The sequence below is a fragment of the Rhinolophus ferrumequinum genome, chromosome 16 (assembly GCF_004115265.2).
Source record: "Rhinolophus ferrumequinum isolate MPI-CBG mRhiFer1 chromosome 16, mRhiFer1_v1.p, whole genome shotgun sequence".
Taxonomy (NCBI): domain Eukaryota; kingdom Metazoa; phylum Chordata; class Mammalia; order Chiroptera; family Rhinolophidae; genus Rhinolophus; species Rhinolophus ferrumequinum.
In genome coordinates this window covers 28011094-28137514 of record NC_046299.1, presented here as the reverse complement: position 1 = coordinate 28137514, position 126421 = coordinate 28011094, and the positions used below count along the sequence as shown (strand labels likewise).

General features: G+C 40.9%; 3 protein-coding genes and 1 pseudogene across 4 annotated transcripts; 2 read left to right on the top strand and 2 right to left on the bottom strand.

Moving 5' to 3' along the window:
- The first annotated feature begins 1444 nt into the window (after positions 1-1444).
- LOC117035847 (cytosolic iron-sulfur assembly component 2B-like) lies at positions 1445-10287 on the top strand (annotated as a pseudogene).
- Positions 10288-18064: 7777 nt separating this feature from the next.
- LOC117036205 (cytochrome P450 2C18-like) lies at positions 18065-36580 on the top strand. Of its 2 annotated transcripts, none has more exons than XM_033130942.1 (10): positions 18065-18189; positions 20114-20311; positions 21517-21679; positions 21824-21973; positions 23646-23806; positions 25016-25192; positions 29138-29279; positions 32002-32189; positions 34221-34362; positions 36023-36580. In XM_033130942.1, the coding sequence occupies exons 2-10, from the start codon at positions 20144-20146 to the stop codon at positions 36202-36204; spliced, it is 1473 nt and encodes a 490-aa protein (XP_032986833.1). In that variant the 5' UTR covers positions 18065-18189; positions 20114-20143; the 3' UTR covers positions 36205-36580. The 2 variants fall into 2 exon arrangements, with proteins under 2 accessions (XP_032986833.1, XP_032986832.1); XM_033130941.1 differs by having other exon boundaries at positions 18078-18189; positions 20057-20311.
- Positions 36581-54114: 17534 nt separating this feature from the next.
- LOC117036207 (cytochrome P450 2C21-like) lies at positions 54115-75157 on the bottom strand. The gene is made up of 9 exons (XM_033130947.1): positions 74943-75157; positions 72388-72550; positions 70851-71000; positions 68230-68390; positions 65516-65692; positions 64442-64583; positions 57769-57956; positions 56760-56901; positions 54115-54499 (listed from the first exon to the last, which is right to left on the bottom strand). The coding sequence occupies exons 1-9, from the start codon at positions 75108-75110 to the stop codon at positions 54318-54320; spliced, it is 1473 nt and encodes a 490-aa protein (XP_032986838.1). The 5' UTR covers positions 75111-75157; the 3' UTR covers positions 54115-54317.
- A 10520-nt stretch (positions 75158-85677) lies between these two features.
- On the bottom strand, positions 85678-125987 carry PDLIM1 (PDZ and LIM domain 1). Its single transcript, XM_033131261.1, has 7 exons — positions 125746-125987; positions 109909-110060; positions 108234-108318; positions 104226-104425; positions 94007-94158; positions 86651-86768; positions 85678-86212 (listed from the first exon to the last, which is right to left on the bottom strand). The coding sequence occupies exons 1-7, from the start codon at positions 125839-125841 to the stop codon at positions 86026-86028; spliced, it is 990 nt and encodes a 329-aa protein (XP_032987152.1). The 5' UTR covers positions 125842-125987; the 3' UTR covers positions 85678-86025.
- Between the last annotated feature and the right edge of the window lie 434 nt (positions 125988-126421).

Here is a 126421-nt window from a genome sequence, read left to right as displayed (position 1 = left end):
AACAGCTCCCATCTTGTCCCTGAGGTGCAAAGGAGCTGGATGGCACATCTGGCATCCCAAACTTACAACTGTCAAGGGGAGCTGCATGAGGAACTGGCTTCTGTCTTACTTGTCCTGGAACACCGATACCACTCCGCATACTCTACATACCTTGTGGCTGCTAGAACCAGAAAAGCATTATCAGGACTGCTAATGGCATCAGCCCTTCAAGAGTGAAGACCTGGCTCACCTCACCCACGAAGTCAATAACCATGATGAATCACGGTGTCCAAATTGGAAAGGGCAGTAGAAGAAAGAAGTTGCACAAATTAATTAAAACCACGTGACCAGTCACAGAAATGAGAACTGCAGTGGTTATTGAGCATCCTTATGACCAGTGTTTTGAACTCTGCGTCTGGAAGATTGCTGGTCTTTATTTTGTTTAGTTCCTTTTCTGGAGTTTTGTTCTATTCTTTCATTTGGGATATGTTTCTTTGTCTCTCCTTTTTGGCTGCCTCCCAGTGTTTGTTTCTATTTATTAGATAGGGTTGCTATGTCTCTCATTCTTAGTAGAGTGATCTCATGTAGTAGGTGTCCTGTGAGGACCAGTGCCGCAGTCTCCCTGGTCATCTGAGCCATCTGTCCCTTGTGTGCATTGTGTGTGCCCTCTCCTCTTGTAGTTGAACCTTGGTTGCTATTTGCACATCACTGGGAGGGACTGACCCTTGGCTGATTGGTTGTGAACACTGGCCATGACAACAGTGGAGAAGCTGTTGAACAGGGGCTGACCCTATGGAGCAGAATTCACTTTAGCAAGGCTCTGGTGCTTGCCCAGTCTGCCCTTTGTGTCATCCTTGGAGGCAGCCAGGTCATTCTTCAGCTAAGATTGAAGCCAGTCACCAGACATGTCAGCCTCAGGGCCTCCTGGGAGGGGCTCTGCTGCAGGCCAAGTTCAGCCACAGCCTGTGTCCTTCCAGGGTACACCTGACATGAGCCTCAAAGCAATCTGCAGATGGCTGCCACCTATGCTGGGTTTAGAGATGTATGAGAGAGGCCAAACCTCTAAGAGACCTGCTGCCTCTAGTGCCAGGCTTGGAGCTACACAGCAAGAGGTACAGGGCACACCGAGGCCAGATACTGCTCTTTTGGGGTTTTGTGGACTTTTGAGAGATTTTAAGGTAGTTCACAGCATGAGTCATGACAGGCATTTGTATGGAAAAGCCTCTGGAAGCAACTTGAGTGGGCACACAAGTTGGTTGGGGCAGAGTCTCAGGGAATCACCAGGGTGGGGCAAACAGTGTTAGCCAGATTCATGGAGACTCAGATGTCATAGCTACCTGTATCTGCACAGTGGACAGTGGAAGGGCTCAACAAACGAACAACGGCTTCTGCTAGCACTTCTGTCTGGGAGAAAGTTGCCCCTTCAACTCTCACCCTGAAGCCAGACAATTCAGTTCCTTCCTGTATGTTCCTGGTACCGTTCAAGTGCTACCGCAGTGCTGCAGCTCAGAGCAGGTAAGTCCATCAGTGAATAAGTCCATGATGTGGGCCCTTTATGAGGAATACCTGGGACTGCAGAAGTACCGTATCTCACTCAGCCACAATCTGCATAGGTTTTCATAGCCAAAAGTTGCAGGGACTTCTTTTCCCAGTGCTGAAACCCTGGGCTGGGGGGCCTTGGGTAGGGTTGGGAACACTCACTCCTCAGCAGGGACCTCCACAGCTGAGATATCCCTTCTGATTTTTTACCAGCACACGCGGGTGTGGGTCCAGCCCGTTCCACGTCTCTGTCCCTCCTACCCATCTAGATGTAGCTTCTTCTGTGTGTTCTTAGTTATAGGACTTCTATTCAGCTAGACTTTAGGCAATTCTTAATGATTATTCTCTAGTTTAGTTATAATTAGAGGTGGTCGTGGGAGGCGGCAAGCACAGTGTTTACCTATTCCGCCATCTTGACCAGAACTGAGGACAGTCATTTTTTGGGTTAATAATATGCTATTTATATTTTGAAGCATTTCATAATTTCTATTTGTATTATTTCTCTTGTATGCTAATATATAGGTGCACACAGATGTATCTCAAAGCCTAGCTTGTATAAGAATCATATGTATATATATATATTATGAAATTCTCTCTATGTCTAGGTATATTTCAGGGCATATAACTGATATTTATAATGACATTGGGACACCGTCATATTTCTTCATATATTCCTGAAATGGTATGCAAATGTGGTATGCATTTTTTTTTTTTATTAGTCTTACTTGTGTCTTATTAGCTAAAGTCCAGGAAGAGATTGACCGTGTGGTTGGCAGGCACGGGAGCCCCTTCATGCAGGACAGGAGCCGCATGCCCTACACGGATGCCGTGGTGCATGAGGCCCAGAGATACATAGAACTTGTCCCCACCAATCTGCCCCATTTGGTGTGACCCATGATGTTAAATTCAGAAACTATCTCATCCCCAAGGTAAGATGTGTTTCTCTTCTACTAATCTCAGTGGTTTTGAAGTTCCCATTGTCACAATATGGGTCCAGTCTTTTATGAACACAAGATGAGAGAAGTACAAAAATAGTATGTGTGGCAGCTTGATGGACTCTTTTGTTTCCAGTTTAGACTATAAAGCTTATAACAGGCTTTGATACCTGGCAGTGTAGGTCTTACAAATTTGTTCTGCTTCTTCTTCTTTTTTTTTTAATTAAAGTTTACTGGGGTGACAACGGTTAGTAAAGTTACATAGATTTCAATTGTTCAATTGTGTATGTTCAGCTCCTTTAATATTGTTTGGGTAATCATAGCTACGTACGTTTCCAAAGGAATGTTAGTATCTGTTTATAAATTTACCAAAACGCTCTGCTGGGATTTTTATCAGCGTAATATTAGACCAATATAGAAAGACTTGATAGCATGACGCATTAAGTATTTCATTTAAAGGATATGGTATAGGCTCCTAATTTATCCAAGCATTCTTTAATTTTTCAATATTATTTTGTTTTCCATCAGTGGCTTGCACATCTATTTGGTTTTCTCCTAGAGAAATTATATTTTTGATGTTATCATAGATTGTATAATTTTTAAATGCAATTCTACTTTTTGGTATATGGATGTATAATTGATTTTATTATTTTGATGTCCTCTTATCTAGTAACCTTTCCAAATTCATTCACCATTGCTAATAATGTATTTGTGGATTCATTTGTAATTTCTTTGTACAGAATTCTGCAATCTCATCTAACATTTGTTTTATTTCTTATTTTCCAGTTGTCATGACATTAATTTCTCTTTAATGCATTATCAAAGTAGCTGGATTTGTGGGATAGTATTGAATAGAAGTGGTGATAGTGAGAATTGTTTCACTTCTGATATCCAGGAAGGGGTGGGGAGTTTAATATCTCATCATTGAGAATGATATTTGTGTATATTTAAAAATATCTTAGGGGTGGCCAGTTGGCTCAGTTGGTTAGAGCGCAGTGCTCATAACACCAAGATCACTGTGCGATTCCCAATGGGCCAGGGAGCTGCACCTTCTACAACAAGATTGAAAACAATGACTTGACTTGGAGCTGAGCTGCACCATCCACAACTGGATTGAAAACAACAACTTGACTTGGAGCTGATGGGTCCTGGAAAAACATTATTCCCCAATAAAACAAACAAACCAGCTTTAAGAAAAATTCTTTTTTTTTTTATCATAATACGGAAGTACTCCCTCTTCCCTTATTTTTGTATAATTTTTTATAGACTTTTTATATGTAAAGGTTATATTACACACAGAGGGGATGGGACTCAGTCCTTCTTGGCTGCTGCCTTCCTCATGGCTTCAAGGACATTGCTCAGCTCTTTTGTCTTTCTGTTGGCACAGATTTCTTGCTGAGGGACGTTCTTTATTGTTGTTGCGTGTTTTTCTGTGCTGTCACAACAATGTCTGAGCTTGAATTAGAGCAATGACAAACATTAAATTTCTTGTTAAACTTGGCAAGAGTGGAAGAGAAATGAAGGACATGTTATTCAAAGTTTATGAGGATAATGCCATGAAGAAAATGGCCAAGTACAAATGAATTAAATGTTTTTCTGAGGGGAGAGAATACGTCACTGATGAAGAAAAGTCACGATGGCCAGTAATGAGGAGAACTGATGAAAACATTGCAAAAATTGGTCGAATTGTGCATCAAAATCATCAGCTGACTGTGGGAAGCATAGTAGACCAAGTAAACATTGATAGAGAAACAGTTAGGAAAATCTTAACTGAAAATCTTGGCATGAGAAAGTTGTGTACAAAAATGGTCCCAAAGGAGCTCAACGATGAACAAAAGCAAAGGAGAGTTGAAGTTTCCAAGACGTTTTGGAGAGGCAAGACGTTTTTTTGGGCCACATTAGCAGTGGTGATGAAACATGGTTGTGCCAATACAACTCTGAAATAAAGCATCAAAGTGCACAATGGAAGTCAGCCAATTCTCCATGACCAAAAAAGTCAGTCCAAATCAAGACTCAAAACAATGTTGCTAACCTTTTTTGATAACCAAGTTTACTATTTGGAAGTGCTGAGAAGGCTGTGTGAAAAAATTAGGTAAAAACGAACTGAACTTTTTACCAACAATTCATGGCTCTTGCATCACGACAATGCACCAGCTCATATGGCACTGTTTTTGAGGGAGTTTTTAGCCAGTAAACCAATAACTGTATTGGCACCCCCTCTCTATTCACCTGATCTGGCCCACAATGAATTCTTTCTTTACCCAAAGATAAAGGAAATATTGAAAGGAAGATGTTTTGATGACATTCGGGTCATCACGGGTAATACAACAATAGCTCTGATGGCCATTCCAGGAAAAGAGTTCCAAAATTGCTGTGAAGGGTGGACTAGACAATTGCGTCAGTGCACAGCTTCCCAAGGGGCGTACTTCGAAGGTGATCATAGTGATGTTCAGCAATGAGGTATGCAGCACTTTTAATATGATGAATGCGTGAACTTAATTGTCAGACCTCATATTCCGACTTTCTTGGTATCCTACAAGTTACTCCCATTTGAAGCCCACATATATTACTATTATAAAGGCTTTGTGGAAGAGGTGGCAGAAATTGCTGCTGAATACAATAAATGCTCAATATGCAAATGAATCATGACAATAAACAATTATTTTAAAAGTTACTTAACTAAAAATTCTACTTTGAGGGAAAAGGGTTGTGAGTTTAATTAAAGACTGAAATTGCTGCCGCCATGTCTCAGGCAGAGGGAATTCCGAATATCTGTGTTGTCCCACTAGTCACTTATGTCTACTGAGTATGTGAAATGTGATTAATACAACTGAGAAACTGAATTTTGAAATTTATTTACTTTCAGCTAGATTTAATTTAAATATAAATAACTGGATCACTCAAGGCTACTATGTTAGACAGAGCTGCCCTAAGGGGGTTTTGTTTGTTTGTTTGTTTGTTTCTGTAACACGGGTTTGGAAATCCCCCACCCTTAATTTTGTAATTATAACCCCACACCCCAAATTAGCTTCTGCACAGCTAAAGAAGCCATCGACAAAATAAAGAGGCAACCAACCGAATGGCAGAAGGTTTTTGCAAACAAGACATACTATAAAGGTCTAATATCCAAAATATATAAGGAACTCATACAACTCAACAACAAAAAACAAACAATCCCATTAAAAAATGGGCAGAGGACCTGAATAGACATTTCTCCAAAGAGGACATACAAATAGCCAATAGACATGAAAAATTGCTCAATATCACTAATCATCAGTGAAACGCAAATAAAAACTACAATGAGATATCACCTCACCACAGTTAGAATGGCTATCATCAACAATACAAATAATAACAAGTGTTGGAGAGGCTGTGGAGAAAAAGGAACCCTCATACACTGTCGGTGGGAATGCAGACTGGTGCAGCTGCTATGGAAGGCAGTGTGGAGGTTCCTCAAAAAATTATGAATAGAATTGCCATATGACCCAGCAATCCCTGTCTTGGTATCTACCCAAAAAACTCTGAAAACATTTATCCATAAAGATATACGTGCTCCAATGTTCATTGCAGCTTTGTTTATGGTGGCCAAGGCAAGGAAACAACCAAAGTGTCCTTCGATAGATGACTGGATAAAGAAGATACGGTATATATACACAGTGGACTACTATTCTGCCATAAGAAAAGATGAAATAATGTCATTTGCGACAACATGGATGGATCTTGAGATTATAATGCTAAATGAAATAAGTCAGAAAGAAAAAGTAGAGAACCATATGATTTCACTGACATGTGGTACATAAATTGAAAACAACAAAGGAACAAGACAAACAAATGAAGAAACAAAAACTCGTAGACACACAAAATAGTTTAGTGGTTACCAGAGGGTAAGATAGCTGAGGGTAAAAGGGATCAAATATATGGTGATGGAAGGAGAACTGACTCTGGGTGGTGAGCACACAATGTGATATATATATATATATGATGTATTACTGAATTGTACACCTGAAACCTATGTAACTTACAAACAATTGTCACTGCAATAAACTTTAATTAAAAAACAAAGAAGAAACCAAGGTAATTAGTTGCTTCCCACTGTGTACTTCATAATGAAGACCAAATGACATATTTAAAAAAATTAAAAACAAAATAAATAAACAAATAAATCAATAAATAAAAAGTACAAATAAAAACTATATTGTTATCCTTCAAACCTTCTTTATTGATTGGTAAATGAAAAAAATCTAATGTAAGTATTAGCAAATGTGTGGGTAAGCAGGCAGTCTTGTACATAAAATTTCGGATCCATTCTATTGGCTAATGCAATATAAATGGGAACTTAGTTGTGTGCAAGGCAAAAGGTCTCCTTATAGCTCTACTTGTGTTCCTCCTTTCTCCTCTTTCTACTCTCCTAAAACATTTTCTATGCTGTTTAGGGCAACTTATGCCCTGCTGTTTGTCTCCACTATTATCACACTGAAGTTTCCTTCCTATGATGTCACACCATCAGAAGAACAATTGTATTAATCATGTTATTGTTTTCTGTATTTTATGATGCTTTGACATCTGGGGTCTCACTGACCAGTGAGAGACTACCCCTCCCAGGGTTAGCTAATTTCTAGAGGTCATAAATGACTTTGATGGGGGCATGCATTTGAAGGGCAGACCAACCAATACTCCCCCGTCGGCCCCCTCTATCTGGCTCTTACTCTCCAGAAGGCACTATTCCTCTGCCCTAATCAATCCAGGGTCAGATACCAGGCAACCAGGGGCAGGACCTACACCTCGGAATATGCTGAAGTTATTGAAACAGCCAATCTTAAACTCGCTTAGCAGACCTACCCTGCCTCGCCCATCTTTGTCCACAAAAAGTATGATAAAGGCTTTTGCCCGTGCTTTCCCCTCACCGTACTTCTGCCTCCCGACCAACCTGCATGACTCGTCATGTCACCCGCCGTGTTGCGCCATGCCTCCTACTTCTAGGGAACTGAGAGCAAACATTTCTCCTGCATGACAATCACTTCTGTGTCGGTCTCACCACACCTGATTAAAACAAATCATGGGTACATTTTAATGTAAGTGGTTCTTAAAAACGAATTTGTTAGGTTTTCTACATATAAATCCATGCTTTTTGTGAAAAGGGAAAGTTTTCATTCTTTTTAATATTTTTATCTGTCTTCTCTTTCTGACATACTGCACTTAAAAAATCTTCTCCCAAATGTTGAGTAGAAATGATGAGAGCTCACCTTGTTCTCAGTAGTGTGGGGAAACTTTTCCAGTAAAGATAATGTTAGCTTAAGACTGTTTATACACACTTGATCTTAGCCAAAAGGACGAGAAGTGATTAAGACTCTTTATAGATATACTTTATCGCATGGAGGAAATTCCCTTTCTATTCCAATTTGCTGTAAGTATTTTTTAGGTAATAAATGGGTGATGACTTTTTTCCAATCATTTTTCTGAATCTGTTGAGATTAATTTATCTTTTGTCTCTTTTACTTAGTTAACAAGAGTTGGCTTCAAATTGGTATTTTTAAAGGTTACCTTGCATTCCTGTTAATAAATGTCACTGGGTCATGGTGTTATCCTCGTCATATGTTGCTGGACCAATATATATTCTTAAGACTTAGTGTAAACATGATCATGAGGTATACTGGCATGTAATTCTATTTCCGTGTGATGTCTGTGCCACGTTTTGACTTAGGGTAATAACTCTTGTTCTATAAGACATCAGGAAGTGTACTTCTACTCTCTAAAAGAATTGGTGTAAGGTTGGTGTTGTTTCTTCCTTCAATTTGATAGAATTCATGAGGAAAGCCATCTAAGCTCAAAGTTGACTTTGTGGGGTTAGTTTTGATGATAAAATCTTTTTCTCTGACCAACATGATGTTTTAGATTTTCTGTTTAGTTCTGTGTCATTTGTGTGAAATTTAATACTTAATGCATGTTGGGGCCTGTGTTCAGCTGAAAAGCTATACTCAGAGATCTCACTTCTTGCAGTTCCTTTTGTTCAAGTAATCTCCTCTAGGATCTATATGATTCGAGGGGCTGTCCAATGTGTTCTGTGAATTGCTTTCTTATGAAAAAGCTGCCCAGATTTAATAATGATTATCTGTGAGAAGGTGAGACTGGATTAGTTACTCCACCATTAAGAAGGTGAACTCTCCCGTTGCATCATCCAACAGAAATGATCAGTAATACCACAGCTTTTGCTTCAGAATGAGTTATTGGAGACAGCTCTGGGCAATTGTTTTATCCTGATTGCAAAGACGCCACTCCTAGTGGAAGCTTCCCAGACCACCGCTAGGCACCTCCTACTGTTGCACCCTGAGACACATGGGGAACTTGAGACTCACTGGTGGTCAGATGGTGTATGATTTCTCCAACCCAGTGATCTGACACCAAGGATCTGTGGCACAGCTCCCCTGAAAACTCTGACAGCTGCTTTGCTCTAAATGTTTGTGGATCTGGATCGGACTCAGGATTAGCACAGCTTGGTCTATTGTTCAGAGTGTGGGATGTGTGTTGGCTTCAGACCCAGGAAATTTTGCCTAGATACCTGACACCTTGGTTGTGTACTCTGCTCCCACACCCTTCCACGTGCCTACTCTGGAGATCTATATCTATCTCTGTCTCAGCTCTGGGCAGAGCTGCCTCATACCTTGGCCTTCAGTACCAAGGCCTCATACCCACGCTCTTAGGGCAAGATGCCGCTGAGAACATCGTCATGTGAAGCCGGAAGACGCCATTTTGAAGACAGGGTGATATGGGGATAGGCCTGTTTTTCCCATGAAGACTTTGAGGGCCCTGGTGGCCACCATGTCTCCTGGTGAGTAGGGGCAGTGTGAGGAGTGACAACCAACCCCGCTTCACTGAACATCTACAACTATTCCAGCCTCTTTCAGAGCCCTACACAGCCAGAGGCCATTAGTCCTACTGGACTCCTCACTCCATAGACCGCCCTCTCCGCTCAGTCGCCACACATTAGCCATTTTAAAATTCAACTCTAATTAATTGAAACCATAAAGTAATTTTTATCTCTCTTGTAACAATGGTAGATAGAAACATTAACAGAGAAAAGAATTTCTATTTCAAGTGTCTCTGAAGATTAAACTGCTCACAGGTAATATTTTAGTTCAAGAAGAATGAACTGACTCATCAAAGAAATATCTACCAACATTTTCTAGAGGTACAATGTAAGGGAATTTACTTAAATGATCTCTATTTTCTGAATTGATCCTGAAATAGTACTATAAAGATGAGAGAGGTCCGCAGCAGTTCCGCGATGGTGGCCCGTGGTGGGGGGTGGCGGGGAGGCTCCTGGAAAACGCGAATCCTCTCATCTGGGAGCGCTCTGGGGAGTGGCCAGTGACGGCAGGCGAGGAGGACCAGCAGGTTCCAGACAGCACCCACGCACGTGACATCTTCGATCTGATTCGCTGCATCAATAATCCAGAGCATCCACTAACGCTGGAAGAATTGAACGTAGTGGAGCAAGTCCGGGTTCTAGTGAGTGACCCTGAGAGCACAGCGGCGGTGGCCTTCACACCCACCATTCCACACTGCAGCATGGCCACCCTTATGGGCTTGTCCATCAAAGTCAAGCTTTTGCAATCTCTTCCTCCACGTTTCAAGATGGACGTGCACATTACATGGGGACCCATGCCTCAGAGCACGCAGTGAACAGCAGTTGGCAGATAAGGAGTGGGTGGAGAGCACCCACCTGCTGGAGGTCACCACCAGAGACTGTCGGCTGGTTCCTGAGCCGGCTTTTCACCTCAGGCTCACCCAGGGCCCATGGCCTAGTTTTCTTGAATCACTGACAATGAAAAACTAACATTTGAATTTTGTAATAAACCCTTAATTTATACATATTTTTTAAAAACGGTGATAGAAAGTAAGACTATTTGCAACAAAAATGAGATTTCTGTTCTAAAAATAAATGCATGTGTAGTTCCATAATATTTTAAGGAAAAATAAGAAACTCAGGGACCTAAAAGTCCCCAGTGTATTAGGAATTTTATGGTTAGTGTCATGAGGGAAACCATAAGGTAACACACTTAGACTTTAAGGATGGGGGTATTTAGAGGGAAAAAACCAGGCCATAATGGACAAAAACCTCTTGGTGGCATGGGGTTCAGAGGAGTACACACAGCCTTCCCGGAGTGGTAGAGCACATGCTCTTGCCAGATACTCCCCATTTGGATGGATGGGAAACATGAGTTGGAGAACAGAACTGCAAGAGGAAGTTAGCCTGGCACCCAAGGGGAGGATGTAAGGAGAGGAAAGCAACATCCCACGCTGAGATTGGAAAGCCAATTGTCTCTGCCAAATGCTCCACTGGGATCCTCAGATGTCTGAGAAACTACTTGTAGAAGCTCAACTTTAATCCCAGGTAGGATTTTTCTTTGCCTCAGGTCTGCAACCTCTTCTCTGTGGATGATGAAGTTTCATTCAGTTTCCTCTTGAACTCTTACGAGGTTTTACTTCTAAGGACAGAATCCGCCTCTGTGAAGAAGGAATGGTTCTCTCCAGTCTTTCTTTCACTTCTTTGAATCGCTTGCTACAGGCTTTGAGCTCATCGGTTTCACGGTTCATCAGGTCGTTTGCTCAGAACTTCCCACCTCTTGCTGGCACGTCACAATCTGCCATAACAGCTAATTCTGAGCTGCTCTTCTTGTTTCTGTTGGTAAAGCTCAGTCATTTCATTCCTCCCTCTCCGGATATTGATCTGTCCATTTGATACGGCTTCCTCAGTCTGGACATGTTTGTCATATCAGGTGAGCTATTTCTCACCTTCATCCATGTTTGTATAAGATGGATTTTTCTTGTGATGCTGAAAGTTTGAATGTTCACTTGACTTTGGAGCGTCCCACTGGACCTTCCTGGTACTTCTGACGGGTCACCAACATTCTCTCCCTCCGGTGATTCCAGGTTATCACCTGTTTCACTTCCTCCCAGGAAGCTGTCAGGCCTTTGATCTGCAGCCAGCCTCCAGCAGAAACGTGACTGCGCTCTCCACTCAGGCCCCAGAGCTCAGTGTGGAGACCATGAGCCTCTTTTCAGTTTCCCACAATAGTTTTCATTGTGTCTTAATCTTTTTCCATTTTGGCTTGATGGGATTAGTTTCACCTTCCAGGGCCTGGATCTATTTTTTGCAGGAGCAGACACCAAATGTTGTCGGTGTGAACTCTGAGGGCTTATTTTTCCCCCATATTTTGCTATGGTGCACGTGATGTTCCACATCACAGGGTTGACGTGTCCAGGTCACCAGTCACTTCTGCATTTGCATCCTCTTCTCTCACAGGATGAAACTTGTTGAACATTCCATTTTGCTACAGCTCATGCTGAACTGCTACTGGCAGGTTCCTTGTCTCTCTATAGCTGAAACCTGCCTGAAAAATTCTGCCTAAGATCAAGAGAGCGATAAGCACCTGAACCATCACAGCCGCCCCAACACCTCCCATGAAGTCCAGGGACACTGAGACTTGGTGTCTCGTCATCAGTGGGTTCTGCCAGGAAACCCTTCAGCATCGTTTGCGATGGCGCCAGCGCACCTCGCAGGCAGGATGCGTTCCTACTTAGTGGCTCCTGAGGCAGAGGGCTCTGCAGCTGCTCCCATGGCCAGTTGGGCCGCACCACACTATGGAGAAAACTGAGCTGGTTCTGCACAGAATCACTCCTGTGACAGGTACCTGGGGCAGACCAAGGCTGCAGGGCTGAGAGGGCAACACCGAAGCAGTAAAAAACTCCCACACCCTCCACCCTGCCCTTGGCCTTTTCTTTCTTCTACTTAAGCTTCTCCCTCTGTGGCCCCAGAATCTGGAATGATCTCTCTCTCTCGTTGCCTATGTGGGGTCATGGCCCTTCCTTTAACAACTGTGCTGACTCTGCCCCATGTGTCCAGAACCCAGCGCAGGGCCTGGCCAGGATTAGGGGCCCAGTGCTCCACGCATGTCTGTGGGAGGAATAAATGAATGAGTGAACAAATGAAGGAGAGCAGGAGAGAAAGCCATCATTTACTATCTCTGGAAATTCACACACAATGTGCTGATTCAACAGGTACCTAAAACTCCCGTCAATGTGGAATAGAGACGCGATGAAACTTAAAATGGTGAAAAAATGTTAATAGCAAGTGACCATGTAACAACATTAATTAAAATTCACCATTTTGGACTACAAAAGATTCTCAGCATTTTGAAACAATCATATAGTATAATAGAGCACATGTCCTATAACCTCATTTGAGTATAACTAAAAGCAAAGTGTGATGTAAACAGAACAACTGCTGAGAAATAACTGGGATCAAAGAAGGCGCCGAAACCACTAATGCACAATACTTTAAAAATACTAACCATGGCTCCGCTAATAATGTGCAGAATAGAGATAACATCATTCAATGGAGAAAATTTGTACCATTTACTACCTAACACTTATGACAAGCTTGTGAGAAGAGTCAAACAATAATGTAGAAAAAAAGTTAGAAATTGAAAAGGAACACAAAGAAGGCAGAGCAATGACAATAAGAACTTTTAGCATAGAATGTTTTAGAGCTCTGAAAGTTGGAATGCTTCATACAGAAATGTAAGAATTGCTTATAGGGTGGCTATTTTTCTTTCCCTAAAGATTCCCAGTGAAGTCTGTGGACTTTACAGAATGTTCCCCCAAGTAACAACTTAAACCCAGTGGAAAGGTCACATTCCTGAGAGGTTTGGGGTGGGGGGTGTCCTGTGAGCCAAGCGTTCACTCCCCAGAAAGGGTGCTCTGTCCTGGGAAGCTGAGAGCCTTGTGTACAAATGTGGAGGCTAAAGGTCAGATGGGAGCTGTTGTTGCCCAAAGCCCTGAACTTGCCCTCCTGGGGTGCCAAGAACAGGTCAGGTCATGTGACCCACCGGTTGGGAGGTGGGTTCTCCTGCTCGCTGGCTGTCACTAACCCATGATCCCCAGAGGGCACAGGGATGTCATGTTTATACCCTTTTCAAAGTGCGTGTCATTCCTTGCATTCTCCCCTGCAGAGTATGAGAGTTGTGGTTTTTCCACTCTTTGCCAATTGTTGTGGTTTTCAGTCTTTTAACATTGAGTCTTTTTGTGAGGTACGAACGGTATCTTGTTTCCATTAGTATTTCTCTGGTGTATAATGCTGCTGATCTCTTTTTCATGGGCTCCTTGTGCTTTAATTGCTTTGTTTCAGTTGTCTTTTCAAGTCTTAGGCCCGTTTTTAATTTCTTTGTGTTTTTATGATTGAGAGATATTTATTGCGTATTGATTGTGGCGGTAGAGCTTGAGTGGGGAGAGGAGGGTGTTGATACAGAGGATAAGGCTACCTTGCAATGGGACCTAGAGTCAAGGACGGTGGAGAGGGCATCCTCACGGAGGGCCAGCCAGGATGGGGTGTCGCAGTCCAGGAGAGGTGAGGCAAGCACAAGGACAGGTGGGGGAGTTTGTGGAGCCAGAGACCACCCACCTGACGAATGTCAACCTGATGGTGGCACCTTGACATGGGGAATCAGGATGAGCACAGTGAGAAGGGCTCCCTCACAGATGGGTGCCCCAGGGTGGCGTATCAGAGCCTAAGCAGTGTCCACACCCGGGTGTGTCTGGCATGGTGTATTGGCGCCTTACAGGGTGAGTAGGGCATCCACAGGTAGGGTGGCCTGGTGAGGATATTGTAGGTCAAGTAGGGCAAAACTTCCTTACCCCAGGGAGGGTTTGGTGGCAGAAATAGAAGATTGGTTCCATATAGGGGAATTAATCAAATACATAGATATACCAAGGAAAATGGGAGCCAAGTCTATCATTGTCAGAAAAGGGAGGTATAAATATGGAAAGGACGCAACCCCTTTGGTGTTGGATTTGAATAGGATGTATCAGTTTGATTTCATGCTAAACAGTATATGCAGGAAAATATAGTAATAAATGTAATACACATATTATTATATTTCTATGTGCATATATATGCATACACACACGTGCACACGCACACACACGCACACACACTCCCTAATTCTGTCCACGGAGAAGTATGGGAGCTTCCCATAGCAATGAGCACAACTACTGCATAGATTTGACTTCTAAGCCACATTTTTAACTAAGAACCAGTGTCCTGGGAGAAATGGCTGATGGGAGCATTGGGGCAGGAGAAGTATAAGATAACCCTGGACTACACTGTTGTGTAGATGGTGAGGAATTTCTCAAAGATGACTGGGGAAATGTGTAAAGAACAAAGAATCCAGTCATGCTCTTTTTCTGTGGTGCCTCGGAGGCAGTCGGCTGCTTCAGGATTGAGCTGACCGTCTCTTTCCCAGCCACTAGCTGCCAGAAACTCATGAAGTGAACGATGAATGCAAACTTCATACCTTTAATGAGAAGTGTGTGGTCACAAAGGTTGCTGCTGACGCTCTCAGTGGACACTGGAAGGGTTGTGTGATTCGAATCTTGGTGGGAACGAAAAACAAGATTTCCCCATGAAGCAGGGTGTCTTGACACATGGCCGTGTCCACCTGCCACTGACTAGGGGCCATTCCTGTTATAGTCAAAGGAGGACTGGAGAAAGAAAGCGCAAGTCTGTTTGGGGTTGCATTGTGTATGCCAATCTGACTATTCTCAACTTGGTCATTGTGAATAAAAGGGAGAAAGATATTCCTGGTGTCACTGAGACTACTGTGCCTCATTGACGGGTCCCAAGGAGCTAGCAGAATCCACAAACTTTTCAGTCTCTCTCTCTCTCTTTTTTTTTTTTTAAATTTATTGGGGTGACAATTATTGGTAAAATTACATAGATTTCAGGTGTACAATTCTGTATTACATCATCTATAAATCCCATTGTATGTTCACCACCCAGAGTCAGTTCTCCTTCCATCACCATATATTTTTCAGTCTTTTTATAGAAGATGAAGGAATGGAGGTAAGCAACCTAGCACCAAAAGCACCCAAGATTCAGCATCTTATTAGTCTACACATTCTGCAACACAAACGTTGGTGTATTGCTCTGAGGAAACAGCGTACTAAGAAAAATAAGGAGGAGACCGCAGGATATTCTAAACTTTTGGCCATGAGAATGAAGGAGGGCAAAGAAAAATGCCAGGAACAGATTGCCTAGAGACATAGGCCGTCCTCTCAGAGAGCTTCTACTTCTAAATCCAAATCCAATCAAAATGAGATTTTCTAAGAGTAACAAATAAATAAGATCAGAAATAGAAAAAAGAAGAAAAAAGAATCCAGTCATTAGGAGATGGTCTGAACACGAAACTAAATAACGATATCATGGATTATAATCCATTGAAAGTAACTGACTCCGTAATTCCAAAATGATACAGAGGCACATTGATAACTTGATGATGAATGGTACTTGTATACTTTCAAAGAATCGAACCACAAAATATTTTTAATTGCAAACTTCAGACGAACAATTTTATAGTTGCAGAGGTTACCAGACACAAACTTAGTGAAGTATCAAAGTGCATATCACCTGTAATGGGACAGATTGAAATTGTTTGTCACCTAGTAAGATGCCAGGAGAAGTAACAGCATCATTCTGTTATATCCCTGCCACAGATTAATAACCTGAATTTAATCAAAAGGCAACATCAGACAGATCCACTGAGTGACTTTTTACAAATACGCGGTCGCCTATATTCTTCAAGAGGGGCAAGGTCAGGAAGCCCAGGAAAGACTGAGGAACTGTTCCAGACTGAAGCTGACTATGGAGACATGACAATTAATAGCAACATGTAAGTCTGGGCATCAGAAGTGGATTCCTAACTGGATATAAGGGATATTACAGGTACTTTTGGTGAAACATTAATAGAAATGAAGACGAAGTGGTCCAAATGCATCAATGAGAATTTCCTCAATTTGATAGTTGTATTATGTGTATATAGGAGAATCACATTGTTCTTAGAAATATATACCAAAATATTTCAGGTAGAGAATTTCAGGTCAGCAATTTACTCTCAAATATTCAAAGTAAGGAAAATTCTTTAATATGAGTGTATACCACCAACTTTTCTATACACTTGGGATTTCAAAAATTATATATATATATATATAAATATTATATATATGAAAACAACAATGGGCTCATATGTGAACTATGCAAACCCTACACCAAAGAAAAATAGTGTCAATGGATACATGAATCAAAGCTACAATGAAATATTACTACAGACCCATGAGAATAGTGAAATGAAAACAGACAATATAGTTAGTTTTGGGAAGAATGTAAAGCAGACAGAACTTTCATACAGAAATTCATGGTTCTCTCTATATTGTTGTTTCCTTGTTGTGCATACTTCATTCCATTTTTTCAGAAACAATTGCAAATTGGTTCAAACACTTGGATAATTCTTTAGCAGTATTGATGAAAGCTGAAAACACATGTATATACAGCAATCACACCCGTAGGTATATACTGAAGAGAAATCCAATACCTTGGGATACAAAAGAGACAGATACAGTAATGTTATTACCAGCACTATTCATAACAACACAAATTGGAATCAACCCATCTTTCCATAACAATACAATGAAAACTATAAATGTGCAATAGATGTAAGACAGACCACTACACAGAGATCATAATTTTACTGCTATTTGCAACACTATGAATGAATTTCACTAACACAATGTGGAGTGAAGCAACTAGATACTAGAAAAAGAAATAATGTATGATTTCATTTACATAAGATTTACGAAGAGGCAAAACTAATCTATGACGTGATACTGGATATATTTAGTACTCGGGAAGGTACTGAGTAGGAGGAGATAAAGGGGCCTTTTGGAAACCTGGCAAAACTATTTCTCTTGACCTGCGTCTCCTTTACACAATATACGTTCAGGTGGTAATTCATTGAGCTAGACATTTAACACTTCCTCTGTGAATTATGCTACACTGAAAAGGTTTATTCAAAAAGAAACAACACTAATTCACAATTCTACCCTAGCTGAAGTTTGTAGTACTCTCTCATATTGAGGACTTCACGCTGATGCCTCCCTGGCCAATCATCTGGGAAGTCCCTTCGATGTGACATTCACTGAACTTGAAAGTAGAAAGCTGGGTTCTAAGACAAGGTCTTGTACTGATGAGTTCCTGATGCTTCACCTCACTGAGTCACTGAATTGGCCTCATTCCAAAAACTAACGTAAGGATTAGGCTACAGATGTCTGATCCTTTCTGTCTCTGACCATCTATGACTCTTTCATTCTACAAAAGAGAAAGGGCCAGGCAGAAGCCTCAGCAAGAGAAAGGAGGAGCAGAGCAGGGCACCGTCTCTCAAGGAATAAAATGGTTGTTTTAAAGAGAGCCATTGAGTTCATTTTAATCAATGCAAGGTAACACAGGCCTTTTAAGCTGTGTTATGCAATAAATTAATGCTGCCCTTTGTCCTGGATAAAGGGTTTACCTACACCTGGACTCACTATAGTTGTAAAGGTTATAAATCTGAACTTTTCCGACCCCTGTCTTAGTCAACCTGTGTCACAATATCGACTCAATTAATGTTTATTTGATAGTTACTGATTAAGGTTAAGTCACGGAATACCGAGTCATACTCAGTACACACTCAGCAAGTACTGGGAACTTGCTTGAACTGAGTGTTTTGCGTGGAAGGAAGCTGCAGTACTCTGGGGATGTGGACCTGAGCTCCACCCCCTGCATTTGGTGTGTCCTTGACATAGGTGCTGAAACTTCCAGGACAGCTTCTTCATCATTCAGGTGGGAATCATTCTACCTTAGGCAAAGGTGAGTGAGTGTATGAAAGGTAAGTGACAGATTTGTCAGCCTCCCTATAACCATGAAGAATAAACTATATATTATAAATGGGGTCTTGACAAGTCTTCACTTTCCTTACTAAAAGAGCTTAGAAATAACTGCACTAATCAGTTTTGGACCGATGTGATGCTATCTTGACAGAATATGTCTTTGTACAAGCATTACTGTTAGTGATGTAGTAACGTGTGTCAGTCCAATGATATTTGGAGCCTCACAACCAGTAAGTGTTGTCTCACGTTCAAGTCTGCATGTCATGCTTGTTCTCGGCTATGAGTTTGTTCCATGAAGTCCCTGTCTTCCACGCTCCACAGAATCCATGCCTATTGTCCTGTCTGAAACCTCCCTTCCTTGCTGTGCATTCTTCATTCCATTGTTTCTGATAACGACAGGCCACAAAAGCACCAGAAGCAGCTGTTTGGGGGGTAGCAGGGAGGTTGGGGAAGCCCTGGATGTTCCAGCCTTCCCCCTCACACTCTCTGACATGGGCTCTTCCCTCAGTGACCTGCACATGTTTCACCCCTGCACTGACAGAGAGGGCCCATCTCCATCTTTTATTTCTTCTCTTGAGAACCTATATCCGTTTTATCCTCGGAGTCAAATAAAGGCTTCTATTTAACGTGAAGCCTGTTATTTTGTGACCAGTCGGAGGGTGCACATTCAGAGAAACAAATGTTTTGGGGTTTGGTTTTGTTTTCCTACCATTGTGCTCGAAGCAGCTGTGTTGTAAGCCACAGTGCACCACACAAGGGGCATTTGAAAATACAAGTTCAAATCGTAGTTTTGTCACTAATGAGCAGTGTGACGCTGGATGGGTGTCCTGTTCTCTCTGAGTTTCCCATTCTCCATTTGAAAAATAAAAATTAATAATTCCTTTTTGGAGTGTTTTTTTTTTTGGTGAGGTGAGACTTTAATGTTATAACGTGTCAATGTATTGTTGCTCTAGTTTTATATCCCACACATGAGTGAAGTCATATGGTCCTTGACTTTTTCTGTCTGACTTAATTCACCTAGCATGGTAATCTCAGGATCCACCCATGTTGTCACAAATCACAGTGTTTCATCTTTTCTTATGGCCAAGTAATATAGCATTGTATATATGCAAGAAACGAACATGACAAAGAAACAAACAAAACTCATAGATACAAGCAACAGTTAGTGGTTACCAGAGGGTAACAGGGAAGAGGAGGTGATAGAAGAAGCTAAAGGGGGTCAAATATATGGTGCTGGAAGGAGAACTCACTCTGGGTGGCAAACACACAATATAATATATAGATGATGCATTATAGAATTGTACACTTGTAACCTATATAATTTTACTAACCAATGTCACCCCAATAAATTCAGTTTTAAAAAGAATAAATAAATAAATTTAAAAAGTGTAAATTTACTTAGCTAATTACTTGATGCATATGTGGACATTCAAGATTAATGAACTTTGTTCCCTAGTTTATGTTTAGCTAGCTATCATGATAGTACAGTATCCTAATATATTTCCAAAGGCTTTCATTGTCAAGGGTAAAGTATACAAATGTTTGATAAAGCATTAAAGGATAGATAAGGACTTTTTTATACAAAGATTGCCCCCTAAGTTATAAATTCTCAACTGGTCATTAATCTGAGAATCCAGAATGCTGAGCAATTGTTTTGATCACTGTGGTTACTTCATTGGTTTTCAACCACACGTGGTGTTTTGAAGAATAGTTAATAACCTGGGCTCTACCCCAAACGTGTTAAACCAGAATCTCCAAGGTGTAGCGTTGCAAAGAAGGAGAACAGTGGGGCAGATTTTTATAAAAAGAGATTGAAGTATATAGATCTATCTGATTAATTACCTTAGGAGTCTAAGAGGCACATGTTGAATAGCACGGAGAATCCCAGAAGTTTGCATTTTAAGCTCACAGTTGTCTAAGAAGAGGAAGCTGCAATGGATCCAGCTGTCTTCCTGGTGTCCTGCCTCTGCTGTTTGCTTCTCCTTTCACTGTGGAAACAGAGCTCTGGGAAGGGGAACCTCCCGCCGGGCCCCACTCCTCTCCCAGTTATTGGAAATATCCTGCAGCTAGATGTGAAGAACATCAGCAAATCCTTAAGCAATGTAAGTATGTTTTATGTTCCTCCAGCAGCTTGCAAAGGGAACGTAAATTAACATCTACTTTTACATAAAATATAGGTATTCAAATATATTTAAATAAATTTTAATATATTAAAATAATTAAAATATGTCACTGTAAAGCAAATAGTCCCCATGGAGTATTATTTTTGATTCGTCATTGTCAAGAATAGTGGAACGAAGTAGTGCGTTCTGAGCGTGAGATACACTTAGGTCTTTGTCTGGTGGAATCATAATAATAAAGTGGCAAAAGATGGGAGACCTGCTCTTTTTTGTTTCACCACCATTTACTACGACTTTTGGCTGAAGGTAAATGGTAAGGGAAGTGTTTTTGATTAGTGATTTCATTCAAGAAGGCATCTACCCTGTAAACCGTGTGTTTGGTTCAGAACAGCCATGAAAATTGAACTCCTCTGAAGAAGCCAGTTAATGCCCGATGTCAGGAAATAGCTTGTGATTAGGACCAGGGTGAGAGAAAAAAGTGACCAGGGCCACTGGATGGTGACAGGATCCTTTTTCCTCTGCACACAGCTGCTGTCCGTACCCTATAAATGCTGCAGGTGACAGAAATTGTTCTTCCAGGAGATGCTGCGTGTCCGGGCACTGCCTCTGTGGGGCTCACACGCCTTCTGTGCTAGTGATACCAGCGGATCACACCTGGGCTGGGCCTTTGAGGCACCTGGGGTGATATGAAAACACAGATTTCCAGTATTCATCACAGGGCTACTGAATCAGAATTCTGATGGGAACAGTGGTACCGGTGATCCTGAGCTAGGTAGCTGGGCTTTGGTCCCAAGGTGGGCATCGAGGAGCGATGGGCTCAAGGATCAGAGGTCCACTAAGAAGAGGTTCCAATTTCAGTCTTTTAGGTAGTAGCAAGGGGATGCTGGAAAGGAATTGGAATTCTTTGACATCGGTTTCCTTATTTATAAGTGGGGCAAATGAACCTACTGAAGGTGCTGCTTTGAGGATCCGTTGTAATCTGTACTCTCATTACCCAGCTCATTGCCTGGCACATAAGTGGCAGTTGTTAACATTCACCCTCATAGTTATGAATTAAATTCAGAAAGATTTTAGGCTGTGTGTTGCAGAATAAAAACAAAAGTAGGGTGATGATATCATACTGAATCCGGCACAAAATATTATTAGATAGTAATTTCTTTTGCTAATATCTGCATCTCCTTTCCCAGCTCTCAAAAGTCTATGGCCCTGTGTTCACCGTGTATTTTGGCATGAACCCCACTGTGGTGCTGTATGGATATGAAGCAGTGAAGGAAGCCCTGATTGATCTGGGAGAGGACTTTTCTGGAAGAGGCAGATTCCCAGTGTTTGATAGAGTTAATAAAGGATTTGGTAGGTGTCCATTGTGCACGTTCAGCATTGGTAATGGGGGTGGGGAGGATGGAATATAGGAATGTGAAGATCTCCTGTGCAAAGCTTGGCCCATCACGTGACTGCCAGGTATCAACCTCCCAGTTTCTGTTTCCTTCCTTGCAGGAGTCCTTTTCAGCAATGGAAAGAGATGGAAGGAGATGCGGCGCTTCTCTCTGATGACCCTACGGAATTTCGGGATGGGGAAGAGGAGCATTGAAGACCGCGTTCAGGAGGAAGCCCGCTGTTTGGTGGAGGAGTTGAGAAAAACCAATGGTGGGTGACTCTATACTCTGCTTCTCTGCAACTCTGACCTCAACAGACTGTTCTCTTCTCTGATCACATCCTTGGAAAAGTTTCAGGGGGACCATATGGGTAGTGGCCACCAGCCCTCATGTGGAGGAGGGAAGGTTTGCAGCAGAGAGGCCAGGGAGGTTTTGTGTATCTATGCTAGCTGCATGTGTACACCCAGATTGTGTATACAGTGTGGGAATAAAAGGTCATTTAATCGAAATCTGTCCCTTCTTTGATTTCAAATTAAAATCATGAAGATTTGTCTTTTCTGAAGGGGTTAGGGAGCAATGTTTTCCTAAAACATAAATGTGGGTCATTTATTCCAGAGCATTAATCAGGTGATATTTGTCAAGTGGACATGGTGGGAATGACCTCATCAGATTCTTACAGAGCATGTAATAAGTGACATGTGCCTTTATTTAGTTAGATTATATTTATATGGTCAGCCTCACAAACATATCTGAGAGTTACTTTCAGAGCCTAGGTCTACAGTCCTAGCCAGAAACAATGCCATCTATGGTTTCAATTGCTGAGGCATATTAAATTCTTGTCACCAACGATGTCTCTGTAAAGAAAGCACTATTTTAAAAATATCAGCATTAATTGTTTTTGTTACCCAATACTCATTGTATTGATGTATGTATTTTGACTATACACTGCATCATAATTCTCTAAAATATGCAAATGACTAGTTACAAAATGTTTCACGTAAGTAGATTTCAACCATTAGCAATAACCACTTACCCTGTGTTCTCTAAGTGGAACTTGGCTGTTTTCAGTTCGCTAAACTTTGCCCTAACTTTACTAGATTTTGGTAGCAAGTATATAGTAATTATTTATCTTCCACTGCCAGATGTAATGACCTCTAAAGTGCTTGTCAAAAAGACTCTGATTTTTAAGCTCAGATTACAAATTACCCTGTTTTTAAATTCTTTCTTCCATAATAAGTGAAAGGAAAGATTGAAAATTCGTATTTTACCTGTGAATCACATACAGACAAAGAAATGCCCAAGGCTTTTCAAATTATCCTCAACCTATCTAGCTAAAATAAGTTGTTTTAAAGCTTAGAGCCCTGGTATATTTAAAAGAGCCTGGCATAGAAGCCACTAACTACACATTTCCATTTATTGCATACCCAACCATTTCTTGAGTTTGACTACTCAAGTTAGATACTTCATGTAGATGATATTATACAATATTTGTCTCTCTCTGTCTGAGTTATTTCACTTAGCACAATGCCCCCAAGATCCATCCATTATTTAACTAGCTTGTTTGAAATGGTCTACCAGGTTAAGGTAAAGTGAGGTGTTAATTTTATGTGCATTAAGTATTTTGCTGTTAAGGGAATTTATAGGTGAGATATTGCTTTAATGTTTCTAAAATTACCTCTACCTGTGATATCATTAATAACGTGGTTTTTTTTTTTTTTTTTTAATTGGGGAACAGTATGTTTCTCCAGGGCCCATCAGCTCCAAGTCGTTGTCCTTCAATCTAGTTGTGGAGGGCGCAGCTCACTGGCCCATGTGGGAATCCAACCCCCAACCCTGTTGTTCAGAGCTCAGGCTCTAACCAGCTGAGCCATCCAGCCGCCCATAAACAAAGTGTTTCATATGTATATTTTAATGGTATTTTAAAATTGTTCCTTATTCTTCAGCTTCACCCTGTGATCCCACTTTTATCCTGGGCTGTGCTCCCTGCAATGTGATCTGCTCCATTATTTTCCAGAATCGTTTTGATTATAAAGACCAGAATTTTCTAAAAATAATGCAAGCTTTTAATGAAAATGTCAACATTGTGAGCTCTGCATGGATACAGGTGAGGACAAGATTGTTACTTCCCACAGAATCCTTTATGCTTTTCTCCAAGAAGTCTAAGTCTGTGTATGAAACAATCTGTGAAGTGAATCTGTGAACACCACAGTCCTGCCCAGAGCTTAGTCTCATGGAGTGCTCATCTAGCAAAGATGGCTGAGCCCTTTAGTGATGGACAGGAAAAGACATGCACAGAATACAAAACTGGAATTCAATCCCGTTGACGTTGTCCAGTGGTTTTTTTCACTAAAAAGTCTACTGGACTAAAAAGTCCAAAGCCCAGTTTCCCGTAAAGTACTTTGGTAACTTTCCAAAAGTTTGCCTCCAGCACTAAATGAACTCCTGGATTCTTCTTGAAAGGCTTCCATTACCCACAAGTCTTGTCATCCAGTCAACACTTAGTGACTTCGTTGGCACATTAGTTGGCAGCAATAAGAGTATATGCATGTAGGAAGGAAGAGAATATCTCCTTCAAGAAGGGAGAATATTGGGACCACACATGCTGCCAGGGAACACTAACTAGGGTAGGAGTGTTTGATGCTTCAGTTGGCATCCTAACTGACAAAGTAATTGTTTTTAGCATGACAAAATGTTTGGTTATATGGTGTATAAACTATAAACAAACATGATAATGTTACCTGTGCTCAACTGACATGTTCTATACTCTGCCTAAAAGATAATGATGTGATCTTAGGGAAGTCACTTAACTACTCTGGTGCATGGTTACTTTATATATAAAATGTTGAGTTGTGTTTCATGGTATCTTCAGGACCCTCCGAGTTCTAAAATACTGATTCGATGTCTAAGACTGCTGAGCAGAACTAGAAACAGCAGGGATTTGCTTTGTGCTCTTTCAGGTTGTCCAAACTCCCTTCACCTCTGTTGTCATCTACAAATTATGATTCTAGTATTTTATGCCATCCCATATTTCAAGATTGTAGGGAAGAATTGATGTGAAAAATGAAAGACTTGCTATAAAGATGTTTTTATATTATAAATATGACTATCATCTCTGATCCCCTGGTCAGAACTTTCTTCTTTAAATACACCTATAAGTGTGGAAAATTACGTATTTGTAAAATAAAAATTCCCCTTAAGACAGAGACCATATTTTATTAATATTTATAGTACAGTTTCTAATCAGGGCTTGACATATGGTGTATGTCTCTATTAAGTGTTTTTAAATCTAATAACCTATCATTTTCTCTTCTAGATCTGCAATACTTTCCCTGTTCTCTTTGATTATTTCCCAGGGAATTATACCAAATTTCATAAAAATTTTGATTTTGTAAAATCTTATGTTATGGAGAAAACAAGGGAACATCAAGAATCCCTGGACGTTAACAATCCTCGGGACTTTATTGATTGTTTCCTGATTAAAATGGAGCAGGTAAATTTTAACAAGAGCTCAGTTATTTGATTTCCTGTGCATTTTATGGTTCACTGAATATTTCTGTATTTACTAAAGATGTTTCAATAGTCAAGCTAGTAATACTGACAAGCATTTTAAGGACCTATTCTGTTCATGAATCTACACTAAACATTATGGAAGATATAATTCTAAATTGTTAAATAAGTGGGATACATTAATCCTGTTCTTCAGGTACTAATAATCTACCTGACAACCTCAGGTGAAATGGAAACAATTACAAACATATTAGAAAATACAAGAGAGTATGCCATACTATGAAGACGAGCAAGGTTGTTACACACAATGTATAAGAGAATGGAAAAGAATGGCTTGACCTAGCTGGGCTTCCTGCAAGTCCAGTGGTTGGAAATAAATCTTAATATATTTGCAGCGATGGACTAGGGAGGTAATTTCAGATGGAGGAATGATATATACAGAGGGGAAGAGGTTGTGGGGGGAACGAGTAGGAGGATGGAAGAGAGAAGCTTTAACTGAATATAAAATAAAATGAATTGGCATAGGTACGAAGTTGGAGATTGTGTCGCTAAGCATGAATCTTGCACCATTTGTTGAAAAGACTATTTTTCCCACATGAATTACCTTGACACCCTCGTCAAAAATCAATTAACTGAAAATGTAAGGATTTATTGGTTCGATCTCAATTGTATTCCGTAACTTATATGTTGGTCCTTCTGCCAGTCACACACCATCTAGTAGTCTTAATTACTAGCTTTTTAAGAATTGGGAAGTGGGAATCCTTCAACATTGTTGTTTTGCAAGATTGTTTAGGCTATTTGGGTCCCTTGAATTTCCATATGAAGTTTAGGATAAACTTGCAAGTTTCTGCAAAGAAGCCAGTGGGGATTTTCATAGGGACTGTGTTAAATTTGTAGATCAATTCATGGAATAATGCCATTTTAAAAATTGAGATGAAATTTACATACCATACAACTAACCATTTTAAAGTATACAATTTAGTGGTATTTAGTGCATTTGCACTATTGTGCAACCACTAGCTCTCTCTAATTTGAAAACTTTCCCATCACTCTGAAGAAACATACCACGCCCCATAGTGATCACTCCTCATTCTTTTCACCCCATCATGTGTTAAACTGTAATCTGCTTTATGGATTTACCTATTGTGGATATATCACATAGAGAGTCTCATAGCATTGTGATTTTCTATTTCTGGCTTCTTTCCCCTAGCATAATGTTTTGGAGGCTCATCTCTGTTGCAGTATGTATCAGTACTTCATTAACTTTTATGGCTGAATAATATTCCATTTAATGTACATACCATTATTTGTTTATCCATCATCCATTGATAGACATTCGTGTAGTATCTACCTTTGTCTCTGATTCTTCTTATGAATAATGAAACATGTTTTCATTTTTGTTGGGTACATTTCTAGGAGTGGACTTGATGGGACATATTGTAATTTTATGTCTTACATCTGACGAACAGCCAAACTTTTCCATAGTGACTGCAGCATTTACATTCCTATTTTCCCACATAGTAGCCAATGCTTATTTTCTCTTTTTTTGTAATTATTAAAGCTATGCCAGTTAATATGAAATAGTATCTCATTGTGGTTTTGATTTGCATTTCCTTGATGACCGATGATGTTGACCATATTTTCATGTGCTGTTACCCATTTATATAACTTCTTTGAAGGAATGTCATTCAAGTCCTTTGCTTTTAAAAATTGAGTTGCTTGCCTTTGTTGTTGAGCTGTAAGAGTTGTTTATACATGTTGGGCATCAACCTTTACACATATATGGAATGCAAATATTTTCTCCCATTCTGTAAGTTGTCAATTCATAGCCTTAATTATGTCCTTTGATGCACAAATGTTTTTATTTTGATGAAGTCTGATTTATGTATTTTTTCTTTTGTTACTTTAGTGTCAAATCTAAGAATCTATTGCCGAATCAGAATTTGTGAAGATTTACCCTTTTAAGAGTTTTATAGCTTTAGCTCTTATATTTAACTTTTGATCTATTTTGACTTGTAATTTATATATGGAGTGAAGCAGAGGTTCAACTTCATTCATCTCCCTGTGGTTCTCCCGTTATTCCAGCACCATTTGTTTAAGAGACTCTTCTTTTAGACTGAAGAGTCTAGTACCCTTATTGAAAATAAATTGACCATAGATGTTTTGGATTTCAATTCTATTCTATAGGTCTTGTTTTCTATCTTTTTGCCAGAATTTCATTGTTTTGATTGCAGTAGCTTTGTAGCAAGTTTTCAAATTGGCAAGTTGAGTCCTACCCCTGAAGTTCCATATGAATTTTGAGGACTGACTTTTCCATTATTGCAAAATGGTCTTCGTAATTTTGATGGGGTTGCTGTAAATTGTTATATTCCTTAGGGAGTAGTACCATCTTATCAATATTAAATCTTTCAATGCTTGCATATGGGATGGTTTTCCATTTACTTAGATAATCTTTGTTTTGTTTAGCAATGGCTTTAGTTATCAGAGTAGAAGACTTTTTTCCTCTTTGTTAAGTAGATTACTAGATATTTATTTTTTAAGATGCTATTGTAAATAAAATTGTTTCCTTAATTTGATTTTGAAATGTTCATTACTAGTGTAGTGACACGCTGATATTTGTGTTTCACTGCTGGTGTATAATGACACAACTGATTTTTCCTTTGGTCTTGTACCCCGCAAATTGTGTTGAATTCATTTATTATCACCATTAATGTTTTTGTGGATTCTCTGTGATTTTTTTATATGTAGAATCATGTAATCTGCAAATATACATAGTTTTACTTATTCCTATCCAAATTGGATACTTTTAATTTCTTTTTCTTGCCTAATTGCTCTGACTAGTTCTTTCAGTATTAAAAGAATTTTTTCAAGCTTTATTGAAGAATAATTGACATATAAAAATTGTATATGTATAAAGTGTACATGTTGTTTCGATATACGTATACTGAAGGCTACTATGCTCAGGAGTTGGGCAGGGCTACTGACTTCCTTCCCTGGCCAAGCAAGCCATAGAGTATTCTCTGAGGCTTCTAGGTACTCTTAGATGAGCAGGGCTTTGAACTTGCTACTCTGCCTGAGTGGGCCACAGGGTACGGTCAGCAGCTGCCCGGTAGAATAGTCCCCCCTTATCCACAGGGGATATGATCCGAGACCCTCAGTGGATGTCTGAAACCACAGATAGTACTGAACCTTATATATTTCATGATTTTCCTATGCCAACATACCTATGATAAAGTTTAATTCATAAATTAGGCACAGTAAGAGATTAAGAACAATAACTAATAATAAAATCGAACAATTATAACCCCATTCAGGATATGGCCTTAATTTACCTATTTCTACTAATTAAGATTGTGTTTGTCTACAAATAAAAGAAAACCTATTAACAATGGCTTTAACAAATAGTGGGTTTCTTTATTGTACATAAAAGGAGTCTTGCGATGTGTCAGTGTAGGGATTGTACAGAAGTCCTGAAAAGTCAGTCAAATACTTTCCATTTTTCTTTACCCATACTTAGAATATAGGCTTTACTTCATGATTAAATCCTCATGCCTCAAGGTGAGGTCTACTCTCCCTCTTCCTTCACATCGTTGTTTTGAGTAAGAAGGGGGAAGTGGAACCAATAGATTTCGGCTTATATTTCACTTGTAAAAACTATGCTGCATGGCTTACCTAACTGCAAAAGAGGCTGATGAACGGAACTTTTAGGCAAGCGAGGGATGAGGCAGTAGAAAGTGATGCTTGAGTCAACTAATTTATAGTCTCTTGCATACCACGTCGTAGGTTTTTCTAAAAGTCCACCTTTTAATTGTTGTAAATTTAATAAGCCAACATATAAAACTGCAGTTTATAACAATATGAGTTATTTTGGATTAACTATAATTTTGGCAAATTAATTTGACAAATAATTCCATCAAATTATTCCTAGGAAAAGCACAATCCACAGTTGGAGTTTACTTTTGAAAACTTGAAAAACACTGTAACGGATTTGTTTGGAGCCGGGACAGAGACAACGAGCACCACGCTGAGATATGCTCTCCTGCTCCTGCTGAAGCACCCGGAGGTCACAGGTAGGCCCAACATGGCGGGCCAGGGGGATTTCAGAAAAGATGTTGGGAGGACACTGCTAGTGCATTCCATCTTCTTAGAGAAGCTTCATTCTTGAAATTTCCATATCACCTGCTTAATTTTTCCAATTTAAAGGAGGGATAACAACGGGACATTGTGATATAATACAGGCTGATGACCGAGAGGAGTGAAGACATTATGGGCCACAGCAAAAGCAATAAAACAGTGTTTCTATTTCACGGGAGGTTATATGCGGCAGGCATAGAGAGCATGTTTTGGCCTGGGACTGCATATTGGTTTTATTACAAAAAGGCCACTAACTTTGAACAGAAGGTATATTCTTCAGAGATCTCTCCTCATTCTGAAAATGCAATGGCATAATGGAAACTCTCCTTATTGAAGCATAAGTAGAAATCCTAGAGATTTATTAGGTTCCCTGAGATAATTTCCAAGTCCAGGAAGTGTTATAAAAATTATTTTAACAGCAAATATGTTACTATTTAGGCTTAAGATGTTGCATAAAGGATTTTATTATTTCAGAAATCTATTTCCAGAAAGGTGGTGTTTGTCACCATAAGAATTTTAGGGAAGGGAGGTCAATAATTTTATGTTTTACAAAACATTTTATTTTAGAAATTTACCTTTAAAGAATTACAGTTATGCATAGCAGTTTAGAAATATGCATTATCTTGTCCTGTTTCAGGATCCCACTGAAATGATTATAACCTATTACAAATGAGAATTTGTCTTTTGAGCTGGCTAAGAGGAGGTCATAAAATAGCCAACAAATCTTCAAAAAATTCCTGAAACACAGAGAGCATGTTGTGGAGAAATCATTAACTCAAGAGAGAGGATGCAGTTGTAACCTCAGTGTCAGAAGGGGAAGGTACATGAGGAGGAAAAGTTATTTGTGTCCCTACATCCCTATACGTTTTAGTATTTAGAAATACCAAGTGTCAAAGACAGTAGAGGGAGAAATAGGCTAAAAAAGGGAGCTCTCCCTGCCCAGGGCCCTTTGACAACTCCTTTTTATCAGATAACTGTTTTCCCCCCTTCAGGAAGAGGGAGGTTTACGCTCTAGAGAAACTGAAACTAAGAGGCCCTACACTCAGGGAAACAGTGAGCTGTAGGGCTGAAAAGACAGGTTAAGTAAGAATCTAATTCTTGAATTCAGAGACTCTGAGCTCCTTTCTCCGTCCTGCTTTCTGAAATTCAGCAGCAGAGAACGAACAGCTCTGGAGGAAAGACCTCTGTATTTTACCATGTAGATAGAAAATTCTCTTGACATGTATACCAGAGTGAATGAAACAGAAACATCCACCCTGGGACACAAGATCATGGAAGTTCAGAACACCAAGATTAAAAGATTAAAAAGAAAATGACAAAAACTTTCAGAAAACTAGATTGTGTCTTGTGTAAGGATTAGGATTCATAATACCATCAGAATTTGGAATTCTCAAGAGCAACTCTCGAATTGTATATTAATAAGAAGAGTTACAGAATTGTACACCTGAGATCTATGGAACTTTACTAACAATTGTCACCACCCCCAAATACAAATAAAATAAAAATAAAAATAAAAAGTGTATTTTCAGACTTGTGTGCTTGACAAAAATGTTACCCCCTGCTTTCCCTTTCTCATCCAAAACTTCTGACGTCATGTCAGAGGAAGTCATGGACTCAAGGAATCAAGAGAGCTCCAAGAATGAAAGTGTCAGGAAGGTTGCCAGGCACCGGGCCTAGAAATATCCACTTCAGAATGATTAGGTGGGTAAAGCAGGTGTGAGGGGAGACACCACGAACAAAAGAGAGATGATCGGTTTTCCTGATAATAAGGAAATTATTATTAGGAGTCTGAAACATCTACCTGAGCATTTGGAAACAATTCTAAACTGAGATATAGAAAATTATGAGTTGAATGAAAGACATGGTTAAGTCCAAGTAAGTACCCAAAATGAAACACAATCAGAGTTGTCTTGCCAGGGAGCATTGTTTATGTAGTCGGAATGATGTTAAAATGAATATTCTAAGAGCCAAAAGTTGTGATTTAACTATATTGGGGGAAGTGGAATAAGGGACATTGTTTGTATGTGTATATTTTGTGTAAGGTGAAGATGGAGAAGGAAATTTTCACGACCGTACTAGGAAATCAGACATTATCTGAAAATAGTAGGTTAGTAAGAAATAGAAACAGAGAGCAATTGTTTAGAAATAGAACACAAATTTCAAAAGAAACTGGTAGAATGTTTAAACGGGTAACATTGGCAAGTTGGAGGATAAAAAGAGTACCATTGCAAATTACACACAGATACACACACACGTAACACACAAATACACAAAACACATGCATTATAATTTAATTTTTCAACTCAAACATTCTTTTGATATAAAATTGATATTGGATTCCTGTTTTCCTTTTTGTAAGGACTGTGATTTGTTGACTTAATTGTGTTCTGTTTATTTTTAGAAACATTTCATCGTTTCTGTTTCGATTATCATGTGCGCTGATATATCGGTGGTGTGTGTTGATGTATCGTAAGCCTAACTTGTAGGAGAGATACGTATCTATTATGGGAATTATTTCTCTATGTCTAGGTATATTTCTAGGCATATAACTGATATTTATAATGACATTGGTTCAGATTGCTTCACGTATTCCTGAATGGGTATGCAAATGTGGTATGCATTTTCTTCTTTTTCATCAGTCTTACTTGTGTCTTACAGCTAAAGTCCAGGAAGAGATTGAGTGTGTGGTTGGTAGACACCGGAGCCCCTGCATGCAGGACAGGAGCCACATGCCCTACACGGATGCCGTGGTGCACGAGGTCCAGAGATACATAGACCTTGTCCCCACCAATCTGCCCCATTCGGTGATTCGTGATGTTAAATTCAGAAACTACCTCATCCCCAAGGTAAGATGTGTTTCTCTTCTACTGACCTCAGTGGTCTTGAAGTTCCCATTGTCACAATATGGGTCCAGTCCTTTATGAACACAGGATCAGAGAAGCACAAAAATCGTATGTGTGACAGCTTGGTGGACGCTGTGTTGTTTCCGGTTTAGACTATAAAGCTTTATAACAGGCTTTGCTATCTGACAGTGTAGGTCTTACAAATTTGTTCTGCTTCTCTAATATTGTTTAATCTTAGCTGCTTATATTTCCAAAGGAAATGTTAGTATATGTTTATATATTTACCAAAACACTCTGCTGGGATGTCTATCAAGGTGATATTAAAGACCAACTTAGAAAGACTTGACATCATGATTCATTAAATCTTTCAATTAAAAGATCTAGTATAGGCTCTCAGTTTTGGCGGGCTTTCTTTAATTTTTTTCCAAGCGTTTTTTTCTTTTCAGTGTATTGGCTTGCAAATCTTTTGTTTGTTCTTTTCCTAGGCACTTATTATTGTTGTAAATTTTTATGTCTTATTTCCATTTTTTAAATCGGGTACATAGAAATATAATTGATTTTATCATTTTGATGACCTTATATGTAGCAAGCTTGCTAAATATAAAATTATTGCTAATAATTTCTTTCTAAATTAATCTGCAATATCTACGTACATTATCCTGCTATCTGGGTTAATAGCCTTATTTCATTTTTGATTTGCAGGAGAGTGGAGGTTTAACATCTCACTATTGAGAATGATGTTGTATGTACATTTTGATTGATATTCTTTATCCGATTAGGAAGTGTACCTGCTTTTTTTATTTTTATGATTTTTTTTGGTCACGAATGCATATGCAATTTTCTTTTTTTTTCGGTGGGGTGTATGCAATGTTTTCATATCGATTTTCTGCATCTATTGATATGGTTGTATATATTGTCCTCACTTTTCCCACTAAATACTGTGGTTCCTCGGTTTTCGAACGTCTCCGTTAACGAACATTTCAGTTTGCGAATGCCGTAAATTTTATGGATCTATGGTATCATTAGACAGTAAAATTCATGCTAAATTTGCAGTTTAGGAGTTTATTTTAAAGGTCTGGAATGGATTAATCCATTTTGCATTACTTTCTACATGGAAACCATGCATCGGTTTCGAACGTTTCAAACTTGAACGGTCTTCTGGAATGGATCACTGTACACATAAGTATACACACAGCTGGATTTGATTTGTTACATTTTGTTCAGGACTTCTATATTTATATTCATAAGAGAGTTTTAGTCTACCAGTTTTTCTTCTTCAAAATTTTTTTGTCAGATTTCTGGCATCCAGGTAATGCTGGCCTCATAAAATTAGACGAGAAATGTTCCCTAATATGGGTTTATTTTTATTTCTTCCCCTCTTCTTCTGGCCATTTAGTTGTGTCTTTGAAATGCCTAATAAGTTTTGGTTATATACCAATTAGATGATAGATAGGTAGGTAGATAGATAGATAGATAGATAGATAGATAGATAGATAGATAGATAATGCATAGTTTCACATGTTATTGTTTTCCAGAAAGGGCTCTTCCCTCTCCAGCCAGTCAGAATGATGCAACACTCCTGTTTTGATTAATATTTGGACATAGACACAGACTAAAATTAACTTTAGGTGTCAAGTTACCTCTCTGAGTTTCTCCCAACTATGGAATCTTTAGACAAATTTTTATCTTTGTAGATTTCCAATGCTTTTTAACACATATTTTCTGTATATATTCAGACTTTCTATTTGATATGCCGCAAACTCCTCTAGTCCACTTGAAGCCAGAACATATAACTATTACATTTTAAAAATAACATAACAAAATTTGTACTTTGTTGGGGAAAAGAAGTAATGAGATGAGTAAGGCTGCAAGTACGTTCTAGTTATTGGAAAAGACAGAATTGATGACTTTACTAAGAGGTCATGGGGCTTACCTTGATGATCACAGATTTGGTACCAGGGGTAGGACTTCCAACATTTCTTCCAGCTCCACGACTTCTTCGTAACTCAATTTATCTTCACCTGTTCTTTCCAGGGCACAACCATATTCACGTCTCTGACTTCTGTGCTACACAGTGACAAAGAATTCCCCAACCCAGAGGTATTCGACCCTGGCCACTTCTTGGATGAGAGTGGCAATTTTAAGAAGAGTGATTACTTCATGCCTTTCTCAGCAGGTAATAGACTTTGATTTCCTTCAGTGCTTCAGAGGACAGGATACCTTTTGGGGATCAGTTGGAACTTACATAGTACTCACTCTAATACTGGTAGAATTGCTCTTTGTCCATGGTTGGGAGTACCAATACCCAATACCAATGCCAATGCACTTCTCTCTTCATGATACATCTTCATTATTAGGCCAGATCACTGCAGCTTTGGAGAATTGGCTCAGTTCTTCCAAATGCACAAATGAAATTTGAGCTAGGTACTGAAAATATACGAGAAGTGCATCCTAGCCAGAAAGAACAGTGTTATATAAAACTTGAAACTTCATGGTGCATTGGAGATTGATAAAGAGTAGGCATACTTGGAGCGAGAACAGAGGCTGTGAAGAATGTGAAGAAACGAAAGGGGTATACAGCAAAGAATTGTTATGTAGATTCTCTAGCTGTATGAAATTTATGGTGATCTATGCATTCCTAGAGAAAATTCTTCCTAATAATAGTAGACAGACATGTAGCTATTTTGTGAAGGTTGTCTCTTCAGAACGACCTTTACGTTCTACCATGATAAAGCATTTAACCTTAATTATACTATTAAAGATATAAAAAAAAAAGAATGTGAAGAAAAATCATGAAACATCATACTAGGAACAGAAAGTACAACCAATGTACCATATTATGCCATGTATAGTGCACACTTTTTTACCCAAATTTGTGAGGGGAAAAATAAGGATGAACATTATACATGGGTAGTACTAATTCTGTATCTATATAAATGTTTTTAATTCTTTTATTTATGCTTATGAGTTGGAAGTGTAACTCTAGAAATCAATAATGATATCCGTATGCAAAAATAATACCCTAGAATACGATAGGTTTTGTTGAACTTATGAAGAACTTGCAAGACGAAGAGTTCTTGGCCTTCTATGATGCATAAATATCGTAAACTTATTACTGGTACATAAAATTTCTTGTACTTTGTATCTGTTCTTGTGTTTTGTAATTATTTGTTACATAAAATTTCTTTGCCATAATATGTTAAAAAATAAATGCTGGGTGACTGGTTAGCTCAGTTGGTTAGAATGCGGTGCTCTTAACAACATCGAACATGGTTGCTGGTTCGATCCCCACATGGGCCACTGTGAGCTGTGCCCTCCACAACTAGATTGAAATAACTACTTGACTTGGAGCTGATGGGTCCTGGAAAAACACACTTAAAATGAATAAAAAATTTTTTAAAATGCTAAAATTCCTTTACAATGCAAAAACAAGTACCTAAATGTAAACAAATAAAAGTATGAATGAAAAACTTAAAATGAAAGATTTTTTTTCCATGAAAGTTTGGGCCAAAAATGTGGGTGTGCATTATACACGGCAAAATACAGTATGTGTGTTTCTGGGAAAAGATTGCTGGAAACTTGAAAGAGCAGTTATAATGTGAGAATGCTTAATGAAATGCTTGACATAGTGCTGATACTCAACAAATGTTTGTTGGAAGAAGAATACTTGTTAGGATAGGATGCTAGGTAGATAGCATGTGCCTCTGTCTATGCACCCGTTCTACCATCCATCCACCTATTCAACCATTAATCAGATATTTACTGCATATTTGCTTTCTGACATCTAGAATCTCAGTGTTCACGGAGTATTTACTCTCTGTGTTTGTTATTTTCAGGAAAACGAATATGTGTAGGAGAGGGCCTGGCCCGCCTGGAGCTGTTTTTATTCCTGACCACCATTTTACAGCACTTTACCCTGAAATCTGTGGTTGACCCAAAGGACATTGACACTACTGCAGTTGTCAATGGGTTTGTTTCTGTGCCGCCACCTTACAAGCTCTGCTTCATTCCTGTGTGAGGAAGGAAAGACCATCTGTTTTCTCCTGTGATGTTGTCTGCAACTCGCTCTCATCTGGGCATCATTCACCTCCTTCCCTCTCCATCCCCTTTCTGGGAGTTTCTTCTCTGGCCTCTCCTCTCCTCGTCACCTCATTCTCTCAAGTTCTGGGAATATCCAACCTCCATTAAAGGCGAATTTCCTGAGTTTCACTGCAGAAATGTACCTGCTATTCTCCTTACTCTGAAACATTTGTATTGGCCATCACATATGCTCAACTTATCTCATATTGAGTAGTCCTATGCAGCCCATATGAAATAGAGCAAGATGATTAGTGTATGCCAGTGCAGAGCCATTTCTCCTCTCCATGTTCTAAATAAAAAGCACAATTTGCTGTGCCCGTCTCAGACTTTCCTTCTTTTGTACATAATGCAAATTAAAAAAAAAGAAAGAAAATAGTGTTAAGGAGCCATGCTGGTCCTCATAATAACAAGCACAGAGAAGACAAAGGAGTTGAGGGCCGAAAAGCTCTGTTGGCTGAGCGTCAGAGTTACTTGAGGTTTGGATATAAGAGAGAAAATCTATTCAGGAGCAACTTCGTCATGCAGGGAAATATTGAGATCACTGATGCTGAGGAATTAAATGCAAACAAAGTAAGCCATAGGAAACCGAAAATAAATGTCTAGGAGAAATTAAAAAAATAATTGTGAACAGGAAATCAGTATAGAAAATCAATGAAAACAAAACTGGTTTTTGTTTTTGTTTTTATTTTTTTGCAAAGTTCAATAGAATTCATAAACCCATAGCCAGGTTACCCCTTAAACAAGAAAGACACAGGCGAGGACGTCATCAAAATGGCGGCATGAGGTGAGCCTCTGAAAGCTCTCCTGGAATTTACAACTAATCGAAAAACAATAACTCCATAAAGAACTCCCTGTACAGCAGACAGGCAAGACGAAGAGGCCCACTACTGAATTCACTGAAAGGTGGGCGAATTGCGTGAGTGGGGGAGGAGGGAAGGGAGAAGTGCGGAGACGGAGCCATGGCGGGCGGGTGCTGGACGCAGACCTGGCTCAGTGCTCCGAGCTCGCTGCATCCCGGAGCTACCGCTGCTGCCGGAGAGGGAAGGACTCAGACTGCTAGGGCTCCGCTTATGGCCCACAGGGCTGAGGGGGCAGCAAATAACACGGCTGAACCCAACGCTCACGGCAGAGACCTCGGAGAAAAGACTGAGGGAAGAAGGCTGAAAATGGTGCTTTAAGCCCTCACTGCCAAGCAGAGAACGGAAGCCTTAGGCACTGAGACTAGCCGCCCCCTCCCTACCCTCCCAGAGCTCGCCCCGCCCCCACCTGCCCGGGGCTAGAAGCGGAACAGTAGCAGTGTCAGATCAAAAGCACAGAATATTTGCTGTTCTGAGAACTGTAGGCTGCAGACACAGATTCACAGCCCAACTAGTGCCGGAAGAGGGGAGGGAGCTGTGGAAGGAGGACCGGCTGTGGTGGTGGTCGTCGCAGCCATTGCTCTGGGCCACCTCTCACAACTCACCCGCCCCTGGCCCCACCTATCTGGGCGGATCCCTGCAGGAGTAAACAGAACTGCTGAAACATACAGGCTCTGAATCTGGTGCAGGAAGAGCTTTGGAACTGCAAAAGCTCTCCGCATACCCACAAGGACACTGCACCCTGTGACCCAGGTGAACTATTAACAGAGGAGAAGCCCATCTCCCAGGGAATCCCCCCATTGTGTGAGAAGCTGGAATAGTGCAGAGAAAACATAGCACTACTGTGTGAGAGAAATAAAAGGCTGCAGTCAGAGAGAAAATAAGACATTCTACCAACAAGTACTGGAAAACAAAAGACCTCTTCCTATCCACCTGTGGCAGAAGCCACTCCTGTAGATGTCTAGGAAGAGAAATAATAAATCAGTAATTGCCGTGAATAACCAAGACAACAAGACAGCTCAGAAAGAAAGTGAAAAGTCTCCAGAAAAGGAACTTAAAGATATGGAAATATGTGACTTAAACGACAGAGAATTTAAGATTGCAGTTCTGAAAAAACTCAACGAGATGCAAGAAAACACAGAAAGGCATTTAATGAACTCAGAAACGCAATCAAAGAACAACATGAGCATTTTACGAAAGAGATTGAAATTTTAAAAAAGAATCAAAAAGAATTTCTGGAGATTAAGAACTCAATAGAAGAAATTAAGAATGAAATAACCAGCTTAGGTAGTAGAGTTGACCAGATGGAGGAAAGAATCAGTGACATCGAAGACAGAAACTTGGAAATTACACAGATGGAAGAAGAAAGAGACTTGAGACTTAAAAGAAATGAAAGAACTCTACAAGAACTTTCTGACTCCATCAGAAAGAACAATATAAGAATAATGGGCATACCAGAAGGAGAAGAAAGCGAGAAGGGAACAGAGAATATATTCAAACAAATTGTTGATGAGAACTTCCCAAACTTGTGGACAGAACTGGATCCTCAAATCCAAGAAGCAAATAGAACACCTAATTACCTCAATCCCAACAGGCTTTCTCCAAGGCACATTGTATTGAAGCTGTCTGAAATCAATGTTAAAGAAAGAATCCTCAAGGCAGCCAGGGAAAAAAAGACGGTAACCTACAAAGGAAAGCCCATTAGATTATCATCAGATTTTTCAGCAGAAACTCTACAAGCCAGGAGGGAGTGGAACCAAATATTCAAACTATTGAAAGAGAGAAATTATGAGCCAAGAATAATGTAACCAGCAAAGATATCCTTTAGATATGAAGGAGGAATAAAGACCTTTCCAGACATACAGAAGCTGAGGGAATTTTCTAATACACGACCTGCACTACAAGAAATACTAAAGGAGGCTATTCGACCACCATCAACGGGGACAATTTGTGGCAACCAAAACATAAAAAGGGGGAGAGTAAAGGCCTGAACCGGAATATGGGAATGGAGAATGTAAGTGTGCTAAAGAAAATGGAATACTCTAAATATCAAACTTTCTTTTACTTAAACTTAAGGGTAACCACTCAAGAAAAATCCAGAACTGAAATACATACTGTAATAAAAGAAGAAACAGAGGGAAACATTATAGAATACCACCATACAGAAATAATAGTCAACAACAAAAAGGCAAAGAAACAATGGAGACACAGCCTTACCAGAAAACTAAGATAGAATGACAGGAAATCCTCACATATCAATAATCACCTTAAATGTAAATGGACTGAACTCACCAATAAAAAGGCAAAGAGTAGCAGATTGGATCAAAAAACTAAACCCAACCATATGCTGTCTCCAAGAGACACATCTCAGCTACAAGGACAAGCATAGACTCAAAGTGAAAGGGTGGAAATTGACACTCCAAGCAAATGGTACCCAGAGAAAATCAAGTGTAGCCATAATGATATCAGATGAAACAGACTTCAGGGTGAAAAAGATAACAAGAGACAAAGATGGACATTTCATAATGGTAAAGGGGACTATACAACAAGAAGACATAACAGTCATCAATATTTATGCCCCCAATCAGGGAGCACCAAAATATACCAAGCAACTACTAACAGAACTAAAGGAAGAAATCTACCAAAACACAATTATACTAGGGGACCTAAATACATCACTGACAGCTATGGATAGAGCATCCAAACAGAAAATAAATAACGAAATAGCAGCCCCAAATGACACATTAGATGAAATGGACATAATTGACATATATAGAGCACTTCATCCTAAAACATCAGACTATACATTCTTTTCTAGTGTACATGGAACATTCTTAAGGATAGACCATATATTGGGACATAAAATCAGCCTTAGCAAATTTAAGAAGATTGAAATCATACGAAGCATTTTCTCTGATCACAAGGCTTTGAAATTGGATATCAACTGCAAAAAGAAAGCAGGAAAAAACACAAATACATGGAGATTAAACAACATACTTTTAAAGAACGACTGGGTCAAAGAAGAAATTAGAGGAGATATCAAAAGATACATAGAAACAAATGACAATGAAAATACATCCTACCAAATTTTTGGGATGCAGCAAAAGCAGTTTTAAGAGGGAAATTTATATCATTACAGGCCTATCTCAAGAAACAAGAAAAATCCCAAATAAATAACCTCATGTTACACCTTAAAGAACTAGAAAAAGAAGAACAAGTGAAACCCAAGGTCAGCAGAAGAAAGGAAATAACAAAAATCAGAGCAGAACTAAATGAAATAGAGAACAAAAAGACAATAGAAAAAATTAATGTGACAAAGAGCTGGTTCTTTGAAAAGATTAACAAAATTGATAAACCCTTGGCTAGACTCACTAAGATAAAAAGAGAGAAGACACTAATTAACAAAATCAGAAATGAAAAAGGGGAAGTTATCACGGACACCACAGAAATACAAAGGATCATCCAAGAATATTATGAAGGACTATATGCCACCAAATTCAATAACCTAGAAGAAATGGACAAGTTCTTAGAAACATATAGCCTTCCAAGGTTGAACCATGAAGAACTGGAAAATCTAAACAGACAGATCACCATTAATGAAATTGAATCAGTCATCCAAAACCTTCCCAAAAGCAAAAGCCCAGGACCAGATGGCTTCACTAGTGAATTCTACCAAACCTTCAAAGAGGATCTAATACCAATCGTGCTCAAACTCTTCCAAAAAATTGAAGAAGAGACAGTACTCCCTAACTCATTTTATGAGGCCAACATTACCCTGATACCAAAATCTGGTAAGGACAACACAAAAAAAGAAAACTACAGACCAATATCTCTGATGAATACAGATGCAAAAATCCTAAACAAAATTCTAGCAAATCGAATACAACAATGCAATAAAAAGATTATTCATCACGACCAAGTGGGGTTCATCCCCGGGGCACAAGGACGGTTCAACATCCGCAAATCCATCAATGTGATACATCACATAAACAAAATAAAGGACAAAAATCATATGATTATATCAATTGATGCAGAAAAAGCATTTGACAAGACACAACATCCATATATGATTAAAACACTTAATAAAATAGGTATAGAAGGAAAATACCTTAACATAATAAAGGCCATATATGACAAACCCTCAGCTAATCTCATAATTAATGGTGAAAAACTGAAGTCCTTTGCTCTACGTCAGGAACACGACAGGGCTGTCCCCTATCACCTCTGCTTTTCAACATTGTGTTGGAAGTCCTTGCCAGAGCAATCAGGCAAGAGAAAGAAATAAAAGGCATCCACATTGGGAATGAAGAAGTTAAATTATCACTCTTTGCAGATGACATGATGCTATATATAGAAAACCCTAAAGACTCCATCAAAAAGCTATTAGAAACAATCAACGAATACAGTCAAGTTACTGGCTACAAAATCAACGTACAAAAGTCCATTGCATTCCTATATACTAACAATGAAATCTCAGAAAAAGAAATACAAAAAACAATTCCTTTTGCAATTGCAGCAAAAAGAATAAAATACCTAGGAATAAACTTAACCAAGGATGTGAAGGACCTATATGCTGAAAACTATAAGACATTTTTGAAAGAAATTGAAGAAGACACAAAGAAATGAAAGACATTCCTTGCTCATGGATTGGAAGAATCAACATAGTTAAAATGGCTATATTACCCAAAGCAATATACAGATTTAATGCAATCCCCATCAAAATCCCAATGGCATTTTTTAAAGAAATAGAACAAAAAATCAACAGATTTGTTTGGAACCACAAAAGACCTCGAATAGCCAAAGCAATTTTAAGAAAAAAGAACAATACTGGAGGTATCACACTCCCTGACTTTAGCTTGTACTACAGGGCTACAATAATCAAAACAGCATGGTACTGGCAGAAAAACAGACACATAGAGCAATGGAATAGAACTGAGAACACAGAAATAAAACCACATAAATATGGACAGATAATTTTTGACAAAGATGCTAAAAACATACAATGGAGGAAAAGCAGCCTCTTCAATAAATGGTGCTGGGAGAATTGGAAAGCCACGTGCAAAAGAATGAAACTGGACTGCTATCTGTCACCATGTACCAAAATTAATTCAAAATGGATCAAAGACTTAAGCATAAGACCTGACACAATAAACTGCATAGAAGAAAACATAGGTACTAAACTTATGGACCTTGGGTTCAAAGAGCATTTTATGAATTTGACTCCAAAGGCAATGGACGTAAAAGCTAAAATAAACGAATGGGACTATATGAAACTTAAAAGCTTCTACACAAAATAAAGAGGCAAAATAAAGAGGCAACCAACTGAATGGGAGAAGATTTTTGCAAACAGTGCCTCCGATAAGGGGTTAATATCCAAAATATACAAGGAACTCATGAAACTCAACAACAAAAAAACAAACAACCCAATTGAAAAATGGGCAGAGGACCTGAGGAGACATTTCTCCAAAGAGGACATACAAATGGCAAATAGACATATGAAAAAATGCTCAACATCACTAATCATCAGAGAAATGCAAATAAAAACCACAATGAGATATCACCTCACCCCAGTCAGAATGGCTATCATCAACAAGACAAATAGTAACAAGTGTTGGAGAGGCTGTGGAGAAAAAGGAACCCTCATACACTGTTGGTGGGAATGCAGACTGGTGCAGCCATTATGGAAGGCAGTGTGGAGGTTCCTCAAAAAATTACGAATAGAATTACCATATGACCCAGCAATCCCTCTCCTGGGTATCTACCCAAAAAATCTGAAAACATCTACACATAAAGACACGTGTGCTCCAATGTTCATTGCAGCTTTGTTTACGGTGGCCAAGACGTGGAAACAACCAAAATGTTCTTCGATAGATGAATGGATAAAGAAGTTGTGGTATATATACACAATAGAATATTTTTTGGCGGTAAGAAAAGATGATATAGGACCATTTGTGACAACATGGATGGATCTTGAGAGTATAATGCTAAGCGAAACAAGTCAGACAGAAAAAGCAGAGAACCATATGATTTCACTGATATGTGGTATATAAACCAAAAACAACAAAAGAACAAGACAAACAAATGAGAAACAAGAACTCATAGACACAGACAATAGTTTAGTGGTTACCAGAGGGTAAGGGGGTTGGGGGGTGGGAGATGAGGGTAAGGGGGATCAAATATATGGTGATGGAAGGAGAACTGACTCTGGGTGGTGAACACACAATGGGATTTATAGATTATGTAATACAGAATTGTACACCTGAAATCTATGTAACTTTACTAACAACTGTAATAACCCCAATAAATTAAAAATAAATAAATTAATTAATTAATTAACAAGAAAGACTCAAATTACTAATGTCCAAGTTAAAAGAGGGGCCATTGCTTTGATACTATGGACACTAAACGGATAACAAAGGAATACAATTATATAAATAAGTCTATGCACGAAAATTTGATAACTTAGATGAAATGGGGTGTTTCCTTAAGTATACAATCTGTCAAAACAGACACAAGAGGGAGTAACATCAGCAACGCGTCGAAATCGGAAGCCCTAAACTGTTGTTGTCCCAGTGGACACACTGATTCACAGCAACACATGAATCAATTCCCTTTGTAATCAAAATCCAAGCTCTAGTTGAAAGGCTCCTGTACCCTGAGTAAATGTGAATCTAGCCACATCAAAGCCAGAAAGAACAGTGGAGATACACTCTGGCCACACTGCCAACCCCAGCAACGTGCCATATAACTGGGCAGGAACCCAACAGCTCCCATCTTGTCCCTGAAGTGCAAAGGAGCTGGATGGCACATCTGGCATCCCAAACTTTCACACCTGTCAAGGGGAGCTGCATGAGGAACTGGCTTCTGTCTTACTTGTACTGGAACACCGATACCACTCCGCATACTCTACATACCTTGTGGCTGCTAGAACCAGAAAAGCATTATCAGGACTGCTAATGGCATCAGCCCTTCAAGAGTGAAGACCTGGCTCACCTCACCCATGAAGTCAATAACCATGATGAATCACGGTGTCCAAATTGGAAAGGGCAGTAGAAGAAAGAAGTTGCACAAATTAATTAAAACCACGTGACCAGTCACAGAAATGTGAACTGCAGTGGTTATAAGTATTTTTTCTTTAATTTGATACGAATTTAGTTGGATATGTTGTATAATATCACTTGTTTTTCTTTATTTTATTGCCTTCCCATTTTCCTGCTGGCAAGTACCAAAATGTGTTAATAGTGGTTAAGCTCGTATCTCAGGATATTAAAAGGAGAGTTTGACTTAGCTAGAAAAAAGTTAAACGTTCTCCAAATGTAGATAAAGTGACATATGGGATTTCATTTATTCTCTTCTAGGAAGAGGATTAGGGTGTTTTGGGTTGTACCAGGAATAGTTGAATCACATTAGGTGGAAGCAAGATTTTGCTACTGGACGTTAAAATTGGCTAAAAGAGGTGAGTGGGATGCCAATTTGACAAGGGGTGGGGGCAATGCTGGTTTTGCATGATGTCACCTGGCCTCAGTTGAAACTATATTTCCTTTACAGTTTGATGTTAGAGTTGCCCAAAAGATACCTGTGTATGATCCAGCAGGTGGAAGCAAACCAGCAGCCAAAGTTCCCTGAAGGTAGTGGTTAGATGCAGCAAGAGGCAGAAGCAGATGTGCTAGTGGGTTCTTGCTTGTCCTTGCTCTCCTGGTTTGCCACTAGCTCTTTTTCCTCCTGGCCTGCCCTGCTGACCAGCAGCAATCCCTGGCCCTCCAGATGCAGAGGTAACAGCCTTCCATGGACCTCAGCTCCCCTCTGTGTCCCATTCGTACAGCTGGATGTGCTGTTCTCCTGATTGCCCTGTGTGGGGACACAGTCCCAGAGAGCAGTTTTCAGGCTCTCGGCCTCAAGTGGAAAGGTGCTGGCTCGGTTATTAGATGGCCATCCGCTGTGGCTGGCTGGCCATCAGCTGTTACCAGTGAGCCATTAGCCACGAATATAACTGCTGAGGCTACGCTGGGGGATGGGTTGGTTGGTTGGTTGGCAGAGAAGAGGACGGCAGATTGCCGATCGCGTTGATCCTACTTCCTGTGTCCCGCCCGGCCCCCAGCGAGACAAAGGTGCAGGGGGACCCCTCGTTGGGGTATTGGCGGATGTTTGCTTTTGTGTCTCCACAAGCCGCCATCGAGAATATAGTGGTATGACTCCCCTATGTATGGCTTCGTTGGTGTTCCTTTTTGGCCTGACCCTGTCCTGCGTTGTGGTGTGGGGAGCGGGACCAGAGTCCCCGCATGACACCCTGCAAGCTCTGAGTTCCCCCACACGACTACTTTGGAAGGGCTGAACACTGGCTTTTCTCTGCTCCTCACCCTCCTCAGTCTGGATACTTCCCCATCTTCTCCCATTATTGTATAAGGCATTAGACCAGGGGTGTCCAAACTGCGGCCCGCAGGCCAACTGCGGCCCATGATCCATTGTTAATTGGCCCGCAACAAATTCCAAAAATAGATTTAGTTTACTTAAATAAACCAGGTGAGGCAATACGTACTTCACCTCGAGTGAGTGGCCCGGCTGTTTGTGTATTTTACCGCATATGGCCCTTGGTGAAAAACGTTGAAAAAAGTTTGGACACCCCTGCATTAGACCATAAACTCTGCAGTATGTGTGAGTCCCAAAGACCTAGAGCCCAATGCTCAGAGAAAGGAACAATTAGATCCACTAAGAAGCTCCACTGCCCACAGTCAACTTCCGTGGCTTGACAGACACTTGCACCCCTGGAGGCTGCTAAGACAAACCAGCCACACTTGGTGTTTTCCTTCTTTCCTCTCTGTGAGTCTTACCTTGTAACTCTCCCTGTTTCCTTCCCTTTATTTATTCATGGGAACAGCCCTGTGAGGCTCTCTGGAGAAGCGCAGTGTTTCTCAGGTGACAGCAGGGGAGCAAAGTAGATTATGTGAAGCAAACCCAGAGCATTCTCATCCCTAATTCCTGGATAGTCCTGCCAGCTTCCTGAGACCCAACTTTGCCAGTTTCTTTGGGATCAAAGAATTGCAATTTTGGAAATGCAGATTTGGGTAGCAACACAAACAGTGTCCTGCTAGGGAGCAAAAGTCAGAGGTTTTTAAAAGGCAAAAAGGGAGGTTTGCATAGGTCATTTCCAAAGACTTTTCATTGGTACTGGCAGCAGAAAGCGAACCTTGGCTAAACATGAGGCTATCGGTAAGTAAAAGGCTGTCACTGTAACAAGTTGCAGCTGTTCTTGCAGGGTTCTCAGAATATTTGTGGTTTGGCCCAGTTTGAAAGTTCATGTTCTGTCTGATAAGGACATGCACAGGGCCACTTACTCAGTGGACCCTCAGCGCCATTTTAAAGCTCCTTATTGCAGTGGTCAGGTGTAGATGCCCCCTGGAGCTGAAGTAGAATAATATTGAATGTCAATTATGATTAAATATATATACAGACAGTGCCAAAAATATGTATACACATTTTAAGAAAGGAAAAAACTTTACCAAAATTGTAATACTCAGTATATATCAATAACAAACCATGAATACAAGTCACGTGTATACATTTGTTGGCACCCCCAGTATATACCGGGGGTGCCAAAAAAATGTATACAAGTGGACACTTTGGTCAGCGTTGCTCAAGCAGTAGCTCGCCGTAATCAGAAGTGTCTGGACACTGATGGTAACCACTTTGAGCACCTCTTGTAATTGCAGAAGTCAAAGGTGACTTATTCATCTTTTGTTATCGGTGTATATTGAGTATTACAATTTTAATATAGTTTTCCTTTCTTAAAATGTGTATGCATTTTCTGGATATATATATAGTCACGGGACGTAAAGTACAGCATAGAGAATATAGTCAGTGGTACTATAACAGCTATATACGATGTCGTATATAGTAGTAGAGGTAGTAGGTTGGGGGGTTATCATTTTGTGAGGAGTGTAAATGTCTAACGTGCTCCAGAACCCTTTCTCACCAGCTGCACAGAGATTAGGAAAGACTTCCTTGCCCATACTAGAGCCAAAAAGCATTTGAGTACAAGTCTGACAATGTGGTCCAAATGTAAACATCATAACACAAATAATTTTGTGATACAAGTCTGTCTCTATAGGACATACTTATACTTAAAAAACAAAAGTCTTTATTGTTTATCATAAATTCAGATTTAAGTCAGTGTCCTCTATTTTTATTTGTGAAATCTGGAAACTTATCTACAGGACCACCATTAGTAGAGATAATGAGGAATTGCCCTTGTCCATGATTCATTATTTGGCTCCACATCCTTTCAATCAAGGAATGAATCTTACCAGGAATGTCACACCTGTCCAAGGCATCTTTTAAAATCTATTTCTGCCGCTTTCAGATACATCTTCAGTGTGTCTGACAGAGCGATCATTCCACAAGAGAAGTAGGACAAGGTTAGTACCAGGGAATTACTGGGAGTTCTGTGCAGGTAACTGGTGTGACCAGCTGTGCGATCCTATATGGAGGCAGGGGCAGTAGAGGTGGGGGTCAGACCAGAGGTCCCTGTCTCAGGTGGAGCAGAATCCATAGAATTTGGCTTCTAATTCCTGGCAGGCACTTCGGGCTCCAACTGGATATCGAGCAAAGGTGATTGGGGTACTGGCTCAGAAGTGAGCCCACACGGGGTCACAAGAGAGTTAGGACAATGAAGAATTTGGTGTTGTTTATGTTGTATTGTTGTCCCTGCAGGTGGAAGTTTCAAGGAGTCTTTCATCAAGAACTGAGTCATGCATCCTCTGAGCAGAGGCTCCCCATGTAAAGGGCAGGGAATCATCCAGGCTCAAGGTCACTGCACCCAAGGAGCAAGCTCAGGGCACGGGGAGCAGAAGGAGTCAGCCCTAGATTCCCAGAGGAGGAGCTGTTGCAGCTGCTGCTGAGAGCCGAGTGAAGGGTCTCCTGGATTCCTCCAGGTCCTTTGAGAGGTACACATGAATCAGGGGGAGAGGCCTGGGGTCTTCCTGGGAACCTTCCAGGGAATGTGGGCAGCTCTGAGTGGAGAAGGGAAACCCTTGTTGAGGTGGAGTTGATAAAAGGAACCCCATTTCCGAGCCTACCCCCTACTGTACACAAACTGCCATGCAAGGCTTGCTATAGCCTGGACCCTGCACATCCAGGAGCTCCAGCTCTTGGAGTGTCCAGTCTCTGGCCCTTAACAAACCTCCCACCACTCAACACTCAGTTCAAAACTGTTCTTGAAATCAACAGATATTTATATAGGACCAGAAGTATCTTTTGTCGTGGTGTTACAGGAAACATTAAAAGAGGGAACAGTGTTTTGATATTTCAAGTGATTCTGGTGGCTGAACTGCTCACAGAAAATATATTCCATAGGGAAAGTGGACTGACCTGTTGGATTAAGATTTGCTGCTTATATTATCTATGAGGTTAGACAATTAAGTTAGCAACCTCATACTAGAAAAAGTGCTACATACCTCATTGCTGAATATCGCTATGGTCACCTTCAAAGTACTCCCCTTGGGAAGCTATGCACCAATGCCAGCACCCAGTCTACCCTTCAAAGCAATTTTGGAACTCTTTTTCTGGAATGGCCATCAGAACTATCATTGTATTACCCTTGATGTCCTGAATGTCATCAAAATGTCTTCCTTTCAATATTTTCTTTATCTTCAGGTAAAAAAATAAGTCATTGGGGCCAGATCAGGTGAGTAGGGAGGATGTTCCAATGCAGTTATTTGTTTAGAGGCTAAAAACTCCCTCACAGACACTGCCGTGTGAGCTGGTGCATTGTCGAGATGCAAGAGCTTCTTCAGGACCATTTTTGCACACACTGTTCTCATGCCAAATCTATTATAAATAATCCTAAAATGAACATCTGCATACATATTAATTAATGTATACATTCAAAGATATCCATGAAATAAATACCTAAGAAGTGGAATTGCTTGAAAGATGGGTATGTGCACTTATATTTTAATAGATATAGTCAGATTTCACTTTTTTATGGATGAGTAATATTCCATTGTATATACATACCATGTCTTCTTTATCCAATTCTCTATTGATGAGCACTTGGGTTGCTTCCATATCTTGGCTATTTTAAATACTGCTGCAGTGAACATAGGGGTGCATATACCTTTTCAAATTTGTGTTTTGGGTTTCAAATTGCTGGGTCATAAAGTAGTTCTAGTTTTAATTTTTTGAGACAACTCCGTTTTCCATAGTGGCTGCACCAATTTACAATCCCACCAACAGGGTATCGAGGGGATCACTGAATAAATTATATAAATGTCTAACCACTATGCTGTACACCTGAAACTAATATAAAATAATACTGTCAACTGTAACTGAAAAAATTAATTGATAGTAATTAAGAAATAGATATGGTCAAATTCTGCTTCAAAGGGAATGCATGAATTCACACTCCCACAGATAATTCACTCATTCATTCAAGTAATCATTCCTTTATCAAATATTTATGGAGCCCATATGTGCCAGGCACTGCTCCAGATGATTGACATTCATTAGTGAGTAAAACAAAGATTCCTGCTCACATGGAACATGCATATTTTTAGTGGATGGCAGGTACATATTAGTAATTCATCATGGTTTTAAAATTTTTACTTCCCACATAACTAATGAATTTGGGTTCCTTTTATCATGTTTATTGACCACATGAAAATCCTCTTCTGTGAAGTGACTATTCAAACATTTTTGCCCATTTCAAAAATATTTGGGGTGTCTTTTCTTTATGGTCTTTTATATAATCTTAAATACGTCCTTTCATGGATATATATTCATTGCAACTATTTCTCCCAGTATATAGCTGCCTTTTGATTATTTTAAATGGTATATTTTGATGAATAGTTTAAATATTAAGACCTATTTATTTTATTTTTTTTTCCACTTTCTGATGGTGTTTTTAATCACTTAATCTTGGCTTGTTGACATGTTAATAGAATCCGTACTTTTTCTTTTTTTTTTTTTTTAAGATGGTAATTTTTTTTTTAATTTATTTTTAATTTATTGGGGTGACAATTGTTAGTAAAATTACATAGATTTCAGGTGTGCAATTCTGTATCACATCATCCATAAATCACACTGTGTGTTCACCACCCAGAGTTAGCTCCCCTTCCATCACCATACATTTGATCCCCCTCACCCTCATCCCCCACCCCCCAACCCCCTTACGCTCTGGTAACCACCAAATTACGTTCCCCAGATTAATTTTCAAACCCCGTGGCCATCCTGTGGTCACCGACTGCCCTCCAATCCCCTCACCCTCCCCCCCACCCCCCACCCCTCCCGCCCATCTAGCAACCCTCAGTTTTTCCTCATTGTCTCCCAAACTGTTTCTGATTAGTTCATTCACTTATTCTTTTCTTTAAAATCCGCAAATAAGTGAGATCATATGGTACTTATCTTTCTCTGACTTATTTCACTTAACATAATGTTCTCTAGATCCATCCATGTTGTTGCAAATGGTAAGATTTCTTTCTTCTTTATGGCTGCATAATACTCCATTGGATAAATGTACCACAGTTTCTTAATCCAGTCATCTACCGATGGGCATTTTGGTTGTTTCCATGTCTTAGCTATTGTGTATAGTGCTGCAATAAACATAGGAGTGCATAAAGATTTTTGAATTGAAGTTTTGGATTTCTCCGGATAGATACCTAGGAGTGGAATTACTGGATCATAAGGTAGTTCCATTTTCAGATTTTTGAGATACCTCCATACTGTTTTCCATAGCGGCTGCACCAGTCTGCAATCCCACCAACAGTGCACAAGCGTTCCCTTTTCTCCACATCCGCGCCAGCACTTGTTGTTTGTTGATTTATTGATGATAGCCATTTTGACTGGGGTGAGGTGGTATCTCATTGTGGTTTTTATTTGCATTTCTCTGATGGTTAGTGAGGTTGAGCATTTCTTCATATGTCTGTTTGCCATCTGTATGTCCTTTTTAGAAAAATGTCTCTTCAAGTCCTCTGCCCATTTTTTAATTGGATCGTTTGTTTTTTTGGAGTTGAGTTGAGTGAGTTTTCCATAGATTTGTGATATTAATCCCTTATCAGATATATCATTGGCAAATATCTTTTCCCATTCAGTAGGATCCCTTCTTGTTTTATTGATGGTTTCCTTTGCTGTGAAAAAACTTTTTAGTTTGATATAATCCCACATGTTTATTTTTTCTCTTAGTTCCCTCGAGCGAGGGTATATATCAGTAAAAATCTTACTCCGGGTAATGTCTGAGAAGTTTCTTCCTATATTTTCTTCTAGGTATTTTATGGTTTCAGATCTTACATTTAAGTCTTTAAGCCATTTTGAATTTATTTTTGTATATGGTGTAAGGAGGTGGTCCAACTTCATTTTTTTGCATGTGTCTGTCCAGGTTTCCCAGCACCATTTATTGAATAGACTGTCATTACTCCATCGTACATTCTTGCTTCCATTGTCGTAGATTAAATGGCCATATAGGCGTGGATTTATTTCTGGACTCTCTATTCTGTTCCATTGATCTATGTGTCTGTTTTTATGCCAGTACCATGCTGTTTTGATTACTGTAGCCTTGTAGTATAATTTGAAGTCAGGTATTGTTATACCTCCCACTTTGTTCTTATTTCTCAAGATTGCCTTTGCTATTCGGGGTCTTTTATGGTCCCATATAAATTTTAGGATTATATGTTCTATTTCTGTGAAAAACGACGTTGGCAGTTTGATAGGAATTGCATTGAATATGTATATTGCCTTAGGCAGTATGGACATTTTAACTATATTAATTCTTCCTATCCATGAACATGATATGTGTTTCCATCTATTTATATCTTCCTTCATTCCTTTCTTCAGTGTCTTATAATTTTCTGAGTATAGATCTTTTACTTCTTTGGTTAAATTTATTCCCAGGTATTTTATAGTCTTTGGAGCGATTGTAAATGGGATTGTTTTTTTAATTTCTCCTTCTGATGTTTTATTATTGGTATATACAAATGCAACTGATTTCTGAATATTAATTTTGTATCCTGCCACTTTACTAAATTCATCTATCAAGACCTATTTATAATTAGTGCTTTTTGTGGCCTATTTTTTTAAACTTTTTTTTATTAGTTTCAGGTGCACAAAACAATGTAATAGTTAGACATTTATCATTTATATCCCTCACACTGTGACAACCCCCCTCCCCCATCCACTATCCCTCTGACATCGCACACAGCCATTACATTTCCATTGTCTCTATTCCTAATGCTGTACTCCACTTCTTGTAAGTATATATATATAAATATATACATAGTTACATATATTTTATATATATATATATATATATATATATATATATATATATATATATATATATAAAATTGTAGTTGACATTCATTATTCTTCAGCTTTAGCTTCAGGTGTACAGTGCAGTGATCAGGCATCTACATCATCCTGAGGTGGTCTCCCTAACGAGACAAGTGTCCATCGGATACTCTACAAAATCTTTACAACATTATTGATTACATTCCCCAAATTGACTTTTGTGACCCTGGGGCAATCTTATGGTTACTGACTGTGCTTTCTAATCCCCTCACTTTCCCCCTTATCCCCACCCCCCTCCCATCTAGCATCCCTCAGTTTTTCCTCTATGTTTCTGAGACTGTTTCTGATTTGTTCATTCATTTATTCTTTTCTTTAGATTCCATATATAAGTGAGATCGTATGGTATTTGTCTTTCTCTGTCTGACTTATTTCACTTAACATAATGTTCTCTAGGAACATCCATGTTGTTGCAAATGGTAAGATTTCTTTCTTCTTTATGGCTGCGTAATACTCCATTGTATAAATGTACCACAGCTTCTTAATCCAGTCGTCTACCGATGGGCATTTCAGTTGTTTCCGTGTCTTGGCTATTGTGTATAGTGCTGCAATAAACATAGGGGTGCATAAATGTTTTTGAATTAGAGTTTTGGATTTCTCTGGATAGATACCTAGGAGTGGAATTGCTGGATCATAAGGCAGTTCCATTTTCAGATTTTTGAGATACCTCCATACTGTTTTCCATAGTGGCTGCACCAATCTGCAATCCCACCAATAGGGTTCCCTTTTCTCCACATCCTCGCCAGCACTTGTTGTTTGTTGATTTATTGATGATAGCCATTTTGACTGGGGTGAGGTGGTATCTCATCGTGGTTTTTATTTGCATTTCTCTAATGATTAGTGAGATTGAGCATTTTTTCATATGTCTGTTTGCCATCTGTATGTCCTTTTTAGAAAAATGTTTTTTCATGTCCTCTGCCCACTTTTTAATTGGATTGTTTTCTTTGAATTGAGCTGACTTTTTTTATAAATTTGGGATATTAAACCCTTATCTCATATATCATTGGCAAATATTTTTTCCCATTCAGTAGGATCCTTTTTTGTTTTATTAATGGTTTCCTGTGCTGTGAAAAAACTTTTTAGCTTGATGTAATCCCACATGTTTATTTTTTCTCTTACTTCTCTTGCCCAAGGGGATATATCAGTAAAAATCTTATTCCAGGTAATGTCTGTAAAGTTTCTTCCTATATTTTCTTCTAGGAATTTTATGGTTTCAGATCTTACATTTAATCCATTTTGAATTTATTTTTGTATATAGTATAAGGAGGTGGTCCAGCTTCATTTTTTCACATGTGTCTGTCCAGGTTTCCCAGCACCATTTATTGAATAGACTGTCTTTACCCCACTGTAAATTCTTGCTTCTATTGTCGTCGATTAAATGACCATATGGTCATGGATTTATTTCTGGGCTCTCTACTCTGTTCTATTGATCTATGTGTCTGTGTTCATGCCAGTACCATGCTGTTTTGATTACTGTAGCTTTGTAGTATAATTTGATGTCAGGTATCATTATACCTCCCACTTTGTTTTTATTTCTCAAGATTGTTGTGGCCTATTTTTTTAAAAATCTTTGCAGAGTTCAAGGTCACAAAGACTTTCTCTTATAATATTATTGACTATAATGCCAACTGGAATTGAAAAAAATTTGAAAAAGAGACTTTTTCTTATGCTTCACACTAGAGGTGTTATAGGTTTATTTTTTAAAGGATGGGGAAAATTAGAGGAGACAGTGTTGAGGAATGTTATTCCTGCCGTTAGGGGAGAGGTAGATGATAGCTAACACACTGGACAGAAAAAGCATCTGGCTTGTTCAAATGTGTCTAGAGAGTCTTGCCCTGCAATCTTGTAGCCTCCCCTTTCTTTAGAGTGGAATGAAACAGAGTTTATATTCAGGTGGTACAGAGCCTAGCCCGGTGACAACTGGGGTGGTGTCAATGTCCTTCGGATCAACCAGAGATTTCAAGGTAAAATGCTGTAAAATGTGGGTCAGTAGTAAAAACAGCTCCATGCGGGCCAGGCCTTCTCCAGCACAAACTCTTTTTCCTAAAAATGACACATAAATTAAATATTCATTTAATTCTATTTCTGAGTTAGCACACAGAGTGACTTTAAAAATATGAAACAACTCTGGGTGGTGAACACACAATGTAATTTATAGATGATGTGATACAGAATTGCACACCTGAAATCTATGTAATTTTACTAACAATTGTCACCCCAATAAATTTAAAAAATAAAAAAAAATATATGAAACAATTAAATAAATATATTAATAAAAGACTAATTAACCAATGGATTCTTCTAGCTACATTGAAACCTGGCTTTCTTCATTTCCTTAGCACATATTTTTGCGTGCGTGATATATAAAAAAAATCTTTTCTACGCACCCATGTTGGATTTGCTTTGCTGAAGCTTGTCAGTGACATTTTTCTACACACACACACACTCTTTCACATATCCCAATTGGCATGAGACACACAGTCTACTTTTCCATCTACCTCCAACCCAAGACTCAACAGCAGATTTACTTCTCCTTATCTGGACTCTAAAGGATAATCTTAACTTTGTCATGTCCCTGCTTTAAAAAATTTCAAGAGCTTACCATTGCACAGTATAAAGAGAAATGTCACAAACTAGCCACGAGCTTTACTAATTATTTATCAATCCCAAACAGACTGGCAATTTCAAGTGTTATCTCAGATTCCAAGTCATTCCTCCAAATGAAATAGTCTTCCCCTCTGCTCTGCCTGCTGATATTCTCCATATCCTTCTAGATCCAGTTCAGGTGTCTTTTATTGTACGGAAACTTCTTTGACGTGCTTAAGGTATGTAATTCACTCCCTTCTCTTTTCCACAACCCACAAATTAATGCTTCTAATATAGCACACTTCACATGAAATTATAATTATTCGTCTGTCTCACAGATTGGAATATAAGCTCTTAAGGTAAGATCTTGTAATGGTACCCGCAGAGTCAGGACAAAAGCAAGCCTGCAAGCCCTGTGATATAAATGGAAATCTCGAGCAGACTCATTATGTAATAGTGGCCCAAATACAGGAAGAAAGCTAAGGAGGAGTACAGCAGTGTCTTGCTTTGCAATCATCTCTGGATATTGCACATGATATTGGGAACACAAGACCAAGGGTTACTTGATACCTATTTTCTTAGGTATTTAATCAGGAGCAAATCTCCAAATTTTGACTCTGTTTCAGTGACTTCTATAGGAAAGGCCTTTCACTCTGTATTCTTCCCACTGTTTCTCCTTGGGAGGGTGCTGAAAATTCTCTGTTTCTTCACCCTTCCAGGCCCATTCTGTGTGTGTTTGTCTTTTATGTTTACTCTGTGTTAAGGAGATTCCTATGGAATGCATAAACCCAGAAGTTAGTTCCCCCCTGGGTTCTGAATAAATTTAGAGGATTAGATGTTGACACAGTCAGAGTATTACTTGCTCAATCCCACCCTGCCAGGCCACAATTTAGGCAGCGGCTGTATTTCTCTACCTAATGATGCATCTCCTGTTGAGGCATCCACTCCCTCTTTGCTAAAGATCTCTTTGGTTTCAGGTAATATCCTCCTTTCCTTGTTCCTTCCAACCGAGGATGGTAACGTCTTGCTGTTGGTGCTAGCCCCTGAGTACTTTACAACACCTTCTTACCATAATCCAACACCATAATCCTGCTCATACCTCTGAAAACAGTCTTTTTATTAAACTTTCTTTAATTGACCTTTTTGCGTATGCCACCTATTTCTTTCCAGGACCCTGACAAATTAAAGGAAGATACTCAAATGCTACTTCCTGCAAGAAATTTCCCCTTACCCTCCATCTGCTCTGCCCTCTGCCCCTCTCTACTTCAAAAGGCAAGAATCAGGAGCTTCCCTTTCTGGGCTCCCACAACAGCCCCTTGAGAGCATTTGTCTCTCTGGAGTCTCATTGTTAATTTGCCTTCCTCTCTCCTAGAGAGGGGATCTGTTTGTTGTTCACATTTATACCCTTGGATTTGAACATGAGTCTGCTACATATACGGTCCTCAGTGAAGTGTATTGAGTGAACTGGCTTCCCCGGGCAGGTGAGAAAGGTCTTCGTGGAACTGGACGTCTGGGAGGAGCTCGTGGGAATCTCAGTAGTGGGTTATGGGACAGAACTCAGGGAGCAGCCTCCAATCCAAGGAGAACCTGGACTTTGGGAGTGGTGCCTCTGGCCTCCTACAAATGACAATTTGTCCAGACCAGAGTCACCTCCATGCAAAGCCCTGCCTCATGTCATTTGATCCCTGATGTACAGATAAAAATGAAGCTTGCTTGCCTGCTGAAAAAGCCATGAAGTAGTCACTCTTCTTAAAGTTGCCCTTTTCATCCAGGAAGTGGCCAGGATCAAACTGATCGGGGTTGGGAAACTCTTTGTCATCGTGCAGGAGAGAAGTCAGAGATACATATACAGTTGTGCCCTGGCATAAAAAGAAACAGATAAACTGGATTATAAAGAAGGTCATGGAGCTTGGGCGGGGAAAAAAAAGTCCCTTATCTAATCCTTTTGTTTTATAGATGAGGAGACTGAGGCATGAAAAGGAGAATTTATTTACATCATGTCACAAAAGAAATTAATGACCAAGCTTAACAAGTCTTAAATCATATAATGCCAGTCCAGGGCACTGTTCACTGATTCCAAGGCCATCCTCTTCAGTTTGTAGCCTGACACCAGCACTTGCTTTTCAGAAAATTTAGGAAGATCCCTGGAGTACATTGTTCTTAACAAATAAATTGCACTATTGTCTAAAAGTGCTGATGTCACTGAAAATCCAACTCATTCTCTTTGAAACCAAGTATGAGATCTTCTTAAAACTCTACTTGAGTGGCCATATTCTTGAAAACCATTTCCTTCCCCATCAGGATGAGGGTCTGGTAAGTGTCCCCTCCTCCTACTATATTCTTTCAATTGAATTGTTTCATATTTTATTCATGAAAATTTTGACAAATAAGTGAAACAGATAGTTGGTGAGGCAGAGGGAGTATAGGCTACTGGTTAAGTGGCAGGAGTAATAAAACATACCCTAGAAAGCAGAGAAGTGGACAGCAGATTGGGCTAATGGACAGGCAGTGTACTGAAAATCCTGTGGTAATCTAAGCAGTATTGTATTTATAAAATTGTATCAACAAACTAGAAGGAAAAGAGCATGTGGTCAGAGGGCGAGATATCTGAGTTATGACTGGCAATACTTGTAGAAGGTTAGGCCACCTGTAATTCTACTACTGTGATAGTTGATAACCTAAGATTCCTAAGGAGGAGCATAGATGAAATACATAGGATTTCTCACCTTGGGTAGAAGATATTCTCTAAACGTAGTATCCTGAGTCACTGAATGGGGCAGACTGTTGGGGACAAGGTCTATGTATCTCTGGATCTCGTGTACCACAGCATCCGTGTAGGGCATACTGCTCCTGTCCTGCATGCAGGGGCTCCGGTGTCTGCCAACCACACGCTCAATCTCTTCCTGGATTTTAGCTGGCAAGGTAGGAGTCAGAATTAATGTGAAATGGAAAAGACATGAAATGATTTTCTTTTTTATTATTTTTCAATTACAGTTGACATACACTATTATGTTATTTTCATGTGTACAACACAGTGATTAGAGATTTATGTAATTTACGAAGTGATCACCGCGATAAATCTCATACTCATCTGACACCATACCTAGTTATTACAATATTCTAGACTACATTCCTTATGCTATGTTTTACATCCATGACTATTTTATAACTACCAATTTGTACTTCTTAATCCCTTCCCCTTTTTCAGCCTCCCCCAATCCCCAATGCCTCTTCCATCTGGCGACCATAAAAATGTTCTCTGTATCTATGAGTTCATTTCTTTTGTGTTTGTTAGTTTATTTTGTTCTTTCGATTCCACATAAAAGTGAAATCATATGATATTTGTCTTTCTCTGTCTGACTTACTCCACTCAGTAAAATACCTTCTAGGTCCATCCATGTTGTTGCAGATGGCAAGATTTCATTCTTTTATATGCCTGAAAAATATTCCATTGTATATATGCACCACCTCTTCTATATCCATTCATCCATTGATGGATACCCAGGATGCCTTTATATCTTGACTACTGTAAATAATGATGCAGTGAACATATGGATGCACATGTCCCTTCTAAGTAGTGTTTTCAGTCTTTGGATAAATACCCAGAAGTGGGATTACTGGGTCATTCTTTAGCTCTTGTTATAAATAGACTTTGTTTTAAAGTCTATTTTGTCTGGTAGGAGTATTGCTACTCCAACTTTTTTGTTTGTTTGTTTCCATTTTCATGTAATATCTTTTTCCATCCCTTTACTTTCAGTCTGTGTTTGTCTGAAGTATCTTGTAGGCAGCATATGTCAGGGTCTTGTTTTCTTATCCATTCAGCCACCCTGTCTTTTGATTAGAGTACTTAATCCACTTATATTAAAAGTCATTGTATATATATAGTTATTGCCATTTTACTATTCATATTTTTGATTGTTTTTCTTCTCCTCCTCCTTCTTAAAAAAGTCCCTCTAACATTTCTTGTAATACTGGTTTGGTGTTGATCAGCTCCTTTAGCTTTTTCTTGTCTGGAAAGCCCTTTATCTGTCCTTCAATTCTAAATGATAGCTTTGCTGGGTAGAGTAATCTTGGTTTTATGTCCTTACTTTTCATCACTTTGAATATTATGTGCCAATCCCTTCTGATCTGCAAAGTTTCTGTTGAAAAATCAGCTGACAGTCTTATGAAAGCTCACTTGTAGGTAACTAACTGCTTTTCTCTTGCTGCTTTTAAGATTCTCTTTTTGTCTTTAACTTTTGGCATTTTAATTATGATGTGTCTTGGTGTTGGCCTCTTTGGATTCATCTTATTTGGGACTCTCTTCGCTTTCTGGACTTGTATGTCTATTTCCTTTGCCAGGTTAGGGAAGTTTTCTATCATTATTTCTTCTAATAGGTTTTCATTTTTTTGTTCTTTCTCTTCTCCTTCTGGTACCTCTATGATGAGAATGTTGGTATGCTTGATGTTGTCCCAGAAGCCCTATAAACTATCCTCACTTTTTTTGGATTCTTTTTTTCTTTTTGCTGTTCTGATTGGCTATTTTCTGCTACCCTATCTTCTAAATCACTGATTTATTTCTCTGCTTCATCTACCGTTGATTCCCTCTAATGTAACATTTCAATTGTTGTATTCTTCATTTCTGAGTGATTCTTTGTAATATTTTCTAGCTCCATTTTCATGTTTCCTATCTCTTTGTTGAAGTTTTCACTGAGATCATTGCGCATCCGTATAGCCAGTGTTTTGAAGTCTGCATCTGGCAGATTGCTTGTTTTCATTTTGTTTAGTTCTTTTTCTGGAGCTTTGTTCTGTTCTTTTATTTGGGACATGTTTCTCTGTACCCCATTTTGGCTGCTTCCCTGTGTTTATTTCTATATATTAAGTAGGACTGTTATGTCTCCCAGTCTTAGTAGAGTGGTATTATGTAGTAGGTGTCTTGTGGGGCCCAGTGGCAATAGTCTCCCCAGTCACCTGAGCCAGGTGCTCCAGGTGTGTCCCTTGCGTGGGTTGTGTGTCCTGTTGTAGTTGAGCCCTGGTTGCTGTTTGCACATGAATGGGAAGGACTGACCCTCAGGCTCACTGGTTGAGTACTGCCTGTGACTACAGTGGAGGAGCTGTTATGCAGGCGCTGACAATAAGGAGCAGGATTTGCTTCAGCAGGGCTCAGGTGCCTGCCCAGTCTGCCCTTTGGATGTGTCATTCTTGGAGGAAGCTGGGTGGTGCTATAGCTAGGTCCAAAGCTGGCCACCTGATATGCTACTCCTGGGGCCCTCTGGGAGGGGGCCCACTGCAGGCCAAGTTCAGCTGCAGCCCGTGCTCTGCTGGGGCCCACCTAGCATCAGCTATAAAGCAATCCACCGGTGGCTGCCAACTTCACTGGGCTTGGAGGTGCCTTGAGAGGCTAAGCTGTGAACTGAGGCTGGCTGCTGCTAGTGCCAGGCTTGGGGCTGCTCACCAAGTGGTATGGGACATGCTGAAGCCAGATTCTGCTTGTTTGGGTTTTGAAAACCCTTGAGAGAGTTTAGGAAAGTCCACCGCATGAGCCAAGACAGGCCGTTTAAGTGGTAAAGCCAGTGGAAGTGGCTTGGGTGTGCCCCAACACTTCCCCTCCCAATTTTTAACCACCACATGTGGCTGTGGGACCAGCCCATTCTGTGTCTCCGTCCTTCTTACCAGTCTTGAGGTCGCTTCTTCTGTATGTCCTTAGTTGCAGGACTTCCATTCACCAAGACTTCAGGCAATTTTCAATGATGGTTGTTCTGTAGTTTAGTTATAATTTTGATGTGGTTGTGAGAGGAAGCGAGCACAGTATTTAACTACTCTGTCATCTTGACCTGGGCTCTGAAATGACCTTCTTAATTATAGTTACATAGTGGTGGGAGATGGGAAAAAGGGAAAATCACATACAGCTACTTCCATAAGGGAAAAAAACAAACAGAATTTCAGTTTCCCAGGCAAATTGGAATTTCATTAGAGACTTAAATATATATACATAAAACACAATTGTACCATGAAATTCATTTGTCAACACTGATTCTCTATTTTGTGTACTTTTGTTTGATAGAATTAGGGGTCTAGGATCTTGAAGGCTCTCTACAAACCATGTAGTTTAACCCCTTTTTGTATGCCAGTTTTTGTTTTAAATATGTATGTTCCAAGAGGGTAAGAGCTATCCAGTAAATGCTTAATAAATAGAGCAATTAAATAAGATGTTTAGCTGACTCAGCACATAGGAACAAGAACTAAGTTAACATTTAGAAAGCAAAATTCAACAGGCATGCTGTATTATTTATTATATAACTTTATAATTCCTCAAAATGGCTCAATGTATTGGGTATTTTATGTAAAATGAAGAAACATGGACAGACACATGCAAAAAAATGAAACTAGACCACCTCCTTACACCACATACAAAAATAAATACAAAATGGCTTAAAGACTTAAAGGTAAGATCTGAAACCATAAAATTCCTAGAAGAAAATATAGGAAGAAACTTCACAGACATTACCTGGAATAAGATTTTTACTGATATATCCCCTCGCACAAGGGAAGTAAGAGAAAAAAATAAATGTGTGGGATTACATCAAACTAAAAAGTTTTTTCACAGCAAAGGAAACCATCAATAAAACAAAAAGGGATCCTACTGAATGGGAAAAGATATTTGCCAATGATATATCCAATAAGGGTTTAATATCCCAAATTTATAAAAAAACTCACTCAACTCAACTCCAAAAAAACAAACAACCCAATTAAAAAATGGGCAGAGGACATGAAGAGACATTTTTCTAAAAAGGACATACAGATGGCAAACAGACATATGAAAAACATGCTCCACCTCACTAACCATCAGAGAAATGCAAATAAAAACCACAATGAGATACCACCTCACCCCAGTCAAAATGGCTATCATCAATAAATCAACAAACAAGTGCTGGTGAGGATGTGGAGAAAAGGAACCCTTGTGCACTGTTGGTGGGATTGCAGATTGGTGCAGCCACTATGGAAAACAGTATGGAGGTATCTCAAAAATCTGAAAATGGAACTACCTTATAATCCAGCAATTCCACTCATAGGTATCTATCCGGAGAAATCCAAAACTATAATTCAAAAAAATTTATGCACTCCTATGTTTATTGCAGCAATACACAATAGCCAAGACATGGAAACAACCAAAATGCCCATCGGTAGATGACTAGATTAAGGAAGGTACATTTATACAATGGAGTATTAGGCAGCAATAAAGAAGAAAGAAATCTTACCATTTGAACAACATGGATGGACCTAGAGAACACTATGTTAAGTGAAATAAGTCAGACAGAGAAAGACAAATACCATATGATCTCACTTATATGTGGAATCTAAAGAAGAGAATAAGTGAATGAACTAATCAGAAACAGTTTCAGAGACATAAAGGAAAAACTGAGGGTTGCTAGATGGGGGACGGTGGGGACAAGGGAGAAGGTGAGGGGATTAGAAAGCACAGTCAGTAACCACAAGATTGCCACAGGGTTACAAAAGTTAATTTGGGGAATATAATCAATAATGTAAAGATTTTGTAGGGTATCCGATGGACACTTGTCTCATTAGGGAGACCACCTCAGGATGATGTAGATGCCTGATCACTGCACTTACACCTGAAGCTGAAGCTGAACAATAACGAATGTCAACTAGAAGTTCGTGTGTGTGTGTGTGTGTGTACTTACAAGAAGCGGAGTACAGCATTAGGAATAGAGACAGTGGAAATGTAATGGCTGTGTGCGATGTCAGAGGGATAGTGGATGGGGGGAGGGAGGGTTGACACAGTGTGAGGGATATAAATGATAAACGTCTAAGTATTACTTTGTTTTGTGCACCTGAAACTAATAAAAAAATTTTTTTTTTAATGAGGAAACAGATCCAGAAAAGTAAGTATATTTCTTAAGGACATCAGGTGTTATGTAGTTTTTCTCATTTCCAAACCCACGATCTCAGAAATTGAACAAGACTGAAAGTAATTTGTATTAGTGAATTATACTTTTCCTTTACCTACAAAGTATATCAAGTTAATAATACATAATTTAAGTAGGACTATCTATTAGTTAACTTTTATTAACTAATAAGCTTATTAACTTTTTCTTATGATGGAAAGACTCTATGAATGTTAGGAAGTATTGTCATCTCCCTTAAACAGATGAGGAACCAGCATATCTGGAAAGAGGTAATCATGAGTCTGAGGTCACACAGCTACTACTCCAATACCACATTGCCACTTTGGTCAAATGGTATTCAACTACAGCCGGAAGAATATGTCTTTGTAATGGAGCATATAAAAATTCTATGGCTTAATAGCTATAAAGAAGAAAAGGTTAGGAATTTTAGAGAAGATTTAAACTTCACCTTCTCAGGTTGAGATGCTAGAATTTGTCTAGAAACAAGTGATTATATAAAGTGGTTAGGAACTGTTTATAAAATCAGATGATTAGTAGAATGGCACAGTGAGAGATGAAGATGGGAAGAAAGAAAAGGAAAATATAAATGGACATGATGCAAGAAAAATCCCAAATGGGAACTGGAAATGGAAGCAATGGGGAAATATGACACAAGAAGGGTTTTTCCAACATATACAAGATGTAAAGGGTTGGAGAAAAATGGCATATACTATTTACAGTCATAATCAATATAGGTCTTATAAGAGTTAGTGAAGCTATGTGGCTAAAAGAGTCTGTGTCACATGAAAGAAATATATCACCATCATATCCCACAATGAACACAGGCAAAGGAATTGGAGGCTAAGCTTCTAAATGGCACCATTTGGAAAGCATCTCACTTGCTGTGGGAGAGCAGAAGTTTAAACAGAGTAGAAAGATCTGGTGCTGATGTCATGGAGATAAACTTTATGAGATTCAATTGTACTAAAAGTGTCTTAATGTGCCAAAACATGATATAGTGGTGAAGGAAACAATCCTCTTTGATGAGGATTCAATAAAAAAGAGGAGGAAAAATGGAAAAGTTGGAGTTGCAAGAGAAATCATGTTTGGGAGGAAAAACCTGTTTCTTCAAAAATATATAATTGAAAACAATTTTTCATTTTTTTTTCCATTTAAAGAATAAGTCCCTTTGGTAGAGAAAGACTGTAATTTTGTTGAGTCAATCTTTAGATTGCAAACTCATTTGAATAGAAGTATCTTTTGATGAAAATATACTTATCTGGACATGGAAGGGTATATCAAGTGATATCTTTTTAGAGAATGAGGAAGGCTAATTCTTTCCAGATCTTAAGATAACTCTGCTTACTTCACATGTCCTGATGCAAATCAAGGCCACTCTACAATTTACAATTTTGTTGTACATTGTTTAGGCAGGTGAAGAACGGGATACTCATCAGGATTACCTGCCAATTTCTACCTGGAATTTCATTCTGCCCACCCTCTGTGATCGTACCTGTGACCTCCGGGTGCTTCAGCAGGAGCAGGAGTCCATATCTCAGGGTGGTGCTCGTCGTCTCTGTCCCAGCAGAAAACACATCCCACACGGTAGTGATCAAGTTGTGCATGGTAAATTCAGACTGTTTATTGTGCTTTTCCTAGCAATGATATGTTAGAATTACTTGATAAGTAAAAGAGCCTTAAAGATAACATAAAATAACTCAATATAACATCATTGTTTGCTTGATTTGCTTATTTGGCAAATTAAGGCAGACATTCGAGAGGGCTATCGCTGAAGGTAAAGTTAGATGAGTTGTTAGGATTCCTTCAAATAGTTAAAATAAGTTCAGAGTTACAAACATTCCAATAAGTCCTTTGTGATTCCTCACTTTTTTACCCACAAGAGCCAATCAGTTCTTCCACAATTCTCTCAGATGTAATTTTTATCAAGTCATCACCGCCACTCACTGCCATTTCCAGCATCTATTGTCTATTTTATCATGTCTAAACTTCTCATTCAAGCCTCCAGAACCACCCACCCCTAAATGGCATCACTATTCCCAATGTCATCAGTCACTACACCCAGAAGAGTTCCTCAATTACAATCAAGATCCTATGAGAGAGCACACTTGATCACTGCAGTTATCATTCCCTAGACTTAGAGTTTCCTCTAAACCTACCTCATCTGAGAAGACTTTCTAGTGTATTTCCAAAGGTAAATCTTTCTAGATTTCTATCCATTCCTGTGTTCCCCCATAGGTTACATCTTCCATTCACGGAACTCATTTTATGAATGATAATATTTTTTTTATCATTAACATTCCATGTGTACATGCTTGGTTGTGTGTGTGCTTCAATCTGCTCCTAAATAAAGAACCAGCTTTAACATGGTAAATATAAAACCTTCTAAATTATTTTTAGTGAGAACTTAGAAATATCTCAAGACACCCAATATTGTGTGCACCAGCAATTAATACATCCTTAGGAGGAAGCATTTGTTTTACTATCCCAGTTTTACTGGGAAAATCAAAGCTAATCCATGAATCACATCACCCACAAAGATGAAGTAGCAGGTCAGGGTCATTTATACCTTTTCCATTTTAATCAGGAAGTAGTCAATGAAGTCTCGAGGGTTATTGAAATCCAGGGAATCTTGGTGTTCTTTCACTTTCTCCACAATAAAATTTTGTTGTTTAGCAATGTTTTTAAATAAATCATTATGACTTCCTGGGAGATAATGCATTACAAAAGGGAAAGCATTGTAGAGCTGAAAGAGTAAAGAATATTCATTAATCCACTCAGCAAACTATTACAGGCCCATATCAGACACTTTGCTATATGCTGAGTGGATAAAGATGAATAAAATATACTTCCTGCACTAGAACATACAGTATTTTACTGTATATAATGTGCTCCCATGCATAATGTGCACCGACGTTTTTGGCCCAAATTTTCAGGGAAAAAACTCTTTTAAGTTTTCAATTCAAATTTTTATTTGTTTACACTTATGTACTTGTTTTGGGTATTATAAAGGAATTTTAGCATTTATTTTTTAACGTATTATGGTACAAGAAAATTTATGTAACAAATTATTACGAAACACAAGAACAGACACAATGTACAAGAAATTTTATGTACTGGTGACAAGTTTATGATATCATTGAACATCTTTTCATATGTCTATGGCCATCTGTATTTCTCTTTGGAGAAATGTCTATTCAGGTCCTCTGCTCCCTTTTGAATTGGATTGTGTTTTTGGTGTTGAGTTGAATAAGTTCTTTATAAATTTTGGATATTAACCTGTTATCAGATGTATTATTGGTGAATATCTTCTTGCATTCAGGAGGCTGTCTTTTTTATTGGCATTTTAATTATGATGTATCTTGACAAGGGCTTCTTTGGGTTCATCTTGTTTGGGACTCTATGTGCTTCCTGGGTTTCAATGTCTATTTCCTTCTCTAGGTTAGGGAAGTTTTCAGTCATTATTTCTTCAAATATATTCTCAATGCCTTGTTCTCTCTCTTCTGGTACCCCTATGATGCAAATGTTGTTATGCTTGATCTTGTACCAGAGGCCTCTTAAACTAGCCTCACTTTTTTGGATTCTTTTTTCTTTTTGTTGTTCTGATTGGGTGTTTTCTGCTACCTGTCTTCCAAATCATTTTGATCCTCTGCTTCATTTAGTCTGCTAGTGATTCCTTCTAGGGCATTCTACATTTCAGTTATTGTATTCCTCACTTCTGACTGGTTCTTTTTTATGGTTTCTATGTGCTTTTTTATGCTTGCTATCTCTTTGTTGAAGTTCTCACTAAGTTCCTTGAGCATCCTTATAATCATTGTGTTGAACTCTGTATCTGGTAGGTTGCTTGCCTCCCTTTTGTTTAGTTATTTTTCTGGAGTTTTCTCCTATTCTTTCATTTGGGAGATATTTGTTTCCTCATTTGGGCTGCCTCTCTGTGTTTGTTTCTATGTGTTAGGTAGGGCTGCTATGTCCTCCAGTCTTGGCCAGGTGGCCATATATAGTAGATGCCCTGTGGGGCCCAGTGGCACAGGATCCCTGACCACCTACACTGGGTGCTCCAGGAGTGTCCCTCATGTGGGTTGGGTGTGCCCTCCTTTTGTAGTTGAACCTTAATTGCTATTGGCACATCAAGTGTGATTGACCATCATGCTGATTGGCTGTCGAGTTTGGCAACTTCCACAGCTTATGGGCTGCTGTGGAGGAGGCTTACCCTGTGGAGCGGGATTTGCTCCAATGGGCTCCAGTGCCTACTGATGTTGACTTTTGGGTGTGTCACTTGTGGGGCTAATTGTATGGTGCTCTGCTGTGGTCTGAAGCTGGCCTCTGGGTATGTTGGTCTGAGGCCTCTTGGGAGGGGCTCCAGTACAGGCCCAGGCCAGCCACTGCCTGTGATTTGCCTGGGACTACCTGGTAGGACCTACAAAGCAATCCATGTTTGGTTACTGCCTGTGATCACCTGGAGGCATGTGGGAGAGGCCACACTGCAAACCAAGGACAGCTGCTACCAGTACTGGGCCTGGAGAAGATCTACAAAAAGCCCAGGGCACCCCGAGTTAGCTTATTTTTCCTTAGGCATTTTACACCCTCAAGAATGTGCACATTGCCCTTCTTCATCTGGCCGTTCTCAATCCTAGACTTTACTGACTCTGCTTTAGACAATACCTTCATGACTTAAGGGCACTTGGTAGGCACTGAAGCAATTTATTCAGGTTGGTAGCTTGTATCAAACTAGATAGAGAATCGAGAAATCTATATTCTAGGTCTAGCTCATTTCTTGTCTTGGCTAGGCTACTTTGGAAATATGCATAATATCTCTGGTGATAGTTTCTTGTTCCAAAAAATGAGGAGTTGATTATTTGCTCTCCAGAGTCCTTCCCAGGTGTAACACATTATGACCTTATGATCCACAAAGAATTTTAGTTATAAATGATTGTATATCATAGGTTACTAACATTTTTCTGACTGTGTAGTATAGTAAGAAATATATTTTACACCACCACCCTCTTCATCCATAGATATAAAATTCAGAGAAAAAAAAGTTTTTCAAAAAATACCTTATTATATTTTGATGCACCATGATATAATATTTTTCTTTCTATTACTATATTTCATGTTTTAAATTTCATTTCAATACATTAAATTGCTTGATAACTCACTAAGTGGTTTCAAATGATAGTTTGATAAACATTACTTTAGCAATTTTAAAATAGGGTAAAGGGATGAGGTAGGCATGAGGAATAGATTAGAAAATTATTTTCCATTTAAAAAGAACTTTGACTTTACCTGTATCCAAAGGGTGCTTACAATGTTGAAGTTTTCAAGAAAATGCTTTAGCAAGGTTGACAATTTCTCATCACTGTAATCAAAACGATTCTGGAATATAATGGAGCAGATCACATTGCAGGGAACACAGGCCAGAAGGAAAGAAGGATCACAGGGAGATGCTAAAAACAATATAAGTTAAAAGTTAGAGGGGTGGCCAGATGGCTCAGTTGGTTAGAGCGCATGCTCTTGACAACAGGGTTGCCAGTTCGATTCCCACATGGGCCAGTGAGCTGCACCCTTCCACAACTAGATTGAAGGACAACGACTTGGAGCTGATGGGCCCTGGAAAAAACACACTGTTCTCCCATATTGCCCAATAAAAATTTTTTTAAAATTTAGAAAAACAAGTAAAAGTTAAAACAGAATTTTAGTATACATCTTAAGTTGACTGTTTAAAATAATTGAGAAGATTGACTTCTAAGATTCTTTACGTATAGGAGCTATCTGGACATGCCATCATCGCTATAAACTCAACAGGCCTAAAATAAAATGTATTGTCTTTCCCAAAACAAAACTGTGCAATCCAGTCCAATTTATTTATTAATTTCCCCCCAAGTATTCTCCCACTTACAATATTCTCCAAATAAGAGCCACAAGGTAATTTACAAGAGAGAGGTCATTCAAAAAATATCTTTAAAAGTGTAAAATTTAGCTCTCCGTGTGACTACTTCTTCATGATGCCCATAAGAAACTGAGTGACCTAATAAGAAAATCAAGAGACTGAGGAGACTTGAAATCATATTTCACAAAACACAGTTTTAAAAAGTTGGATATACTTTTCTTATAGAAGAGAGAATAATGAGAAAAATTGGAATTGCATTCAGATATTTGAAAAAATGTTATAGCATTGGAAATAGCTTTCTATATATAATAAAGAGTATGACTCCATATTTTGGTGTTTGGCTGCTGACAGCTTTTAAGCCTTACCTTTGCTTCCTCTACTCACATCTGGACAAACTGATAAAAAAAGGTCAATTGTTCCCTCCTTGGGCACAAGTAGGGTGTTTAAACCACACAAACCCTGGCCAGCACACAGAACCCTCATCTCCACCCCAACCCCCTTTAACCACCATAAAAACCTCAAGCCAGTATCCGTTCCCTACCCTGTCAAGCCATTTTTGGAGCCACCCTAGCCTCCACAGAAAGCCTCATTATGTCAATAATAAACCTTTTCATATACTATTGAGATGTGCGTGGCACCTTCAGTCTCAACATCTAAACCAAATTTTGAGTGGGTGGTCCATCCTGCCTCTTGTGTGGGAACTTCCAAAACACTACAACTCCAAAAGCAAACACTTAGCAGGGATCAAAAAGTAAAAGTTACAAGGAAAAAAGGCTCTACTCAACATGTGAACGAAAATTCCAACAGTTATAGTTATCCAGTGATGAAATGGGCTACCCTGAGACTGTGCGGTCACCATAGCTAGATGGAATCATACAGTCTGGGTGATCAAAGGTCAGGAAATTGAGAGAAGGTCATATTCACTATGAGAAAAAAATGAACCAGTTAATAATAAATTCTGCTTGAAATATAAATTAAGTGCACCAAATAATTCCCCAGATAATATGCATCGAAACCCAACATTCGTTGACTTACTAATTCCATTTCCAAAATTTTATTCTAAAAAAGTAGTCAGAAATAGGCAATGATTAATATGGATTGTATTGTTTTCATATTAATAGCAACAAAGAACTGAACAGTTTTCTGGCCAAAATTAAAAGACTGGTTAAATAAACTATGGTACATCCAAAATAATGGAATATTGTACTAATCTGTTAATAATGTTCTTAAAAAAGCATTTAATATTAAACATCTGAAACTTTTTAATATATTAAATTGAAACATAAGGTTACAGAACAATATATGCAGTATAAGCCTCATGTTCTTATCCCTTCTTTTGCTAGGTCTCCCTTCTATTCCTAGATAATATGTGTCAAAAGTCCAAACAATGTTCATTGATACTCTACCACCATTTTCAGAAATTTATTCTAAGGAAGAAATCAGAATTATACAAATATTTGTAATAATTGCATTTTTAATATTAGCAAAAGAAAAGGGAAACAACCCATCTGGACAGTAATATAACACTGGTTTAAAAACATGATGGCAATTCAAGATATAGAATACAGTATTATTTAGTTAATAATGTTCATGAAAAATATTTAAATATTGAGGTTAAAAACCACATGTATCTCATGATCCTGATCTTACTCCTTTCCTGACAAGTCTCCTGCCCAATCCTTTCTCTTCTACACCCTCTCCTAGTCCCACATGTGCCCACACATAGACACACTGTGCAGATTTATGCTACTGCAGCTGACTCCTTTCATACCTACATTCTATGTGAGCTATAATGCAGCCTATGCATGGAGAAGGTTTTGGCATGAATTCTACCACTGAACCACCAATGCTTTTTTTTTTTTTTTCAGTTTTACTGAAATACAATTAACTTTACCTCTTACTACTGTTATGTGAGCAAAAAGTAAACTTAATATTGTACATATCTCTCTGTAGTCTTTTTGTAGTAGCATGTAGTCTAGCCAAACTATGACCATTAATTACACAAAGAAATACACACCATTGGTTTTTCTTAATGCTTCCACCAGACACAAGGCTTCCTCTTGAATTCTGTCTTCAATAGTCTTCTTTCCCATTCCCATATTCCGCAAAACCATGAGGGAGAAACGCCGGGTTTGCTTCCATCCTTCTCCATTGCTGAAAACAATTCCTATTAGGCCAAAAAAAAAAGAGAGAGAGAGAGAAGAACTTCCATTGCCATGAATTATAGCCAAGAGTCTTTATCTCAGGAAATAATAATGACTCTTATGCAGAAATGTAAAAATAGGCTGGGCCAGCCTCAGGAATTCCCATTAAGCCCTAGTTCACCTGCCTTCTCTTTTAACCCAGCCCAGGATGTTACCATCAAGACTCTTGGTTTTACAGAGTACTAAACTATGCTTTGTCCATTAACTCCTCTAAACCTCTATGAACCAAGTGTTTTTTCTTCATTTAACTAATGAGAATACTGAAGATCATGGAGGGAAAATGCTTGCTCTTGGATTACACAGCTAATAAATTATGGTGAGCCCAAGTCATGGGTTAAATTTTCAGGGATTACTTTTGTGCATTGTAAGTAAATTTTAGGAGCAGCAATAAATGGAGTCAATTCTCAACAGAAGGAGAGACAGCTCTTGTGCAAAGGAAGCTCATGAAAATCTATTCCTCAGATAAGGAACATAGCCATAGCCCTTCTCATTTTAACATTTGCCCTCTATTTATTAAATCTCTTCCATGAAATGTGGTCTTAACTCCAAGGAAGTTCAACATCAGACTTCCAGTGTCAAGATGAGATCAGGAGGAAAAACAATGCTCCTAGGAAATTGTCCAGGAAGATCTTAGAGAACAATAGGAGGAAAGGACTGCATTCAGGCCATGTCTCTTTTTGCTGGAACCCAGTGACCCTCCAGAGCACTGGACAGCTTAACACCAGTTCCAAAAACAAATGGAAGATAGTTCAAGTTCTTAACTTAAAAAGCTTTTTCTAATATCAATTCCAATTCATACTTACTATGTGTTTCTCCATAATCCTCTTTTCAGAACATATTTGTGCTCTGTACTCTATTGAATAATTCAAATATTTCTAAAGCTGTTTTGGAAGAAGAGAAAATTGAAGGAGATGTTTGGAAATATTCCAAACTTACGTTGGTTCCATGCATACTATGCAAGCTTCCTAAAATAGCTTTTGGCAACCATGACTCAGGACATAAAACAAAATATTTGGTGAACAGGATCATTTAGTCAATTTCCTCTCCCCTCTTTTCTCTCTTTCTCATTATCTTTACAGGCCATAATTTAAAATGAACATGACTTAGTCACAGATTCATAGAACATTAATGGTTAATTGGTTTGGTCTCATTGGATTTAATGTTTCACGAAGACATTGTGTTACCTTCATAATTTTAAATATGGATTAATGATCCTGTATAGAAAAATGTCATCATTATGATATTTTCATAACTTTCTCTAAATGTTTATAATTTCTCAATTCCTTAGCCTATTCGGAATCTTTGCAACTTACAGATCTACACACACACATTCCCCAAATTAAAGCATACCTGATCCCTGGAAGATTTTGTCTATCACTGGAAAACTGCCCCTGCCAGAAAACTCCTCACTCCGATCAATCAGGGCTTCCTTCACTGCTTCATATCCATACAGCACCACAGTGGGGTTCATGCCAAAATACACGGTGAACACAGGGCCATACTCTTCTGCTAGCTAGCAATGGAACAGAAGATACAGATGAGTGAGAATTTCAAAACTAAAAATGTAGACAAGTGAGGAAAATATTTTTAACCTTATCAAAGAGACATTTTAATGTTCTTTCAGCCATTATAAAAGATTTCCACCTGAAACTAATATAACTAATGTAATATTGTATACCAACTATCTTTTAAATTTTTTTAAAAAGAAAAAAGTATATATTTTGGAAAAAATAAGAAAATACAAGTCATTGAATAAAAAAATTTTTTTTAATTCAACTTCTAGACCCAGTAATCTAATAATAAATTACTTTACTTAAATAGTAATTATCATTATATTATTAATAACATTGCTACTATTATCACCATCAATAGTTATCCTTTATTCAGCTCCCACTGTATGACAGGGTCTGTATCATAAATGTTATGCATATTATTTTGTTAACTTCTTTTCTGCCAAACCTGTAATTGCTCCAAATTTCTCCTTCCTTCCTATAGGTACAATAAATGATACGTTTCTCCTCCTGTTTCAGGGAAGTTCCTCCATCTTGCCACATGTGTAGACTAATAATCATCCCTCATCATCCATTCTCTACATGTTCTTTTAGCACCAGAGACCTCTACATTTTAATAATACATAAAGACATGGCAGCGGCGTCATGGACATTTCTCTGCTTCCTTATGTGGCCACGTGAATAAGTTTCCACGAACTGATGTTAGCAGAAGTGACGTGTGGAAATCCTACACTGTTGCATAAATGGTCACAGCATGCTCTCCATTTCTCCCCCTACCCATGGGTTGAAATGATAGCATGGAGATGGCCCTACCGGGACCATGCAAATGAGAACACTAGCCTAGGGACACGGGATGGTAAACTACAAGACCGAGAAAGACTGGTTCTCTGAAAGATCTCATGGAACAGAGGCAGTCCACCAGCACTCATCTCTCTATCATGTGAAATAGCAATAAACTCCTATCTTCTCTAAGCCATTGTATTATTGGAGTTGTTCACTCACGGTAGCTTATTCAATTTACTATATGATACAGGACTCATACTCTTTTATCATGTCCAATGTTGGAGTCCTTCTGCTACTTGACAATTCATTCTCCATAAAGCAACCAGAATGATCTTGTCACAGGCAAATGTTACCATGACAGTCCTTTAAGCACTTTATGGCATCACATAGCTCTCATGCTAAAGACAAATATCCTTAAAATCCTTGTTTTAAGACCTACATACTCTGGCCCCTGTTTACCTCTTCAATCTCATCTCACACCGTGTTTTTACTTATTCTCTGGGTTACAACCAAATTGGTCCTTTTTCAGATACTCCAACCAGTAATTCTCCTCCCATTTGAAAAAGTCTGGAACAAACTTTTATCTGTTCTTTGTCTGGCTAATGCGTAATCATTGTTTAGATCTCAGCTCCAACTTCACTTCCTCAGAGAACCTTTGGCTTACTGTTCCTCCCACCCCTGGTCCTCCAAGCTATATGGCCTCTTTCTACTATATCCCTGATACATGGCTTGTAATCATACACTTATTTGCATGATTACTTCACAACTACATGCCTACCCTCTAGATTGTAAATTCCATAGTGCTATGGTCTTTTTTCATTCACCATTGAAAATCCCCAGCATCTAACGTAGTACCTAACACCGAGTAGGCATTCAACAACTTGTGGAATATATGATATACTAATACCTTGTGTAAAATAATTATCATTCACTTTTTAAAGAAATGGAAGTTAAAGCTCAGAGATATTTTTAAAACTTGCCCCAAACTGTGAATTAACAAGTGGATGCACTGGGGTGCGGACACAATCTTTTTAAATCCAGAGAGAAAACACAAGGAGCTTCCAGGGGCCGTTGTCTGATAACTAGCCATCTCAGGGAAGACAAATTTCAGATAATTCTGTCCAGATTTAAAGAGCTATTGTTGTATAAATAGCTAAGAACAGAACACTTATTCACTCATTCATTAAGCACATATAATAGAAACTGTGAAAGTTTCTGAACATTTAGTTATTTCCTCAACTTCACATCACTGTGTACTTCTAGGAAAATTTTAGTGTTGTAACTCTGTAATCAGTAAATTTTTAAAAAATTAAAAGCAGTTTCATTACCATTAGGGTTCACCAAAAGGTAATTACTAAAAAGGGGACCTAGATCACAATGTGGACAGGAAATTCCATTTTTGGCAATTTCAACAATCATCTCATGGATCTCATTCTCTTCTGCCAGCCTTCTAGCTGTACCCCATTTAAATTCATGTCTGGGTACCCAATGGACACTTCGTTTTAAAACCACTTCTTTAAAACATAGTGTCTGGGACCATATTTTACTTAGATATAGGGCTGTCTTATCTATTCATTGCCAACAATTGGAAGAAAATTAATCATACTTTACCTTGCTTAAGGATTTGGGGATATTCTTAATATTTATCTGTAGAATATTTCCAATGATTGGGAGAGGAGTGGGTCCAGGTGGCAGCCTCCCTTTGGCATAGCGTCGGTTCCACAGAAAAAGGAGAATCAAGTAAGACAGACAAATTAGCAGGACTGTGAAGAGATCCATTAACGTACTCTGTGTAAAGGCTATCGAAAGCTTTTTAATCCAATGATTTTATAAATGAGTACAAGCTGATCACCAAACATGTACTAAGCCTTTGAACTTTTGGGTAAATACTGTTCTATCTTCAGTGTACTTTGTGATACTGGTAGAGATTAACAGCAAAACAAACAAAATATAAAAAGAACAAAAAACAAAATCAGATACCAACAACAGAATGGTGGTTACCAGAGGGGAGGAGAGGTGAGGAGAGGGCGAAGAGGGTAAATGGGGTCAAATATATGGTGACAGAAAGAGACTAGACTTTGGGTGGTGACCACACAATAGAGTATACAGATGGCGTATTATCGGTACACCTGAAATGTATATAATGTTATTAACCAATGTTACGCCAATACATTTAATTTTAAAAGTAGTCACCTTAGTATTGATAAATATCTAAGTTTTCAGTGGAAATCATAACTGAAAAATAACTCACTTCATATGATTTTATTCATATGTGGAATCTAAAGAACAAAATAAACAAAACAGAAACAAACTCATAAATACAGAGAACATATTCATGGTGGCCAGATGGAAGAGGCATTGGGGGTGGGCAAAAAAGGGGAAGAGATTAAAATATATACAAATTGGTAGTTATAAAATAGTCATGGGATGTAAAGCATAGCACAGGGAATATAGCCAGCAGTATTGTAATAACTATGTACGGTGTCAGATGAGTACGAGATATATCAGGGTGACCACTTTGTAAATTATAAATCTCTAATCACTGTGTTGTACACCTGAAACTAGTATAATATTGCATGTCAACTGTAACTGAAAAAACTTAAAAAATTATTTTAAAAATAATAAAATAAAAATAAAAGATGCACCTTCTGAATACACTGCCCAATAACCACCATGGACCAAATACATATGAAGACTAAAAGTGAATTCTGTGTATTAAAAATGAAGTGCAAAATAACAATGATGAAAACAACAAAGTTAAGTGGTATACACAATAGTTCTAGAAGGTTCTTCATTGCTAGCAAGTACATCAATAACATTTATTTTGCATAAATTTAAATATTATTTTAGATAACATCAAAAATATATAGGGGTTTTTGAATATTAAGTAGCCTAATTTAATAATATAGCTACAATATACAACAAACATTACCAACACCAGAAAGAGGCAATGAAGAAATAGTTTAGTGGTTCTACTGTGCCAGATATTTTCCACCCTGTTAGCTCACTCAAAGAACTTCAAAAAATGCTTTATAATAGCCAAGTTGAGGCTGAGTTATTTTGAAAAGATTCAGATACCTCTCTTCCCAGTTAATAAAGAATAGGACTGGAATTTGAATCTAGGACATCTGACACATCACGTATGCTAATTATAATTTAAGAAGAGAAGAAATGAGTGTCAATACAACAGCAGCCTGGAGGGAAAGAAGTCCACCATTTAGGAGTCATGCAGATATGGAGCCCAACACAGGACTCCCAGTGGTTTAGTCTTCCACACTGCTGGTGATGAAGTGTGCTCAGTCCTGCAGCAGGAAGAGTCAATCTCAGAGGAAATCAGCAGGCAGGTCCTGAGAGAGAAGAGCTTCCATCCATAGCTACTGTAGCAGCAGAGAAGCAAGGCTAATAAGTAGTCAAGCTTAGGGTAGAACTAACTACATCAAAAATACCTCAGTCTGAATAAAAAGTCAGTGCCGAGGTTGAAAAAAAATGAAAAAGAAGAAAAAAAAAAAATACCTCAGTCTGGAAAGGCCACCATGTCCAGAGTTCACAGACAAGAACATATTAGTTTGGTGCAAAAGTAATTGTGGTTTCTGCAATTATTTTTAACCTTTTAAAACGCAATTATTTTTGCAGCAACCTAATAATATATGTAGAGCACTTTCTAAGTGTAGTAAAATAAAAATGCCACTTTATATTACATGAAAGAACCTACTATAAATAGTCTTCTGTAAAACCACTATTAGATTTTTCAGTAAAGTGCCTAGAATCTCAGTGCTTTATAAAAAGAAAATAAATTGCTTTCTTTAATTCAAAATCACTAATTCTTTTTATTTATAGAAGTCTGTGAAGTTTATGAAGCACTTTTGTGAATATCTTATTATTTGAATCTCACAACTCATGAGACAGGTATTTTTTTATCCATTTTACAGATGAGGAAAATGAGAATCAGAACTGAAGGAATTCACCCAAATTTCCATTTCTAAGGCAAGGAAAGGATTCCAGTTCTGGTTTTATAACTTGTGAGCTCTGCATTGGAAAGTATTTCAATTTAATTATATTTCAGGAACATTGGTTGAGTAATTATTATGTACCTTGCAATCTCACTTTGGCAATAAAAAAATTGATTTAAAATTAAACAGTTACAGAGTCAATAGTTTCACCATGACAAATGAAAATGAGAGTTCAGAAAAATTTGTACCTTTGTAATCTTTAGATTTCAGGAAGCCAGGGTCCAAAGATTCAAAGAACTTGATTACAAAGAAATGCAGTTATTGGCTGTCCAATCCCTCATCTGATGTACACTGCCTCAGGTTCTGGAACAAGAACAGATTTTAAAACAATTTTAGATCATACACCATGATCAAGTGGGATTCATGCCTGATATACAAGGGTGGTTCAATATCCACAAATCAATTAATGTGATATCACATTAACAAAACGAAAAATAAAAATCATATGATCATATCAATAGATGCAGAAAAAGCATTTGACAAAATCCAGCAGCCATTTATGATAAAAACTCTTAAGAAATTGGGAATAGAGTGACCATATCTCAACATAATAAAGGCCATGTATGATAAACCTACAGCTAACATCATACTCAATGGAGAAAAGCTAAAACCAACCCCTTAAGATCAGGAATAAGGCAAGGTTGCCCACTTTCTCCACTTCTATTCAACATAGTGCTGGAAGTTCTAGCCACAGCAATCAGACAAGAAACAGAAATAAAAGGCATCCAAATTGGTAAGGAGGAAGTAAAATTGTCATTATATGCAGATGACATGATACTCTATATAGAGAACCCTAAAGACTCCACAAAAAAACTGTTAGAACTGATAAATGAATTTAGTAAAGTAGCAGGATACAAAATTAATACTCAGAAATCAGTTGCATTTGTATATACCAATAATAAAATATCAGAAGGAGAAATTAAGAAAACAATCCCATTTACAATTGCTTCAAAGACTATAAAATACCTGGGAATAAATTTAACCAAAGAAGTAAAAGATCTGTACTCAGAAAATTATAAGACACTGAAGAGAGAAATTAAAGAAGATACAAATAGATGGAAACACATAGCATGCTCATGGATAGGAAGAATTAATATCATTAAAATGTCCATACTGCCTAAGGCAATATACAGATTCAATGTAATTCCTATCAATATATCAACGACATTTTTTACAGAAATAGAACGTATAATCCTAAAATTTATATGGAACCATAAAAGACCCCGGATAGACTCAGCAATCTTGAGAAATAAGAACAAAGTGGGAGGTATAACAATACCTGACATCAAATTATACTACAAGGCTACAGTAAACAAAACAGCATGGCACTGGCATAAAAACAGACACAGAGATCAATGGACAGAATAGTGAACCTAGACATAAATCCATGCCTATATGGTCATTTAATTGACGACAATAGAAGCAAGAATTTACAGTGGGGTAAAGACAGTCTATTCAATAAATGGTGCTGGGAGACCTGGACAGACACATGCAAAAAAATGAAGCTGGACCACCTCTTTACACCATATACAAGAATTCAAAATGGATTAATGACTTAAATGTAAGATCTGAAACCATAAAATTCCTAGAAGAAAATATAGGAAGAAACTTTACAGATATTACCCAGAGTAAGATTTTTATTGATATATCCCCTTGGGCAAGGGACATAAGAGAAAAAATAAACATGTGGGATTACATCAAACTAAAAAGATTTTTCACAGCAAAGGAAACCATCAATAAAACAAAAAGGGATCCTACTGAATGGGAGAAGATAGTTGCCTATGATATATGCGATAGGGGGTTAATATCCCAAATTTATTAAAAACTCAACTCAAAAAAAAAAAACAATTAAAAAGTGGGCAGAGGACATGAAGAGACATTTTTCTAAAAAGGACATACAGATGGCAAACAGACATATGAAAAAATGCTCAATCTCACTAATCATTAGAGAAATGCAAATAAAAACCACAATGAGATACCACCTCACCCCAGTCAAAATGGCTATCATCACTAAATCAACAAACAACAAGTGCTGGTGAGAATTTGGAGAAAAGGAACCCTTCTGTACTGCTGGTGGGATTACAGATTGGTGCAGCCACTATGGAAATCAGTATGGAGATATGTCAAAAATCTGAGAATGGAACTACCTTATGACCCAGCAATTCTACTGCTAGGTATCTATCCAGGGAAATCCAAAACTCTAATTCAAAAAAATGTATGCACCCCTATGTTTATTGCAGCACTATACACAATAGCCAAGACATGGAAACAACTGAAATGCCCATCAATAGACGACTGGATTAAGAAACTGTGGTACATTTATACAATGGAGAATTACGCAGCCATAAAGAAGAATGAAATCTTACCATTTGCAACAATATGGATGTACCTAGAGAACCTTATGTTAAGTGAAATAAGTCAGACAGAGAAAGACAAATACCATATGATCTCACTTATATGTGGAATCTAAATAAAAGAATAAATGCATGTATTAATCAGAAACAGTCTCAGAGACACAGAGGAAAAACTGAGGGTTGCTAGATGGGAGGGGGGTTGGGGATAAGGGGGAAGGTGAGGAGGTTAGAAAGCACAGTCAGTAACCACAAGATTGCCCCGGGGTCACAAAAGTCAATTTGGGGAATGTAATCAATAATGTTGTAAAGATTTTGTAGGGTATCCGATGGACACTTGTCTCATTAGGGAGACCACCTCAGGGAAGATGTAGATGCCTGATCACTGCACTGTACACCTGACGCTGAAGCTGAACAATAATGAATGTCAACTACAAGTTTATATATATATGGTTACAAGAAGCGGAGTACAGCATTAGGAATAGAGACAGTGGAAATATAATAGCTGCGTGGATTGTCAGAGGGGTAGTGGATGGGGGAAGGGGGTTGGCACTGTGTGAGGGATATAAATGATAAAGCCTAAAAAAAACAATTTTATATATACTCATATATGTATTATGTGTATGTATATGTGTGTATAGATATATAGATATAGATAGATATAAATTGTTTAAAAATAATTCTCTCTCACTGTCTCTCTTCAGAGCAATTCCTTTGCTGAGAAACTTGTGTCTTAGCTCTGTCTATGCAACCTTTCTGGGGGTTCATGTCATATGCTTGGCCATGTTACTCTTCACAGAAGGAAGAATACATAGAAATAATTGAACTGGAATAGATCTTAGAAATCATCTAATGAAATTCTTGACTTATTTTAAGAGCAATGTAATAATGGCTCAAAGAAGCAAAGACCTCTGCATATGCCGTGTTTCCCCGAAACTAAGACGTAGCCGAACAATCAGCTCTAATGCGTCATTTGGAGCAAAAATTAATATAAGACCCAGTGTTATATGTTAAGACCGGGTCTTATATTAATTTTTGCTCCAAACGACGCATTACAGCTGATTGTCCAGCTAGGTCTTAGTTTCGGGAAACACAGTGGGTTAATATCAGAGCTACTAGTTGAAGGATCTTTCATTTCTCAAATGTAGGATGTTTTTGATCACCTGAATCTGAAGAAATTTTATTTTATTTTATTTTATTTATTTTTAAGGAGGGTGCAGCTCACAGTGGCCCATGAAGGGATCGAATCGGCAACTTTGGTGCTACCAGCACCACGCTCTAACCAACTGAGCTAACCAGCCACCCCTGAAGAAATTTTAAATATAATATTGAATATAGGAAACATTGTTTTTAAAATTTAACTCTCTGCTACACAAATGTCAGCTACCTTAAAGATAGTGGAAGTTTATGATAACCTGTTTTACCTCAGATGGTAAGGACAGCAAAGGTGAGCAAGCAGCATTATTTTACCTGAAACCCTCAGTCAGAGCTCAAAACGAAACTGGACTATTAATCCAAGACACACAGTCTCTTTGCCTTTGCTTTTGCTGACAATTAAAATCCTAAACAAAGATACATGGGAATATTTCAGTACAAAATCTACTTTCTAGGTACTCTGGCCAGGATTCTAATTCGTGAGAAGGAAGAAGACAGATACAAGTTCATGCTAAAAAGCATTTTATCCTCCAACCTGGCATTGTTCAGCACCAAGAGGGAACTTCCAGTTCAAAAGAGTTCCCCTCCCCAGGAAAGGAATAGCGGAGGCAGCAACTAGCTTCTCTATCCTTTTGGGTAACCCCATAAAGGTCCTGCTTCAGTTTCATCCCACCCAGAGCAGCAAAGCGGAGATGTAGAGAGATGCCAGGAACCAGGAAGAAAAGAAGGGGTTACTAATAGCAGCCACACAGCAGGAACATTGTGGGTCCCAGTGACCTGCTCAGAAGACGAACCCAGCAGATTTCACCACTGACAAAACCAACATAGCCAGCACAGCCAGCTTGGACCCCCTGCAGATGACACCAACTTTTGTCCCACAGGCATTCACACTTGCTGATGCCAGCTGCCTGGAGTCCCTCCCCACTTCCTGGACCCACCCCAGCTGGAATCCAGGAACCACACCAGAAGCCAACTCAGGCCTCTGCAGCTGTGTTAGTGCAAAACCTCAGCCTAGACACACACACACACACACACACACACACACACACACACACACACCAGTTAACACCCACTGCTGGGCGTACACTTAGAGTTAGCCCCTCCAGCTGAGCACCCATTTGTCCCCAGCCCAACCCCCACCTCCGGCTTGCACTGCAGTGTACATGCTTGGGGGGAGGGTGTGCACTCATGAGAGAGCACACTGACAGCCAGGGCACCTGCAGCTGCTTGTGGGCCCAGATCAGGTCCTGTCTTCTGTCCCTGGCCAGCATCCCCATGCACACCTGTAGCTAGCCTCTCCAGCGGGGCGCCTGCATGCGCACGGCCTAACCCCCATCACTGACAATCATTGCAGTCCAAACACCTGCAGGGAGAGTATACACCCCAGTAGGGCCTCTGTAACTGCCAATGAGTCCTTAGTGGGCCTGACCCCTGCTGCCTACCCCGGCCCCTCCACACTACATATGTCTGCATCTGGCCCCTGTCCCCACATACAGCCTAGAGCTGGCCCATGCAGCTGTGTGCTTACCACCAGCTCTAACCACTAGTGGTGCCTGTCCTGGTCCTGGAGGCACCACTGAGGACCCTTACAGCCCTTGCAGCCACTGCAGACCCCTGGCAGTGCTCAGCAAGGTCCACAGAATTGTCAATGCTGTGGACCCCAGCAGCTTGAGCCAAAGAGACATTATGCCTTCCCAGAGCCAGTGCTGCTACATGCTCCCAAACTTCACCCCCTGCACCACTTGACTTAGAGTCACAGCATACTCCAGCATACCCCACAGGTGAAAGTCTTCTCTTACTGAAAAAGACTAAAAGAGGTAACTGCTTTTTCAAATCTTCAGACACCTATACAAGGTTCCAGGGACCATGAAGAATCAGGGAAAAATGAGTCCACCAAAGGACTACAGAAAATCTCTCATTATTGGCCCCAAAGAAATGGTGGCCCAGGAATTGCCCAACAAAGAATTATAAACAATTGTTCTAAAGAGTCTCAGAGGGCTACAAGATAATACAGATAAACAATTTAGTGGTATCAGGAAAACAGTAAAAGAACAAAATGAGATGTTTAACAAAGAAATATAAAACATACAAATTTTGGAGCTGAAGAATACAATAACTGAAGAATGCAATAGTTTCAACAGAAGACTAAAACAAGCAGAGGAAAGAATCAGTGAGCTAGCAGACAGATCAACTGAAATGATCGTTTCAGAGTAGCAAAAAGAAAAAACAATGAAAAGAAATAAAGAAAGCCTATAGGACTTATTGGACTCTATCAAGAAAAATAATGTATGCATCATTGGAGTCCTAGGAGAAGAGAGGGAGGAAAAGGGTAGAGGGCTTCTTTAATGAAATAATAGCTGACAATTTCTCAAACCTAGGAAGAGATTTGGACATCCAAGGGCATGAAGTTCATAGGTCACCCCAAAATTTCAATCCAAAGCAATCTTCTCCAGAACACAAATAAAACTGTTTAAAATCAAAAGCAAAGAGAGAATTTTAAAAGCAACAAGCGACATTTCTCTCGTAAAAGGGAAAGGTTATTGGCAGATTACTCAACAGAGATCTGGCAGACCAGGGGAGAATGGGACGATTGACATTCAAAGTACTGAAAAAAAGGAACTGCCAACAAAGAACACTTGACTCAGCAAAGTTATTGTTCAGAAATGAAGGGAAGATAAAAACTTACCTTTACAAAAGCAGAGGGAATTTATCACCACTAAATCTGCCTTATGAGAAATACCAACATATTTGATAACCTAGAAGAAATGGATAAATTCCTAGAAACACATAACCCACCAAGACTAAATCACAGGGCTGGCCTGGTGGCTCAGGTGGTTGGAGCTCCGTGATCCTACCTCCGAAAGTTGCTGGTTCGATTCCCACATAGGCCAATGGGCTCTCAATCACAAGGATGCCTGTTCAACTCCTCGAGTCCCGCAAGGGATGGTGGGCTGGGCCCCCTGCAACTAAGATTGAAAATGGCAACTGGACTTGGAGTTAAGCTGTGACCTCCACAACTAGATTGAAAGAACGACTTGGAGCTGATGGGCCCTGGAAAAACACACTGTCCCCCAATTTAAAATAACAAAAATTTTTTAAAGTTGTTGGCTTTAACTACATTTTAAAACAATAAAAATTAAAATAAAATAAAATAAAATGATAGAACTGACTAAGTGATTCTCAGGGTCTTTCCCAGATGGATGACTGTGCTCTGGGCAAGATTTTAGTGTTAAAACACTAAATGTCACAGATAGGTCTAAATTTTAGACTTGGAAGAGACAAGAACATGAATGATTGCTCAGAAAGAATCTTGGCCTTGCTTGGATCCATGGTGAGCTCAGAATCCTGATGTTTTCAATTAATTTCTTCATTGAGTTAATAAAACTCTGATCTTTATAATCAAAATAGTTCTGGAAAATATAGAAGCAGATCCCATTGCAGGTAGCATAGCTCAGGAAAAAACATAGAATTAAAGAGTGAGGTAAAGTGGAAAATATTTTTTAAAGCAATAAATCATGCACTATAAATTTGTCTTTCAGATTATATAATCAAGTTAATTTTTCTTTTTCCCCCTTCTTCGGCCACCCCCATCCCCACCCCCACTCTGGTTCAAGCCGTTGTTTCTCAGTCTAGTTGTGTAGGACACAGCTCCCTGGCCCATGCTGGTATTACGAGCCTTGCGCTCCCCCGGCTGAGGCAGTTGTTCACAATCATGAAACCCTTTTATACATTAAGTTGAAATAACTAAGTGTAGGTCCAGAGAGGAAAGGAGCAAAGAGAGAGAGAAAAGAAAGATGAAGTCAGATATTTGAAAGATTACAAGAAAGAAGGGAAAAGTCCATATTGCTCTAGAAGAAACATGAAGAAAAAGGAGTAGAGGGGCCGGCCCGGTGGCTCAGGCAGTTAGAGCTCCATGCTCCTAACTCCGAAGGCTGACGGTTCGATTCCCACATGGGCCAGTGGGCTCTCAACCACAAGGTTGCCAGTTCAACTCCTCAAGTCCCGCAAGGGATGGTGGGCTCTGCCCCCTGCAACTAGCAACGGCAACTGGACCTGGAGCTGAGCTACGTCCTCCACAATCCACAACTAAGATTGAAAGGACAACAACTTGACTTGGAAAAAAGGCCTGGAAGTACACACTGTTCCCCAATAAAGTCCTGTTCCCCTTTCCCAATAAAATCTTTAAAAAAAAAAAAAAAAAAAGTAGAAATTACTAAAAGCACATTTATTTTTATTGTCATTTTTTTGTATGTAAAAAGTAAATAAGATGTTTTGTTTGGTTTTTAAGTATAGATAAGGAAAGGGGGAGAGAAAGATGTTGTTCCTTGTTTCCATGAAGCCAAAAAACCAAGTCAGATTTCTAAGAAAGCTGACCACTTCAGGCCCATGGTTGTGCTTTCATAGGGGAAATCACGCCATCTTGTGGAATTTTAGGATACTGCAGTTACCAGAACGCAGTAGGTTTGAATGTTTTAAAATTGGACCATAATTTAGCTCAACTCCTTTATTTTACAGATGAATTTATAAGGAATAAGCAAGTTTCTTTTGGAGATGTGTGCCTGTAAAGTAAGACTATTTTGATAGTCAGGCTAAAAACTGAGTTTTACCCAATATCTTCATTCATTTAGATTGAAGAATGAGCAAAAAAAGAAAATGGAAAATGAAAGGACAATTTGGAATGCAAAACAACAATTAGAGCCATTGCTGTGAGTCAATTCTAAGCCCTTGCCCAGGCAAGCACCAGTCGTGAGAGCTGGCAGTGGGGGTTAAACCATTATCCCCAAAGTTTTAACCCATTATTATCCAACATGATAAAGGACACCACACCACCTTAGTCTATAAATTTATTGAGTAAAAACAAAATCCATTTCAGATATTAAATTCGGTTTGGTTCAAATTTGGCTGATGTCCATTTGCAGCAGAGATGAACTGAGGTGAGAAGACACCATGAGGCTGGCATAGGGACACTGAACAGAACAATTTTCCATTAGTTGTAAAAGCCGGCATCACACAGCAGTGTGAGTCAGTTAGCAGAGGCAGGGGGAAGCGACATTTCACGAGCAGGGAATAAAACCAAAGTAAACAAGAACTTCCAAGAGAGGAGAGGGTCAGAGCATTTAGAGACCAGGTTACAACAGGGGCTGGTTGGAGAACAGTGTTGGGTGCAGATCTGCTGGTTCACTTGGGGAACACGGTGACCACGTCGTAGCCTTCGGGTGGCGTGACCCGCTCTCGGGCATGCTTTTCACAGTAGATTTGATCTTCCACAAAGAAATGGCCCTTCTGTTTCAGGTTTGTGCCACAGTCGGTACACACGTAACACTCAGGGTGGCGGTGATGGTCCCGCAGCTTCACAAACACACCACTGCAGGAGGGAGGGAGGAAAGCGGCTCCATTAGTGATGAGCACATAAAAGTGGCACCAGGGCCAGGGGCTTCTCCCCAGAGGCCCATCAAAGGGCAGATGGGGGCCTCCCAATGGGCCTTCAGTGATAAATTGGACCTCCCATTCCTGGAGTCCAGAGACATGACCCTTGAAACTGCAGAAGTCTCTCCCTCTTCAACAGAGCAGCCCTGCTTCTTCTGGTTTCACATGTTCATATCCTAAGGGTTCTATGGCCAACGAAAACCTTCACCAGCTGACTCTAGGACACAGGACCTACCAAGTCTCTCTGCTCCATTTTTCAGGTAGGATTTTTTTTTTTCCCACCATACCCAAGATATGTAACATCCAGCACTTTCCATATTTTCATGGTTTACCCAACCCGCAGGTCCCCCAAGGCCTACAGGATGCAGATACTCACACAATGCCGGTGCCACATTTATCACACATGGGTAACTTCTGGGCATTTCCAATAGAGGCGGCCACTTTGGTGACCGGAGCCTTAACACTTCTGAAGCCTGAGGGCTTGTTGGGATCCCCTAAAATGAGGAAAACACCTGGGTTGGCCAGGAAGTTCAAGACTGCAATTTAAGTATCACTTAGTTCTTTCAGAGTCATTTATACGTATGTTCCAGCAAGGTTATGGAGACTGGATTCAAACAGATCTGACTGCAGCGATCCTGGGCAAGTTACTTAACCTCTCTGGTCCCCGGTTTCCCTTTTTATAAAACAGGACATCATGTTTCCCTTCACAGTGGTACAAAACTATTTAAAAATGCCCGTAAAGCCCTCCCATAGTACCTGGCACATGGTCATCCCTCAAAACACATATTTATTACATTCTGATTAAATACATGCAAACACTGACAGGGGAACTTAAAGATGCCTTATACAGATTGAATGAATGAATGAATGAATGAATGAATGAATGAAGGCATTATTTGATCATCAAAAGACAGTGTAGTTAGATGCCAAAAAGAAACCCAATTCACAAGGAAAACAAAATCACTACAGTGGAGCATGCTACAAGCAGCCAGAGGAAAAGCAGCTGTTACAGAGCATAGTAAGCAGCCTTCCTGCAGTCAGCTTTGTACACACAAAATAGGCTCCTACTTGCTGGGTGCTGAACTGACTACAGCTACTTTCAGCACTTCTTCAGAGCCCTGTGTCATGGCAGCTCTCCATAATGGTAAGCTACTAATTCTACTATCACTGCTGTGTCATTAGCTGGGTGTGTTTCCACGTCCCTTATTTTTTTCCTACGATGTGCCCTGCAGTACTGTTATGTGCATCAGCTATTCACACAGGTCTCTGTCAGGACTGCAAATGACTAGAGCACAAGAACCCCGTTTTATATATTTTTCAATACTCCACAAAGCATAGCATGGAGTTTAGCAAACAACAGAGGATCAAGAAATACACAGAAATGAATGACAGACTGCCATGACGAATGCATCATGGTCCCTACCTTAGTTCAACATGCTTTGGCCCAAGGAGCTAAAGAAGTCTCTACAACAATGGTTCTGAAAAAGCACCTATGAGCATCCCGGGCACCAGATTTCATGAAATTCAAAGACCAGGGTGTACCCCAAGCCTGCTGAACAAGCACCTCTAGGTGCAGGGGATCCAGGAGACCTCATCCTATACCCCCAGTTAAAACCCACTTCTTTGGACTACAGCAGCTGTTCTCAACCTTCATTGTGTATCAGATCACCAGGAGGACTTATTACAAAAAACAGATTGCTAGGCTCACCCCAGAACTTCTGATTCAGCAGGCCTGGGGTAGGGCCTGGGGTAGAGCCTGGGGTAAGACCTGGGGTAGGACCTGGGGTAGGGCCTGGGGTAGGGCCTGAGGTAGGACCTGGGGTAGGGCCTGGGGTAAGACCTGGGGTAGGGCCTGGGGTAGGGCCTGGGGTAGGACCTGGGGTAGGACCTGGGGTAGGGCCTGAGGTAGGGCCTGAGGTAAGACCTGGGGTAGGGCCTGGGGTAGGGCCTGGGGTAAGACCTGGGGTAGGACCTGGGGTAGGACCTGGGGTAGGGCCTGGGGTAAGACCTGGGGTAGGACCTGGGGTAGGGCCTGGGGTAGGGCCTGAGATAAGACCTGGGGTAGGGCCTGGGGTAGGGCCTGGGGTAAGACCTGGGGTAGGGCATTTCTAACACGTTCGCAGATGCTGCTGGTCCGGGTACCACACTTTGAGAACCACTGGATAAGAGCAATAAAGATGGCTTTCTGTGTAAGGTGAGGGGACCGGGGCGGGCAGCGTCGTTCAGAACTACAGCCATGGTGGGCAATCCTGGGACTGACAACTGAGGGCCCTGGCCTGGCTCTCCTGTCCTTTCAGAAATCGAGTCCCTGTATGCTGACTGGTGCTTCTAAAACTGAGATGTGTTCAAATAGGGGCACTATAAGTGGCTGGGCGTGGTAGGTTATACATTTTGTTCAATTCTCTACCCTCCCTATCTTTGCACGCTTCCCAGTACGTGATTCTGTACTGGAGATGATTGTGTCTCCTACGGAATAGTTTTTGTTGTCACAACTAGAGGGGAGTGCTTCTGGCATCTAGTGGGTAGAGGCCAGGGATTCTGCTAAATGTCCTTAAAATGCACAGGACAGCCCAACCATAAGGATTTATCTGGCCCAAAATGTCAACAGCATGTAGTCTGAGAAATCCTGCTCTTGGTGGAGTGTACTTCCCCATCCCACAGACTTTGGGTTTGCCATATAACTTGCTTTGGCCAATGGGATGTGAGCAGACGTGAACCCTGTTCAGTCAGAAGCACCAAGTGCACTTGTGTGGTTTGGTCGCCACTGAGCTGCTGCCCTACGCCACAGGAACAGCCAGCCGTGGAGAGCCTCCCTCTTCTGGGCTCCAGCATGAGAAGACTCACGGAGCCAGGCCCAGCCCTGCTAAACCCGGCCAAGCCACTCCTGAGCAGCAGAGTAACAGGTGCAAGAAATGCATTTGCTGCTGCAACCCACTGCTAAGTAATATAATGAAAGAGCTTGGGATACTTGGCTGCCTGATGGAGAGCCCCAAGAGTGGATATTTCAAAGCAACCTGGGATTTCAATGGCCCATCATGGGTGTTTAGGACACAGTCTCTCAGGTTTCTCCCAGCAGGGCTGGGAACTGATTCAGCTGTGAGCTCTACAGACAGGCTTGGTTGGGGAAGGGCTGGTGCTGCCCCGTCGGCAGGTGTATCGAGGAAACCACCGTGGTGCTTTGGTTATCCCCGAGCCCAAGGTACTGTCTTGCCTCCCTAAACCTTCCTCCCTTCCTTGGCCATAGTCCCAACTTTGTTCATTATGGAATGTTCTTTTGCATTAATATTTTTTGCAAAAAAATTTTTTTAAAAATAAACTGCATTAAAGTATCATTTGTGTCTTGATTATTGAGTTTTTTGGTGCCCCCTTAAATTTTGTACCCCAGGCGAATGCCTTCCTCATCTCCCCCTGATCCTGGCCCTCTATAGGGATCTCAGAGGGGCCTGGGCGAGCAGCTTCATGCCTCCAAGCATACCAAATGGGCTCTCTCATCTTCTGGCTATTGGTGCTGGAGCCACCTTGGCTGCCTACACTGTGAAAAGAAGGAAATGGCAGCATCTCTGCATACCTGGACAGCTTGGAAAGGAAACAGTGCTGAGGGAACCAACTCAAGGTAGTCAGGGTCTCTTATGTGATGGGCTGTGTTTTTCACACAACTTATTCAATCAGCAGAAAAATTACCAGGAAAGGGCAGAGGGTGCAAGAGGGTAGAAGGAGAGAAGAAAGGAGAGATATACAAGCCTCACTTCGTAGGAGGAGAATCCATAACCAATTCTGGAATAAAGAAAACTGAACTCGATGAAACGGCACAGCGGGAGCAGAGGCGGCTGCGTGCTGGATAAAGCCATCCTGGGTGCGGCTTGTTCGGCCCTAGAGCGCCACCTACTGGCTCTATTTTCTTCTCACTTATTTAGCCAAAACTGAAAATGCAAACAAATTTCACTTCTTCCTTCCCTCTCAACTAGCTTACAGTAAAAATATCAGCTCCCTTGAGACTCTGGGCAACTACAAACATTTACAAACTTCTCTTCTTCCAGCCTGGGATTTTAATGGCTCAAAGCTTTCTGGAAGAAAAGTGAAAATAAGTTGAGTAAATAAAACACAGCTTTCTTTCCATCCACTGCACTGCTCAACAACCTCCCATGGCTCCACATTGCCTAGAGAATCAAAGTCATGGTCCTTGACCTAGCACCTGGTGGTCCTCATGATTTGATCATCTGAAAATTCTCCTGGAACACTGGGCACCAGCCAAAATGAGCCTTGATACTTAATGAGCAAGGCTCCAGCTTTCTTACCTCGGAGCCCCTGTGTTTTCTCAGTCCATGTCTCCCTCCAAGTTTCCTCTTGTTAAAAATCTCCTTCAGTGGATGGATGAACAGATAAACAAGATGTGGTACATACATATTAAAGAATATTATTCAGCCTTAAAAAGGAAGGAAATACTGACACGTGCTACAACACGAATGAACCATGAGGACATTACGCTCAGTGAAATAAGACAGTCACAGAATGATAAATACTGTAGGATTCCACTCACATGAAGTACTTGGGGAGTAGTCAAATTCATGGAAACAAAAGTAGAATGGTGGTTTCCAGGGGCTGGGTGGGTGGGCAATAAGGAGTGAGTGTTTCATGGGCAGAGTTTCAGTTTTGCAAGATGAAGAGTTTTGTGGTGAATGGTGGTGATGGTAGCACAACGGTATAAATGTACTTAACGCCACTGAATTGTATGTATACTTAAAAATGGTTAAGATGGTACATTTTATGTCAGATGTATTTCACCAGAATTAAAAAAAAAAAGAAAACAAGCGTCCTTCTCCCTGTAAATTTTGGAATTTGATCCAGAGCAAGATGAAGCTTGAGGAACCCAAGACCCTTTCTCCTAGACCAGAGGCTGAATTTCAGCCAAAATGAGAAGACCCACATAGCATCTTTGGAGGTTTACCACCAAACCCTCTTGCAGCCAAACCCCCCACGGGGACCTGACTGTGTACCTGACACTTTATACACGTGCCATTTCCCTTAATACTTTAAACCATCCATGAAGCAGCCATTAGCCTCATTGGATATGTGCAGAAACTAGGGCTTAGGGCAACTTGCTCGAGGTCTCATGGCTGGTCACAGACAGAGCCTGGATGCCAGCGCTCTACCACGCAACGCTGCTTTATGAACCAGAGGCCTTCCTGAATGACAGTACCCCTCATCGAGTGCTTTTCCCATGTACCAGCCACTGTCCAAGCTTTGACCATTTCATCTCAAATTAAAAAAGGCATTTGAGCTCCCTCCCCAGAGAGCCTTCTACATGTGGGCGACGTTTAGATTAGAATCTGTGCTGTTTCATTTAGTGAAAATTTAATGCAAGTGCATAGTAAGAGATATGGGAGAGACTACAAGGTCCATTATCTCCCTCTTCTTTTTTAGAAAAAAATTTTATTTTCTTTGGGGCAAGAAGATATTCAGCCCAGGGGGCAGGGAAAGTATCATTTTCAGACTCGCTTGCAACTAGATGTGGCCATGTGACTAAATTCTAGTCCAAATGTAAATGGAATAGTAGTGGGGAACTTCTGGGAAAGAGAAAGCTGGTTCATCTGAAAGTGGGACTTCCCAATTAACCCTTTTCCCCTTCTTCCTTAATCGTGGCTGGAGCAGGGCATGATGGCTGGAGCACCAGCTGCCAACTAGGACCACAAGGTAACCTTGAGAATGGAAGCAACAGGCTTGGTCCATGGAGCATAGGAAGGAAGGAGTCCAGATCTTGATGAGCATGGAGCTGCCACCTCAGGGCAGCTCCCCTGAGCTGGACTTTAGGTCCTTCTCTCTGACATGAGGGCATTTGGCTAGATGACCTCTACAGTGTCTATGTCCTACTTTGGGCTGGAATGGACTGACTCTTCCTCTCTTAACTGAAGGGCTCTGCACCCACTTACTCAGAGTAAGTTGTGGTTTCTCATGTTTTGACAAAACTGTCATCCTTTAGGGTTGGTCCCCAAGTCATTTTTCAGGAGGGCCCAATACTGGAACTTACTACAGAGTAGGGCTCATTACTTCCTAATTGCACAGGTACTCCAAGCAAAGGAGGAAATTACTGGTAGAACAATATCCTTTTAGCATAAAAGAACTTTTTCCCTAATTTCCTGTGCTTGTAAATTGCCAATTTCTCTAAAGAACCCACCCAAACTGAGGAAGCCTACATGTTGGGTGTGTTCAGTAGGGAACTTTCAGCTCAGGGAAGGACTCCCAGGAGGCTGAATCTCGAGCTGGGTGCTTTGCAGAGGGAGGTTCCTTTACCAGGGGGCCCTCAGGTCTGACCCTCACTGGCTACCCTGAGCAGACAAGTCAACGCCTCCGGGGCACGGCTAAAGCAGGCCTATCAGAAGCTCCAGGTGTCCCTCCAGAAGCACTGACTCTCCCTTCATAGATAGACATGTTGGAGAGAGGTGGAGAGAGAAGCACAAAGCAGAACTCCTATGAGGTATCTGAGACTGAGAGAAAGGGACAGAGTGTAGAGGGCTGGATGTCACAGAGACCAGGAATGGGTACAAAACCCAACTCTCCAGCAAAGTCATTCCTAGGTAGGCCGGCCATGAGACTCAAAAGGTGCTATGAATAACCGCCTGGGAGGTGAGTGATCCTGAGCGCTGCTGCTCTCGGGACACCTTTGTGAGAATGAGGAAAAGCATCCCTTCTTCAACACCCCCATCTGTCAAAATTCTCTCATACTGCTGTCATTGAATTAAAATCGTTTTACTGCTTTCCAAGTGAAAATCACCATAATAAATACACAGTATATGATGGCTACAATGTGAAGTCTATCTCCTGAGACCTGCAGAGCCACACGGGTGGCCCTAGGTGCCCTGGGCATGCACTCACACCATGGACAAGCGGAGGCTGGCCTGGAGCCTCTTGCCGAGCTTTCAAACCTAATAATACCGTTTCCCTGAAAATAAGACCTAGTCAGACCATCAGCTCTAATGCGTCTTCTGGAGCAAAAATTAATATAAGACCCGGTCTTATATTATATGAGACCCGCTCCTATTATATTAAAATAAGATCGGGTCTTATATTAATTTTTGCTCCAAAAGATGCATTAGAGCTGATGGTCCGGCTCGGGCTTATTTTCGGGGAAACGTGGTAGTTATGAAGCACCTACAGTGTGCCCATCACGGTGACGGGTGTTCTGTGCAGTTTATGAAATTTGAACCTCACACCAATCTGAGAGGAAAGGATTTTTACCCCGGTTGACAGATGAGAAAAGAGGCCTGGAAAGGCTCAGAGACTTGCCCAAGGTCACAGGGAGAGGGCTCTTAGCCTCTCAGGAGGCCATCCACCCTAGAGCAAGAGCAAACGCACAGTCACAAAGTGGAAGCCCAGTGCCTGGCTTCACTGTGCTGCTCCTTCATTTTCATTCTGCGAAGACCACTGTCATCGCATGTGGTCTTCACCTACTCACACGTGTCAACCACCACAGAAGCGTGCCATGTGGGTGCAAACCAAACAAATGGCCTCAGCCTCCTAATGCACAGGTGACAGGAACCAGCTAGCCAGGTGTGGCTGGGATCACATTCTCTCTCTCTCTCTCTCCCCATCTGCTAGCATTTTAAAAGCCTTGCCTTCCAAAGCACACTGTGCTCTTTCCCCCTACTGGGGGCTCTGTTCACCTTAGTTTCAGCCCTGACTGACCCTCATAGCTGGTTTTGAACAAGAGCCTCTGATCTCACGCAGAGCCGATTACCTTTCTCCTCAGACTCCAGGATTTCCTGCAAAACCAGGAATGAAGTGGACTGTTTCGGGGGCTCATTTGATTCCTGTTTCTCCTGCAGCATCTTGTAAACTTCAGATTCCTTGTCAATGACGAGTCCACTTGGAGGCTGAGAATGCTCTAAGCTGTAAAGAATGTTTGGAAATTCATCAGAACATGTCAGAAGTAAAAAAAAAGAAAAAAAGAAAAGTAAGCAGGCACCCCTTCCAAGGAAGACACCCCAGAATCAGAGTGGATAGAAATTACCACAATGGACGAAGCCCTCCTTAGTTAGCTCTGCCACACACCTGCTGTCAACACTGTGAGGTGTCTGTAGTCAGAGCTGCCTGTTGCTTCAATGCCATCAGAAGCTATTTTTCCAAATAGTTTCAGTAATTCAATTACGTTTTGGCCTAATACCATGGAATGGGAATGTTTTGCTTCTTTCTAAATTACACAAACGACATTATGTCAAAAGAAAATTTAGAAAAGGGAAAATGTCAACCACAACCTGACCACTAAAACCTCAGCAGGGTCCCCTCAGTACAGGCCATGTGTGTTCTTTTCCCAGAGCAGAAATTGCAGTGTTCCTTCTATTCCTGATGATATCCAAGTGCTTTCTGTCTCTATAAACTGGCATGTCTCTCATGGCAAGCAGCTCTGGTCTCCTCACCTACAACACTCAGGTAATAGCATTTGCCCTGCCTCGTTCCCAGGGGTGGTGGTGAGGATGAAAACGGCAAGTGCGTTAGAAACTGCAAAGTGCTGTTCCAATGCCAGGGCGGGAGCAGAGGCCTCAATTCAGGCCCTGTCTCCCACACCTGCCGGTCTTTCTGGGTTCCCCAGACAGGACAAGACAGGCAGAGCTGGGAGCTCTTTCCCTCAGAGCCCATTTCAGAAGAGAAGTTTTGCTGCCTGGTCTTAGGAAGGAGGAAAGAGGGAGGTAGCTCCTCCTGGTCAGCTTTACCTGAAGTCTATCCTGAGTCCCACCCCGTCGTAGCACCTCACCTCCACCACATGTCCCAGCCACATCATCATGTACGACCACAACTGACTAGCTGTGTAACTCATCCCTTGGCTGCCACTCTCAACCTCAGGACAGTCTTATTTTCAACCAGAGGCCAGAGCAGTATTTTAAACATCAGAATCAGATTATGCCGTGATGTAGCTCACAGTGTTTTCATCTGACTTAGAAACAAATATTTATTTTCAATAACAAAATACAAGTTTAATCAAATCCATCCCCTTTGAAGTAAATATTCATTACAAAACGTAGAAAGGCCCTAAAAGATGTGGCTCTGCTTCCCTATCCAAACACATCTCCTGCCACCCCTGTCTAGCTCACCCTGCTCTAGACAGACCAGTCTCCTGGCTGCTTCTGAAACCCAGCAGCCTCAGAGCCTTTGCACTGACCACTCTGTCTGCCCAGGACACTCTCTCGCCAGCGAGCCCTTGGCTCCCACAGCTCATTCGGTCACTCCTCAGAGCGGGCTTCCTGACCCTCTGCTTTAAACAGCCCACCCACCCCCATCACGCTATCCCGTACTCTTCTGCATCTTTCTTCACGTGTTCTCTTCTCTTCCCATTTATTATCCTTACAGTTACCTCTCTCTTTATTGTCTGTCTCCCCTTAGAAAGTAAACCCCACGAGGGCAGGGCTTTGGTCTGTCTTGTTCACCACTGTATTCCCAGGTCTGGATCAGTGCCTAGGACAGCGTCAGAGCTCAGCAGGTATTAGGGAAATGAATGAAAATTGCCAAATGGGTCAAGTCCCTCTCTCATTCTTGCCGCACCCTTTCCCTGCCCCGGCGGGGTCACAGAGGATCCTCTAGGATGGGAGACCTCCCAGGCCATCCAGGGAAATGGGCACCAAGCCTCCTGGGCCCAGCTCACCTCCTACCTCTTAGCCTCCACTGCATTCTCAGGAGCCACCACCCTCTAGGGAAGAGGGACAGTGTGTCCAGGGAGCCAAAGAGAAAATACCAGGTGATAGATACACTGTATCGATGCAGATGGATAGGTCTGTATGTAAACAAGTTGTCATTTGTGAGTCACAAAGCTGCGTGCCATACAGCCCACCAGACTGCCTCCTGGTGAGTGGGCTGTTTTAAGCGGAGGGTCCGGAAGCCAGCTCTGAGGAGTGTGACATCTAAAGATGCAGGCCGTGGCTATCAACAGTTTTCTCAGGGAATCTAACCACTTTGTCTTCAGGGCCGAAGCCCACTTTTACACGTGCAAATGAATTACACCAATTATTTTACTCACTCGCTTCCCACTCACCCACTGTATAATTCCATTTTAAAAAGAAAACTGAGGCATATGTTTGTTTTCCCTGTGTAATTCTCCCCAAGTTACCTGGCCCTCCCCTCTCTTCCTCTTTCCCGGTCAACCTCCTGGGGCACTTGGTATACTCAAGTCCCCGGCTGGAAGCAGAGTCACTTACATGTGTTTTCCCTTTGACTACAATCAGGTTCTCACAGTAGAGGAGAAGGCCCTCAACGAGTGACATATGCTTTGAAGACTTCCAGGGAAGGTTGAAATTTAAGTAGAAAGAGTCATCAGGTCACTTGTGCTGGCTGCAAAGTGGGGAAGGGAAGTCAGCTACCTCTACCCCACCCACAGCTACTGCTGGTCCCTGCCTTTGTCTCTCTCCCTCCCACCCGTAGGGAACTGTATACCCATCCCCATACCACAGGCAGTAGGCCAGTTTGAGGAGTGGTTTTAACCAAAGGCCAGGTCTCCCTGTGACCCACCTATTCAGCCCTGTCCTTTGAGTTAATGCCTTTTTCTTTGGGTCTTGAGTTCTGAGTTTGTCCTGTAATAAATTTATATTATTTTTGATGAATCCTTTTCCTATTATACTTAGAACTATTTTAAAATCAAGATCAGACCATGGAATGTTCTTGAGAATTTTTCCCCTTCTTTGGTGTATATTGTTATGTCTGGAAACCACCAAGGGAACGCTAAAAATGACAGAACCCAAACCACAAGGTCATTACATACTCTTCCAGCAAAGAGTCTTGTAAAGTATTTCCATGATTAAAAAAACCAAAAAACAATTTACTGTTTATTCTCAAATAATGGTGAAATCTTTCTTCTGCTTGACAAATTATAAACACTTCCAATTTCCATTACCTTATTTGAAGCACTGATACACCTAATTCAAAAATAATATTCTAAGACACTAAGCCTAAGTCTTAAACATTAGACTATAAGGTACTAATAAATGACACAACAATATTTAAAAAATAATAATTTTAGGACAAAGACATGCATTAGAAATGGAGCAAAAAAAGCATTGTCATTTTTATATACAGTAACAGCAATGAAAGAAAGAATTCTACAATGATAAGGTTTCAAAAAACATAATATGCATGACTGAGTCACCAGGAGGACAACTTGTGAGGGTGGGACGCTAAAAGTAACAAAATTATTCTAAACCCATTCTTTGCAATTTTAATAACAAAATACAAGAGTTTAAACAAATTCAACTCCTTTGGAATAACTATGCCTTACAGTCTTTGTGTTTCCTAGTTCTTGTTTCTTCCGGAGTTGCACTTGCTGCTGAATATATGCCAATTACTTAAATATTTAATATTTTCTCCCACTCTTTTAGGAGCTGACCATAGGTCCATCTCCCCAAGTATATCACAGACAGGCCACTCCCAGCCTGATAAGGTGGCTGACATAGCGAGGCATTTAAGGATGCTAGTGGTCTTTAGAAGGTAAGAAGAAACTCCTGTTGAGCTCGCCTCCCAGAGCAGAATTTTTGTAGGCTGAGCCTGCAGACCTTATGTGATACACAGGCCTGTTCCAAATCAAAGGAGCAGCTGGAGTGAAGGTCAGAAGGTCAAGGACAGAGAACAGCAATACCTATGGCTCTGGGACCTAGATCAGCACAGCAAAGACACAAATAAATGGAAAGACATCCATGTTTATGGATTGGAAGAATTAATATTATTAAAATGTCCATACTATCCAATGCGATCTACAGAGTCAATGCAATCCCTATCCAAATCCCAATGACATTTTTTGCAGAAATAGAAAAAAAAAAATTCTAAAATTCATATGGAATCTCAACCCCAACAGCCAAAACAATCTTGAGAAAGAAAAACAAACCTGGAGCCATCACATTTTCTGACATCAAAAGATATTACAAAGCTATAGTAATCAAAAGAATATGATAATGAGGGTAAGGGGGATCAAATATATGGTGATGGAAGAACTGACTCTGGGTGGTGAACACACAATGTAATTTATAGATGATGTGATACAGAATTGTACACCTGAAATCTATGTAATTTTACTAACAATTGTCACCCCAATAAATAAATAAAAAAAAAATCAAGAAGAAAATGTAATTTAAAAAAAAGAATATGATACTTGCATAAAGACAGACATATAGACCAATGGAACAGAAAACACAACCCAGAAATAAACCCTGGTACATATGGTCAAATGATCTTCAATAAGGGTGCCAAAAATATACAATGCAGAGAAGATGGTCTCTTTAATAAATGGTAATGAGACAACTGGATGTCTGTATGCAAAAGAATGAAATGGGACCTTTATCTCACCATAGATAAAAAAGCTAAAATTGGATCAAAGACTTAATGTAAGACCTGAAACCATAGAACTCCTAGAAAAAAACAGGAGAAAAGTTTCATGACATCAGTCGTGGCAATGATTTCTTGAATGACACCAAAGCACAGACAACAAAATCAAAATTAGCCAAGTGGAACTACATCAAACTAAAAAGCTTCTACACAGCAAAGAAAACAACAAACAGAGTGAAAAGGCAATCAACGGAGAAGGAGAAAAGATTTGCAAACGATATATTTGATGAGGTGTTAATATCCAGAGTTTGTATCTTACACCTCCACAATACAAAGCAAATAACCCAATTTTTAAAAAATGGGCAAAGGACTTGAATAGACATTTCTCCAAAAAGATACACAAATGGCCAAGAACCATATGAAAAGACGCTCATCATCACTAACCATCAGGGAAATACAAATCAAAACCACTCATTAAGACAGCCGCTAACAAAACAAACACAAAAGCAAAACAGAAAATAACAAGTGTCGACACGGACGAAGACACTGGAACCCTGTGTACTGCTGGTGGTAATGTAAAATGTTGCAGCGCTATGGAAAACACTATGGAGGTTCCTCAAAAACTTAAAAATAGAACTACCATATGATTCAGCTATCCCACTTCTGGGTATATACCCAAAAGAACTAAAATCAGGATTTCAAAGCAGTATTTGCACACTCACGTTCATTGAAGCATTATTCACAATAGCTGAGAGGTGGAAGCGACCTTAATGTCCATCAACAGATGAATGCATAAAGAAAATGATACCGGCAATGGAATATTATTCAGTCTTAAAAAAAGAAATCCTGTCACATGCTGCAACATGAATGAACCTTGAGGACATTATGCTAAGTGAAATAAGCCAGTCACAAAAAGACAAATACTGTGTACTCCACTTACATGAGGTAGTGTCTAAAGTAGTTAAGTAGTTACTCTTAGAAAGTAGAATGATAGCTGCCAGGGGCTGGGAGACGGGGAAAGGGGGAGTTGTACAATGGATATAGTTTTAGTTTTGCAAGATGAGAAAGTTCTAGAGATCCACTGGACAACAATGTGTGTGTTGTTACAAATATAGTTCTGTACACTTAAAAATGGTTAAAATTATATCTTTTATGCTATGTATTTTTTATCACCATAAAAAAGATAAACCCTTAGACCAGAAAAAAGGAACTATTGATACATAAAAAAAATCTCAGTAAATCAAATAAATCTCCAGTGAATTATGCTGAGCATTAAATAAAAAGCCAATCCCAGAAAGTTACATACTGTATGATTCCATTAATGTATTATTACATTCTTGAAATAACACAATTATAGAAATGGAGAGCAGATTAGTGGATGCCAGGGGTTAAGGAGGGCACAGGGGTAGGAGGGAAGTAGCTGTGGCTATAAAAGGGCAACCTGAGGGATCTTGGTGGTGGTGGAAATGTCTAAGTCTTGACCGTATTAGGTCAATATTCTAGTCCTGATAACGTGCTACCGTTTTCAAGATGTTACCATGGAGGGAAACTGGGCATACGGACCTCTCAATTCTTTTCTAAAACTACCTATGGAGCTACACTTACCTCAAAATAATAAGTTTAACTAATGTTAAGAAATCCTTTCCCCAGATGCTGGAAGTTAAGCGCTAACTGGACATGAGGTAGAAGAGATTTTAGTACCTGATTTTTATGGAGGCTGACTCAGAAAAACCCTTCATGTCTAAGATTCTCCAACCACGCTACCGTAATGTTCACAAAAAAATGCAACTCTGGGTAACCCTACATAATCATTTGTAGAAGGGGAGCCTGGCCAGAAGGCTCCCTACGTTTCTGTGTTCAAAGGCCTAGAGGTTGGGTCTGTAATAAGAAACCAGAGGAGTAATTATGGGCCCCCGGAGAAGAAGGAGGAACACCCAGATCCAGAGCCAATTCTCTGCGGGCTGTGGGCAAGGTTAGCTAGTAGGGGCAAGCAGCCACCTTCATGATAGAGGTTTGCTTCTGATCCAGCTCTGAATGAGTCAGGCTTAACATAATCCCTCACATCATTTGAATAGAACAATGCAGCTCTTTATTTCCACTGCACCTGCTTAGAAATCTGCCTCCTAAGTATATGGGGCGATTGCCTAAGAACACAACTTAGAAGAACCAGTATCTTGGGACTATTGTGTTGGCTACGGGAGCCACCGATTCTTCCACGAGGAGACCACCACTAACTACAACAGGAAGGTGAGTAACTGCACTGGTTGGCTGGCCTGAAGCTACAATGCTGGGAAAGAAAGGTTTCCGTAAGTCACAAGCAAAATGTTCTCCAGGACATCTGCCTCCATGCTTCCGTCCAACTAGGGGAAGCCCCTGGTACTCCGAAGTGATGGGTATGAAGTTCCTCGTGGGCAGTAAAATCAGTAATAACGGGCATTTGCTGAGCACCTACCAGGGGCCAGGTACGATGCTGGGTGCTTTGTACACATCTCATTTCGTTCTCTCAATAACTTAGTGGTAAGGTAGTATTTATTACCTGCACTTCATGATAAGAAAACCGAGTTTCAGAGTTGTTTCCTGATTTGCCCAAGATCACAGAGCTAGTAAAAGGCAGAGCGAGATTCAAGCTCAGGCCCCTCTATCTGTGAAGCCTGTACCTTTAGGAAAGTATCGAGCAGCATCATATACAATGAAATCCAAGCCCCACATCAACAGAAAATGACCAGAGCCCCTAAACTCAGTTGAAAGACGTCAGAGGACAGGTGAAAGCTTAGTGCTGAGCAGGGCAACATTTCCTCCACTCGCCTGGTACACAGCAGGCACTCAATAACTGACTGTTACGCTGAACTGACCCAAAGGCTCTCCCTCCCACTCAGCTGTGTGTGTGCTGGGAGGACGGGGCAGATAACACCCTCTCGCCTGCCTTTCCAGTTAAATTAGGAAATGACAACGCTGGCTTGAGTTCTTGTCTGAAGGAGACAAGGCCCTGGGGAAGTCCTACAAGACAGACAGACAGACAGACAGACACACACACACACACACACACACACACACACATACCACACACACCACACACACACACACACCCAGGCCGCTTTGAAGTATACTGGACAAAGAAACAGAGTGAGCCCCAGGGCGTCAGTGATGACCTCAGAGGCAAAGTATGAAGTGAGCCAATTCTGGAACCTCAGCAGATTTCAGACTGAAACAGCGGGGGTGAGAGAAGGCTTGGGACTTCTGCTGACAGAGCAATCAAGGTTAGTTACCCGGTGGCTGCTGGGTTTGCAGGAGAATATTCCTTTGCTGAGAGTGCACAAGTGGCCTCTCTAGGAACAGGCCAGTCATCCAACCCACACACAGGCAACACAGCCCGTTCGGGCAATTCCTCGGCTGTGGGCTGCTGGTGTTCTCACTGTGCCTGGATTCATCCCCAAAGAGTTTGGAATGAAGCAGGACCTGGGCCCCTCTGCTGAGAAAATCTGGAAGGAGAATTTTGATAAAGACACAGAGGCTGCTGCTGCCAAAAGATCTGTGACAGGAGGGGACAGGGGCTGGAGGAGAGGCTTGCACAGTGTCCAGACAGTTTCAGATTTAATTCTTTCAGACTGAGGGCAGGGAGCAGGCGGGGAGCATGAGAGAAGAAGAAAGAAGACATTAATGAAGGAATAATGGCCGAGGCCACACTAAAAATACTTCCCAGCCCCGTATTTCTCCCAGTGCATAGCAGCTCTTTCAATTAAGGATGTGTCATTTCCTGGGTGATTAAATCCAGAGAATGGAACGTTCCACTCTAGGACAGTAAAAGAGGGTCCCATTCTCAGCCTCCCCCAGCACCAAAGGACAGGGATCAGGGACTCGCCGTGTTTCCATCACTCAGCTCCCCTGAACTGCTGGAGAGAAAGCTTCCCTTCAGGGTATGTCCATGGAAATTGTGGGGGGCTTAGCATGGCATTCTTTCTCAGGTACCCCAAATGCCCCCACAGTCAAGCCAGTAAGGCACTGCAGAAATCAGAATCTGAGGGAAGAAGCAGCATTAGTAGCCACGTGGCCTTGGTACTGCAACAAATGCCAGGGACCTTTAACATCTTGTAAAGCCAAAGTCACATAGCAAAGTCTCCCCTATTACACTCTTAGAAACTTACGAGGAAATCACAGTGTATTTCAGGGATGGGCACAGGGGCCTGCATGCAGTGGGTGCCCAATAATGTCTGGGTGTCTTTGCACGGTAGGTAGGGTCAAGAAGCCCTCAAGCGGTCCCCACGCCAGCCCCTTCCAAACATTTAAGTCATTCGGAACCTTTTGTGCCTTAATCGTTTATAACCTGAGTCTGAAGCAACAGGTTTACAATTTCATCATCCGAAGCACTGGGCCGACTCTTCTTAAAGGGGAAGGAATCGGGGAGAAACGGAACAGCAAAACGGGCTTCAGAGCTAACCCAAGAACTGCAGATTCCAAGTGGGAAAGATCCTGAGAGATCAGGCAAGTTTGGACCACACGGTATAGTCCAACAAATTTGCCTGTCACCAACATTTAAAGATCAGGAAATCTCAGATAAAAAGAGGCATTTCATTTCAACTGTTTCAATGAAATTAATCTGCAGGAAAGGGACTCCTAGGCCAGCATGGGGTGTCTGGCTGGAGCCAAGGAGCAGGTCCCCCTCTGAATGAGGCATGCACGGGCCAGCTGCCATGGGCCACTCTGCTGCCCTGTTTGCACTCAGAGCTCTCATGGTCCTTATCGTCTCTGCCACTTTTAGGCATTTGACACGGCAATTGGTGACCTAGTCAGTCCATCCCTCTGTCACCCCCAGAAAACGTGCCATTTCTTACTCTCCATCCTAAAACCCAGTTCTTTGCCATGAGCTGTGGTTATTCCTAGTGTTTCTGGATTCATCTTCAAAGAGTTTGAGATGGAACAGACACTGGGTCCCCTCCTGAGAAGATCCAGAGGATACGCTGAATAAAGACAGAGGTGGCTATGGTAAAACAGTCAGTGACAGGAGGGGACAGACCTCCCTAGTCCTGAGCAAGATGCTTCCTTAGACCTCTCCACACTGCCCACCGACAGCCCCCACTCTCTCCTGGGCAAACCTGCCTCTGCCTCTGTCCCCAGATCAGAACCTGTTCCTATAGACACACATTTATACCCTCACGGACTTCTCTTCTTTCTATTGTTTCCACTGGCCACTCTGGGGAGAAAAGCAAACTGCTTCACCAAAAATTCCATCATGAAGTACTTCTCCCTTGCTTGGATGAGATGGTGAACAGAAGCAGAAACCTCAAACTGCAAATACAGAAGAATTTCTCAGGAGGTAGCAGGGCTGCTCGGGAAGGAGTACGGTCACTTACAAGATGACAATGATCACAGAAATCAGGACAATAATCACATAAGTCTCAGCGAATAACTGATTAGTATGTGCCAGACACAGTACTGGGCATTTTACAGGTTACTTCTTCTTTTTACAGCAACCCGACAAGGCAGGTTGTATTCCCCTTGTTAGAGATAAGGAAAACGAACACAGAAAGAATGGTGCTAAAGTAGACCGCTTTCTCCCTGGGCTAGTGGCTCAACCTTCTCTCACAGGCCTGGGCAAGCCTCGTCCTGGTGTGAAAAGCCCTCCAGGACCGGCCTGGAGGAGAATCCACAGGCCTACTTACTCTCTGCCATTTGTCTCTGGTCCACTGGCTGCTGTCTTTGATTCCAAGGCGCTGTTGAAGTTGGAGATGTTTTCAGAGGAGTAGAGGCCCGAGGGGTTGTTGTACTGGTTTGTGATGACCCTAGGGACCGAGCTGGAGGCAGGCGAGGCGGTGAAGGGCATGGCACTCCGATTGTGGGCACTTCCTATGTGCAGGACCTCCTGCGGGCAGAGATCAGAGGACAAATCAGGGACCGGGGGGCCATCCAACATACACCCCTCGATGGACAGTACAGACCAAGAACCAGGGAGAGAGAAGTCTGAACGAGCTACAATGACCCTGGCTCAACACCAAACTTTAGCTGAAGACTCTGACATACCACCGAACTCTGCCTTCTGGTACCTCCCTGAGGCCCCGTGAGGCCTCCGCTCCTCCGGGGGTGCCCTGGGCAGGACACTCTTTGATACCGTGGGCTGTCAGTATCCAAGTTGGAGCTGAAACTTCCTTTCGGGGCACATTCCAGGGGGATTAAGGTACCAGGAAGAGAAGAACAGGCCGTCACTTCAGTCAGTGCAGAGCAGGAGATAATAAAAGGTGGGAGACAAAGGACCCAGAATGCAGAGGGTTAGACAAACAAAATAAGGACTGTGGTGGCACAGGGTGAAGCAGCTGCTGATTAGGCAGGGATGGCCTCAGTCCGCCCGCAGAAGGGGGCTAAAGGGAATTCAGGATCTGTGGTTTGTTGTGGGAGAAGGACAAAGCTAATCAGATGGAAGGCAGGAGATACCTGTTACAAGGGCGGTGACCAGGGGAGCTGCAGGAAAGGACTTGGAGTTCTTCCTGTGCTCATTCCCCTCCTTCTGTAATTTGAGAAAGTGCCCTCCACCCCCACTGGCCAGCCAGGAGTCATGGATAATTACTACAGCCACAGTACCTCAGAGTTTCTTTACAAACAGCCAAAACTTTTTACACTAACATGCCTTTAGCACGGTGTTTTTCTCTACCCGGGCGTTCTGGGTCAACCCTGGCTCCCAGGCGAGAGCATGCTCCGGGCAGCCGACGAAACTCAACATGCACCATGTTTTCTGAGTTCCCCAGAAATCTTCCTCAACCCTGGTCGCTTTCTTAACACCCAGACCTAAAACAACTGTGTTCCGCCCCCACCCCCCCCCCCCCAGTTCCTGTCCTCTGTTGCTCTTCCTTTTTCTTTGTACACTAAAGCTTCAAGTCTTTCATGCTTTCTTTGGAAACATTACGATGGAAAGTACCACCCTAATTTACTGTGTACTAATATACAATAAAAGACAACAGGAAAATATTCTTGTGATTAAGATTTCTTTTTCACTATTGAGATGATCATCCTCTTTAACAAGCTGAAATCAGCGAGGTTTTAACGTATAAATTATGTTGAGTTGATTTTGTCCACATTGGGCAAAAGCTAAGAACACGCAGGTCATTCACAAAAAGGGAAGTGTAATTAGTTAAGAAAATAAGTTTAGCAGTAATCACAGAATGGTTAAGTAAATGTTATGGCCCAACTAGCGCAAGGGATACTATGGAGTCATGAACGGCAGCAGCAGACTAGCAGATGGGTGGCCTGGGACTTCGGTCCATGTCACTTAGCCTGTGGGAAAGACGCAGCACTGCAGCCAGGACTGCACTTCTTTGCTCCTCTCTCCTTTCCCACAGCAATTCCTAGGAGCAGCATGGAATGCTGAGCACCAGGGAAGAGCCCTTATATTTCTGTTTTGGCTCAGTTTTCCCTGTTACTTCCTGTTCAGCTTTGGTCAATTTATACCTCTCTGTCTGCCCATTTCTCATCTTCAAAATGAAGTAAGTAAAGCTTCTTTCACAAGGACTTGGTGTGAAATATTAGTGTGCCAAGCACAGTGCCTGGTACACAGCAAACATTCAACCAATGTCCATTCCCTTCTCCCTCCATAGAAACACATTTCCAATGAGAATGGAAGTCAGTAGAAAATTCAGGTGGGAAATTCTGGTTTTCACTTTACAGAGAATCTTCCAAAAATGTATCTGTTTTGTACATAAAAGAAATATCTCTAACCCCATGTGAATACTGGTCTTTCCAGAAGTCAGGCGGGTAATTCAGGGCCTGCCTTTTGGAAGGGATGATGTAATTGTTTGGGCTTTGTATTTATCAGTCGCCTGGAAACTCAATAATGAGGAAATGTAAACTAGGTGTGTAACTGCTATGACCTCAGATAAGCTGGGGTGTTGGTTGGCATTCCATGAACTAACAGATCTTTTAATTATACATGAACTCTGCTCCTACTCATTCCTCTATTTAAGAATGACTGGAAGTGGAAAATTTTGAAAAAATGAGAGGTGGGAAGTTTCTCATACAAAGAATTACTGGAATCAAAAGAAAAATATACTCAATTAGATGTTAAAGTATTTGAGAACTTAATCTGATGAGAACTACCTTCAAAATATTAATACAGGAAACCAGATGATATGTTAAAGTTTAAAATTCAAGTGTAATTGAAATTTAAGTATTACCTTATTCAAGTGAAAACTAGGATTTTAAACAGACCAAATTAAAACAAAATCATTCCTTCTGTATTATAAAATATATGAGAACTTAACACATTAAGTTCTCATATATTTTATAACATTTATTTATAGTAAATATAATGAAGTGGCTGAGAACTCCCTGGGAAATCTGAAATAACTATGGCATGTTTTAAATTAGTTTGCAGAACTGCCAGTTTATAGACTGAGCGCCATTTTATGAACTTTCCTAACAGGAGCTGTACAGAATAATGTGTTCATGTCTGCTTCGAAATGTCAGATGCAAAATGATCTTGAAATGTTACTCTTAGGATTCTTAAGTATGATTTTTATTATATTAATGGAAAAAAATTTGTGTGACTAGATTTCTGACATTTTAATGGAAGCCACTTGAGAAAATATGTCTTACATACAACCACTCGATTTATCCACACTAATGTACCCAGTGAGTTCAGTTTCATACAAGTTTCTGTTTCATGTATAAAAGACAGCTAGCTATGTTATCTTGATTGTATCTCAATTCATCATAAAAACTAGTGTCCATTTAGAAAAAAAATTAAAGTCCAAATCTTTAATTGGGATTAAATAGATAACAATCATAAATTAGTCTAAAAGAAGTTTTCAAAAGCCATTATCCATTTACTTACTAACTTATCATTAATAATTCATTAATTTATCCAGTGGACACATACTTTGTGAAAAGGAGCATGTCAGGCAGGAGAAATTTTACAAAGATGTTCTATATACTGTGTTTTTCCTTTATTTCACAAGAATACCATTCACTGTAGATTACTCAGAAGACGCAATTAATGTGAAGAAATAAAATCACCTATACTCTTAAATACTGAGAGATTTAGTTACAAATATGGGATCGTAGGTCAGTCTCCTGTCCCAGGAAATTCTATGTGCCTGACAAATTGTGCACTGACTCCCTACCACATTTTTCAATATGAATTACCACTTCATTTTAGTCATTTTAAGGTCTCACTGGAAGTCTCATCATAACAAAATAGAGATTTCCACCCTACAGATCATGGAAACCAGATAGTGGGGCTACCAGGAGGACAAGCAGAGTTTACCACTAAATCACTAGGCCTCGGGACCCCAGTTTATTTTTATCCCTGGCATGATTCACTTGTATCTGAAATCCACAATGATCCAAGGCAGCTCCTTTAATTTACACGATCCTGCCACCTTATTCTGCACAGGAAGGCTTCCACCCGCTGCCCAGATCGCCTTCCTACCCCGCTTCCAGTCCAGGCCAGTGTCACTGCTTTGGGGTTTTCCAGGCCTTTCCTCCCACAGTTCCTTTACGGGAAGAACTGAACAAAGAGCCAGGACCCAGCAGTGACAGTGGAGGGCTCTCTCCCTGCCGTTTTTTTTTCGAATCTCCAGACCTCCAGGGCAGGAGAAAAAAATGGGAGTGTATTAAGCTAAGTGAAAAGCAAAAAAAACTGTGGGTAGTGAGAGGAGTGGCAAAGGTGAACAAGTACTTACTTGCGGTTCAGAAGCTAAGTTCATTTTGTAGGGATGACGTTTCCCTTCGTCTGTCACCAGAGGAGACCAGACTTTATGTTCAGATCTGTAAGAGATTGACAAAGCTGTTTCATTCATACTAAAGAAATTATACTAAAAGCAGAGTGGGACAATGCCCTCTCATGCCTGACCACCAGGCTCTGAACTAGCAATCTGCCACCAGGGTGATCTTTTGTAAGTACCAATCTGATGTCATGTCCGATGGTTGCCCACGCTCAGCCCTGAGAGGCTTCCCAAGCTGCTAGGACCTCTCCGGCGTCATCCTCCCTCACTACACTGTGTCACTGACCCCCAGCCACAACTGGCCTCCTCCTTGCTCCTGAGCATGGCTCACACTGCCCATCTCTGCTCAGGACAGAACAAGCTTCTCTTCTCTCTCTCCCAGTGTTCCTGATCCAAACCAGATAACCAACATATTCATGCAGCTTGACTGGACCCAATAAAAGTGATGCTTCCTTTTGTGAGCTTGCCAAGGATTTCTTTGTACCCATCACACAGCAACAGTCTCAGTCTAATCTTGGTTTCCATTAGTGTGTCTTGTTTTTCTCTCTTATAGGTAGAGAAAATTTGTACTTATCTTAGTGTTGACAGAGTGCTTAGCAGTGCCAGATATATACAAGGTGAACATGTTCAATTTTCTGGTAAATGAACCAAAAATCAATTAATCTATGAATGAATGAACGAATGAATGTCTTCAACTAGGACTTGAAGGAGAGGCTTTGGACTGAGACAGACACGGAGATGAGAAGGAGAGGTAAATGTGCTTTCAAGGGGGTAGTGATAAAATGGTTCCCCTCCCAAGGGGGTAGGGCGCTGAAGTGTACAAAATATTTTGACATCCAGCCCTACACTTGGTCCTTCCACCGGTTCTGTGGCACCAGGTAGAAGCAAGCCAAAAGCCTACCTCAGAGCTAAGAACCTGCACAAAAGATTCATGACGGAGAGCTGTAGAAACGAAGGTTAATGAGACATTAAAGAGCAGGTTAACATAACAGGAGATCAGAATGAAAATGGGAATTTGATCCCACCAGAAATAGGGAGCCATAAAGGTTGAACCAAATCACTTCAAAACTGGTCCCGCCGGGCCCCTTTCAAGACTCCGCGAGAGAAGAACAGGAATTCTACCCCCGTGACAGCTCCCAGTGTGGCCTCCTCACGCGCCAACCTGTGGAGAACATTCAGCCCTCCTCTCTTAGCATACTTCCACTTACATGCAGCGCTCTGTCTAGTGTGTTGTTGTCTCTCTGTCATGGTAATCTCCTGTGCAGTGCCCACTGCTCAGCGCCGTGTGGCGGCAGCAGCATCCTGAGTGGATTCTCAATGGTTTCCAGGAAGAACATTTCATTTCATGACACCTTACAATATTTAACTGATCCCACTTCTTCAAATTTTTGGCTAGTTGTGTTAGACCAAGGGAAAACGCAGGTATCTTAGAGAAAGTCACCCGCACTGTAAGAAGCACTGTGAAAAGCACTGAGGAAATGAGAAAGTCCAATTCCACAGATGTTTCCCCCTGCCTACAATACACATGGCATGGTGGTCGGGGTGTAGGTGATTCTGAGATGGATGAGGCAGGCCCTGTTCACAAACAGCTTCCAGTCGATCAGAAATGAATGGGCGTTTCCACCGGCTTTACCTGGCTACCGTGAGAGTCATGTTGTCTACGCAGCCCTTGATTTTGTTCTGAGCTTCCAAGTGCGTCATATTGCTGGTATTTTCCCCATCAATGGCTGTGATTACATCTCCAATACATAAATTCGCTATAGCAGCCTTGCTTCCAGGAGTGACCTGGAAAAAGGAAAAAAACAGGCTAGTTATTACTCATCTCCAAGGCAACCACTGAGTAAGTTACCACCAGATTAAATATTCATGGATATGGATCAAAGCATTTAAAAAGGAAAGAGGACTGGAATCATAAATGTCAATAACAACAATCCTTTATATTTATGGTTTAAGAGTCCTTTTCTATATACCATCTCAGTGGATCCTTACAACGACCTTCTGAGAAACAAGGATAAATACCAGTCCCCATTTTAGAGACCTGGAACTGAGGCTTAGAAAGGTCTGTGACTTACCTGGGATCCTATCCAACTAGTAAATTACAGAGCTAGGACTCAAACCCTGAAACCAGACCCAATGTTCCTCCTCCTGAACCTGACTGCTTCCTTAAAATAAATTACCAATTACATTTAAACACACACACACACACACACACACACACACGTAAGAGACTATTATGTTCAGTAATATCCTATTTCCATAAAAATCTTAATAATATGCTATTTATGCACAGAACAAAACTGGAATACTGCACACCAAATTGTTCAGTTACACATTTCTGTAATGTTTCTGGCTTTTACGATGAGCTTGAATTACTTTCATCATTAAAAGAAAAAAAGTAATAAAAACAGTTTAAAATCTGGTAGTATGGACTTACACTGGTTCATTTTCTACCACCCAAGAAGTTGACTATGATTATAGTCATTCCCTATACGGGGCTGGTTTTCTGCAGGCTGATGCTTCTGAACCAGCAGTTCCAAATTTACAGGCCACCAATGGTTGGGGAAGCCAGTCAATTACTGCAATGGGTCATCAAAATCCATCTGTCTACTGAGCATTATATGTGGACTGAATAAATATCATGCCTCACACAAAAACGTACGACTATTTTTCAAGGGAACAGAGGGGCTGTTGTGATGAATGAAATACAAACTCATTTTGAAGCAGTACTAACCTCAGAGAAATTTTTTATTAGGTTATTTTCTAAACCAAGGTATACTAAAAATATTACGATCATCGCAGGGTCAGCCCCTGACTTTGACATAGAAGACCTTCCTCGATGGGACTTCCAAGCCCCCCAGAGCAGAGTAGGGGTAACAGACTCAGACTCCCAGGGCTCACAGGGTTCCGGCCTTCCTCCCCCACCCCACCCCACCCACCCCACCCTTGGAGAAGGCCCTTGACTCCTGGAAGCCCACTGAGCAAGACCTTATGAACACTTGGGTATCTCTGTAAGGCTAAACCACAGGTAAAAGGCCCTTCAAGCCACCAAATCAGGACAAAAGCTCATGCCCTAAGCTTCTGTATCTGATGCAGTTTTCAGCAGCCAGTTTCCAATCAGCCTTCACCAAACTGAAAATGCTGACCCTTCTGAGGTGGCTGGTGCTGCCATGGTCCATCTCCTCATCAGTACCTTGACCCCATAAAATGAAGGGTGGGTGACTTGATCCTTGAGGTCCCTTCTGGCGCAGACGGACTATGACTTTATCAGGCAAAACTCTCCCGGAATGTAGCAGGATGTGGAAACCAGTGCAGAGACCCTGACCCCCTAACCTTTCTTTCTGGCTTTCCCATCATTTGTCTACCAGAGAGCTGGCCTTTAGAAAATGAAAGCCCTGATCCAAGGTCAGACCTACTTCTCGTCCAGCTACTGGGAAAAGACATTTAGACAGACAATAGGCTGCTCTCCTTTCAGTCAACATGGTGGAGCTAACCTCTGAATCACCCAGTACACGCAGTACAAAAATTCCTCTCATTTTCTGCCTGTCTTCCTGAGAAGATTGATCTGGTATGACTTCATGTATATGTCACTTTTTCTAAAGAACAATACAGACCCCTTGTTTTAAAAATGGCCTTATGCATCCCTGTATTCGGGATTGGCAGTGCTTCTGGGTTGGCAAACTCTACCTCCAGAGAGAGCAGCCTGATTGAACCCATTTATCATGACCAAATCTAACAGTGTTAAAGAATAGTCCCCTTGGGATAAAATCCAAAATCATCAACAAAGTCCCAAGGACCGTGCCTCCCCTCTCACCCTCATCATGCCATTCCCCCACTAAGCTCCAGCCACAGGGGTCTTCCTTGTTTCTTTCCCACCTCAGGACCTTAGCACTTGCTATAACCTCCACCTGATTAACTTCTCATCCATCCTTCAGGTCTCAGCTTAAATGACCCTTCTCAGAGAGGCCCCTTTCCCCCATCGTCCTTTTGATACACTGTTCTTCTTCATCATGGCACCTGTCCCATTCGGTTTATACATCTATATGCTGAGTTTATTTACTTACTGTCTAAGGGTTGGCTAAACAGTAAGGTGTGTGAGGGCAGGATTTTTGTCTGCCTTTGGCGCCGTGGTATCCCCAGTGCCCAGCACAGTGAATGCTCAATATATATGTGCCCAGCACATAGTAGGTACTCAATATATATTTATCCAATGAATGATTGAATCTGGAATATCTAGTGTTGTTAAATATGTAATCGTGCTACTTCATTTTATCCTTTAAAAAATGACTATTTCAAAATGGATCAAATAATCATTTCCCTCAATATCACTGTCCCAGCATATGACCACTCACAAAACTAAAATGACGAGATAAGGAGTGGGGGAAAGGTTTGAAAAGATAACAACAGAAGTTTCTTTTAATTTCATATGCTCAGCTGCTAAGAACTCTGTAATTTCCAGCATTTGGTTCAAACTGTCATGTGGGAGAGGCATTTCTACTAAGTACATCCGGCAGGTCCTGGACAAGCTAGAACCGGTCTTAAGAGCCCTGAGCCTGAGTAGTCATGGCCTGCCCACCCTGTTGTTTGTTCTGATTTTTATTTTTTTAAGCCAAACTGATGGGAATCCAAAGGAAATCTTAGCAAGTACAAGACAACATCATCAGATGGGACTTGGATGGAATCACACATAAACAGATTAAATTCATTCTTTCATGAGCTATTGGTTTTTAAAAAAAATGGATTTGAACAAATTATAGATTTGCCTTTTACAGAACCCTTTCACATACAATCTCCTATTTGAGATTTTAATAATGATGACCTTACCACCAACATATAACTTTTGCAGGTGATGAAATTAACTCACAGAAGCTTGACTGATTCAAGTTCACACATCTAAAGGCTTGAGCCCGGACTTGACACCAGATCCCTTTATTCCAAATTCCATTCCCTTTCTGCTTTACCACGATGCCATCAGCAGATGATATAAGCTCAACTGCCAGAGCCAAAGAGAAATCCAGAATTTAGGAGATTTATCGGCCGTGGTCTTCCACGAAAGGTACTGGAGTGCCACAGACCCCTGCTTCCCACCACAGGACAGTGCTCTGTGCTGAGCTGGGTCCAAGTAACCTCACCGCTTACAACATAACCGAATCGGAACACAAAACCAAAAAGGGCCTTAGGAGACAAGGGCCTGTGTCTCCAACATTAGTCAGTTTCCATCTTGACCAGTGGACTCCAACTCTTACAACACTCTCACTATTCCTCATAATCATAGCCGTTAGCTAATAAGTGCTTATTACGCGCCAAGCATAGTTTAAGTACTTAGCAAGGGTTAACTTAGCAATCCTCAGTGATACTACTAGGTGTGCAATATTATTGCCTCATTACAGATGAGGAAATGGAGGAACAGAGATTAAGCGGTTTGTCTGAGATTATATAGCAGCTGAGCGGCAGGCCGTGGGGCTCCAGAGTCCATCCACTTAACCCAGTATATCACACTGTCTATTGGAATTTCCTCCTGACCGTCAAATTCCATCAGAACCACCTCATAATGGAGTCAGTTTCAATTTCTAAAAAAGAAATCCTATCCTCTCCTCCAAAGAAATAGACCCATTAGTTAACGGACATCCTCAAAAACCCTCTTCCAGCTTTCTTCCCCAGGGACCATACAAACTCCATCACACAACTCCTGCTGCATGAGAATAAATGGCACAACAATTTCCATTCCAGAACAACCCGCCATTTTCTGCAGAATTCACTCATGTCTCCCTCCTTCCTGCCCCTGCCCCAGGCAGACACTGCTCAGGGCCCAACCAGTACACTCGCCCTATTCTGCAAGTCCCTAAAACATCTTTAAAACATTGCGGTCAGACTCCTGAGTATGCAAGATTTTGAAGAGTTTAATGCCATTTCTAAATGGCACAGAATAGGACTAGGATGCATCTCTCCCGTTTTTTTCAACTTACATCTGAATAATGAAATAATGCTATTACACAGAACTGGATTTGTACCCACTAGCCATGACAAATGAAGAGGCAACCTTCCTCCTCTGAAATAATGGCATGTTTCTTCTACTCTATCCCTCCTCTCTCTCATTCATTCATTCATTCACCAGTCATTCTTTATGAACATTCTGAAAGACAGTGTAGCTTGTTAAGATATGGCTTCTGAAGTCAGATGACCAGAGTTCAAGTCCTGTCTCTGCCACTTGTAAGCCAAGTGACTCTGGGTGGGATATTTTACCTCTGTGTGCCGTACTCTTCTCATCTATGAAACAGGGATGATAACACTCCTGACATCAGTGATAACACTCCTATTGTGAGGATTACATGAGATTATTCAGGCAGAGCACACTGCTGAGCTCTAGAAATATGAGCTATTCTTTGTAGATTCCAGGAACCACACAAGGCACTGGAATACAGACGTGAAAAGGATGGTGCCTGCCAACAGAAGCTCCCAAAATTGGGGGGTCGGGGGGGCAGACATATACAACTGCTAATGAGTTGCAAGCAAAGAGGCAATGGGACGATAAGGGTGGAATCAGGGAAGACTCCCTGGAGGAGGTGTTGCTTAAAACTGTGCATAGGCACTATAGGAGGTGGGAAAGAGCATGCCAAGTTACAGGAACAGCATGTGGACTAGCATGGATGAAACACAGGAAGTGAAGGGAAAGGAAGGAGATGAGGCCGGAGACGTAAACACAGATCAGGCCTCTAAGAGCCCTGTTATTTTCCTTCTAAGAAGATTGTACTTTATCTGGAAAACAATGGGGAACGACAAAGGAATTTAAACATAACCTCTGACTTGGCTGCCCAGTTACTGCCAAGAAACAACCACTGAGCCTTAGTCCTGCTAGATTAAGGTGACTGAATTTGACAGTACTCTCATAATTGCAGTTCAAAGGAAGAGACCCATACAGGGGGTCGCCCAGTCAGCCCCCAGGCCGGCCACTGGGAAGTGGACTTTTCAGAAGGCAGTTCCATTAAAATTACATGTTTAGTTGACAGCTAGATGGGGTGCCTACAACTCCCCAGGCTCAAGATTGAAAGCTGATGGTCCAAGAAATGAATCCAGCCCACAATCTTGGGGTCTTCTTTTTCTTAATTTAAATTACTTGCCAATATTTACAATATGAAATTTCATATTTACAATATGAAATTTACATTGGTAAATTTCATACAAACCCTCAATTCTCAGCTTCTTATGAAAAATCAAGCAATTCTGAACCTATATTCCCATATGGCAACAAATAGGCACCAGCTGCAGAACCTGTCCCCTCTCCATGAGGCACATGCTCTCCCTTTAGCCACAGCCCCCGACTACACTCTATTGCCCCCAACACAGAAATCTGGTACCAGTTCTCATCATTTTCGCACTACCTCACCTTGGAGTCAAAACTCATTTATGTTGCCTCCTGACCCCTTCATGCAAACGTGTTTGTAACCAACCACTGGCCTAGTTAAAAAGTTATGTAAAGCAACATTATATGTAGAAACATTTCATGACTAGGATTATAAAAGACCCTGGCTTGCCCAGGAGAGTAACTTATTTTCCCATTCTAATTGTCAAAAGCACTCCCATTTCACTCTCATGAGCTCCCATCTAGACGACAAATTGTGCTGTCATCCTTTGACAGAATAAAAGTTTTAACCAAATATTTGTAAAATAGTTTAAACAGTTCTGATGCAGAGCTTCCTCCCCCCACACCCCCAGGGAAAAGTTCTGTCTATTCAGAAGGTTCTCCGACTTTTACCCCTGGACAGGAATACAGGTCACGTTCCTGAATGCTCACAGAACAATGATAACCTTGGCCCTTGGAACTGACATCTAAACCTTAGGCCAGAAATTAACCCAGCTCACCAAAAACTCTTGATATTTGTAAGGATGAGGCAATCGTTCCCAGACAAGTTAGTCATCAGATCCCCTGGTGGTTTTAAAAATATAAATAGATCCCACACCCCACCTCAGATCTACTGAAGAAGGTCTACACAGCAGGACCCAGGAATTTACATACTTTTTTAAAGCTTCCCAGAAAATTCTGATGCTTATTATCAGGTTTGGAAACTTCAAAGGGGATGCTAATTATCCTTCCCCCCCCACCCCCCCAAGCTCTCTCCCTGAATGACATTAAATCATCAGGTAAACAAAAAATACTTAGACCTAAATTTCAGCTCCTCCAGAAACAACTTCAAGGGCTTACACTCCTATTAAAGTACATATTAATAGCAGGCCCTTGAAAGAAACATCCGTTAGAGTAGTATTTCTCACTTACCAAAACAGAGTAAAAAAAAAATTCTGTCCCTATAATGTTGGTCAACATCTTGAAGGTGCTATGCAAATGGAGTACAGTCGAAGTAATTTCATTCCAGATGTCTAAATAACTCAACATGGTTCCTATTTTGCTTTGGCCAGAAAACTCACAGCTAATGTAGTACGCAATTTCAGAAACCACCTGATTTACAGGTCCTGGTGCATCTCTTTCCTCTTCTATGTTGCAATTTTTTGTTAAATCTTATTGCATGTGTTATGTTTTAAATATTGCAAATACGTATTTTGGTGTTGTGAATCACCTTGAATCCTTCTTATAAGTAGATGAGATAGCTTAAATACAGTTATAATTTGGTATTACACAAAACAAGACTGGAAGAAAGATATTTGGAATTCAAGTTCAATCTCAGTGCCATGGGCCTTGACGGACAACGGACAACGTCTGTTGACTTAATGGCTGTCAAACTATTCAAGCATAAGTTTAAAAGATTTCGAGCTGGGGTTTGACAAAGCAGGACCCAGCTCTGCAGTATGCCATTTAGATGTAGACTTTGAACTCCCTTTAGTCAGATTTCTGACTCAGTTTGTTTGTGGGCCAGGGCTATGGCACAGGCTGTAAGCCACATTATAGCCACAGAAACTGTATGAGCTTATACAGGTTGGCCTGAAAACCCCAAGAATGTTTCAAAACGTTCTTGGTTACTCTATAACTATTTTCTCAAGGAAATGAGGCAATAAAGTAAGGTTCAGGTACTTGTAGAGGAGTTGTACCTTAATCCAGCTTCACTCATGCTCGATGCAAAAGGAAACTATTAACACTAAGGGGTGACAGTTCAGAGACTTATTGCTCTCAGTCTGAAAGACTAACCATCATTTCTTAGGTAGGAATATATTAAAAAACAGGTAATGGGGTGGCCGATTGGTTCAATTGGTTAGAGAGAGCACAGTGCTTTTAACAGCAAGGTTGCCGGTTCGATCCCCGCATGGGCCAGTGAGCTGTGCCCTCCACAACTACATTGAAACAACTAACAACTACTTGACTTGTAGCTGATGGGCCCTGGAAAAAAACAAAAAACACTTAAAAGTTAAAAAAAAAAAAAAAAAAAAAAAAAAAACAGTAGCAAAATAGGATACCTTATTTATCAAGAAGTCATTGAGTTTCTCAAGTCTCTGAACAAGCCCCTAGGAACCTCATGTGCATTTAAATAGCTCCAATAACCATCCCCCAAAATCTGAAAACTAAACACATTACCTTGGGCAAGTTATTCTATGCCTCATGTATCAAGTGAAACATAATAGTATCAACCTCATTAGGTTGTTGGCAGGATTAAATGAGATACATGTGTAAAGAGTTTAGAAGACTGGCATATGATAAGCACTCAATCCATAGTAGCTACTACCATTAGTATTTTTTAAATAGTACCGCTGTCTCCAGATGCCTTCTATGTGTGAGCAATAGTACTTAGCTCTCTCTATACACATCTTCAGCCTCACCACAACCTTTGAAGACAAGTAGGTACTATTATTCCCACTTTACAAATAAGGACACTGAGGCTTCAGGGACTAACCCTGCCCAAGGATACACAGCTAATAAATGGACAAGATAGGGTTTGAACCCACATCAGGCCAATACCCAGATTGCATTTTCCCACATCAAGATGTCTTTCATTCTTGATTAACTGCAGTGAAAATAAGACAGAATGTACAAAGCAATGATGTCTAAATAGTTCACCTGGATATGGTATTTTGATTTAAAAAATGCTACATGAGTGGAAAAAAAGTCCGGAAAAGTTTGCATCAAACAGTGTTTACCTCTGGGAAGTAAGACTGGGGAAGAGTGTGGGGAAGGCTTTGACCTTATGCTTTCTACATTTTTTAAAAAATTTTATTGGTGAATATTGGGGAACAGTGTGTTTCTCCAGGGCCCATCAGCTCCAAGTCGTTGGCTTTCAGTCTAGTTGTGGAGGGCACAGCTCAGCTCCAAGTCCAGTCGCCGTTTTCAATTTTCAGTTGCAGGGGTCGCAGCCCACCATCCCATGTGGGAATAGAACCGGCAACCTTGTTGTTAAGAGCTTGGGGCTCTAACCAACTGAGCCATTCAGCTGTCCCTCCGGAAGCTCAGCAGCAGCTCACTGTCTTCAATCTAATTGTGGAGGGCGCAGCTCACTGGACCATGTGGGAATCGAACCGGCAACCCTGTTGTTCAGAGCTCGGGCTCTAAGCAACTGAGCCATCCGGCCACCACCACATTTTTACATAGTATTTAATCTTTCATAACAAGCACGAGGGTTGCTAGGTAAACTTTTTATTGACGTATAACATGCATACAGTAAGGTTTGCATACAAATCGTACATATATAGCTGGGTGGATTCTCACAAAGAGAGCACGCCCACGGAACCAGCACCAGTTTCTCAGAATCAGTAACAGAACATCAGCTGAACTTCTGAGGTCCCCTCGCGCCTCCTTCCCATCACTAACTTCCTGGCCAAGGTGATCATGATCCTGACTTCCAACACCACAGATTAATTTTGCCTGATTAATTTTATATGCTTTTTATATCAACATATAGTTGGTAGGAATGTAATTATATTGATATATATGATAAATATATTAATATATAAATATGTTAACCCTTTTATGTCTGGCTTCTTTCCCTCGTAGTTGTACTTGTGTGTATGTGTGTGTCTCATCCATATCCTGTGCAGAGTTGTAATTTCTTCATTCTCATCGCCGCGATGTCTGATATCATGTAACTATTTACTTGTCCATTGTACTGTTAGACATTTGAGTGGTTCTTCTAGTGAGTCTTTAACTGGAATTGCTGGCTCACAGGGTATAGGTACGTTTAACATGAGAAACTGAGTATTTTTTAGAATTTTTTTGAAAAAGAAATGGAGGTAAATTTAATCTATCTCTATGCATTTGTTACCTTTATCTTATATACGTCACACCTATGTCCTTGTTATCGCGCTTGGTATGAGAAGTCATGTCTATAAAAATTAGGCCCTGAGTCCTTGGTCAAGAACCTGGCCGCCTACAAGACCAGAGTGTTCTTCAGAGAAGCATTTTTAATGTTTATGGCATTTATCAAGAATGCCATGTACCATGGACGAGAAAGTACACCACAGACCTGTTACTGACGAGCATCCCAGTTCCCTCGCAATGAGGCAAGTCACAATAGCAACATTCATACAGGCTGCTAAGCATCACACTGAAAGTAACTTTTTTTGTCTTAGGATTTCATAGGTATATTTCGTTTTGGACCTGCTGGGTTGCCACTTTTTGGGCCCATCCTTGGCTGGGCAAGTTAGATCTGTCCACCACCTGGTCATGTTCATTTGCCACAAAAACTGTCCCCAAATGCCCTCCTCGCCACCCAGACAGGCTTTTCTCTGGCCAGCCCTTCAACTCTCTGTTTTTCTGTTCTTCACTATCCACATGGGCATGGAATCCATAGCTGGACTGTCAGTTCTCCCAGGCGAAGCCAGGGCTTCTGGCTTTCAAGGAGGGACAGGGAGGGGAGGTGCTGCTCTCTGGGATGCTCTGAGCTGGATCTTGGAGCACTTGGGCTGAGGCCACAGAGCAGCTGGAAGGCTACCTGGCCAACCACCCTCATGGGCACCAGAGGCTTTGGGATCCCAAATGAACTAGTGACAGTTACAGCTTATCAAGAGGCAGAATATTGTGGTTAAAGCTGGCCTGGGAGTCAGTCTGCCCGGCTTCAAATCCCAGCTCTGCAATTTAGCGACTATGTGTGCGGTGTCCGTGTGTGATGGGTTGTGGGGAGTAAAGAAGGTAATTCAAGTGCACACCTACCATAGAATAGGCATTCAATAAATGTTAGCTGCTATTAAAATACCAGTATGACACAGAGATTAAGGCCATGGGCTCTAAAGCCAGACTGCTCAGCCAAATTCCAGCTCCATCACTCACTACTGTATGATACAGGCAAAGTACTTAATGTTTCCATGCCTCAGTTTCCTCATCTGTAAAATGGGTATCTTTATTTTATCTGCCTTACAAGATACTTGTGAGAGTTATTGAAAGAATATATTAAGCATTTAGAATAGTGCTTGGCATATAAAAGCCTTACATACATTTTAACTATAGTCATTATCACAAGCCAATCAAATAAATAGTGCTCAAACAAATCTTTCAAGTGTAGGCCAGCCCGGTGGCTCAGGCGGTTGGAGCTCTGTGTTCCTAACTCCGAAGACTGCCGGTTTGATTCCCACATGGGCCAGTGGGCTCTCAACCACAAGGTTGCCAGTTCAACTCCTCGAGTCCCGCAAGGGATGGTGGGCTCCGCCCCCTGCAAATAAAATTGAACACAGCACCTTGAGCTGAGCTGCCCCTGGATGGCTCAGTTGGTTGGAGCACGGGCTCTCAACCACAAGGTTGCCGGTTCGACTCCCGCAAGGGAAAGGGATGGTGGGCTGCATCCCCTGCAACTAGCAACGGACCTGGAGCTAAGCTGTGCCCTCCACAACTAAGACTGAAAAGACAACAACTTGAAGCTGAACGGCACCCTCCATAACTAAGATTGAAAGGACAACAACTTGACTTGGAAAAAAATCCTGCAAGTACACACTGTTCCCCAATAAAGTCCTGTTCCCCTTCCCCAATAATAAAAAAAAAATCTTTAAAAAAAAAAATCTTTCAAGTGTAAATGGAGGTTCTTATCCATCTGAAAACATTTCTGAATTCATAATAAGTTTTCTCAATCAACTCATGGTTGAAGGTGCAACTAATGCCATATGAGAGGCTGGGATATTTTTTTTATAATAAAAAGTGGGCCCTTATATTCAAAGAGTACAAAAGCGTTGGGTTTGCTTGTTTGTTTACTATTTTATTTTATCTTTACAGACAACTGAGCCCTACAGAAGGTATGTGACTTGCCCAGGGTCACCCAATGTGGTGCTCAGGACTGGAGCTCAGTTTGAGTCACTGCGCTGGACATTTGAGCAGACATCATACAGAAGTTCTGGCAGCTTCCCTGGACTTTCCTGAAACACGCTGGAAGTCAAATCATCCTTTAAAAATTAATTTTCTAACGCGGCCACTTAGTTCACTTTAACCAGTCCCTACCCTGTCCTTCACAAGGTCATTAAGTAGTTCAATCAATGAAAAATTATGTAAATTCACACAAATCACCTCACCTAGAGGGACCTGAGCTTCCTCTCTGTAAAAGGCAAAGATGACCAGCTTTGCTCTCCCCTGTGGAGCAATGCAAGGCACAGCCTGCAATGAGCACAGCCTGGAAGCCAGTCTCAGCCTCGTCTCATCACCAGAGCAATTCCTTGGTGCTTCTCCCAGTCCCGATCAGCCTGTGACAGTGAGATCCCAGCGGTTAGATGACAATCTCCTTTCAGTCATGGGCAGCGCTGCAGTACCTTAAAGCCATTCTCCTCCCCTCTCTCCTCAAAGACAAGCCAGCACTTTTGGCACCCAGAAGGCTGGGGGAGGGGAGGGTCTCTGATCAGCTGGTCAAAACATGGGTTGGTGAATTTCAGGCCAGGGGGCTCAAACCCTCACTAACAAGCCATTCCCTTCCATTCATCCTCTCCCTCCTCTCTGCTTAGACCAGCAGTGATCCACTGGAGTAGCGAATATTTCCCAGGTGATCGATTCCAAAGAATGAGGGAGTGCAGAGCAAGGGCCATTAATGTATAATAAGGCTTTATGGACATGTCTTGCTTTTCATAATCTGACAGATGAGCCCTGTTCTTTCGACCTTTAGGATATGATGTAAACCTACTTGAGTCCGGAAATAACACTCTTTGAAAAAATCAGAAAAGAACCTCTGGCTACAGAACATTCATTATTAAGCACCCCTTAGGATATTAAGCAATCCCCCAGAAAACCACAGTGCTCTTAGCAAAGGCTTCCCCAGGGGTCAAGAGGCAAGTGAGCAGCCCCTCCCGATAAGAGCATCCCCTTATCTCTGACCCCACCCCTTCCTGTCTTCTCAGAGAAAGTCAACATAAACTGAGCAGTACTTTTCAGCATGGGTGTCAATTCTCTGAAGGCTTCCCTTGACAGCAACTAGAGGAAATATGAAATTGACATAGAAAAAAAAAATCTCGGAGATAGACAACCATAGATGTGGAGCAGGAACGGACAGAAAATAATCTCAGGGGATAGAGGCAAATGTGCGTCTGGATCAACAGGGAGTCCAAGGTAGAGGACTTAAATAAAACACTGGGAAAGGAAGAAAGCTAGTAGTTTATGTCCATTTAAAGTTTGAAAACCTAGATTGAAATTTTAAGTTTATCACAATAGGTGAAAATGTTGAAGAGTGAAAGTAAGCTACACAGACACACACACACACACACACACAATGTGTTCTGTATGATTCTGCTCAGAAACAGGGAAAATTAAGCTCTAGTTTTCAGGATGCATATTTAGATGGTAAAACTATAAAGAAAAACAAGGTTTTTCCATAGGAGGTGATTACATAAGTCAGGACAGGGTTATGTGTAGTGAGCTTCTGGAGTGCCGGCAATGTTTTATTTCTTGCCTTGGTTGGTAATTAAACATGTACTTTACAATCGCTTGCTATGCATTTATATTTTATGACTTTGTTATTTCACAATAAAAAATAAGTTAAAAAAAAAAAACAATTTCAAGTACACAGATTACAGAATCATATTCAGAGGCGTTAGCAGTTTAACAAAAAACTAGGGCCAATACCAGAATAATTCATGTAGGTGAAAGCAAATATAGTTATTTAAACAAAAGGCACTCCTCTACCAGCCTAATTTTATGGTTTGCTTTGGTGTGGAGGCTCAAAGTCTACATATATACAAAACCATTCTAGCAAACTATCTGCCTAGGATGATAAACGTAGCACACCTGCCAACCAGAAGGTGTAATTCTCAAAGTGCTTACACCTCCTCACGATTAGTCACCGTTTCTAGATTCCTTAACTCACAGCAGAGGTAAAGAAGGCAGCTTCAGACAACAGAAGGCTCATCCCAGGACAGCTCAAGTAAGGAGCAGACACCAAACCAGCACCAGATCTCAGATGGTCCCCTCAGGACCTCCTCAGGACAATGACTTTCCCATTACCAGGAGTAAGCCCACATTTTTCCATGTGGAAATAATGAGAGTAAGAAACAAGGAAACTACTGTCACCATGAGACTGTCACCTCCTGAGCCACTTTCACTTTTCAATTAAAGCACCTGCCAAGGGCATCATCAAGATTAGCTTCCCTAACTAGACGCTGCACACCTGAGAATGGAGTCGTGCCCTCTCATTTCTGAGACCCCAGGGCTTTACACAGTTTCTGGAATATGGTATATGCTCATTAAACATGTGCTAATAAATAATTAATATACGGAGGTACAAACTAATGAATTTACAATGTTTTCCACCACATAGCTTCATTCCCACACAGTGCCACTTGCATTGAGAGTTTTTAAAGTAGTTAAAATGCCAGGTGGCAACTGCCCTTTTAACAAATTGCCAATATATCTTCTACTTCTTAAAAAAAGGTTTCATGGCATATATAATAATTTCAGAAGTGGAGAGGGCTGACAGGTTAATTATAGACACAAAGAGCAGGGACAAATGGACTATGAGGTAAGCGAGTCTAAATGTGCCTTCCCTGGACAAGCATTTATTAATAAGCCTGCAAAGATTTACTGGGCATGGCCAGATTCAGCTCTGTGTCAGGCTTGGGGTTGGGGGTTCGGATTAGGGGAAGGCACAGTTTCTGCGCTTGAGGAATTCAGTGGCTGGGAAGACAGCCTGTGCCTGCGAGAATAATCAAAGAGGTCACCTTGGGATGGCATATGGAAGACAGGGGGGAGACAGGGCCTAAGAACTGAATACGGCATCGCCTTTTGTGGGGCGCAGAGTGTGGGATGGTCAGAGAAGACTCCCTAAATCCACTAGGCCCACCTGGAAAGAAATGTGGGTAAGACTGTGGGCAGCAGAGAAGCCAAGAGTAGGCGCCTAATTCCTTTCCTCCTGCACTTCCCACATACTCCTTCAGCTGCTGGAAGTGGGGACTAAGTCAAAAGCAGCCGTAGGGATCTTCCCCTTCCCTCCCCACCCTCATAACCCCCTCCAAGCAAAAAGAGAGAGATTCAGATGGCTGGGGAGGCCAGTATAGGGTCACCGTCAGTAAATAGATGGGCCCAAGAATGGAATGTGAGCCCTTTAGGCAAGGTGTGGACAACAGGGGGTGCTTTTTTTTTTTTGCTCCCTTTACTGAAATATCATTCAGTCAAAAAATATTTATTGGTCCCCTCCTAGGTGCAGGCACTGAATGTGGCCACTCTCGGAGAGTGGGACACCAAGCTTGCCTTTAGCCCAGACCAGATGACCAAAGCCTGGGCCTCCAAACACTGAGTCTGGGTCTCTGAGATTTCTTGTGGTCTCCGATTGAACCTGTGCCCTCCCAGAGATGAGGCCCTTCTAAGAAGTTTTCAGTTACTCCTTTGACTTAAGTATCCCTGTGGGGAAAGGGCTGATCCGTTGATAATCCGGGAATGCTGAGAAGAAATATGTCCATGGCCATGGCCACCTCCTGCAGGGGGAAGGGTATGTCCAAGAGGATCTGTCCGGGCTTTATGGTTTCCAAACTTTCACCTTTTCTCCAAAAAGGAATTAGGGAGATGAGACGAGGCCGTGGCTGAGATCCAAAGAGTGGGAAACGAGTTGTTTCGGTTGTGTGTTTAAAGTTAATCCCACTCGCCCCCCACACTCCACCTCCCTTTCCAGGTCGTCCAGGGTGCTTCCAAACGACTTTCCGCCACTCTGCGACTTGTGAAGAACCGAGAAGTGCTACTACTATTCCCCAGCGTGCGAAATCCGCGGGGACCCCCAAACCCTCGCCGCTTCACAAAGCGCGTCCACACGCCCGGCCGCGCTTCCGGGGCGAAGGAACTCCAACTGCTCCCTTCTATTTCGCGGATTTGGCGAGTGCGCGCCCGGCCGCCGCCCGGCTCGCCCCGGAGCGCAGCGGCAGGGAAGGGGCTGCCGGGGGCGACGAGCCCGAGACGCGCGGAAAGCGCTCCACGCAAGCGCTCCCGGCGCACCTGGATGCGCCCGAGGTCCCAGCTCCGTCCCCAGCTCCCGAAACCGCCGTCTCCGACAGCGCTCGCCGGGCCCCAGCCTTCCCAGGTCCCCTGCGGGCCACGTCGCTCCCCAGGCTGGGAGCACCCTGCTCCCCTCGCGTCCCAGGTTGTTCTTACCCGGGAAATGGCGAGAGGCTGCTCGAAGTCCTTGCCCCCCACGAGGCGGAAGCCCCAGGGTCCCGGGCCCTGGAGCACTATTTGCTGGGTGGTCATGGCGAGGCGACAGCGAGCGTTGACCCGCGGGGACAGACGCGACTGGACGCGGCGCGACGCGCTGGGCTCCCGGGGAAGCTATAGGAGAAAGAGCGTGCGCCGCTGGCCAGGGGAGCCGGGGGCGGGCGGTAGCAGGGGCGGGGGCGGCTCCGCCCAGGCCGGGATCAGGCCGCCAGCCCCGCCCGTCCTCCCGCCTACGGCCCGCAACGGTTCTCCGCCCCGTGGCCCGCCGAGGGCCGCAGCTGGAAGTCGGTCCGAGAGCGCGGTGAGTCTAGTTAGGGGGCCCAGTTCCCAGCAGCTCCGCCCCGGACCCCAGCACCGCCCAGGGCACTAGGTGAGAGGCAAGCATGTTCCGACAGACCTGATCTATGCGCTTTTTAAAACGAGTTTAGAAGTGCTGTGCAAACTCAACCCTCTGAGAGCAGCTCCATCTTCACATTTGCTTTTTGTAAAAGAATGATGTGTTAAAGGTGCTTTCGAATGATCTCATTTGAGGCTATGAAGCAGTCAAGAGCTTTTAGCTCCATTTTACAGCCGTTGTAACTGTGTCGGCCTGTGGTTAGAAGACTTATCCGAGGCC

Bases quoted from the DNA above. Each gene is read 5' to 3' on its own strand.
- LOC117036205 (XM_033130942.1), top strand. From the start codon at position 20,144: ATGGATCCAGCTGTCTTCCTGGTGTCCTGCCTCTGCTGTTTGCTTCTC. The intron at 21,974-23,645 runs GTGGGTGACTCT...CTTATTCTTCAG, and splicing joins GGAGTTGAGAAAAACCAATG to CTTCACCCTGTGATCCCACT. The intron at 25,193-29,137 runs GTAAATTTTAAC...AATTATTCCTAG, and splicing joins TCCTGATTAAAATGGAGCAG to GAAAAGCACAATCCACAGTT.
- LOC117036207 (XM_033130947.1), bottom strand. From the start codon at position 75,110: ATGGATCTCTTCACAGTCCTGCTAATTTGTCTGTCTTACTTGATTCTC. The intron at 72,551-74,942 runs GTAAAGTATGAT...TTCCATTGCTAG, and splicing joins TCCCCAAATCCTTAAGCAAG to CTAGCAGAAGAGTATGGCCC. The intron at 65,693-68,229 runs GTAAAGTCAAAG...TTACTCTTTCAG, and splicing joins TAAGCACCCTTTGGATACAG to CTCTACAATGCTTTCCCTTT.
- PDLIM1 (XM_033131261.1), bottom strand. From the start codon at position 125,841: ATGACCACCCAGCAAATAGTGCTCCAGGGCCCGGGACCCTGGGGCTTC. The intron at 110,061-125,745 runs GTAAGAACAACC...TCCTTTTTCCAG, and splicing joins AGCCTCTCGCCATTTCCCGG to GTCACTCCTGGAAGCAAGGC. The intron at 108,319-109,908 runs GTAAAGCCGGTG...AATCTCTTACAG, and splicing joins ATGACTCTCACGGTAGCCAG to ATCTGAACATAAAGTCTGGT.